Here is a 125,816-nt window from a genome sequence, read left to right on the forward strand (position 1 = left end):
ACCATGCAAATCAGAAATTTCATCTTCCTCCAAGAACGACGTCTCGCCCTTCTCCTCTAAAGACCCAATCCGGTCTTTCAATGAAATAATTCTAGCTGGTAAATTTTGAAAATGAGACCGATGCCACTCCATTAAGTCCTTTTTGATCAACTTTAATTTTTCTCTCAAAACAAAACCACCCCATCCTTCTAAACGATAAGAAAACCACTTTTCACAAACAAAAGACTTATAACCAGGTAATTTCTCCCAACATTTTAACATACGGACCGGTTTAGGTCCCCAATTAGCATCATCAACACACAGCATGAGAGGACAATGATCTGACAAACCTCGCGACGTAGCCATCTGAAAGCAATTAGGCCACGACAAACACCAATTTTCTGACAACAAGAACCTATCAATCCGGCTCATCGACCTCCCATCCCCTCGATACCAAGTAAATCTACGGCCCCGAAGAGGTAAATCAATTAATCCATTATCATCAATCATAGCATTAAAACTTGCGCTACCGATCAGATTCATAGCGCTGCCAACACTTTTTCTTTCCTCGGCACAACGAACCACGTTGAAGTCTCCACACACACAAACATTCTCGTTCATCAAAGTCACCAACCTGGCTGAAATCTCTTGCCAAAGAGCTTGTTGACAGTTAACTTCACATGGAGCGTACACATTTAGGAGAGTAAACTTATCACCCGACTTCAAAAACTTGCCTTGAATTCTTAACACATGATCAAAATTAAAAGAAGACTACACCTCGACTTCAGCACTATTCCAAAAAGTTATTATACCTCCTGAAGCTCCACTCGAAGGTTTATAAGAAAAATCTACTTTATCATCATTCCAAAGACCTTTACACACATACTCATTTACAACAGGCAGTTTAGACTCTTGTAAGCATAAAATAAACGGACTTTTCTCCCGCAACAATTGACTCACTTCCCTTCTCTTTTCAAAACCACCCAACCCCTTTACATTCCAAGAGATAATCTTCATCACCACGACCACTCTACCACACCAAACCCACCCTCCACACCTCCCACCAACCCTCGGCCTCACTTCTCTTCCCCATCACCCTCTTTATTTTTTCTTCCCGCACCTGACAATACATTAAACCTACTTTGTGTATCCCCTTGAAAATTCACCCCCAATATCTTTCCCATTCCTTTAACATCATCCGAAATAGCCTTACTACTTCCATGAAGAACCAACCAATTCGACCAGTCATTATTAATAGATGATTGAGAACCAATAACATATGAGCTATCATTCAAAATTACCTTATCTAAATGAGTCTCCGACACCACCTTTTGTCGCCTTCTCGTCTTACGCAATGCACGTAAAACTTCCTTACGGTCTCCCTCGGATAGCCTCGCAATACGCTTCAAGTTTTTTGCACAATGACGAAAGGAACTACGTCCCTTCTTTCTCGTGATTTTATTATGCTTTGAGGTCTGTTTTTTTATGCTTGACTTCAAGTGCATTGCGTTACCAAATACCATATCCTTATGTCTGCGTGCCCACTCCAAACTCCACGGACCAGTCGTACCAGCATTCACTCTACCAGGGGGACAAGAAGAAGTACGATGTGCCTTCCTCTTTGCATCACGAAGAGACCTGCGGTTTGGAACTGCAGCTTCGACATCTCCCGCAGCATCAGCGTTACTAAACGCTTGCTGGCTAACTGCTGGATATTCAGCACACTGTTTTCGATCATTTGCCGCGACTGATCCCCTCAACAACTCTGCTGAACCCGCTGCTGGACATTCCACAGCCGGGTTAATTTCTAACTCGGACGGAGCATGATGAACCTGAACATCCTGCTGTTCCTTTTGCCATTCCTCCGATAAATGCTTCATCAAATTTTCAACTTCACCATTAATGTTTAAATCCCCAATGTCTCGCTCAGCACCCATTTTCTCCTTTTCTTTAAATTCATCATCATCCGACAAACATGCATCCTCACCCATAGAAAAACCTCCTTCCTCCACATTTTTGAATTAAAAAATAGTACCATCTATCAGCACCTTATGTAACACCCCGTTACCCAAAAGTAATTAAATAATAATTAATTCAACATCAGAGTTCAGCCTAAACGGGCATGTCACACTACTATATCAAAATTTCTTAAATAGAATGTAAAAATCTATTTATTAAACATCCAATGAAATCATCATTTAATCAGCAGCGGAATATCATCATCAAACATCAACAACTATTTAAAACTCCAAAACAATATCTTGGCATAAAGCCTCAACAACATAATCAACCATCATAGGGCCATAACATCAAGTTCCAAAAATTGATACATAGGAAAGAAAACAATAATAATAATAATAATTCTCATCCCACGTATCAGAGCCCTAGACACGACACTTGAGCCACCACCGACTACTCAGGATCACCTGCAAGTTACCCATAGGAAGGGCAACATTTTCAAACAGAAGGGGTGAGATTCACAACAATAAAATATAGATATTAAAATCTTCAATTGAATCTAACACCCTATAAACATCAATTTATCATCTTGTAAATATAAATATATATTTCACAAGCAACAACAACATCTCATTAAATCAATCCATCATAATATGTATATAAATATATATCCATCAACAACATCATCATCATTAATATGACAACTACAACCAACGACCACGACTCATGCATGACATGACGACACCACTAAGACTCCTCAAATATGCAATTATGCATGTGGTACCAAACAGGACCGAAGCCCTCACCGCTTTTGAATGGTTAAAGCATTCATCAGGACTGAAGCCCTCACCGCTGTGAACAACTAGTGCTCTAGGACATGAGTCCTCTCCGTTGTTTATGCATATGCAATGGACCCACTCGTGTATATTTACATACAACATGACCATGCATACATCCTTCATATGACTCCAACTTATACAACATGTATGATTCAATAATTACAACATACATTACAGCCATCAGCAACAACATCAAACAATGATCCAACAATCCAGAATAATGCATAATTAAATATAACTATGCTCAAAACAACAACATCCATCATCACCATTCATACAATAACAATCAGCATGCAAACTTAGTAACTCGCCTCGCGAGCACATCTACTCGCTATGGCGAGTTCACAAAACAGGATGCTCGCCATGGCGAGTTCAAGGCGAACTCGAGGCGAGCGAAAATAAGGAACTCTCGGGAGTTTTGAAATTTTTCTCACTCAAACCTCAATTCTAAGCTCCCTATTCATCTTTTTAATCTAAAACTTGCTCCAGTCATCATTAAAATCATTTAGGTACATTAAACTATCCCCAAAACATCTTATAACAACAATTTGAAAATCAAGTTTTGAACTGGGTTACTCGCCAAGGCGAGTTGGTCTGCTCGCGAGGCGAGCTATGAAGTTGCTCACTCGCCATGGCGAGCACAAGCTACTCGCGAGGCGAGCGATGAACTTCTGTACGGGCAGAAAATAGGTTTTTCCCCAAAATCCCATTTTTCTTCAAATCACTCCCAAATTAGTTTACAGATAAATAATGAAGTGTTCTATGCAACCAGAACCCAATTTTAACATCAAAACATCAATATCTACCCCAAAAACCATTAATTCAACTTATACTCAATTCCTCAATTTCCACCAAAACCTGTTAAACTCCAATTCAGAATTTCATATCTATACTACTGAAGTAAAACTCACCCTTACCTTAATTCAGAATGAAAAATGCACAACAATTGAATTCTCTTGATTCTTCTCCCTTGTTCTTGGTTTCACGTAAAAACAGTTCTGACTCTCTTTTCCTAACTTCCCATTACTTAACTCCCCTTAATTTTCACTTAACTCCCCATAATTCTAATAACTTCTATTATTTCCCCAAACATCAAAATAATACTTATTTCTCACCTAATCAAATTAATATTAAAACCAACCATATAATAAAATATATCACACCACATAAATCACCAATATTAATTAAAATCACATATAAGACTCTAATTTAATCAAAATAAATAAAACAACGATTAGAGTGTTACAACTTAGCCTTCAAGCTCCTCTTTCGCGAACCACTAAATCTTTTCTCCATTTAACAATATTAGCAAACATATAGTTTTAAACTCTAATCTTTATTTTTATTTTTGATAAAAATCTTCAATATTATTTTAATTTAATCACATATGTCCCTAAAAAAAAATCTGATATAAATTTATATTAGTCGATCAACTTATATAGTTCCCTTTTACTTAAAAAAAAAATAATAATAATATAGTTTGTTCCCTAATTCAAGCCTCGCATTAGTTTAGAAAAAAACAATAATGCTACACACATTACACTTTCTTCTTCCAAACCCTAATTCTCTACCACCGCTTTCCCCAAAATCCATTCGATTAGGTTTCTTTTCCATGGATTCTGATGATATGCACTATTCCAACGATGTTGAATCCCTCCATGACGATGACTACAGTGACGACTATGATGATGATAACAATAACAATGATGCTGCTGATGATTACGTTGATGGTGCTGATGATTCTGACGCTAAGATAACTGAGATAAATTTTTCCATATTGAACGAATCAGATATCCGGGAACAGCAGGAAGATGATATTAGTAGTGTCGCGGCAGTTCTTTCCATACCACCAGTTGCTGCAAGCATCCTACTTCGTCATTATAATTGGAATGTCAGTAATGTTAATGAAGCTTGGTTTGCTGATGAAGACGGAGTCCGAAGAAAAGTTGGTTTGTTGGAGAAGCCGGTTTGTGAGAATCATGATGCTAAAAAGCTTACTTGCGGCATCTGTTTTGAAGCTTATCGTCTTTCTAAGATTCACACTGCTTCTTGCGGTCATCCGTACTGTTTTTCATGCTGGAGAGGATATATTGGCACCTCAATCAACGATGGTCCGGGATGCTTGATGCTGAGATGTCCTGATCCCGCTTGTGGTGCTGCTGTTGATCAAGATACAATTAATCTTTTAGCATCTGCTGAAGATAAGGAGAAGTATGATCGTTATCTTGTTAGATCTTACATTGAAAACAATAAAAAGGTATGTCGTAAAGATTCAACTTAGACATTGATAATGATAGTAACAGATATAAATTTTTATGTAGTGTGCAATCTGTGTATAATCTATATGTTGGCTTTTTTTTTGGTATGCATTCATGATAATTTTTTGGTATGCATTCATGATAATTCTTTGCGTTATCTTTGTTTTGTGTAGACCAAGTGGTGTCCTGCTCCTGGTTGTGAACATGCAGTTAATTTTGATGCTGGTGGTGAAAATTATGACGTATCTTGCCTCTGTTCATATAGCTTTTGCTGGAATTGCACTGAAGATGCTCACCGTCCAGTGGATTGCGACACAGTGTCGAAGTGGATTTTGAAAAACAGTGCAGAATCTGAAAATACGACCTGGATACTTGCTTACACGAAGCCGTGTCCCAAGTGCAAGAGACCAATTGAAAAAAACAATGGATGCATGCATATGACATGTACTCAACCTTGCAGGTTTGAATTTTGCTGGCTATGCCTTGGTTCATGGTCTAACCATCTCAATTGCAATGCTTATGGAACAGCTAAACAAGATGAAACTGTAATTAGAAGAGAAATGGCAAAGAAATTATTGGAGAAGTACGCACATTATTATGAGCGGTGGGCTAGTAACAATTCTTCAAGGCAAAAAGCTCTTGCTGATCTACACCAGATGCAAACTGTTCATATGAAGAAGCTTAGTGTCATACAGTGCCAACCTGAGTCACAGCTTAAGTTCATTACCGAGGCTTGGTTACAGATAGTTGAGTGCAGGCGGGTATTGAAGTGGACATATGCATATGGATACTATTTAGCTGAGCATGAGCATGCTAAAAAGCAGCTCTTTGAGTACTTGCAAGGTGTGGCAGAATCAGGTTTGGAGAGACTTCATCAATGCGCCGAAAAGGAACTCCAAGCATTCCTCAGTGCTGAAGCCCCGTCTGAAGGATTCAACAATTTTCGCAGAAAACTGGCTGGATTGACCAGTGTGACTAAAAACTTCTTTGAGAATTTGGTTAGGGCATTAGAGAATGGTTTATGTGATGTGGATAGTAATGAAGCAGGGAGCAGTAAGGGAAGAAGCGGAAGAGGAAAGGGGACGAATCGAGCTACCGTGTTAACTTATGATAATGAGTGGTATTGTGAGCGATGTACCTATGCAAACGTCGGATCTGCCACTGAATGCGCCATGTGCGATGAGTGGTCTTGTGAGAAATGCACGTATGCAAACGTCGGATCTGTCACTGAATGCGTGATGTGCAATCAACAGCGTCAGTGACGCACTATAAACAAATGTCTTCTGCTCAAAGGCCTGTCAGATGTTAGTTTAGAGTCTATTATGTTTTATTTATATTCTTTTATATCTTTTCGTAATGCTAAACTATATGAAACTCTAATTGTCGTCTTTGTTTTTTGTTTTGTTATTGTCTCTGAAACCTAGATTGTTAACATGGTATCAAAAGCTTTGTTCGATCCACCTTGAACTACGGTTTCACTTCCATTATTGAGTTCCTAAAATTTTTTAGAATACATTGTTTTTTGGATGATTGGTTAAAATTTGCGGTTTTTGTTCTGTTGAAGAAAATTTAATCTGTTGCTTTTGTTCAGTTAGCAATATGTGGTCTATTCTTTTGAATTTGTGCTGCTGAGTTTTGCGTCACTATTGGTGCCATTTTCGGTAGTTGTACGTTTTGGCTTGTGTTGTCCGAGGAGATGTGAGTGTCTTGTGTCTTTTGTTTTTGTGTGGCCACGAAGTACTTGTTCCTGGCATCTAGTTATGTTGATTTTGAGAATGTATTTGTTTTGTGTTTTTGGTGATTGTTATTTTGATGGAAGCTTGTTATATTTGATGGTTTTTTTGTGCCTCCGGTGCTAAAAGAAATTTTGGATCGCAAGATGGATTTCAAGACTTTGCAAGGTGATTTTGTTTGAACTTTGAATGTCTCCATGAATTGGTGAATTTATGAATATGTTGTGTTATTAATTTGATGGATAGTTTCATTTATTGGGTTTGTTCTCTTGGTATTTGGACAACACGATACGGTTCTATTGTATTTGGTGAAAAGCTAATTGATTTGGTGTGGCTTGGGTCAGTTTTTTGTTTGTCTCTCATTGCGTCTCTCCTTTGTTCCATTCGTATTGGTTCGCATTGGTGTTATTCAATTTGTCTTGGTTTGGTTTTGTTTAGATTAATTTGGTTCAGTTTGGTCCGATTTATTTGGATGTTGGGTGAGTTAAGATAGTGCTCACAATTGATTTGATTGTTTAGTTGGTGAGTTAATTGCTCACAATTTAGTTGCTTAGTTAGTCAAGTGATCACAATTTGTTTGTGAAGAGTTCTCATTAAAGGCATATTTGAACATTTTGGTTACTTCTCCCTTTATTGGCTCTTCGGTTTGATTCCGGTTTTGTTTGATATGGTTTCCTCCCTTCAGTTGTTGCTCCTTTGGATGCTCATCTCCTTTGGTTATGCTATTAGTTAGATAGTTTGATTTATTTATGAGTAGTGATATTTGAACAACTCTTTTGGTACAACTTTTGGGACAACCTTGTTGTGTTCTCTTCTTATTAGTCAAAAACAATAGAGAGAGAAAAAGAAGAGAGAAAAAGAAGATAATGTGAGTATGAGAGAGAAGGTTGTACAAAAGTTATACAAAAATGGTTGTACAAATATTATTTCTCTTTATTTATAGGGTGAATTTGTAATAAGCTTAAAGCCTCATAAGCTTTGGCTTGAAGGTAATGTTAGAAGTTTATATTATCTAGTATGTTTTAGTTTTTCTTTTATATACTTCATCTATTTTTTTAAGCGTCGTTTTGAAATAGTACTAAATTAAGGAAGTAGATTTTTTAACTTTTTTTCTTTCTTTTTATTATACCCTCATTTTAATTGACTAATAAAATCTTCTTTTTTTTTGCACACACCACTTTCTCTTTTCAAAAAACTTAACGTGTTATATTTCTCTCATAACAACCAAAATTTAGTTATTATCCATTTTTTCAACAAATTTATATTTTTTCGCACATACTATATATCTCTCCCATAACAAACAATTGTCAACCATTCATCCATCTTCTACTTCTTTTAGTTCCTATGAGTCTCTCACTCTTCTTTTTTAACATTCATAGAGTCTTTTATTTTTTTTTCTATTGTTCTTTAATTTTTTTATTTTGCATTTGAAATTTTTAACATCCATCTTATTTATAGAATTTCAACTATTCATGAAACCATTATTAAAGGTAACAAAATTTTGTTTAAATTTGAAAATAAAAAAAAAAAAAAACTTTTGTTTTTCAAATAGAGAACATTTGTTAGTTTTATTGAAAAAGATAAGAGTAATTGAGAAATTGTATAATTGATAAATTATACCTTAAAATATAAAAATGATAGTTAAATAGGAATGTTAAATCCGTAGTCAAATGACACTAAAAAAGGAACAAAAGGAGTAGTATGTGTTTGGTTTTTTGTTTGACAAACTCACTGTTTTTAGTTGATGTATCATGAGTTTGAGGGGAGGTGTTGGGTAATAAAACTATTAGGCTATGTTACTAAGCATGCATGTTTGTTTAGAATCCATAAGGTTTTATTTATATTCTTTTATACCCTTTTGTAATGTTAAACTAATGATATTCTATAAAGAGTGGTGATACATGTACCACTACATGTGGCAATACACAATTTACACCCATATAAAATCTGACATGTGGCAACCTGAACCCCACACAAATCAATATATAGTATATATATAAAGTAAGGTTTTTTATGCAACATGTCGCTTCCACGTTTATTCACAATATTTTTATTATTTTTTTATATTTTATTTGACATAAATATCTCAACAAACTTTTGATCTTATCCACTAAATATTTTATTTAATTTTATATTGAATTTAATTCCTAATATTTTATGTAGCCAAAACATCTCAACAAACTATATATAATACTTTCAATACTATCCATTGAATCTTCCGTTTGTTTTTATTTCTTTTTTTAGGAAAAGAAGTTTCAATTAGTTACTATCTAATCTTTTAGCACCATATTATTCAATTAGTTTTTTCATTGAGGAAAAAAGGCTTCGTTTTTTTTAAGCTATAAATAAAGGAGATTTTGTTAATCACGAATCACATATTTTGAGCAGAAACTCAAACCTTCTTGATCTAAGTTTTTCTTTCTTCAGGTTTGACAAACATCTATACTATTGTTTCTGATACTTATGCTTAGATTTATATATATATAGAGGGAACTAACAGCTACGAGTGGGTATACTAATTGTTTTCTTTTTCTCCAGGTCCTTGAACTATTGTTTCTGGCATCCATTACAAACACCTACGAGTTTCATGTCCTTGAACTAACACCTATACTTTTTTTTTTTTCTGATTCAACAGTACCGTTCTTCTCTCCATTCTTATTCATAATTCATAATTGAGTTGTGGCATCCATTCCTATTTTGTTTTATTATTATTATTATTATTATTATTATTATTTCACCAGTTCCGTAGTTTAGCAATAGGTATTTTTGCTTATGTTGATATTTTATGTTGTTTTGTGCGTCAAGTATAGCGCACATTCATAATTGCTGCGTGCTATTATAGCAAGCAATAGGTATTGACATCCATTCATAATTGTTGCATGCCATTATAGCGGACACCGTGAATCCAATAGTCTATAGGAACACACAGTCGTCAAAATAACAAACCAATCACAGTCGTTTGTATTTTTAAATAATTATTATATTCATATATCAACCACTTTTTAATTCTGTTTTTTAATATAACATGTTTTCATCTTTTTGTTATTAGGTTAAGGTTTGAGTTATGTGATAAAAAGCTTATTAATTACTACTTTTGTATTTCAAGATTAGATAGCTTATATTATGTTCATTAATAATTTTTATTTCTAAATATATAAATCATTTCAATTTTTTTTCATGTATGTGTCCATGAATATAAACCTTATTCAATATTTTCTATGACTACACGGGCAACGCCGGGTCTTTACACTAGTAGAAAATAAAATGTGATTGTGAGATGAATTTACCAATATATTCCTAATATATAGGGTGTACAATGAGATGTATGAATAAAGGGTGTTCATATAACATTGTCCTTTTATAAAACCCTAATGATCATCTTTGTTTTGTTATTGTCTCTGAATCCTAAATTGTTAATAAGACCAACACACCAAAATCTGAAATGGAATCGGTAATCATAGTTATGTGGTGGATTCTTTTTGTAAGGCTATTAATATTTAATATAAACAGGATGAAGGTGGTAAGTCGCACAAGAAATGTTTTCTTCCTTGCACTCCTATTGGGTACACTTTTATTTTGATGTATAGATTTTTTTTCGAGTGGTTGATACACTTGTTTGATAATTAATTTCTATACATCAAATTAATCATCAAAATAATTATTATATTTTTATATCAACCAAATTCAACAAATTAATTATCAAACAAGTCATAAACTATTTTCGAGTATGTTCGCTTCATTATCAACTTTTCCTCTCATCCACATCAATCATATTAACTTGAACATTAGAGTGTCGTTTACTCGTACACTCCCCTGAACACAACATTCTCCACACATTCCGGATAAATCTCCAAGAACATAGTGGTTTCTTCCATCGATTAACCTTGAAAGTGAGTGAGATTAGTGCATCTATCTCAAGAACTTTGGTTCTACTTCAAAAAAAAAAAAAAAAAAAAAACTGTATATTATTCAAACATATTTGCAAAAATTATTTTCACACTCGGCTCCTCCCATCACTATTCAACCCCATATTTTTGATCCAAAACAAAATAGGAACCATCACCGGTTCTTTCTTATCTCCCCCAATTTATTTTTCCCAAATGGCTGGCAAACTGGACCACCCTTTGTTGTTATGTATTACTTTTATTCTTCTACTATAATCACAGTTTAATAGATGAATTATGCTTCTAGTTTTTCAAATAAAATCATTTTAAATGAATTTTTTTACATGTACTACAAATCTTAACAATTTGTGAACTACATAAATAAATATTTCTAAGGGTACTACATAGATATAAATTTTTATAGAACAGCACGTCAGTTTTATCAATTAGAAATCCATGTACCTTTAGCAACACGCATCATTACTCACTCTAGTTTGTCTTTTATCGTTGCTGCATACACCAGCCATACGTTAAAATGACCTCACAATTGTAAGAACTATATTTTGAGGGGAAAAAAAATACACGACACGTGCTATTATTATATAAATAATAAATAAGTCAATAACAACAACAACAACAACGTGTTTTTTTAAGGGACAACAACAACAATGTGTTGTTTACCAAATAAATAAATAAATAATAATGTGTCACTTTTTTCATAAATATAATAACAAAGGTTAATAAATTTTTAATTTTTTTTTAAGTAATCTAGTGGATAGAACTCACACATTTTAAATGTGGAGAAGTGGGGTGTCCGAAGTTCAAACCCCGACCTCTACATATAATATGCAATATCCCTACCAACTGAGTTAAGCTCATGACGATGATCACGTTTTTGATATATATAAATATCTTAAATTTTGTATCAGTCTTTTAAAAAAAATTAATCACGTTTTGACACGTCAAATATTTTCGGTTTCAACTTTTGCTCTTTCTTTTTAAGTTAATTCATATGCATATTTTACATTTTGAATGATTATTTTTTTTATCAAGTAATCTAGTGGTTAGATATTTATCTCATAAAATGAACAAGTGGGCGTTCGAAGTTCAAGCTCAGACCCATGCATATTACATGCAACGTCCCTTCGAATGAGCTAAGCTAACTGGAACATATTTTTGAATGAATTTATACATAGATGTTTAGAATATCATAACAACCTCTCACATTAATATTTTGAATTTCTTAACAAAATATTAATTGAAGATGAATTTATAAGCACTAATGACTCATATTTAATTCATTCCTTGTTAAAAAATTAAACTTTTGCATCAGAGTTTATATAAAGTATTAAACATGCCTTTAGAGTGAGAGAAAAATGTCTCAGTTCAATACCTCAGTCCAAGATAGGAAAAAAATTTGTGCTCAAATATCGGTTATAAATATATTTATGTTTACTTGCATCCAAGTGCACTACTTTGTTCGAATACTTACACTTGTCGTTCCTTACATTAATTTCAGGTAACCTTTTGATCCTTTATATTTTTCATTGCAATTTTGCCATTTTGGTCGCATATAAATTTTCAATCTTCAAAGTTAAGATTCATATGCAAACATAGATGAAAGACCATATATTTGAAGATTGATAATCCAAAGAAGAAGAAAACCATGGATTAGAAATTTGAAAATTCATATGTAAATCAACCAAAAGAACAAAAAAGTGGTGAAGTTAAAATCTACTCTTTAGTTTAGAAACAAAAATTTAACGAAGAAGTTGTTAACCAAAAATTTAAATCTATCAGTAATCAAGCAAGTGGTGAGTTACTTAAATCTTTTGCTAAGAAAGAGGTGAAGAAGGTGGTTAGAGAGTGTGATACCTATGAAAGTCTTGGATCAGATGGTATCAATTTTGGTTTTTTAAAAGACATTTGGTCATAATTAAAAGATGGTTTTTGAAATTCATGGAATAGTTCCATAGGAATGGAAGATTTAGGGAAAATGCCAAATTGTATGTTTGTCTCATTGATCCCTAAAATGTTATTCTTTAAAGGTTGTATGATTTTAGGCCTATCTCTTTGGTTGAGAGTATGTACAAAGTTTTAGCTAATTTTCTTAAGATAGTTATTGGTAATGTAATTTCTAGCATCCAATTTGCGTTTGTGAAGGGGAGGAAAATTTTAGATGGTATTCTTATTGCTAATGAGGTTGTTGATGAAGTGAAAAGATGAAGAAAGATCTTATTTAGTTTAACGTGGATTTTGAGAAGGTGTGTTGATTATGTGGAGTAGGGGTATCTTGATGTGATGATGGCTAAATTGATTTTTCATGTTCGTAAGTTTTGAAATTGCTTATGTGTTGGTAAATGGCAGTTGAATGGATGAGTTTAAATTGGATAGCGGATTGAGGCAAGGTGATCCTCCATCCTTGTTCTTGTTTCTGATTGTTGTTGAAGGGATGAATGTTATGTCGAATGCTTTAGTTGAAGTTAGTTTTTTTCTATTTATAAAAAAAGGCATTGTTGAAGGTGTGTAGTCTCTCATCTGCAATTTTTCGATGATATGATGATTTTAGGTGAAAAGAATACGAGGAATATCATGGCCCTGAAATAAAATATTATCTTCTTTCAGATCATTTAAGGATTTAAAGTTAATTTTGATAAATCTCGGTCTCCCTATAAGAGGTAATGCTCAGTTGTTATATTGGTCAAATTCCCTTTTTAAATCTTGGCCTCCTTATAGGCGTAGTGTATTCACTTAGACTCAATTGAAACTGAGATTTTGTGGGCTGGAACTTTTCAGGATTTCTTTCTAATGAAAGGGCCTAAGACTCAGGGGCATGTGTAAAGCTCATCGGTTATGTTTTTGGTATCCTTTGCTTGATCGGGTTAAGGAAAAACTGTCTGGGTGGAAGAGTAGAAATCTTTTGTTGGGAGGTTGACTGCTTCTCTTGAAATATGTCGTACGCTCCTTATTCATCTACTTTTTTTTCCTTCTTTAAGGTCCCTGCAAGTACAATCACCTCTTTTGGTTAGACACATGGATGGATCGAGATATGTGTTTGTTGTGAAGATGTGTAATTTAGGTTGGGGTATTGAAGGTGTTGGGTGCACGTGGCGTAGGAGGCTTCATGCTTGGGATGAGGAGAAGTTGGGAAAGTGTTGTTCTTTGTTGTATAATATTTTTTTTTGTAGTTAAACAAACTGCATGCATGTGATTGACAACTTGATCCAATTCAATTAGAGGTGTCTATCAAATGTTAGCTTATGTTAATTTGGAGATGTCATCTTCAATTACAAATATAAGCGGAACAAGTAAGCTCCTTTGAAGGTGGAGTGTTTACTTACAATAAAATGATAAAATATTTAAAATGACATTTTAAAATATGCTATTCAACAAATTTTTCACTTAAAGTTTTCTATAAAAAAAAATCTTTGTTAAAAACATTATAGCAAAAATATTTTACACTATAAAAATCCATTTTTAAGAAAGGTAGGAACAAACTGGCCCATAATATTATTCCTCCCTCATGATTTTATATTTTTTTTTACCTATTCTCCCCTCGGGAATTTAATTCGTTAGATATTTTCAAAAGCTATAACTTATTTTGACAAAGGCTATGACTTTTTATACATACAGTTATAGTAGATGAATATACATGCCGTAGAAGCATGTCTTTCCTAACATGCATGCTAAGTTTTGACGGGAATCTATCTTATTCTCATGAATAATTTTATTAACTGAAAAATTAAATAATTAGAAAGATATAGAGTGAAAACAATGATGTGCATGATATATCTGCCTAACTCAAGTTAATTCTATAAACAAAACTGATCCTGTCACAAGTCACGACATATCAAAAGTGAAGTAAGTACCATGTGTGAGATCACATTCAAAACCTTGGTACTTTGGGTTGTTGATGTTTCATTTTCTTTAACACGAAAGATGGAAGCTGGATTTTCTTCTTTCTTTTTGACGTAAAAAAATTTAAAAATTAATGTTCAATTCATTAAAAACTTGTTTAATATGCTTCTAATATGGACTTAAAAAAAATTGTTCTTAAGATGAATCTTTGCAATTTTTCCTTATTATTATTTTATATTTTACGAAATTCATTATATTTAACTAAAAGTGGCAATGATCCATCATTGAACCCATATTTAGAATATCATGCATATTAGAATTTAGAAGGACCCATTACATAAATTATATCTAAAGACTTTTAGATAAAATAAAACAATTCATATCATATTAAGATACGTTAAAATTATGATTATCATTGTTATAGCCTGGTGGTGTACAATAGTTAGTAATTCACTTAATTTAGCCATATAAATGAGACTAGTTATAATTGGTAGGGATATCGTAGAGTTGGGGTTCAAACTTCGGACACCTCATTTTTCCACATTTCAAATGTGAGTTTTAACTCATTTGAGTTGGTCTGGTGGTAGGGATGTGAATAGGCTAGGCTGGCCTACGGCCTAGCCTACGACAGGCCAGGCCAGGCCAGACTTTTTTCTTAAACAGAGAAGGCCTAGGCTTTTTTAGAAGCCTATTTCGCTTAATAGGTCAGACCACAAACCATTCAAAACGTCTCTTAGGCCTATTAGGCCGGCCTATTTAAGCAAATATAAATAATATCATTTATTATTATATTTTGTACTTTGAATTAAAATTAAAAAAATTTGTTAACTTTTTCAGTAATTTAAGCTTATTAGTATACATTAATTTTATGCATATTTAAATGTATTATTATAAACTAGAATTGAAATATGATACAATATATAGTTAAATTTCCTAAAAACTCTTTTGATTATCAAAAGAGAGTTTAATCTAATTGATATATTAGTTCGCTAGTCTATTTAGATCACATTGCTTATTTAAAGATGTTCATATGAAACAGACTTTTAAACAGGCTAACATGTCGTATCAGGCTACCAGAAGGCCAGACTCAGGCCTAAAAAGTAAGTCTATGACAGGCTGTAGGCCTTCAAAAAAATTGGCAGGCCAGACTCGGGCCTTGCAAAGCCTAGCTCGGCCTAGCCTATTCCCACCCCTATCTGGTGGTATTGGCTTGAGATCTGGAAGTGTGCTTCTCCTCGAAGTCTCAGGTTCGATTCTCTCTGATGTTAGTTAAGATGGACTAATTTTGCTTCTTCAAAAAAAAAAATAAAGTGAACTCTAACCACTAGATCACTTGAAAAAAAAAGAAATGAGACTTATTTTCGTTTATTCACAAAAAATAAATATTTTTCATTTAATATTTTACTTTTTGTGACCCTAATATGCATTAGAAAATATGTCTAATTGACTGTTCGAAAAAATATGTTTAATGGGTCGACTTTTTTTCTTTTTTTTTTAGGGGATGGGTCGACTTATTTGATTTACATGTTATACTAACATGTCAACCTATCTTCTTTCTAATAAAAATGGTGGAAAATTTATAATAACGACATTAATGATTAATTTTAGGATTAATTATTGAAATTGACTGTACACGAAATCTGAAATTTATCCTGTAATCGAGATTATTATTATTTATGACCATGTCATATACGTGAAGTCCAAAAAAGCAACCTAAAGATTGAAATTTTTATGATTTTTTAGATGAATGTTAAGAACGTTAAACTATGGCAACAAAAAAAAAGAAATTTTCAATATACAACAAATTAATTATGAATTTTTAAAACATCAAAAACTCAAAAATCAAAACAACGGAAATCTCGACCTATAAATCGAGTCATTGTTTGCAGAGACATCTATAAAAATACATGAAAAGGATTAGCAAAGTTTCATAGTATTTCAAAGATATTTTTATTTATTTTTATTTTTCAACCAAAAACGTGCAAAATTTAAATTTTGTTCCTAGTAAGCGTATACTCACATGTCAAATTAAATCATGTTCCTTAATTTTGTAGGCATGGTTAGAACATAATAAGAACCTTCACAATGAAATTTTATAGTTTTTAAATGAGACAAATTAATTATAAATTGTTTAAGAAATTCATAATCATGAGAATAAAAATTCATAATTAATGTCCTTAGTCGAAAAAATCTAATTTTTTGTGTAAAACTGTATTTTAACGTCCTAAACATGCCTGGAAAAAAAAATCATGAGAAAATTTAACCTCTAGGTTACTTTTTTCGACTACGCTTATATTATAGGGTAAAAAATAAGAAGAATATCAAATTACAAGGCTATAATATATGTTTTTTATTTTACAAGGTCATTTTTCAAACATAGTGTACACCCTCCGGTCACTAATATAAGCAAAAATCAATTTTTTAGATACATTTAATTAATGATGTATGTGACATATAATAAAGACCACATATATCATTAATTGAATGTATGTAAAAAGTGAATTTTTGCTTATATTAATGACCGGAGGATGTATATTACAGGATTAATGTGAACAAATAACCCTTAATTATATTACAATTGTTTCGGAGGGATCCAAACATTGTCAATCAAACTCTAACAACTAGGTACACCTGAATCGTTAACATAGCTTAGAACAATGGATATTGATATTTGAACATCTAAAATTATGCAATTTATTGGTCAACTTATAAAATCAAATGTTAATTTGATTAAATGAGATAAAAGAAAATTATTATAAAAATCTCATGAGTTGTTTTGAGTGTGGTTTTATAAGTTGTTATAAAAAATTTCTAATTTAGATGTTCAAATATCAATATTCTATAACAAAAGCTTAATATATATTTCCATACAAAATTAGTTTAAGTGCACTATTTAAAATATAGTATTGAGTTATGGATCATTCTAACAAGTGTTTTATTGATATTGTTTAAAGAATGATGAGTGTTAGGAACACTCTTTTTTTATCGTTCTTTATAACATTTATTTTTTTTATTGATAAAACTTATGTAGGTCTTATGCTTGAAAATGGATGTTACATAAAGTGGCGAGAGTAACATGTGATTCATCCGATAAAAAAGTGAGTGTTAGAGAAAATGTTAAAAAGAGAGAACTCGTAGCTTTTCTCTTAAAGAACAGCTAAAAGAAAATTTATCTTAAAAATACAAGTCAAACAATGTTATAGTCATATTTGCATCATTTTTTTTATGTAAAGTGTTTATTTTGAGTCTTTAAATAATGCATTTAGAACACTTGTTAGAATTTTCCTTTTAAGCTATTAACCTGCTGCAACATATCAAATCCATACGGTTCATCTTGTATTTTTTTAGGTGAAACATTGAAAATTATAATCAAAGAATTTTATTTTTTTTGGGTACAATATAATCAAAGAAAGTATTAAAAAAATAGATAATAGTAATGTTGCATTAGTTTATTATTTTTTAGGAGAAAACGTAACGTAATTTAATTTCATTTAACATGATTGAGATTGATCTTCTATGTAGCTGACTCCATAGTATCTTTGTCTGGTTATGTATAAGTCATATCATGTGTTGCCAATTATCCTAAAAAAAAAATGTGTTGACAATTATAGAAATATACGCTACAAGTTCTTCGGTTCATAATCTATTTTCAAGTTTTCAGGAAACAAATGATGGAACAACTACGAAAAAAAATATCCCCTAAAAAAAATCAACGAAAAAAATATACTAAGATAATAATTAATAACTTTTCTATAAGTTAAAAAAACTTTTTTTTTAACAGCAAAAATTATTAGATAATGAGAGAAGTATATGGAGTACTTAACCCACAATTCGAGAAAATTACAAGGGATACTCGCTCCGAAGAAAAAAAACACCCAACAAAGTTAAGATAAAGTAGAGGGTTCGAAAATCATTCGTAATACAAACAAGGATCCCCCTAATTTTTTTAGCAATAAACCATCTCTAAGTGGTGACTTTGATGACTTTTACAATCTCCTCCGACTCCCAAATTTTAGAAGAAAAATTAACCCCATTCCAAACTTCCCAAATTTTCCAAATGATTACGTGCCAAATAAGAGTAAGCCCTTTTCGATGTTTTTTCTTAAAGAAGATGATGAAAACAATTTAAATAGTAAAACAATATTATCGGATAAAATCACCCCGTTCCAACTTCCAATTCATTTAAAAATTGCATATCAAAGTCTTTGAGATGAATTGTCACATTGTTAGAAAGAAATTACAAATCAAAGTCTTGAAGTTACTTCCGGTTTCCTCAAATGATAAAATTATTGATTTCTTCGTGTAACCCCTTCTTCCTCAACCTTTCAATGTTTTACTATTCAAATCGGGGATTATAGATATTTACCAATCTCCAACTTGTACCGCAATATTGTACCATGAGCAAATTGACAATAATAGTTAGTTAATGACTTCCCTTAAAAAAAAGTTTGTTAATGACAATTACTTGCATAACAAGTAATCAACATAGTTAGTTACATATTGGTATCTTATGGTTGTTAAAATACAATAAGTTAGTGTGTAGCTATGTGTCTAAATAGCTCATGTACATTCAATCATAACTAACGAAATGTGTTGCTTTCATTCAATTCTTTCTTTTCAGTTCATAATATCAATGAAGTTTTATTTTATATGAGGAGTTATGATACATTAATTATGGAACATAAAAAAATAAAAAAAAAATAAAAAAAAAACTTATTTATTTAAAGCAATAAAAGTATTTAGCTAATGAATTTCACGTTGCTCATATAAATTTCTCCCTTGTAGGCTGTAGTAGGGTGTAGCTGTATACGACTAAAACCATATTCGAGCTGTACAATACATTATTGCTCAAGTCAACTACAAATTCAAAACTATTTTTTTAATGTAATTTGGGCTGTGAAATCAGCAAAGCCTGAAAACTGAAAAGTATCATTTTCCGTAAATGCATATATCATAATCAGTTTGACCCAAAGATGAAGAAGGTGTATGTGAATGCAAGGAATAAGGATGCCTTTGACCAGTAACCACTGTTTTTGTTTTTGTAGTAATTTTCTTCGAATCATTGACTCGTAAAACCACATTGACTCTATCTTTTCTTTTACTTGTTCTTGTGAAAAATAAAAAGGGTGTAAAGCTATTTCAACATTTTTTTTGTCAAGTAGAAACATATGATTAATGTCTTGCGAGTTTAACTCAGTTGGTTTAGACATTATATTGTATATATATAGAGACTGAAGCTTGAATTTCAGACTCTTACTTATTCATCTTTAAAAAATTGATTTTCTAACCACTAAAGCACTAAAATATGTTATACAAATATTGAATTCGACTTTTTTTTAACCTTCTAGTTCCCATGAGAAAGATTGAGATAATTCGAAAATTATGATGCTTCGAAATTCAATTGAAAAGTAAGTAAATTCTAACCAACTATTGTTTTACCTAAAATACGAGGTTAAATTTTTCTAAACAATTCATCTTAAAGTAAAATTCATTAATCGCTTGAGTACTTGGCTAATTCGATTTATTCTTCTTTACAATATTTTCTATGTGACATACGTATGAAACCAAATTATGGAAGTACCTATTTACTGGTACAAGATGTTCCTTTTTGTGTATTATCCGTATCACAATGTGAACGCTGAAATTTACAAAGAGTGCTCAAATTGCTTTTTTTTTTGGGGCTACCAATTTTTTTTGAAGGTGTCTTCATCATATTGTTGCCAATATAAATGAAAATTTCAACAAAAATAAACGAGAGAATAGACCTGGTGAACTAACTACAGTGTTCCCAATTATTTATGGTCTTTTTAAGTTAAATAGTACCTTTGTATTTTAGGGGAGGTTTGAGTTAGTGGAGTATCTCACGCTTGATACCAAAGCAATGTAGTTTGATGAGGTGGCGTTTTCTGATAATGACATAGCACGTGTGGACCTTGTCGTCTCTTTGAAGGACATGTGTCAATTGTGCCAAAATAATTAGTGATGTTATAATAACATATATATTGAGAGAGAAATGAAATGTTTTTTAAAGGAGCTCAAACGAGATTAAAATAACCAATTGTTCTTAGTTATCTCGTATTGAGGAGTGTTAGAGAGAAGCAAATAGCAAAATAATGTTACATCATATACATGTATGATATACCAAAGAGATTTGTTCAAAATGATATACCAAAGAGAAATGAGCACTGTTCCAAGAAATTAAGAGGATTTAGCCACCACATATAATAAGTCAAAAGTAAAGTTGATGTGATTTGTTTTCAATCAACCGTATAATTGTGCCTTTATGTAGCCGGGCAAGCGGTGAGTATTATCATTTTTATTCTTGAATTTCTTTCTTTTCATAAAATCAAAACTGTAGAAAACCAAATTAATTGAAGCCTCCTAAGGAGCCGAACTAAGTTAAATGATCTGAAATATGATACGGAGTAACCATGACGAAGTCTACCAATCGAAAACAACGATCAAGATTTGCCAAAAATAGTCGCAGTGAAGAGAAATATGAGACGCGTCTTATAGATTACCAGACTCTCCTACATAATATTTAGAAGTAATCAGAATCACCCATCTCTTAAACAATCGTCTTTGGTTAAAAGCGGTTGAGAAGGAGTCACAAAAAGATCAATTTTCAAAGGAATATTTTTATGCCAAAATACAAGATTGTCATCTGCAATGATATGTTGGTTGGTTGATTGTTGTAGAAAATTACAAGTGCTACTAACAATGTCATTTTTTTTAAAATCCAAATTTTCAGAGCCACCCGTCGTTAACATCAACCTGCAATAGAATTCAACATAGCACTACACTCCCTCGGTCGGAGCAAAATGAAATGTTATATTTATGTATAAAAATGACTTTATCTTTTTGTTCTTGTGTTTTTTAAAAAATAAATATAATTTGTTGACATCAAAATTTTAACGTAGCAACCTTTATTTTTTGTGTCTAGTTGAGAAACATATACACATAAATAGATATACTAAATATACTAATTACATTTTTTTTAATTTATGTCAAAATTGCAAATAGAACTTATAAAAAGGAACCAAGATAATGTTCATTAATATTATCAACAAAATATATTAAAAAAATGATGAGTGGCAATATTCCTTCTACTTCTTTTTTAATAATATTTTTTGCTCATAAAAAGAAAACCAAATGAAATTAAATAACATATAAATAGTAAAAATAAAAAGGCAAATTTCGGTAGTGGGCTTCAAGGACTTAGGAGCCAAGAGAAATTTTCATATATAAATAAGTAGGTGGTGGTGTTCTATCTTAACTTGTAATGTGCATATTCTTGTAGACTCTCAAATATTCATCTCTCCCTCTTTCTCTCTATCTCCCTCTATCTCAATATCAATTTGAACCCTTCATTTTAGTGATCATTCATTTCCAAGGGTAGACTTTATTTGCATTTCCAATATTTGGTAAAACAAAAATGGGAAGACAACCTTGTTGTGACAAAGTTGGATTGAAGAAAGGACCATGGACTGCTGAGGAAGATAAAAAGCTCATCAATTTCATCCTTACTAATGGTCAATGTTGTTGGAGAGCTGTCCCTAAGCTAGCAGGTCTCTCCTTTCACTCCAATAAGATCATGAATAATGTTGTTCCCACATCAAAGGATGCTGGAAAACACCTCTAAAATACCAAAATAACCTCATCGGCAGTTAACTGCTGATGGATTTTAACCGGCGGTAGTTAGCTGCCGAAGAAAATTGGGTTAAATTGGTGTTTCTGCTAGCCTTCACAATAATAAACAGCAATTTTCTAAGATCATTGTTAAAAAATTTATATTTTGGTCTTTGTTTTCAATTTCTTTCCATTTTTCAAAGACAATGAAATCAAGCATTTAAGATGTGAAATAGTTTTAATTATGCATTTTGATTATGAGCAAGTATGAAATGTTTGAGCTTGTATATGTTTCTTTAACTTCATTATTTTGGTGAAATGGTAAAGTAAAAAAAAAAGTTTGCATTTTTAATTGAAGTGGTTAGTATAAAGTTTTCAATACTTTGACCTTGGTCTAAAAATTGATATGAATTCATGCAGGGTTGTTAAGGTGTGGAAAAAGTTGCAGATTGAGATGGACAAATTACCTAAGGCCAGACCTAAAAAGAGGACTTTTATCAGAATATGAGGAGAAAATGGTCATTGATCTCCATGCTCAACTTGGCAATAGGTTCTTTCTATATCCATTTACTCTGTTTTCTCTGTTTTGCATGCTTTGTAGTAATTCTTTGAAAGAAAGAAAAAAAAAACATTTTTTTTAACTCATTAATAAACTAAGATAGTGCTCTATTAAAATATTAGACTAGGTTCATCTAAGAGAACTATTTAAACATTTCTTAATCATGCCAAATACAATAACTTAATAGAAATGTAATCATGTCAATAATACACGCTCTTCATGTTGCAATTTGTTTATTCATCACAAAAAGAAGACATGGTCCCATAATATATTGCAATTAGAAGGTGTATGAAAATTGTGTACCAAGTCTTTTTTTTGTTATGTTTGTATTTTTTTTTTAAGGTAAAAGAAAAGAAAATATTCATGATTGCTGTTCTATAAAGTTGACTCCAAATGGGAATCGTAAATATTGAATAAGTTTAATGAAAGACATGTTTGTCTTATAGGTTAATGTTTTTATTTCTGAACTTCTATGACATTTGTTTAAGATGGCCGTGAAGTCATTATTCCTTTTGGACCTTATGATGAAATCATTTCTATAAAAAAATTGCTAGGGTTACTTTTATTACTTTATAGTGGTCTAGCTCAATAATAAGAGTATGACGTTGTAATTTTAAGAGTCAGAGTTCAAATTTCATCCGATAGAAATGTAAAATGATTATTAATGTCACTTTGATTAATATTAATTCTTTTTTCTTATGCAGATGGTCCAAAATTGCATCTCATCTACCTGGACGAACCGACAACGAGATTAAGAATCATTGGAATACTCACATAAAGAAAAAGCTCAAGAAAATGGGAATTGATCCGGTTACACACAAGTTACTTTCTAATGCAATAATTGAGCAAACTCAAACACAATCTGAACAAGAACCTCAACAACAATCTTCTTCACCTATTGAAATGGAACACAATGTTGAATTTGAGAATGACAAAAACAAGGAACCACAAAAACCAGAAACATCATTTGAGTCATCAACAATAACTGAAGCTAAAGAACAAGACCAAATTATGACACCAATTTTTGACTCAACAATGGAACTAATGAATGAGTTATTCACTGAAGAAGTTCCAATAATTATACCAAATGAAATTCTAGTTCCTTCATCTTCATCAACCACAACATCAACATCATCATCAACTTCAACTTCAAATTCATCTAACTTCCTTGAAGACTTGCTTCTCCCTGATTTTGATTGGTCCCATGATAATAATATTGAAAATAATAGTGATAATAATAATAATAATATTAATATGACATTATGGGATGATGACTTTATTAGAAGTTGGGATTTTGTGATCAATGATGATGATGATGGGGACATGAATTCAAGAGTGGTCATGGATTCAGAATCATGGGCCTATGGATTATTTTGATTTTAGTATTTTTTTTTTCTTTTTTAACATTGATGATATGGCTTACATGTAATGTTATTATAGGTTGTTTCAAAGAATAAAGAGTGAATCAGGATTCAAGGAAAATATACCAACTTTTGTGTTTAGTTGTATTTTTTATTTTATCCACTTTTCTTTTTCCAACTTTTTACATTATGATAAAAGTGCAAAAAGAATTATGTATATGCTTATGTGTCGATTTGTTGTTTCTTCTGGTCATGGCACACTTATTTATCTGTTTGTCATTTGTATTATTTAAATGAAATTTAACTTTTCTTTTCACAACAATTTTATACTTTCTTGCTTTGCTATTTTATTATTTTAAAAAGAAAAAATTGAACAATAATAACAATTACTTTACTTTTGATATATATTGGTAGTGTAGCTGATTCATGTGTTAAACATCCTTATATATAAAAAATTAAATATAAATATTTTTCTTCTTGACAAATAAAAATGATAGTTTTCTTTTTTCTTTACTTTCATTCAATTTCTGCTCCTCATAATACCTAATATGCTCTTTTTTATATATACTGTGCATCTAAATTAGTGAAAGATAATAAGGATAGTTTCATCAAAATTAGGAAACTACCATAAAAATTCATGTTAAATCCATTTTTGTCCCTCAACCTCAAGTATCGCGATTGTTCGATTTTAATCTTTCTTAGCTTTTCAAACAAATTTGATTCCCTTAGTTTTCCTCTCACAATTTTTCTCCAAAAATATATTGCGGTGCACAATCAATTGACGTGTCACTCAACTCACAATTTCAACACGGGTTTTTATTGATTAAAATAAAAATATGTAAAATATGATTGTTTCATTTTAATTAAATAAAAAGTCCTATAGTCAAAACAAGTTGGATGTCATGTCAATGAATTGTGTGACATCAACCTAAATTTGTGAAAAGTTGAGCAGTGAACTATCAAATTTGAAAGAGGTATGTTATTTGAACAACCATTTGATAGACAATTTATTTGACAACCATAAATTTACAAAGGAAAAGTAGGTTTTGGCACGAAAATCAAAGCAATAGAGAGATAAAGTAAAAACATATGTGAGTATGAGAGAGAAAGTTGTCACAAAAGTTGTTACAAAATGGTTGTACAAATATCATTTCTCAATTTGAAAAGGGAAAAAGATGGTAAGCAGAGAATCGAACCTGAGATCATGAGGAGAATCACATATTTAAGGTCTCAAACTAACACCTTGCAAATAGGTTTAAAATCACACAATTACAATACTTAGGAACCAAAAGTTTTGATTTAACGGACGGAATTTAGGGAAAGAAAACATGATTTTCTTCTCTAATAAATGAGAAATATAAAATAAAATAAAAAACATTTTTTCCATCCCTAATTTTTGTCATTAATATTATCTTTTTAGATTCTTTATTTCCAAATTATATTTATGATTTCTATTCCATTTCATGAGACGGCAGTGAGAGATGATTAAAAAATGTTAATAGACTCTTGATTGCTCTGAACTTTTCTTTTAAGATTGATCATCACAGCTAGCACAAAGGAATTGCATATTGCAACTTGTAAAGGAACCTCAAAACGCGTATGAAATAATTAACATGGCCATTATTATTATCCATATTTTGAGGAAGCTAAAGAAATGTATGAATTTTCTTATAGTTTCAAAACCACAAAATCATTCAAAGAAAATGACCTATAGAAGTGGAGATAATCAAGCTTTGAATTTTCTATATGGTTCATAATCCTTCATTAAGATATTATCCAAATAGGGCAGGGCTCTGGCTTCTTTTATGGACTTGGGATTTTGTCCTGCATAGCAAATCTTTCTACTTGCATATATTGCATTTCCACACTCTTTTTTGGCACTTTTTGTCTTTGCCTTAAAAGACAAAATTAACTAAGGTTTACTTTTCATGTGTCAAATATGACCATTTTTTGTGAATCCTTTGTGATGTGATCCCGGGTTATCGTCATTACACGAGTAAATAATGAGGAGTGCTAGTAACACTTTTAATATTTTCTAACATTCATTCTTTTATTAAACGAAATTAATTTGAATCACAAGTGGTGAGATTTACGTTGATTTTATCTAATGAAAGGGTGAGTATCTAAGGCAGTGTTGAAAAGAGAGTATCGTTAATATTTTTCATGTTCTTTTATTAAAAAAAGAGATAGAAAAATGTTCATATTCACCCAAAAATCTCCAATACATAAATATAAATTTCTTTTCCCTATATATTTATTTTAACAAAAAAAATTATTTATTTATATAAGAGTAGAAGAGGTACTCAAACCAAAAAGCAATGAAGTAGCCAACGCGAGACACCCAAACAACACATATCTACTAGAAATACATATTGGCTTAATATACCTATCTACCCAAAAATCACCTTCATATTTGAATATAGCATGAATACATTATAACATTACTGCTTAAAGTAAAATGATGATAAAAGTTAAAAATAAAAAAAAGGTAGTAAAATGATAAATTATGATATATATATATATATATATATAATAAAAAATATTGCAAAAAAAATTATAAAAGTTAAGATTAAGTTTTTTTTAAACAGGTAATATGTCAAGTGTGTTTAAATTTCCAATTCAAAGTTCCAAATTTGATATTAATTTTTGGTGAAAATCTAGATGTTTTATTACTTTGAGTGAAAACTATTTTGCTTGTGCATCTCAATTTGACTAGGAATGATATAAAAAGTAGTTGCTATGTTGTTATGTCGATTTTTTTATTGAGTACATCAAGCTGGCTTTTAAAGTAAAATATATAAATTACAATCACTTCAATTTAAACTAAATTAATTTTATTCAATCTAGTTCATTTATAAATTAATGGTCATCGATTTTTCCATCACTAAGAGACAGATTTGTAGAGGAATTTCACATTCTTTATATTTAATTTTCATTCTTTTTATTTATGAAACAGGAAGAAGAGTTAAAGAGACTTTATATCTAATTTTATATAGCTTATTCATTTTCGACTAGTATATAACTTCTAAAAATATGGTATCCATTTATATGTACATGGCCTATAACAAATACTTACAAGATGAGATGTGATTACTAAGTCATACATATGATGCGCATCATTCTCAATATCCATATCACATATAGATTCTACAATCCTTGTTCGTTGACACTCAAAAGCTCAAACTAATTATACAAAGACAAGTGGAATTTGCAAACTAGCTAGTGAAACAACACAATCATGTTCCAATATTTTTTTGGGGTGACAAAGCGCGTATTGTTCCATATTGGAACTTCTAAAACTAAAAGCCAGATCGAAAAAACACTAATATTTGTCCAGAGTGTACTTGTAATTTAAGTTGCAAACATGATTACACATTCATTTTTGGACTTGATATGATATTATGATTAGGTTAGTTTCTATCATTGTTCCATTTGTTGAGTCTTAGAAATGGTGGTTGTCTAACACAATCCTATAAAATCTGCTTGTGAGGTGATAATTGTCTCTACTTATAAACATACTCTCTCACGACAAGTACTATTGGGCTTGGTTCGTAGACATAAATAGTGGGTGGCCTGATAGCATATGACCCAATAGTTTTGAAGAGGCTCTGATACCATCTTAAAAATTGTGGTTGGATCTAACACAACCTCAGCAAACCGACTTGTGATGTGATAATTGTCCTCACTTATAAACACATTCTCAGGTCATCTCTTATCCGATGTGAGACTCTTAAAATTGAGCACACACATTAATTCACTAATCACCATCTTATACGTGGATGATGACTATACCATCAACTTAACCTTTGTAGAAGAGAATAAAATGGCTAAATGTTTAAATTTAGGTTAAGTGTCTAAATTTAGGTGTATGTATTAAGTGTATGTTAATCATAGTGAATTTTTATTCAAAATTCTTTTTGTCGGAGCAAGATTATTGGTCCATAGTTTCTTTCCACACATAATTCAGCATGTGTAATTAATTGGTTAACAAGATACATTTAGTGTGTCAAATCACTTGCAAATCAGTCGTTAAAATGTCAATTTAAAAGTCATTAGGATATTATTAAAACCATTCTTTATAGAGTGATTCAATCATATAATTACCACTTTGACTGTTTGCCACATCTAAGAAAATAACACGGCAAAAAAAATAAAGGGAAATCTGAACCGATGGAGGCACCCGTTAAGGATACAAATATAGTAGTACTGTATTGCAATTTGGGTAATTAATTTCTCAAAAGTGTAAAAAGTGTTGTTTTCAACTTAAAACTTACTTTTTTTTACTATATTAATCAATGTATCGGTGACATTGGTTAACCATGACCCATAAATAAATCAAACGATGAAGCTCATGTAGTTAATGAGTTATATTGAAAGACTAATCTCGTTTGGGAGAACCTGAGTTTAATTTTTGAATGCAATGATTTTTGACCAGATTTTATTTATCTTACGGTCGACATCCAGATTAATAATACCTCTATCCCTTCAAAATCGGAGGGTTAATAATACCAAAAAAATGAAAAATAATGAGGGTAGGGGCATGCAAATCCCAAATATTACTCATATATACAAGTGTCAAAAACAAGTTAAGATTAGTCGATCCTTAAATGGTTCTTTAAGATAATGAATTTTGCAGCCTAGTCTAGTCTAAAACACACCAACTTGAATGAATCAACTCCATAATTCTACCAAATAAAGTATCTTTTGACTTTATAAAATTTGAACAAAATATAGGTTCATCTTAGTCTACTAGCCAACTAGGCTAGTTCAAAATGGTCTAGCATTTATTTTGTGTCTAGAATTTTGAAGTCTAATCTAACCTAAAGTATTAGGTCATTGCGTCGATCAAATCAACGTGTATTTTTCAGGATAGCCTAGTCTAAAACACATCGGCTTGGGTGTGGTCAAATCTATAGTTCTACCAAACAAAGTATCTCCAATTTTACAAAATTTGAATAAAAATAAGGGTTATGCTAACAGGTGCCCTTAGGGCATTAGTTAAGGATTTAAAAAAGGAAACAATTGCTAAATTTTATGTAGAAAAAATTACTTTTTGATATTTCAAGAAGTCAAATACACAATTTTCAAGATAAAGTTTCTACTTTTAATTTCTTAACTAGTGTCTTGAGAGCACTTGTTAACATTTCCCTAAAAATATGGGTTCATCCTAGTCGGCTAGCCTATTGGCTAGGCTAAAACTTTAGAGTTTGGTCTAAATAGAAAGTCATTGTGTCGATTAAATTAACAGAGGATATTAATATGTTTAATAAAGTCGATGGTATTTCATTTAACCTTGAATAAGACAAGACAACATTGTAATTTGGGTATGGTTATTCAAAATATCAGTAAATATTAATTGAATTTATTTTATTTAATTGATGTAATTGATATTTGACTTTAATTTATCTACCAAAATTTTGTGACCAGTTTATTGTGTAAAATGTCTTACACTGACCGAGTATCACAATTAGTCTCTAATTTAATTCGTGGTCATTTTTTTTAGCAAATTCATGGTCATGTTAACTTGTGTAAAATGTCCACATTAGATTAACTTTTCAATTTGTACCAAAAAAAAAAAAATTAACTTTTCAATAATGTGGACCGTATTGAATTGTGAAATTGAACTTGAAATGTGAGATTGAAAATTCACATAGAGTACTTATGTCTTAACCAGCCATCAAATTATATGTATTATTCTGTGTATGAGTATTACTACATTATTTTTTTATGTAGATGTGTTTAATATTGAATTTTTCATCTTCAAAAACAAATTATTATTAATAGGATAATATATTTTGAGTTGGTGCAACAAAAGAAAAAGTGCCAAATGCAATCAATACCTATCATAGAATCCATCCATAAAAACACAGGCATATTAGCTCAAATTGAAAGATATAACCACTAGATTTGGCATGGGTTATTTGGTAGAGGATAATAGGTATGCTCTTTTTAAGCAAAAGAGGAATTAAAAATTAGAAGTTGAACAAAGATAAAGCGTTTGAGTTGTTGATTACTATGAAGAAAATGATGGTGATTGGTCGGTCACTTTATGTTCAACTTTGTTTTTTTCATTACATGCGGACAAATGAGGAATTTTAAGTAGGAAAATACTACATGTTAAATTATATGGTGTATTCATTATTTTTTTATAATTAATATTATTAATTTGTTTTGGGATAAAAACCAATATTTAAAATTATATATATGAAGAGAAACTTATGTTGGATCATGAAGGTAGCCTTTTCTTAACAAGGATGGTGAAGAGGGAGTGTATGATGATCGCATTGGGCATTTGTGCAGCCATCACCTTTTTGCCAAAATATTAAGGCATTTTGGTATATCTGATATCTCATTCATATAATGCTTAACTTTTTTTTTTTTTTTTTTTTAAAATAATAAAATAGGACAATGGGAGTATTCATATTTTTTAAAAACAAAAAATGTGTAAATATAGAATATTTTTAAAATACTTTCAGAAAGTATATATTGTTAGAAAAATATTTGTCCAAAAAGCATTTTAATTTTTTTTTTTGTGGTGGCCGGGATTTGAACCTCGAACATTGCATATTTTATACATTAATTGTTCATACCAACTGAGCTAAGCTCACAAGAATCAATTTGAATACAACTAACATAACTTTGCACATTTCAAATGCTAATTATACTGCCTAATGTATGCCTTTTTTGAAAACTTTCTAATGAATATTGAAAACGAGTTAGAGGTAAGATCAGATGTAGAGCAGTATTTAGATAGACCCACCCTTGATTGGGGCGGTGCAGAATGGTCTCCCAAAATGAATAGTTAGATCAACACAAACACGCATGAATTCCATTGGAGGATTCAGTGGATGTTAAGGACCCTACTCATGTGTCTCTCCAGTGTGCCTCCAAAATCTAAAGTCCAAGTGTTTTTTATTTTGTTTTTTTGCTCAACAAAAGTGTTTGATGATACCTTTAAAATGTGAACTTTTTATAATATATTATCAACTTTTTATGTCTTCTTTATAAATAGAGGTGTTCAATTTTTTTTGGAAAATAGAAGAATTTCAATTAATTAGTCTAAAGAGTCTTATTTTTGATGAGCAAGTCTAAAAAGTCTTATGAGGCTTTCAAATAGACACACATACTTCTCATATTTGATCTCAACTATAATGAAGATTATAAAATAAACTTGTAGCTAAAGTTTTATTGCACGTAGACAAAATGACAAAACACAGTTCATATTTAAAGAGGAGATTTGAGTTCGAATCCATGTAACTACAAAAAAAAAAAAAAAAAAAAAAAGTGTTGTTTAACAATATTTGCATTGCTAGTTAAACAATGTCTTACGAACAAATTGTATGTAAATTCTATAAGTTGATTTTTAACACTAAACAACTTAAAACATGCATAAGTAACGTTTTAAGCTCGTTTTTACCAGTAAATCGGCTTTAAATCTGAGTTTGTAAGACAATTGAAATCCAAAATAATAGGTTTCCCACGTACTATATCAGGACATTCTAAGATGCACACAAAAATCAACAAAACATATGTTTAAATACATAATCAATTTAGAGTCCTACACCAGTGTTCTACAACCCGACGAAACAAGTTTGAATCTCGAGTAAGAGAAGTATGTCCGTATAACCATATTTATTGTACAATATCATCTCAAATAAGATTACCTCCTGAAATCTATGAAAAAGTTGCATCTTCAAATCTTCACTTTTTTGTGCTAATCCTCCGATTTTTAGAGGAAGAGAGGTCTGGTAATTTGGAGCTCGATCGAAAAATAAATATAGTACTCTTATAAAAAAATATTCCACCCAAAAATCGAACACATTTTTCCTAGACGATTTGCCATTTGGTTAAAATCTTCACTTCTGTTTCTCACAATATATGATAGTATATTACTTACGACATGAGGGAGTGTAACTCAAATGAAAAACACAAATGAACCCTAATTAATAAACTAAAAAGCACACACCACACTAAGACACAAAAATCGCAGCTCGCATAATCCAAAGATATACCATAGTCCATATTTTAACGTTGCTAATACGAAAGAGGTGACACACGACACGAGTTCGTAATGCTTTGGTCATTCACACAGTCACATGTTACAAAATTCAACATCAGTTAGATAGTGCTATATACTTTCTTAACTTCAAATAACAAATCAGTAATTGGTCGATGGAGTAATACTTGTCCTACTACTTTAACATGCGTTGCAGAATCTTCATTTTCCTAATTAATAAATCCCAGAAAGAAAAATTGAACATTTTATCTGGTTGTATGGTTTACAAAACAAAGTGGAATTCCAAGTGTTAAGATGGAGAAAGTGAAGTTTAAATTTTATTATTTAAATTTGATATCAAAACTCTCATTGCCATATATAGAATATTTAAAACTAAGGTCCACACGCATTAAAACTAGACTTTTGTGTGTGTCGTTATATACATTGATGAATTTTGAGTTTTGAAGGTTTGACAAAAAAAATTGAAATAATGGGTCCAAAAGCTATGGTAACAACTGGTTCAATTTTTCAAATACTTGCAAAGCCACATAAACAAAAAAATTTAATAGAAAAATATGAGGTCAACATTTTAGAGAGTGCAATTTTTTTTTAAAAAATGAGCAACTTTATTTTCAATTTATATCTATTTATGTATCTATATCATTCACTTTATTTGATGACAATGATGAATGGGATGTACAAAAAGCTTTCTTCATACATATATATGATTATCCTATAGCAATGTAACACCCATCCATTATACAGAAACATTATCTTCTGAATTCAAATTATGGCTTCTACATTGTTCTAAGAAGTGCCAAGGTGTGCCATTTTGGGGCATTGTGAGCAATAAAATTAAATAGGAGGCCAGACATTATGTTTTGGAGTATTCATCCATGACCAACTCCAATATAACAAATACATGTGTAGGTGCATAAAGGTGCATAAAGATGCATAATCACTAAGGTCATGACATTTTTATTTTGCTTTGCATTTTAGTCATTGATATGATTGATTATATTTGGTATTTGATTGCTTTTACTAAATTTTTGACACGTTAAATATTTTAAATCAGTTGCCAAGTAATAGACATGATGTACTTTCTAGGAAGACTATTGGCTGGTTTTGTTGCCAAAAAGGTAATTAAATAATTTGATAAAGTGCTTCCTTTTTTTCCCAAGCATATCCAAATTACTTTCAACTTTTACATGTCTTGATTAATTAATTAATTAGTATATGCTCCACTCTCAAAGCTGATGCTGGTGTACGTTTTCTGTAATGTAACATATTAAGAACCATTAGAAGTACCCATCCCTTGGAAATCAAGTTCACATGACGTAAGAACTTGATCATAATCAAATTTCAACTATTAAGGTCGGATCAAAAACTCATAATTTATTGTCAAACTCGAACAAACTCAATGAAACTATTATGGAGTTGGTTCAAATTTAGATTGGATCAAAATTAGGGACTCGTTGAAATATTAAGAGTTAGGGAATATTTGAGAGTGACTTACAAAGATAACGATCAATTTGATGATTTATTCAAACATTTTTTGTTAAATTATTAAATGTATGTTTATACCATATCAGTTGTAATCTTACTTTTTTTGGCAAGAACATAGACAGAGTAAAATCAGGTCTATAACTTGTTTTATTTCTTGGGCTTTACTTTTTCCACCCTATTTTATTCTCGTGCGCCCTATCTTTTTTTTTTCTTCCAAAAATGCTCTCTATTCGGATTATATAATCGGAAACAGATTGATAGATATTTTCGGATTACATATTCTGGAGAAAAGTAAAATATAAATAAATTGTGTCATATTTGATATCAAAGGTCTTTGCTGACCGTCGTACAATTTCAGCATAAACTACAAAGCAATTGCAGGGATTGTATGAGCGGTCAGCAATGACCATGATATCATAAATACTCCTATATAACTAAAAAAAGGGAAGGAAAGGTAAGAAAGGATGATAAATGGAGAATTAATGAATTTGTTGAAGCATGCAAGGGTACTTATAGGTATAAACCTATCCTAGATTGTAACTACAGTAAAAGGAAACATTTACAATGTTCCAACCGACCGAAAATGCATTAAACACACCACAAATCATCCAAACCTTGGGTGAAACGCCACACTTCACACAGTCTAGGAGGTTTTAGATTATATAATCCGAAAATATCTAAACACTTTCGGATTGTATAATCCAAACAGCCCTAGATTGTGTTTAAGTTTGATGTTTGCAGGGTTTTCACTGCAAATGACATAGAAAAAAAAAGATACAAAACATAATTAAATGGCATAAAACAACATAATAACATAGGTAATAAAACTTCCGTGAAGGTGTTAGAAGAGGCGTTTTTGTACTTGATCCAGTTAGCCTGTCAACTGACATATTTCGATCGGTAGGTCAACTAGATCAAGTTTACAAGAACCTTTTCGTAATCAGATCTGCAACATAATGATGAAAGGGAAGGTGTTTCAAGATGATTGTTTTAAGTTAGATTATGTTGTCTTGCCAACTGACATATTTATATTGTCAGGGCAGCAAGATCTGGTTCGTAGCAACATCTTGGTGTTCATATCTTTCGGAAGATTTTTCAGTTTTTTTGTTGTGCTTTATGGCAAATGAACCGAGCACAGTAATTTATAGAAGTTTATGTGCGTCGTAGACCACATGAATTGTCGGAGCAATGTGGACCACACAAAAACCTTGTGCTGAACTGGTTTGGATTATATAATCTAAACCTGACTTGCACCCTATAAATCGTTCAAACCTAAGGCGAAACGCATTACAAACAACTCAGAGTGTTGGAAGGTTGTAGCTCAGAGTTTTTGTTATGTTTTATTTTATTACTTGTTTTACATAATAATTTTAGATTCTTTAATCTGAAATATCTATCACCCTACAAAGTGAAGTTTTACTCATTAATGAAGCATTTTGGTTTATAATTTGAAATTATCTGGAACATTTTTGAATTATATTATCGGAATCAACTCAAAGTGTTGGACAGTTACTTGCTCAGCAAGTGTAACTCATGGAACACGTTTTTCAAAGGGTTTTACTAGCATAAATGGATGGTCCGGTTCTTTGAATACATTTTTTGACCCATAATTAACAATCGTTACACTCTATGTAACTCATTCTTCACAAATTTCCCTCATAAACACCCTTTAAACCTTTACAATTTCTCATCCCATCATCTCACACTTTCTCCTCCTTCTTTCTTCTACAACAATGTGTTTCTATCGTTGGTCTTTCACACAAAAAGACTACTCTAAAAGCGTCATCTGTCTGGGTGCGAGGTTGACCATCGAGGTCTCTTTCACCCTATTAAGGAAACAAACCTTACCCCCTGTCGGAGGTCCATCTCCCCCATCTTCTTGCACCACATTAGGTGTTTGAATATTTTATGTAGTAAGCTTTAAGTTTCAACTTTATTGTCAATGTATTGATATATTAATAAAATGAGAATTTGTATCATCTTTGTCCTTTTCATTTTGTTTATAATTACATTTATTTTATGTTTTTGCCATTTATAATTATGTCATTGAAGTAATATAAATCACTGTTTCTTTAAAGGTCTGAGCAAAACATATTCCGGATTATATAATCCGAAAATACGTAACAATTTATTTTGGATTATATAATCCGAACAAATAGTATTTTTCGAAAAAAATAGAACGCGTGAGAAATCGATAGGTGAGAAAAGTAATAGTCTCATTTTTTGTCAAAAGAAAAACTTATTTCATTTGGATAGTGGTTTTTCAGTTGGGCTATAAATACTGCAACTGGGAGTAATAGGTTTTGTTTGCTTGGGCAAGTAGTGAATTGGTGATTTTAGAGTTACTTTTCACACCCTCAATTATGAGTTCGTTAGTATACAGCTCAAAAAACTATTAAACTTGTACGTTCAATGTATACCTATCGTCTGAATACCATTTTGAGTTAATATATATCTTGGAATATTAAGCATTGTCGATTTGAAAATAAAAAATAATTAAATATACTAGATTTTAATTTTTTATTATGAAAATAATATTATATATTTTATCATGACAAAGAAGGGCTAAACAAGAAGAAATCTAAAACTTTTAAGACAAAAAATTCTAGATTAATATTTTTTGGTCGGAAAAAATCCAAAATTAGTTAGCTAATAAAAAAAGAAATGAAATCAAACGGATAATCAAAAGTCCGTAGAGACCTTCTTCAGAAGGAAAAAAAAATTGTAGAAACCCAAATTGATAGATTAGTGTATGCAGTAGTGTGCGGAGGAAATTCGAATTGTATGAGAAAAAAATTTGTCAATCCGTTTTTAATTTAAAGTTTAATTAGTATATTATGACGGTGTATAATTATTGAGAAATGTTAACAAGTGTCTTTAGAGTATTTGTTAAAAAGTCTAAAGAAGAAATTTTGTTTTGGAAATTGTGTGTATTTAATCTCTTAGAATACAAAATGTATCATTAGGTCATATCAGTGTGTTTGGTTTGCAAAACAGCAAGTACTGGACAGAACAGTACAAGATAGAACAGTACAACATAAGGCAGAACAGTACAGAACAAATTTTTTATTGCATTGAGTAATTTTTTATTTTATACGATTTTTGAAGGACAAAATGCTATTTTGGTATTTTAGACAACTTGTACGTGGGACAAAAAGTTGTGTTGTGGTTTGGTGAGGGACAAAAATATGAGTTTTTGTCCTGTCACTTGCCTCCAGTTTGTCCTGTACCTGAAACAGTTTTACAAATCAAACACTGGACAACTAGAGTTGTTCTGTCCTGTCCTTTATTTTTTAGCAAATCAAACGCACATGTTTGTGCCCTCTCTCTCTCAAAACACGGCCAAAAATCATGCTATTCTAATAGAAACCTTTTGTCTTCTCTCCATAGTCACTCATCTTCAACCTAACTTGTTGTTGCCATCTTCGATCATTAACTTGAATCAACACCAACCATTGTTCATGTCGACATGCATTCTCTATATTTTTGTCTCTGTCGTTCTCAATGGTTATTGTCACATCGTTCTTCCTATTGTGTTGTGATCGTTCATCACTCTTATTGTTCGTGTTGTTGATCGTCGTTGTTATCATTGTTTCGTTATCGCGCACCATAGTTCTCATACTAAGGTGTGTGTGTGTGCGTGTGTAATTATATATATATTCACAAATTCTTTTCATTATCTTAGGTTGTGAGTTGATTTTTTATAGTATTGTTATGAAATTCTTATCTATATAATGTGGTGTTTTTATACTTATTTTTCATTCACAATTTATTTGTATTCTATTAGGTTTTGAATTGATGTTTTTACTCAATTAGGTTCACCTAATTAACACAGGATGTGTTCTTTGTTGGTTCATTTTGGTGAAGAAAGAAGTATACCTTTATGGAACGTTGATCTTGATTGATACTTTATTTAGATTTGGTTGATGACAAGATGTGTTCTTTGTTGTCTTTTGCTATTTCTTTTTGTCATCCCATCAAAACTGATTCTCATGTTCGTGAGATGTTCAAGCTTTATATGATGTGTATGCAACATTGCTTAATCATGAGGGTGTTGAAGTTGTTAATCAGGTTCTAGTTACATAATGAAGAAAAAAGTGATAATGAGATTAATATTGATGAGCTTAGTGATAATGATAAAGAGTTTCATGCACTTTCATGCAATGACTTGTCATCTTGGGCTACCCTTGCTTTGGAGACAAATACTGGCTATATTATAAAAGCCTGAGTTGGAATCGAGAATCAACCAAAACCCTATATTTAAAAGGTTTTTTGTTTGCTTGAATGCAATGAAAAATGGATTTGTGAAGGGTTGCAGACCTTAGTTTGACATTGGTGGATGTCCTCTAAAAGGACCATATTTAGGAGTATTCCTATCGGTTATGGCAGTTGGTGGAAACAAAAGCATGTTTTCAGTTGCCTTTGATGTTGTTGAAGTTCAGTGCAAGGACTCGTGAATGTTTTTCCTCTCATTGTTAGGGAGTTAAGATCATCTCCATTTATTATTCTCTCCATTTCATCCATTTAGAGAGATAAAGACACAAAAAAATTCGAAAAACTAAAAAGTAATTAATGATGGTGAGACCCACTTAATAGTAAGACTTACTATCTATTTTATGTGTCTATCTCTCTCCAAACTGCATACTCCATTTATTATGCTAAATGAAGAGGATCTTTACCCGTTGTTAGGTGATGCCATTACATTTGATCCTGAATGGCAAGATAAGCATGTGAGAATCATGCTAGATATGCAAAAAGTTAGTGATTGTTTAATTATGTTTTAAATCATATTACCTTTGTCCTTAGTTATAAGATCTTTTATCAATTATTGAGTCGATTACTATATTTCAATGAAGATATGAAAAGTGGTGTGAATTTGATAATCTGATCATGTAACATATGAGGTGATAACAATTTAAGAGTGTTAATGAAAAGGAAAATGCTTAGCCGCACGACACTTGCTGTCGAGCAATACACACACCAGTGTATTCTGCAATACACTCTTCAATTTTAAAAAATCATTTTAATTAAAAATTGATTTAAACAAATTAAGTGAAGCCACGCACACAATCGTGCAATGTCGTGCCAATATATATATTTTTTTGACAAAAATGTCGTGCCAATATATGGTCGTGCACTTTAGCAGTGCTCTAATGAAAAAGGGGGTTTGTCTATTTGATAAAAACCTATATAAGGTTAGTGTTTATTTTAAAATTAGAAAGGGGGTGTGAGTGTCATTTTAATATAACTTAAAGAGAGATGATTGTAATTTCCTGAAAAATCAAACTTAAATTTATAATTACAAGAAAGAAAAAAATATTAATGAGTAAATAGGCAATTACCCTCCTGAAATTGTAAGTTTCGTCAATTACCTTATTGAAATTAACAAAACTTCAATTATCGCCGATGAAAGTGCACACGTTAATCAATTTACCCCCTCCGTCAAATTCTTCTGTTAGCAACACGATGTTTTGCAACTATTCCCCTGAAGTTTTGCACTTATTTGCAAAATGCTCCCGAACTTGAAAATTTATATATTTTTTTGGCTTAAATGCATTTTTGCTCCCTTAAGTATTTAATTGGTATCGCTTTGGTCCCTTAACTAAAAAAAAAGTTGTTTGAGTACTTTAAGTTTTTTTTTTAGTCTCGTTTTGGTCCCTTCTGTTAGGTTTAATAAAAAACGTTAAGTGTGGACACGTGTCACCTTGTCATTGGCTCATAGATTTTTTTTTATAAAAAATAAAATAAAATTTAATATATAAAAAACATTAATAATATACTTTTTTTACAATTTTTTTAATATATATAATTTTTTAGGTGACACGTGTCACTTTGTCATTGGTTGTGGAATTTTTGTTTTTAAAAATATATATTATTTTTTTTTGTAAAAAAAAATCTCAGAGTCAATGATAAGGTGACACGTGTTCAGGAGTTAACTTTTTTTTTAACCCTAACATAAAGGATCAAAACGAGATTAAAAAAAAACTTAAAGTACTTAAACAATCTTTTTTTTAGTTAAGAGACTAAAGCGATACCAACTAAATACTTAAATGATCAAAAGAGCATTTAAGCCTATTTTTTTTCTTATCCTTGTCTCAAAAGATATTAAGGCAAACATGAGTACCATGTATTTTATTACAAGGTATTACAAGGTGTACCATGAATAAAAACATTAGTACAAATATGAACAACAAACTAAACAACTAATCTTAACTTATTTGATTATGCAAATGATTGAACCGCTAGTTGATTTTATAATCCCGTTAATCATCAAAATAAATAAGGAGGCAAAGGTGCAATCTTTTTTTCCATCTGCGTCTCATAAGCTTGCATGAAGCACATGGTGAATTTCCCATCCATTTTTTTTTTCTTCAAAAGAAAATTATAAAACAAAAGAAACAGAGGAAGTTTATAGAAGACAAAACAAAGGAACATAGCATACAATGTTAGCAAGATGAGTACAAAACAGATGATTAATGGGATTATAGAAATAACCAGCGGATCGATCATTTGCATAATTAAATAAGCCAAGATAAGTTGTTTATTTTGTTGTTCTGGTTTGTACTCATGTTCTTATTCATGGTACCCCTTCTAGGTTGAATAGTTTGTTATTCCTCCGTTGCACCCATTTCAAAATATACAATTTTGACCTAACTTACTTTGACCATATTTTTTTTACTGATATACAAAAAATAAATAATATCATGTAAGATGTCGTTAGATTCGTCTCGATAAATATTTTCAAAATATCAAATTTTCATAATTTCTTTTAATATATTATTCAAGATATTTAAGCTCAAAATTATGCATTAGTATACATAATAGAGTCAACTGTGTCATGTATTATGGGACGGAAGGAGTAATAAAATACATGGGTTTTTTCAAAAAAAATAATAAAAAGCCAAGATTGTAGAGCTTAAAGTATTAAAGTTAACTGGTAAGGGTTGCCTTTAGAGTAATGCTAGTAAAATTCTCTTTTGAACACTCTCTATAACACTCACTCTCTTATTGATTTAAATCATTGTGGGTCTACACTTTGAAAATTGAACTCACATAAAGTGAAAGGACATACATTGATTTTATCCAATAAAAGAGCAGGTGTTGAAAAGTGAGTGTTGCTAGCAGTCCTCTTGTCTTTAATATCTTTTGAGACAACGATAAGAAGAAAATAAAAATATAAATTTTCAAGTTCACGGACATTTTGCACATAAGTGCAAAACTTCAGAGAAGTATTTGCAAAACGTCATGTTGATTAATAGAAGAATTTAACGGAATGGGTAAATTGATTAACGTTGTACAATTTCAAAAAGGTAATTGAAATTTTGTTAATTTCAAAAAGGTAATTGACGAAATTTAGAATTTCAGAGGTAACCGTGTATTTACTCAAATATTAATATATGCTCAAATTTGACCGTTGTTGTTTGCTCCTGGTCCTGGCAGTATCGTTACTTTTTTGTCATCCATTGTAGAAGGTCCCACCAGGGACCGTTCCTTTCCCTTGTTTCAAAACAGTCAAACCTTTCATTGGTCCCTCACAATCTTTATCTCGGTATATTAAATAAAAAAAAGTAATAAATCAGCTATAATAAGACACTCTTTAAATCCAGTAAAAAATAAGTCCAATAAAAAAATCAAAGTTATTTGAACAGTAATTTGTACACGTAAAATGAAATGTCCAACAAAAGTTATTTGTTCCTTTCAAAAATGTTATTTGTTCCTTTCAAAAATAATTGATTAATAAACAACTATTAAAGATATTATTGTGGACTAAATATATTTTTACTTTGTTTTTTACTTTCGCAATGGTGGATCACTAATCCAACTCATACGTAAAAGCATGCGCACTGACTAAACGTTGTTTTCTTAAAAATCAAATCTAATATTCTTCAGATAAAGAGTTCATTTCCATTAAAATCCAAACAACTTAGTTAATAGAGTATATTCTTACACTCACTTGTAACTAAAAATTATATTGTCACTCATTTACTCTCTTTTCATTGACTAACAAAAACAAAATATTAATTAATGTAATCTTAAATCGTGAAACAATAGATAAATAGAAATAAATTTTCCTAAAAATTCGACAATAAAAAAGGAATAGAAGGATTCATAGAAAGTAGAAATATACATATAAATAAAGAAACGATAATAATTTCTGTGGAAATCAGTTGTATCCGTAAATAACATAATATGTACATTTTATATTTATTGATTCCGTTATTTTCTATATAGTAAATGATGCACATGCATATATTATTCCATTCTCTTGGTTTTCTGCTACTTCTTCTTCTTCTACTTAGTTCAGGTGAAAATTTAAGACATTGACGCTTCCTTAACCCTTTCATTTTTTCTGACAACTTTTCTAACCACATTTTTTGTCTTGTGTTTTCACCAGGTTTTTTTAGAAAGATTTGAAGTTTTTAACCATGGTTATGCATTTTCTTCTTGTGCTTCTTTTTGCAGTATCTACTGTTGTGGCTGATGAAGGTTAGTTAATTAACAACTTTTAGTTCCATGTATGTTATTCTTTGTTGCTGTTTTTTTTTGTTGATGAGTTTTTTGTCAAGAGATTAATAAACCTTGTTATGTTTTGGTGTTTGAATAATGGATTAAGCTTTTGACGTGTTGTCACTTTTCCCCTTTTGTTAGAAAGCATGTATATGTTTCTTTGCATGTTGCTTATTTTGACTGAAAGAGATTTCAATTAAAAAGGTTAATTGCATTTTTGGCCCCTCAAGTATCGTGATTGTGTGATTTTAGCCCCCACCTTTTTTGAAGGATTTTGACCCTTATGTTTTTCTCTTTGTGATTCATATCTCTTTCAATTTGCCCCAAATTTATGCTCAGGTGACATCGTTAATTGAAGTGATACCCTAACGGCTTTTCTATCGAGTTAAAAATGTCAAAAGTTTGAAACCCTAATCAAGGATTTAGCTTTCACGGGTGATTTTTGGTGTTTTTTACCTTATTTTTAAGGAAAAGTCATGACTGTGAAAGTTGAGTATCACGTCAATAAATGATACCATCTCTGTGTAAATTTTGGAGGAAATTGGCAGGGGACTACAAAATTACAACGGGAAAAAATACAAGGACTAAAATCGCTCAAAAAAATGGGAGCCAAAATCGCACAACTGTGATACTTGCAGCCAAAAGTACAATAAACAGAAGAAAAAAAAAACTAATGAGTTTGAAGTAAAGTGAAATGAAGATGGGGTAGATAGGCTTTCATTGATTGATTTTCTTGAATAGCACTAAGGTCCACTGCAGTATTTAGATCTATTAAATATGAAAGGGTGGTTTGAGTCATTTATTTTCTTTTTTACATGTTGAAGACATTTTCAGAAAAGCTTACTTTTTGAGGAACCTGTCTATTTCTTGATAAATTTTTGCAGGTCACTGTTATAATCTTCAACCATATTTTTCAAATACTCACATTTTGCACAAGCAAAGAAGCATATTTTAAGACAACACAATCAATTACATTATGAGTAAACAATCATTTTTTTTCTTAAATGTGTAAGTTGCTGTTGCAATAATCTACGAATATATATATATATATATATATATATATATATATATATATATATCAAAATTAACAAAACATACATAAATGCATCTTTCGTTGGTCACTTTGGTACTTAAATGCGTCTTTTATAGTTAGTTTGGTCCTCAAATGTATCTTCCGTTCGTCAATTTGATCCATAAAATTACTAACATGAGACGCGCTTAGGAAATTTTAAAAATTTCCCTACATTAAGTGTCTCACACATTTGGGGATCAAAATAATTGTTTCCTCGTTACCTTATATTTTACCTAAAACTTGGCTGTATTTGAATAATAAACTCAAAAGTTTAATGAATCGTTTGTTTGTTCCTTGCATTGCAGAACCATTTATTGGGGTGAACATTGGCACCGATCTCTCAGACATGCCTCACCCTACCCAAGTAGTAGCACTGCTTAAAGCTCAGCAAATTCGACATATTCGATTGTACAATGCAGACCAAGCTATGCTAACAGCACTATCAAAATCAGGAATTCAAGTTGTCATCTCTGTCCCTAATGAAGAGCTTCTAGCAATTGGTCAATCAAATTCCACAGCTTCAAATTGGGTTTCTCGCAATGTGTTGGCATACTATCCAGCCACAAATATCACGGCAATTTGTGTTGGTTCTGAGGTTTTAACCACACTCCCAAATGTAGCAAAAGTCTTAGTCAACGCTCTTAACTACATTCATTCAGCCCTTGTTGCATCGAATCTTGATCGTCAGATCAAAGTTTCGACGCCGCTTCCTTCTACCATGATACTTGATTCATTTCCACCTTCACAAGCCTTCTTTAACACATCAATGAATCAAGTCTTGAAACCAATGCTTGATTTCTTGCAATCCACTCAATCTTATCTCATGCTTAATGTTTACCCTTACCATGACTACATGGAATCAAATGGTGTGATCCCTTTGGATTATGCACTCTTCAAACCAATTCCACCTAACAAAGAATCCATTGATTCCAACACACTTCTCCATTACTCAAATGTGTTTGATGCTGTTGTCGATGCAGCGTATTTTGCAATGTCATATATGAATTACACCAACATTCCCGTGGTGGTGACCGAAACTGGTTGGCCTTCAAAAGGTGATTCTAACGAACCTGGTGCAACACTTGCCAATGCAAATACTTACAACAGCAATTTGATCAAGCATGTGTTGAATAAGACCGGAACTCCAAAGCTCCCCGGGATTGGTGTTAGTACTTATATCTACGAGCTCTACAACGAGGACAAACAGCCAGGGGCATTGTCAGAGAAAAATTGGGGACTATTTGATTCAAATGGTGTGCCTGTTTATGTTTTGCAATTGACAGGTTCAGGTGCAGTTTTGGCAAATGATACAAAAGGTGAAACTTATTGCGTTGCTAAAGATGGTGCTGATCCAAAGATGTTGCAGGCTGGAATTGATTGGGCTTGTGGACCAGGAAAAGTGGATTGTTCTCCATTGTTGCAGGGAAAACCATGCTATGATCCTGATAATGTTGTTGCTCATGCTAATTATGCTTTTGATGCTTATTATCATAAGATGGGAAAGTCTACTGAATCATGTAACTTCAATGACATGGCTACTATCTCTACTTCAGATCCAAGTAAGTCACCTTTTCCTTTGATAGGCCAAAATTTTACCAGCAGTCATTTAAGATTGATCGTTTTCCGGTATTGGTCCTTGAAGTCTCAAAACATGCATGACTTTAAGAATTTTCGTTTAACTCAGTCACATTAGTGTTTTTAAGGATACGTTGTCGTACTTAATGGATTGCAAGTGTAATTTTGCCTACATAGTACATAGTTTTATTTTGATACACTATGGTATAAAATGAATTTCAGTATCGATAAATTACGATCAATTATATGTTAGACGTTAAAAGTAGTGGTAACGATTAAAATCAATCATTTGAATGATTTATCAGTTATGATTGCTTGACAATGTAAAAAAATCTTGGCTTAAATGTTCTTTTGGTTCTTTAAGTATTTAGCTGGTATCGCTTTCATCCCTTAACTAAAAAAAAAGATTGTTTGAGTATTTTAAGTTTTTTTTAGTCTTATTTTGGTCCTTTCTGTTAGGTTTCCGTTAGGGTTTAAAACAAAAGTTTTCTCCTGGACACGTGTCACCTTGTCATTGGCTCTGAGATTTTTTTCTTACAAATTTTTTTTTGTTTTTTTACACACTTAATGTTTTTTATTAAACCTAACAGGAACCAAAACGAGACTAAAAAAAACTTAAAATACTCAAACAATCTTTTTTTTAGTTAAGGGACCAAAACGATACCAATTAAAGAGCATTTAAGCCAACAATTTTTACACTGATGATGTATATGAATTTGGATTGTATGTACCGTTGAATTTTTTGTAGTCCTATTGATAATTTCTAGTATCATAGTCTGACTAAGGATATTCTGAATGATTGTAGGTCACGGTTCTTGTATATTTCCAGGAAGGTAAAAACATTTTTCTCATTGCTTCATTTTGTTAATAATTACGAGTGTTTGTGCCAGTATTTTCGCTTACAAGCGTTTGATTTGTGGTTATGTGCAGCCTTGGCTTCTCTAACGCCCCTGCTCCTGCACCATCACATTTTTCTGGCTGCACTCTTCTTAGATGTGAATTGAGAATTAGAAGCCTTCTAATTGTGATAGGACTTCTAATATCGGAAGTGGTTTTGCTATAAATTTATGCATGTCGGTTAGACAAGGCATTCTCTTTTAGGTATTGTGGGGGAATGGTTTAGATTATTGTCGAAAGTAATGATTTATTATTATACACTAATTTGTGGTTTAAGGGGTTAATTTGCTTTAGTTGAAGTCGAATTGATGGTATTACCTTATTAGTTTTTTTGTTAGATTTTATTTACCTCTTTTAGCAAACTTCAAATTTCTAATGTCTCTTTTTCTCGAAAATCGATGGATTAAGACATACTCTATGGGTTGAATGTTTAAATGGGGCCATAGATATATCATTTAATTTATTCAACGGTTGAGATCATAAGTTGGTTACTTGCTAGTAACTTTTTGAGATTCAGATTGACTACCCTCACAATATTCTAATGTCACTTCATTTAAAAAAATCTCAACCGCTCACACAATCAAACGTAGTGTACTCTGCCATGTCATCAATGAAATTATAACATTATCTAACATTCTTCTTGCCATTCTCCAGTAATTTGGCGTGAAGGTTATCTGATATGTGTATAAGTTTTGCAAGAGCTTCTAATGATAAAAATCCCAATGAACACAAACAAAACTAAAATAACAAAGATATTAACGTTAATATACCACCAGTTTGATCTTGAACACCTTGTAAGATTTTTTATAAGCTTTTTCAATCACACTAATTTTATCAAAGGATTGGTTTTGCATTACACAAATTTAAGAGAGCAGATATTGCAACTCAGTCTTCTATTTTATTTACAAGGTTTCATCAAATCTGAAAATATATAAGCTTCCCACATTCTAATTAAAGAGGTTTGGGAAAAATACATTCATCTCCCTTGAGGTCTCTTTAAATGACACAGACACCCCCTCTATTTTCTTATTTAACATTGACCTCCCCTATTATTTGACATTGTTTAACTTCCGTCAAGTTATTTTTATCAAACAAGAAAAAGAAAAACTATTGTTGCCTCTCGTTGATGTGAATTTAACTTCTCTGCAATTAACACCAAAGAATTTCCTTCATCTATAGAAGCAACACAAAAGACATGAAACACAAGTCTTTCTCTTTGAATTTCCGGTTTTTGGGATATGTTGTTCACGTGTGTATTTATAATATATTTGAGTTTATTTGGTATTGCTTTTTGGTTCCAGCAACAATTGATTAAACTCAACAATACAGTAGCTTCATTCAGGGCTCCAGCAACGTGACGGCGGCGCTCCGTCGAATGACCACCGTGCCACCCATTTGTTTCATTAGTACAATTCCCAAGCTTCACGTCACAGTATAAAATAAATTGTTTAATCCATCAACACAGAAGCTCCCTGCCTGTCCTCGCTGGTGTTCCGTGGCGCTACCACCATAGAGGTGGCCGCCTTCTCGATCCCCACACAACCTTGCTTGCGGTCTGGGAAGCCTTCCTTTATTGATACTTTATTTTTAATTTCTTTTGAGACATAAAACTTGGAGCGTTTGATAAATATAACGGTGGAGATTTAGACAACTGTAATGACTCTAGGGAAGCTTGACAGTGGTGAATCCATATCCCATTTATTTCACAACTGGAAAAACTGTTTGGTGTCTGTAAAAAGTGAAGTTTCCCATCATGGGAAGAAAGTTTATTTTCCCAGGTTAAACGTGAGTGTTATGTTATGTATGATCAAATCAATAATCAATTACTCTATTTCTTTAATATTTTTAGAAAGTTGTTATTTTTTGTTTTAAAATAGTTTAAGGTATATGTATATGATTTTTAAGAAAATGGTTAATTATATTGATTTTAATAGTAAAATTAATATTATTTATTAAAATATTTTTATTAATTATAATTAGTAAAGTATTCCATTCGGTCACATTTATAAATAAAACATAATTTTTTAGGTTCATGAATAACTAGTGTATTTGATCTATAAATGTGACTAGATATATTAATTATTTCATGAATTTAAAAATGATTTTTTGTTTATAAATGTGATCGGAGGGAGTAGTTAAATTGAATGAAATTCAATTTTTTTTTTTAAATAATTATTTTAAGATGGAAGAAGTATTTGTCTTTTGAGAATAGAGAAAGCAGTGTATATTGGCATGGTGAAGCAGTCTATCTTACTAAAGTAGCTAATGAATGATGGATATACTACTATAGTAGATATGTAAACAGACTATTGTTCACATACAACTGTATTCTCCTGGTCAGTGTGTTTTGAGTCATCAAATCAATTACTCTATTTCTTAAACATTTCTGAAAATTGTACTTCTTTCATATTAAAATGTATAGTTTTAAAAACCAAATCGGATATTGACTCGGTTAAAATACTTATCACTAAGTTATTGGTTGAATCATAGAGTCATTGTTTGAACCGCATGATTAAATCGTGTTAAATCAGATGACATGGTAATATGATTCCATCTTTATAAAAAATTTGTTGTATGGTTATTTGGTCTATATTAAAAGATTAGCCTAAGACCCATAATTTATTAACTTTAATGTCAATTTCTTTTCAATTTTATTAATATGACTCTTTTGTGATATCTAAATACATTAAGAAGAGTCTCTAAGCATCAAATTGTCTAATACAAAAGAAGTGTTTCTAGGATCTTTCATCGCTAAACTTATGTTAGAGATTTTCTTGGTTTCACATAACTAACATATATCATAGTTAACTAAGTAAAATAAATTCGATACAATAAACTTGGAATAAATCCACACTTCTCCTTAAAATTATCTCAAAACAAAATGAGACAATTGTTTTATGTGAATTTGTAGTAACAATTAATAGAGAGAAAAATTTCTTAACTCGTAAATGAATTTCATGACTTTGCAAACCAACGACTTTGTATCTATTGACACAAGTTTTCTTTGGTTGCACCATATTGTATCATCAATGTTGTCGTTAAGAAACACCGAATTTATGGGTGGGCATGGTTTGGTTTGAAATGAAAACTGAACCGAACCAAACTGAACTGTTTACTAAATTCAAAATAACCAAATCAACCAAATTGTTTGTATTTCGAACCGAGCCAGATTGTTATTATTTGTACCATTGAAAAAAAATATATATAAAAAAAACAAACAAAATAGAATTTCAAAAGTTTTAAAACCGAACTGAACTGCTTTGAACCAAACTAAACTGTTCTGAACCAAACTATTTTGAACTAAACTGAACCGAACTGTTAAAAATGTTCGATTTTTTTTTCGGCTCGGTTCATCTGTTCAATTCAGTTTTTTTTTTCCCCACTCCTAGTTGCTAATAGCCTTTTCAATCTTGTACACAAGGCAACTAACGGTTTTGTTGCGTTAGGCTTCAATACAATTGTTTTTAAGAGCAACATACGAAGAAAAAAAATCTATGAAAAAACATTGATTAATATAAAAGCAACACAAAAAATGAACAATTGTTTTTAATACATTTTTTTTTTGAAGGAATTGTTTTTAATACATGTGAAGGTTCGATTTACATCTTAAATGAACTGTTTGATATTATTTGGTGAATAAAAAATAAATTATTTTGTACTAAAATAAAAAGAACTGTGTTGCCTTTCGAGCCATGTACAGAGAGATTAGTAAAAGAGTTCACAATTATATATGAGAACTCAGAATTCCATAAGCAGCAAGTTATGGATAGCAGGCAGGGAATTGGTAATGGAAAAAATTCGGTGGCAACATCCGGACATAGGATGGGTTCGTTTAAATACGTATACGTATGAAGCTTTTAGAAGGAATAGTGTCGCACATTGTGGAAGAGTCTTGTGAGTGTTAGAATATATCATCACTCTTTTTGAAATGGTTGGTGTGCGCATTGCCTTTGTAGCAAAATTATGAGACTTAGAGTTGGCTCGATAGTGTGGATAGCATGAAATGGAGTTTCTCGTTGATCAGGGCCGGGCCTTAGAGTGTGCAAAGAGTTCAGAGCTGGACCTTCCCAATGTATGGGCGTAAAAAAAAATTATAGCACAGTAGTACTACCCTGCTAAAAAAATAAATTTCCTTATCATCACTCGATTGGACTTTCCTTTTTTTTATTCCCCGATTTGATTTGATTTGATTTCCGTATTTTGTTGTCTTGTTTTAGGCCTATTAGAATTAGGTCATCTTGCTTTTGGTGTTAGGTGGATGTTTTTTTGGAGGCTGGTTTGAGATTCCTCATGTATACGGTAGTGATTTCATCTTTGAGTGTATCACATATATACGGAACCTTGTATTTATTACGGACCTCTTTTCACTTACAAAGTCGAGCCTCCGAATTTATAAGAATGACTCTGATGTTGATTTAAGAGTAGTTGTGTTCAAGGATTAGGTTGGGTTTGTTTACAAATATTAGAAGGTTGTTGGACTTATGTTTGTCATACTTTTAAAGATCCTCTTGTAAATAAAAATTTGTTTAATTAGAACAAAAATAACTGCTAATAATATAATTATTTTCCTTTCAATTATTTCCCTTCTTGCTCTAAATGTCTAAATAAAAATTATGAAATCATGGATACCTTTGACATGTGGTGGCATAAACACATATATTGAAAAGACTAAAACGGATTTTAAGATGCATTTTTTTATTTATAAATCATAATATTTTAGTAAAACTACTAATTAATGTTTAAATTTAATTTTTTATATACTTTAGAAAACAAAATCATTTATTAAATTGATGTAATCTTCTCATTTAATATTTCATTTTAAATTGATAATAAATTCAATCAATTTAATTTATGTAGAAATAATATTTATTTCAAATAAAAGTTATTTTATTTTATGAAAATAGTAGAGTATGACTTTTTTTACTCAATATTTTATTTTGAGAAACAATTTATCTTAGTGGTCTTACTCTTACCCTTGAGTCAACCCTAACTTTTTAATAATGTAAATAATATTTTGACATCTAAATTTTGATGTAAAAAATGGTGTTCTTTAATTTAAATATGTATTTCTAAATACATGTAAGTTGTAGAGGAAAAAAAAAAAGCAAAATATATATAAACATGCACGTATGGTCTTTGGTATTATGCTTCTGGTGTTTAAACAAGTTATGGTAGCATTGTTTATTTTGTTTTTACTCTTAGAATAATCTACAAATTTTTTTTTTAAAAGAACTACGATGTTTATTTTATTTTTCAAGTTAGTTGAATTTAGTTTTTTTACTCTAAGATCAATCTTTGTATTGTTCATCAATAAAAAAAAGTCTATCTAAAAAAAACATAACATTATCATTTTTTGTTGTTGAATGACAAAATGAAAAATATATTTTGTTAGTTTTTTCTCTTGTGAGACTTTCAACTTCAACGCTTTAACCATTCTTTTATATCATTTGAGTTACCTAACTTTTCATTGATATATGCAAAAAAATATTTCAAAATGTATTTTCTTAATTATAGTATAGTTTATATCTCTCTTTTTTTTTTTTTTTTTTAACGGTGGTATAGTTTATATCTATTTTTTTGGGGGTATAGTTTATATCTTTTTGTATAAACTTTTTTTTTTCTTCCGGAAAATCAAAATCAAATTCAAAAAAGAAGAAGCATGAACATGGAAGACAAGTATCCCACAAGTACTATTCCTCAAAAAAAAAAAAAAAAAAGTATCCACGAGTACTACTTTCTCAATCAAATAAAAAAAACCCAAAAATCACAATGTGTCTCACACAGATAAACGTCACAATCAATGTACATCACCCTCTCACTGTCTCTCCTCCAGCTAGCTGCCTAGCTCCAAACCGAATCTTCCATCTTTCATTCCATGTGCTCAAACAACACATCCCACAAGACATTACCACCTTAGCAATTTAGCATATACTTAAACCCTCCATTAAGCTTTCTCTTTAACTAAACCACTCTTAAACCAAATCCACCTTCAATTAACAACTCCCCCAGCAAACATCCACTTTTTTTTTTTTTAATAAACTCGGTATCCGACCTAAGAAACGACTCTAAGATACTTCAACTCAAGATATAATGTCTGTAGCATGTGGAGCCGAGTGTGTTCTAGTCCTCGGCTGTGCCCGTTGGCTCTGGAAACGCTGCACATACATCGGCGCCGACGACAGTGCCACATGGCCACCGGCCACTGCCGTTGAATTCGAACCAGTGCCACGTGTCTGCCGTATCATCCTAGCAATCTACGAACCCGATCTCCGCAACCCAAAACTTGCCATACCCGCTAACGGCTACCGTTTAAACCCCGATTGGGTAATCAAGCGCGTGACTTACGAAGAAACTGAAGGTCACGCGCCGCCGTATATAATCTACGTCGATCACGATCACCGTGAGATTGTAATGGCCGTGCGTGGTTTGAATTTAGCTAAAGAAAGTGATTATAAGCTTTTGTTGGATAATAAACTTGGGATGCAGAGATTTGATGGTGGGTATGTTCATCATGGGTTGTTGAAATCTGCGGTTTGGTTGTTGAATAGAGAATCTGAGACGTTGAAGAAGTTGTGGGTGGAGAATGGTGAAGAGTATGGGATGGTTTTTGCTGGACATTCATTGGGTTCTGGTGTTGTTTCTTTGTTGAGTATTCTTGTTGTGAATCATAGGGAACAATTGGGTGGGATTGGTAAAGAGAAGATTAGGTGTTATGCTCTTGCTCCTGCTAGGTGTATGTCACTTAATTTGGCTGTTAAATATGCTCATGTCATTCATTCCATTGTGTTGCAGGTTAGTTAGCTTCTTCGAAATCTGTTTAAGCTCGATTGATTTGACTTATTTGAGTTTATTTACTGGCATGAACAGTTATTAGATTGTTTGAGAGAGTTTATGAAAACAATTTATGACATGTCCATCAGATTATTTACATAAGGATTCCGAGATAGGTTATGAAAACGGTTTATAGCTTATTTGAAAACAAATTGATTTTATTTTATGTTTTGCTATAGAAATTGCTTGTAAGGTTGGATGAGATATGATTAGAAATGACAACATTAGAGAGAGAGTTGTCGTAACGCTTATAGTAAAAAAGATGGTAGAAAATAGGTTTTAGATGGTTTGGGCATGTAGAGAGAAGATCTATAGATTTCATAATTAGGAGAGTAGATGAGAGGGAGGATAGTCAGATCTCAGATCACCGGAGGCAGAGGAGCTAGAAAAGCTATTAAGAAAGATTTAGAGATTAATGAGTTGGATTCAAATATAGTTTATGATAGAACATTATGATGTAATTTGATCCATGTAGCTGACCCCACTTAGTGGGATACGGCTTGGTTCTTGTTGTTGTATAGAAATTGCTTATACATAAGTAGTTATGTGATAAGCGTTTATGCTATAAGTGCTTAATCTGTTTATCCAAACATGACCCTTGTTGATTACTGTTACTATGCTACTTGACATTTAGCTAGTATTGATATCGTTGGTTGTATGTTTTGTTGTGTTGTCTGACTCAGTTTATTTTAGTTTACTTAGTTATTACATTTTGGGTGTATGGTGGCGATCCTAATCTAGAGTCTCAACCATATTATTTTGGATTTGGATTCCACGCAGTAACTGTGTCATACAGTAATTGATCTTGGTTGTCAGATCTCAAATTAATGGTAAAGGTGATCTGATGATAAATTCCTAATGTGATGTAAGCCTTCTGATCTCAAATTATTGTCTGAGATTGATTACTGCGTGATGTTACTGCAATGAATCTGAATCCCTTACTGCAGTTGGATTCTCTGCAACCTCTATTGCCTTTATAGCAAATCATAATTGTTGATTAATTTAGGAGCTGGAAGATTAACGCTTTCATTTGCTAGATTAATTCAATGCCTTAGATTTTGTTAGAGGAGATGTAAGGGCTGGAGAGAATCCGAATAAGGTAGAAGAAGCTACATACAAATGTAGAACTGATACATGTATCAATGGGTTTGGATTCTCTGCAAGAGCTGTACCATGCAGAACGCTGCAAAGTTGTTGTGTCTAAGAGTGAGATCCCTTAGATCCAATGGTTTTGCAGTATGTTACACTATGCAGCCGTTTGTGTGTAAACTTATGTGTATATAGATGTTTGTGACATTTTTATTCTATCTCTTTTGTCTATGGAAGAATGTAGATGACTTGATGGAGTCTGTCTTTTGACTCATCAAACTGCTTGTAGTTATTATTACCAATCTTATGTGGAGTGATAAAAAATGTCCATTTATTAATTTTATTCGGTTATTTATTGGTGCAGGATGATTTCTTGCCAAGAACGGCCACGCCATTAGAAGATATATTCAAATCAATATTTTGGTTAGTAGTGCTTCCCTTCTTGTGATGAAGGCATTGGGCTTCAACTTAAGTGTGTGTGTAATTTATTCTTGATTTTCTTATGTTTGCTATTGAGCATAGCAAAATGCGATAATGGTCTCTTAAACCAGGTGTTGATGATTTAAACAGCTTGCCCTGCTTATTATTCTTGGTTTGCTTGAGGGACACCTTCATACCTGAGGATCGGAAACTAAGAGATCCAAGGAGACTTTACGCACCTGGACGAATGTACCATATTGTCGAACGAAAATTTTGCAGGTATTGACTTGCAAACATTTTTTTTTCTGATACTAAAACAAATATTTTGGGATACTTGCACTGTCTTGTTTACTCGGTCTTGTGTGAATTGTAGTTGCGTTTATGTGAAACCTAGGAATAAATGCAAGTTAGGAGAAATTTAGAGTTACATTCTAAGAGTTGGATGAATGTATTTGACTCTTTAAGAGTGGGACAATTAACGTCCACTTCGTTATATTCATGAATGGAAGCTGCTGTCCTATTCTTTAAGTAGGAATACTTGCGAAAAGTTGAAGCATCCCATGTTTTGGGTGATCATATAGTTGATACAAACCATGTTGTAGAGAGTGGTGGTGTGTGTGTGATCATTTGATGTTTGAGATGCGAGCGTTATCATTTCTTGTAACTATTGAATGAGAGTATTTTAGAGTGATACACATATTGGGTTGGGTTACGATTGTTTCTTGTAAAAACATTTGTTGAGGAATTTCCGTGGATGTAGGTAAAAGGTTCTGAACCACGTAAATTTTTGTATTTTTTTATTCTCTTTGCCGTGGGATCTGGGAAGGGGAATTTACAAGCTCTGGAATTCAGAACTCCAAAAATAACATCCCGAAAACCTTTTGAATCAGAGCAGAGAAGCTAGAAGTAAAGCAGTAGGTTGTTTTAGAGCTTAAATAGAGTTGTTCACCAAAGATCCTTGGGTGGATGAGTTAATCATTGGCTTGTGCGGTTTTCCCCAATAGTTATATGTGGCATTAGGGGTGTACATGGGTTGGGTAAAACCAGAAAACCCATTCAAACCGGTCCGGATCGACCCAATTTGACGGTTTGGGTTGGGTAAATTGCAAAACCAGTTAAAAAATGCGGGTAATGGTTTTACCCGGACCCAATCCACATATACCAGACAACTTGCAAAAAAAGAAGCTAGTAAAAGCCAATAAATTTACAAGTCCATCCCAATTTTTTCAAATCAAACCCTATCATTTTTGTAATTAAAATTCAGGCTCTTGATGAGATCTGACTTGCAATGATGCATTTAGGCTTCTGAACCTTGTTATTTTGTGAGCCATAACCTACACGGGATAACTCTGGTGCTAAATGACTTGCTCAATATAGTTTGGGTGAAAGCATGGTTCATGAAATTATACCTTTCTTGATATGATTGGGGAATAATGTTACCTTTCCTTCCAAGTTCCAAGTGTATTAAATAAAAAGAACTCGATATTTCACTATTTGTAGCATCTTTTGTGAACCGCATAAAAGAACAATATCCAATATTACGTACATGGCCTTAGAAATGTTCATTTAGTGCGACAGAGGAATCATACATATGCAATGCTAATACCGCTGTCATTCCTTGCTGCTTGGTGAAACACAACAGATGTGGGAGATATCCTCCTGAAGTGAGGACTGCTATTCCTGTTGATGGAAGATTTGAGCATATCGTCTTGTCCTGCAACTCAACATCAGATCATGGAATTATTTGGATCGAAAGGGAGGCAGAGAAAGCCTTACAAGTAAGTAAATTATCTTGTAAAAATATTTACTATTTGCTATATTTTAACAACATTGTTCGTTGAAGTTGGAGACTCCTTGTTATTTAAAATAACAATGAATCAAAATTTCGGAGCACTGGCACTTCAAATTGGAGGTGTTCATTGTTCGACACCAACACGATACTGGCACAGATGGTTACATCCGATCACTTCCATTCTTATAATTTTTTTACTGGTTTCTAGGGTGTCAATATCAGTGTTGTGTTCGGTGTCAATGTCTATTAGTGTTTCATATATCAAACTGTTGTTGGAATCCTCTTTATTAACCTTTTTTCGCATTTGATGAATTTCTGATTTGTCATCGTGTGCCCGTTTAGTTAATGAAGGATCAGGACAGCTCCAAAACCATGACAGTCCCACCAACGTTACAAAAATTTGAGAGATTGAAGACGATAGAAAAAGAACATAAAGATGCTTTAGAAAGGGCTGTTAGCTTAAATGTACCTCATGCAGTGGACACCGTTGAGAAAGAACCATCAGAAGATAATGAAGGTGAGGCAGCATCCGGCAGTAGTGGTGACAAAGAAGCCGCCTCAAGTAGTGAATCGAAACCAAGTGGTGGAAAATTAAACTGGGAAGAAGTTGTTGAAAAGCTCTTGGAGAATGAAAAAGGAGATAAACATATTGAAGAGGATACAAATGTCCAACATTGACTTGTTTAGGTTTAAATATCAACACACATAGATGTATTTGGTTCTTTTGTCTTATAGGCATTATAGGCATTCTTGAGATTTTAAATTTAGATGTGAAAAGATGTACATTTGTTTGAAAAACAACATTCGAGAGGGAAAAACTACAAACAATTAGGAGAGGTGCTATTCCGATCGGTTGTGATATTATTTTCGTTGTATAGTTGTGAAATTAACATGAATTGATAAATTGTTTTCATGTTATGAAAGGACCTAATTAATTTTCAGTTGTGGATGTTACTAATCAATGCAAGGCATTACCTTGAATGGCAGATGATTTTCTGATTCACAAAGTTTGTATATATGAAAAAGAAGTTAATACTACTGAGGGATTCTATATATAAAGGGGATTCCGAAGAACAATTGCAGTCTTGAATTATAGCTTATTTGGAACACCAAACCATTCTGAAGAATGCAGCTGATCATTAACGTGTAAAGTAAAAACCTGCTATAAACTATCAGCTCTGCAACAGTGTTTAAATTTTGGCCATAATGTGTTATTCATAATTAGCAAACCAACCCCTTTGAACAACTTTCTTGAGATCCGGTTCCTAAGCCAAGTATTCTCAACGAAATGTACGAGTTTGAGGCAAGTGACTACTACATGATGACCTTTATTTTGGGAATGTTCTTACTATAGATTAGTCGATAACACAATAAATAAGAAAACCAATTGATTTGGAATAAATATAACAAAATCCCTGACCAAAAAAAAAATATATAACAAAATCAACTCATTTTGAAATGAAATATAAACAAAATTATCTCAAGTGTTAACAACTTCTCTCCTATTATCTCATACCCATCCATCATACGTCGTTCTAACATCTAAGCTTCTCACAACATTGGCCTTTATATTAGCCAATCTAAAAAAATTCACATTTTACTGCCTATCGACTTGATATACAGGGTTAACAATTACTCCAATATGGTGTTAATCTTTGTTCTCATCCCTCTCATTATTGGAGTACAATTACTCACTATAAAAGGGTTGAGTTCAACGTCAACGGTTTGAGTGGATATATATTGAAAAAATCAAAATAAAAAATACCAAAACTCTCCACTTGATTATCGTTTCGACCTGTGTACAAAGGTTAAAGTACTCTCGAAGTTACAGTTCTGCCTGGTTTACCATCCCAAGTGTGGATGGAGCAGCATATAGAGCTCTGCCTAGAGGTTCTGACTGGTTCACCATTACCAACTACCTTAGTGAGCTGTAATGTCCCTGTTGTCGAGATGGTAACGGCATCACAATGAAAGCATCAAGGCTCAAGTAGAATGTAGTTCATACTTCATATCACAGCTTCTTTTCTTTGTGGCCAGCAACTACAGAAGTAGGTGGGTGGATAAACACACTTCTTAAGTCTTCAAATTGTTTCATCTAACCAACTACTAAGCCTTGAAGAAACTACAGCTTAATTCTACCTCTAGCTGAGTTTCACAGCCAATAATTCATTACCAAAGGTAGCAATTTATGCGCCAAATCAGTGAAGACTGGCTAAAAGTTCTACCAATACCTTTGAAAAAACAAGTTCTACCAAAAATGAAGTAAAATAATTGGCAAAAACAACTTCAATTCATATAAACTGGCAGGCTTCAAAATCAACCAACTTAATCATTCAGCCCCTAACAAGATTTCAACGCGGTTCAAAAAGGATAAAATTTATCAGCACAGCGAAGTGAAATATTCAAGGTAAAGCCAATGACAAAAAGCTTCTGTACAAGCAAGCCAATAGCATATTTTGACTAAAAGTACTAATTAAACTTGCTGATTCCGAGATCATGTTTGCATAGCCTCTGCGTGATAGGTCTCCAGTTCCTTGTCAAGCTGCTCAGCTGACTTCTCAACTCCATCCTTTCTTCCACGACCTCGACCTCCACCCCTGCCAGGACGGCCTCGACCACGTCCACGCATGCTCCCGCTCCCACCCCTTGAGCCACCACGACGCCCCCAACTGTAAAAATAACAATGAGAGGTCATCAGCAAGCAACTTCATTGAGGAAAAAAAATGCCCATTCTAAGCAGATGACAATTCATTAATTTCACCATTCAAAACATTTAAAGAAAGAATGCATGTACAAACATTTTAATATATGCCAACCTAATTGGGAAATTTTCTATAGAGGTCAAACAATAGTCTAGTTTCTACCAGTCATTTTACTTCTACAGTTGCAGGCCATCATAATCATAATCAAATGCATACGACATAAACAAATGCATGTAAACATTTTACAATGAATTAGAATCAAAAGGATAAACATCATTTAAAACAATATCCTGCCTTTTCAACATATTATTTTTACGCCACTAAAAATGATTATAGTGTACAATTCTTCGTACAGATTTCTATGTCCACAGTTACTCTAATGAAACATTAGTCTGAAAAGCAAGACCACAATAAAAAGCATTTCATCTGAAAGTAAATTAAGACATCCGTGAATATTATCCAAAATGTTTGACCTAAATCTTCATATAAATATGACATAGCACCATTATAAGTTAAATTTACAAATTTCACTAAAAATAATAAACAAAAAAATACACCACTACTGATCTCAAAAACTTACCCTGCACCACGATTCAGCATGGCAGGACCTCCACCTCGACCACCTCTAGGCCTGGAACACCCCATACAAAAAAAGAAAATAAGTGATTGAAGACTTCCAACAGAACTTTGAACAATTAGAGGAAAAATATATCTGACACTTGCTGCCTGTTATGATCTAGTAGTTTAGATATGGACATCAATTTTCACCATTCACAAAATAATATTTACTCCCTTGGGTCTTGAATAATATAAATTTTTGAGCAAATACAGTTCAACTTTTGCTTAAAAAATTGACCACAGGGAGTTCCAAGTGATGAGCAGATGTATAGGGATTGACAGAATCATATCAAACAAAAGTCGTATCGCTTAAATTGAGCAACTTACGTCATTACAACAGTCCTCTTCCTCTGTCCATTCATTGCAGAGACATTCATTGAAGAGACATTCACCCGTGCAGTCACAGGCAATGCTGAATTTGTTCCAACAATCTCAATCTTCATGGGCTTTCCATCCAAAAGCACATTGTTGTATCGTTTCAGAGCAGCAAATGCATCACTTCTTCTATTGTAGACAACTTCAGCTGAACCCTGTTACATGGTGTAACATTTATGCTTAATAAAACATGACAACAACATAGTTGAAAAGCTCAAAAGTATAAAACACAACTGTTAACACTACTACTTTACAGAACATACATTGTGTACTTAAAGTTGAAGAAAAGACAACAGCTAAAAAAATACAACTTCCCAAAACATTTACAGACTGTTTGGTGACCCTTAATTTCAACATGAACGACAAAATAGCAATTACTGAATCATTTACAGCTTTCTATGGAATCCATTTGGGGGCCTATGATCTGATCTGATACAAAACAATCCCCACCCAACAATTGGAAATTATAACCTAAAATGTGAAAAAGGCTGATCCCGTAGAAGACCTCATAAGAAATTAGTTTTAGGTTATAATTTCCAATTGGGTGCGGATTGTTGATCTCACAGAAGACTTCAAACAGATAAGAAATTAGTTTTAGTTTATAATTTCCAATTGGGTGTGGATTGTTTTGTGATGTGATAAAGACTGATCTCGTAGAAGACCACAAACAGATAAGAAATTAGTTTAATCACAAACACCAAGCAAAACAAAATGACAGGAGTTTAAAATAAAAAAATCCAATACTTACAGTTGGGTGTCCATTTTTGTCATAATGAACCGCATAGCGCTTCAACTCCCCAAGCTCAGAGAAAAGTTCCTGAGTGTCAAATAAAGTTTCAACTGTCAAGAGAACGTCCAGAGAGGTTTGCTAGAAACAGTGACTAAGAACGAAGCATATGATGATAGGACATGATCTATACCCTTATGTCTTCATTGGTCACTCCTCGATCCAAATTGGAAACATACAACTTAGTGTCAGCTTCTACTCCTTGAATTCCTGCAGCTCTAAGGCTATCCTCAAACAAATCACTCTGCCATGCAAGAGTCTTGGGTCTGCGAATAGACTGGCCAAAGCAAACAGAACAGTTCCAGAATGGCAGAAGAACATGTCAGATTATGACCAAAAAAGTTATTTACTTCTTCAAGATTTATCAGAACAATATCCCCAGATTAAAACAATAACAATATTAATGAAGTAGATCCAGTCAAACATCAGTGTTCTATGTTAAAGATGGCAAATTGGAGTAAGAATTCAACCCACTGCATTTAAACCGGTGTAATGTTACAAGTCAGAGCTCCAGTGCTGATAGTAAGCGAAAAGCTCCATCTCAAAACACCATGAAACAGGGAAGTAACTGAATTCTTGCACCGCACAACCATATACAGCAAGAAGATCCAATAAAACAAAGGTCCGCACACACCAGCCAAAGATTTAAAGTCACCTCATCTTAATGAAACAATTAGAATGGTATTGTCATTTTAACCCCACTTTTAATTATATGATTTTTGTGCTACTTGTAATAGCTCCATTTTGAAAATCACCTAATGAAGCTCCTTCAGAAAATATGCTAGGATTCACCAAAGAATCCTGCATACATCAGAGATCTGTAGCAAAGCCCCCAAAAACAAAAGCAAACAACTCATAGATGCAAATAAATTGTGACACTATGAAACTATGCAAAATGGTTGAGCATGAGCTTCTCCACGGAACTAATAATAAAAGTAGTTCCTCTTGCTTTTGAGTTTCTATCACGGAACTAATAATAAAAGTAGTTCCTGTTGCTTTTGAGTTTTCTATAATACTGAATCATCTCAATAATGGATATAGGGCAATTTATACTATTATCAGAATCTCAAGAACATGTATAAGCATCCACGATTTTTGAGCTTGCCTTGGCAATAGCATAAGATGACGCGCGAGTGTTGACATTAAGTGGGCCTCTACGAACAGCACCAGTTCTTCCACCATTACTAGTCCTTCTACCATTAACAGCACCTGTCCTCCTTCCACCTCCTAGAGTCCCACTTCCACGGCCAGAAAGGGCTTTGCCACGTCCTCTGCCCCTGCCTCTGTTACTTCTGCTCTTAATTCTATCATCAAGGGAAATATCCAAGGAAGAAGCCATTGCACTTGCAATAAAACAGGTCAAATTCCTTCAAGAAATTTTAGTAATGTAACCCTGCAAAATTAACAATTTAATCAGCTATCTGTACATGAATACCCAATATTCATACAAGACCACTAGAATTTAATCATTCCGGAACTTAAATAATAAAAACATAGCAAGTTTATGACTTGTTCATACAAACCCACTCTAGATAGAGGAACTTGAACAAATTCCGACAAAACAGTTTTAATAAAATATAATATGATGTACCGGTCATTACGTAACCATTATCCCCGCGGATTAACAATTGAAAAATCTAACAAAACTTAAATCCACGTCGGACATAACGATCCAATTAGGCATTATTAAACTGTCAGCACCAAAATCTAATTAGCCATCCCCAGTTTAACACCCCACAACAAAATTCCAAAATCGCAATTTTTCAAACAGAAACACCAGATCCAAACTCAAAATCCACATAGCCCAGGTATAACTAATCAAAATCAATCATCTCTTATGTAATAAAATTGATAACTATAGAAAACCAATATTGAAACGCATAAACCTTCAAATAAATAACCAAAGCTCTTATTTTCAACAATTTTCAGCAATTAACAACCAGATAATATGATTCAAAACATTAGAAACATCAGATCAGATGATTTTCGCAACCGCCCCCAAATCAGATCCATAATTCGACACTATTCACAAATCACATAATCGAAAATTTGAAATTAAAACCCTAATGTACCAGCATCGATTCACGATCTCTTACCTCAAGCACAACCAAAAACCCATCGAAATCTCAATTTGAAAGAAGGAAAAAAACAGATAAAAAAAATTCAATACCTGATGGAGATGATAGAAAAAATCTCAATTTGGGGGTAAAAGCTTGATGAAGGAGACGAAGACACGAAAATTAGGGTTTCAAATTGATGAAGGTTTTAGGGTTTCGGATGAGAGAAAATTTAGATTTGGATTCTCAGAAAGAAAGTGCGTTTTGTGTCAATTTAAAGTGATATAAGGGCTTTCATGTCTTTCTACTTTTTTCCAAACCGCGTACAGCTACCGTCATGGATGGATGGGAGATATTCTTGTTCCAATCTATATATCCTCACATTTCATGTCTATTTTATTGTCAAAAAAAAAAAAAAAGTCTATTTTATTTAATAAAAATTTAAAAAGATATGTATGATAGTATTGAGATGTATATAATTCTTTAAGCGTGGGTTTGGTTGTACGAAAAAAACTGATATTGTGAATGAACATTGTGGTGTTAAGAAATTCTGATATGTAGTTTATGGTTCATTGTGATTTCCTATCGTGATTTTGGTATTTTTTTGTTTGGCTGATCATTCCGTTGACTTCTTGCATTCATGCCTCCATTTGATTGCCGCTTGGGGATGGAGTTGTAGATATGTTAGTGTTAGCGGATCTTAGGTTTGGAGGCTTGAGACAAAATGGAGCTCTACTTGGCAAGTTTTTGTGGAAATTGATGGCATTGGTATCAGGTATTAACGTTGACGATGAGAAAATGTGTCTTATAACTACTTTAAACATGGTAATCTACGTATGATCATGAATATTAGTAATGAGATGTATAACTCATTAAATGCGTGTTAGATTGTACGGTGGACAACTATTGTTGTCAATCAGATCCTTCACATCTGCAATAGTCTGTGTACTCATGATATCATTTATTGTATGACCAAGTCATACACCACATGTGTATTTTTATTTCGTTATTGGAAAGAATGATATCAAAAAATTTGCACCTACCTTCTCATAAAATTTTAGCTATGAACCCCTGAATTAATTTCTTTGCACCGAATGATGAACCCACTCACATTTGCTATTAGTTCAATGGTTCCCTGACATTCTTACTCTAACCCATTAGCATTTTTAAAAGCTATGCACTTCAATTTCATTTGCAATTGCCAATGAATTGTAGTGTCACATTGTTATTGATATATTATATTCCATTTTTTTAATGGTGTATCAAATTAAATAATGGTAACATTGATAATTTACTCCCACCATCCCTATATTTAAGCACCTTTTGCATTTTCTCACTTATTGAGAAATGTTGTTAGTGTAATTAATGTGTCTATTTTGTGTGTTAATATTATCAAATTATCTTTTGTTTGTATGTGTATCAAATTTGACATTTCATATTTCAAGACAAGTTAGTATTAACTAGGGTATGTTTAGGAAAAATAATAGGGTCTTGTTAACGAGTGCCCCCGGGACACTCTTTAAACATTCTAAAATAAGTAATTATTCTTTAAAAATGTGACAGTTTTCAATTTCCAATGCACTTTATTACACAAACTTTCATAAAGACGATAAATAACATTCTTCTTAAAAAAATGGTTATTAAAGAGGGTAAAAACGATAAATAAGAAGCAAAAATTACAATTATTTTTAGTGTTAACCCTTTGACTCATAGGGAAGGAGACTCTAGTGATCTGATGTTCGGTCATGAGATAAATAAAGTCTAATAAAAAATCGTGTTTCATATATAATCGAACTTGGATTCTTTCAAATGGTTCGTTCTTGTATAAACACATTAACCATTTGAGTTTAATTACTTGGCTAAAAAAAAGTATATATATATATATATATATATATATATTAATTGCGTTAAAATTTTTGCACCCTCTAATCCAGGGTCCTGGATATGCCACTGATAGAGAATATGGCCAATATTTGAAAAGTGCATTTGGTCAATCTTTCGCTCTTCCCGTTGTAGAATATCCAAAAAGTCATACACATGTTATGCTCACACCTGTATATTTTTGGCATAATTGGGTTAAGAGATCGTGTATTGTGGATTTTTACGTTGGATTATAGTTATGTGAATTTTTATATTGGATTTTAGTTTAGATATGATGTTGATGTTGACAAGTTGTGTGATGTTGGGATTTTGTCTCGGATGTAAAAAAAAAACTTATTTGGTTTATGCATTTTCAATTTTGGAATATAGTTATGTGGGGAATCTTAGGTCTTGGTGATGAGTGGTTAAAAATACATATTTGGCTCATGATATTAGTTCTTGTATGAACAAGTCATACACTTCTGCATTTTCGATTTTCGAAAGCTCTAAATTCACAGTAGCAGTTGTCGATAGTGCAACCAAACACATACTTAGTGACTTATATGTCTCACTACTAGTATTCGTGATCATAAATAGATTTTCGTGCTTGAAGTACTTATTAGATATAACCTCCCATCGTTAACCTTAGTACCTGATATGAATGCCACCAATTTCCATAAAAACTTGCCAACAAGAGCTACATTTTGTCCCATGCTTCCAAACTTAGCCTGTGTTTAAAAAAATAAAAATACCAAAATCAGGATAAAAGATCACAATGAATCAAAAGTTACGCATTAGAATTTCTAAAAAAATCAGTGTTTAAAAGCTCTAATTTCACGGTAGCAGTTGTCCCCTCCACAGCCAAACACACTATTAATGAGTTATGCATCTCATTTATTAAAGTAACCTAAAATATCAAGTCTAAAATCAATTCAATCATACATTGAAATATTTATTTTTTTAGTTTTTATAAACTAAATAAATAAACATGAAATCTGAGGATATAGATAGGAATGATGATAACTGCTCTCATCCATCCACGACGATACTAAATAGTAGTTTAGAATAATTTTCTCGATGTACACAGTTTGGCCAAAAAGACATGAAAGCCCTTGCGTAACTTTAAATTGACATAAACCCTAATTTTCTTTTTGTGATTCCAAACCAAATCCAAATGTTATCTTAGCCAAAACCCTAAAATCCATTTCTCTTAGCATCGAACCCCTAATTTTCGATCCATGATCATAAATCGAGATGAGAGTAGGTTAGGGTTTTCAGTTTCAAATTTCATATTATGTGATTTGTAAAATGGATCTGATTGGTGGCGGTTGCGATGATACTCTGATATATGTTCTAGATTATTATATGCTTGTTAATTGTTGAAAATTTGATGAATATTAATTATGTGAAGTTTTTGTGTTGCAATATTGGATTTTTATTGTTTTTTTTTGAAAGAATATTGACTTTCTATTGTTATATTATCAATGTTCATACAAAAGAGATAATAAATTGTGGATTTTTAAGTTGGAATATAGTTGTGTGAATTTTTAAGTTGGATTTTAGTTTGGATCTCGTGTTTCTATTAACACATTGTATGATATTAGAACTTTTTCTCGTGTGTAAAAAGTACCTATTTGACTCATGAATTTTGGATTTTGGAATATAATTATGTGGGTGTTAGCTGCTATTTTCACTAGCCTCATTTAATGTGGTCAATATTAGTTGACTTTTACTCTTGCATGAATCAAAGTTTTTTTCTTCAAACGAAGGAGTTCGACGAGATGTAGGACTTAGGGCTCGTTTGGATTAACTTATTTTAGAGCTTATATAAAACAGCTTATGTAAATAAATAAGTTTTTATGTATTATTTATAATTTTTTAAGGTAGTTTATGAAAAAACAGTTTATGAAGATACAATTTTCGTTAGTGAGAGCTTATAAATTAAAATATAAACTTATTTATTTACATAAGCTATTTTTCATAAGCTCAAAATAAGCCCAAACCAAACGGGGCCTTAGTGTAAAGGATCTTGAAGCATTGAAGTTCGACAAGAAACGGAGCAAGAGGCGAAGCTGCCGAAATCAAGCAATGACCTTAGAAGTGGGAAGATTCGAACTTCTAAAGAGAAACGGTTTCCTCAATGGAGAACGTGGGCGACAAGCAGTTGTCTACATGGAAGGAGTGCTGATTGTGGGATTAGTTTCTTTTCATTTATTTCCTATGTATAAAAATAGTTTTCCATAGGGAAAATGGGTCGCAAATCGCCTATATATAATTCTAAGAACACTCGAAGTACCGACACAAGAGAAAAGAGTCATAAATAATGTATGTAAAGGATTTGTCGAACCACCTTTATTTTTAATACACTTGCATTTACACTTTTTTCTTTTCTTTAAGTTTATGCAATTTAAACTTAATATTTTAAAACCTGTCAAAAGACGCCACACGGACTCGTCCCGTTCGTTAAGCAAACTACGAACTCAATGAACACACAACAAGAAAATGCACAACATGTTTTAGGATATTTGGTTTGGTCCTGCTTGTTATAATCAAAAGCAGTCAGTATTTGTTTACCAAAAACACCGGTAAACAAATTGGCACGACCAACAGGATCCTGTTTGTGCATCTTTTTCAAAATTATCTTCAAAACCTTGGAAAGTAATTAACCACCATTGTAGTTATTTTAAAACCTTGGAAAGAAATTTCCATTGTAGTCCTTTTCAAAACCTTGGGAAGAAATTTCCATTGTAGTTTTCAAAAACCTTAGGGAGAAATCCAATTGTGCATTTTTAACTAAACGATTGGAAGAGATTGCCATAATCTTCCAAAAAATTTCAAAACTTTTTCAAAGAAATTTTAAAACCTTTCTTGTGGAAACGCTCTTTCTGAAGATTAGCAACTATTTTCAGTAAAAAATTTCCTAAGGAAAATCCGCATCTTTCTGCATTCATTACAAAGTGGTAAAACTTTGAATAAAATCACTAAATCTGTCAATATCGGTTCTTCTATGTCATCACAATTATCGCAATCCTCTTCACAAGCACAAATCACACAAACATCCACCCCTGCAGTGGATGCAAGTGTACCAAGACCTTGGGGGCAACCATGGCCCTGCCGGTTTCGATGGAAATGAGAGTAACCGCTCCAACTGTAACCACCCAAATGACACAACCAGAAATGGGGACCATCGTGCAACCACTTACTGCTGGTGTACCCGTGTCTACAAGTGTCCCTACTTTTCCTAACCCTCAAGTGAGGACTATATTTGATGACAGGGTCATAAATACTTGCAAGGATCAACCATACGGTATGTCAACTTCAATGATGGCAAAGTTGCATAATATTCTTGCATTTACAGAACATGCAAATCCATTTACATCGTTTAATACACATAGTCCTTCAAGTTTTAGCGTTTTTTGCATAAGCGCTCTACCAGCCTTAACTGCAGAGTCTATGATGTTGTTTAGGCAACAAATGGATGAGAGCAATCATGGGGATGGTTAATTTGTTGACACAACAATTTGGTACGGTGTTTATCCCTTATATACAAACCACAAATCAGGGTTAACAAGCATTAGCCACTCAAATTGGGGAAATAACATATTTCTTCACCCCTCCACGAATTGTCTATCAAGAGATCCCTCAAATCCAAAATATCCCTCAAGCCCAAACCTATGCAAATTGTCGAACCCACTGTTCAAAGACAACAACCCGTTCGTCGACCTCAACCAGTCGAACCAATGGTACAAGCACAACCAGAGGTAATTTTGGTAGGTAGAAAACGAAGTTGTTAGAAACGTCCAACAACAAAATTTCGGAGCACAAAATAATATAGCAACTTTATTTGAAAATATCATGGCTCGGAATGATATAAATGTAGGTTTACATAGACCAAATTTTGTATCTCTTTTGTCAAAATATGTTCTACAAACTGAACTTCCTATGGGTTATAAGATTCCTAAGTTCACAACTTTTGCTGGTGACACTAGCGAATCTACTATCAAACACATAACACGTTATTTAACGGAAGCATGAGATATTGCAAATAATGAGAATTTGAGATTAAAGTTTTTTCCAAATTCTCTAACAAAGAATGTCTTTACGTGGTTTACCACGCTTGCACCGCATTCCATTCAACATTGGACTCAATTAGAGAGGATATTTCATGAACAATTTTACATGGGCCAATCTAGGATACGTCTAAAGGAGTTAGCAAGTGTGAGAAGACATTCGACTAAATTTGTCGAAGATTATTTGAATAGATTTAGATTGTTAAAGGCAACGTGTTTTACTCAAGTGTCTGAACGTGAGTTAGTCGAAATGGCCGCTGGTGGCCTAGATTATTCCATTAGGAAGAAATTTGACATTCAATACTTGAGAGACATGGCCCAACTGGACGACAGAGTTCGACAGGTCGAAAGACTGAAGGCTGAGAAAGCTAGAACTCACAAGTTCAGAAGGGAAAAGGTTGTTTATGTAGAGACAAATGAAAGCGACCAAGATTTCGACATAGCCTATGAAAATGTCAAAAACAGCGAAATAAACTTTGCTGAATTAAAACCAGGGCCTCCTTATACATGTAAAGTAATAAGGCCATCCGATGGGAAGAATCCTGTCGAAACACAAAATGATTGATACACTCCAAAAACTTACATGTTCAATGTAACCAAATGCGATGAGATTTTTGATCTCTTAGAAATCACATAATAGAAATTTTAAATAAAAAACCCTAATATACTCGCATCTATTCACGATTTCCTACCCCAATCACAACAAAACAAACTCATCGATTCACGATCTCTTACCCCAATCAAAACAAAAAAAACCCTCGAAAACTCAATTTGAAAAGAGAAAAATAAAAACAGATATAAAAAAATCAATACCTGGTGGAGATGATAGAAAAAATCTCAATTTGGGGGTAAGGTCTTGATGAAGAAGACGAATCACGAAAATTAGGGTTTCAAATCACAGAGGGTTTTAGGGTTTCAGATGAGAGAGCATTTAGATTTGGATTCTCATAAAGAAAAGAAGCGTTTTGTGTCAATTTAAAGAGATGCAAGGGCTTTCATGTCTTTCTGCTTTTTTTCCAAACCGCGTACAACTACCGTCATGGATGGATGAGAGATATTCTTGTTCCTATCTATATATCCTCACATTCCATGTCTATTTTATTTATTTTAATTTTATTTTTATAAAAACTAAAAAAGATATTTCAATGTATGATAATATAATTGAATTGATTTTAGACTTGATATTTTAAGATAAATTAGTATTGAGATGTATAATTCTTTAAGCGTGGGTTTGGTTGTACGAAAACAACTGATATTGTGAATGAACATTGTGGTTTTAAGAAGTTATGATGTGTAGTTTATGGTACATTGAGATTTCCTATCGTGATTTTGGTATTTTTCTGTTCGGCTGATCATTCCGTTGACATCTTGTATTCACGCCTCCATTTGATAGTGGATCTTAGGTTCGGAGGCTTGAGACAAAATGTAACACTACTTGGAAAGTTTTTGTGGAAATTGATGGCATTGGTATCAGGTATTAACGTTGACGATGAGAAATTATGTCTTATAAGTTCTTTAAACATGGTAATCTATGAATGATCATGACTATTAGTAATGAGATGTATAACACATTAAATGCGTGTTAGATTGTACGGTGGACAACTACTTTTGTCAATCATATCCTTCACATATGCAATACTCTTTGTACTCATGATATCATTTATTGTATGACCAAGTCATACACCACATGTGTATTTTTTTCGTTATTGGAAAGAAGCGATAGAGAATATAGCCAATCTTTAAAAAGTGCATTTGACTAATCTTTCGCTCTTCCCCTCATAGAATATCCAAAAAGTCATATACATGTTGGATAAGTTTATAATTGTAGGTTTTATATCTTTCTTTCACTTTATGTCCAATAAAACAAGGAAATAGAATATATGGGGATGTAGCTCAAATGGTAGAGCGCTCGCTTTGCATGCGAGAGGCACGGGGTTCGATCCCCCGCATCTCCAAAGGAATTCAATATTTTAATTTTTTTTTCTTTTCACTTTCACTTTCACTTTCTCTTATACTAATAACTAAAAAAATCCCCTTATTTCCTACTTTATTCTTTCCTTCAAATTTCTTTCTTTACCAAACTCAACCTAAAAGAAAATTTTAAAAAATAAAACTTATAATAATAAGTAATTTTACCGCCGTTCCGATTACGTACAAGTAAAAAAACAACAACATAATCTTAATCTTTATCTTTATTATACTAAACGTGATTGTGCTGGTTTAACCCTAATCTTACCCTTTTCTGGTTGGCTTAATTATTATTATACTAGACTTAAGACCCGTGCGTCGCACAGGTCATTTCGACTAATATATAAGAATAAGTAATGGTAAAAAAAATCCTAAAATAAATAAAAGATGAAGAGTATTATACATTTTACTTACGCAAGTTCAAAAAATAAAGTAGGAGATGACATGAAATTGTTTAGTTGAAACAAACGAATATTAAAAAATAAAAATTAGACAACGACATTGATCTAAAATTCTATTTCCAATCATTCACATATCAAAATTACAATTGGTTCTCTTCATTGTAATCATCTAAACTTAATTAAAAAATTTGCAAGTGCAAATAGAATCGACATTATACAAATTGGTCACTACTTGATTCCAAAAACCTATGTTACATAAAAACCACTCATACCTAAATAACAATAATAAACCTTCAAAACAAAAATCAACTATTCTCAAAGGACCCAAAAGAAAGATTTTTAGCCTTCAAAATCACAATTCCTCTTGTTGTATTGTTTGTGTCAAAAGCACCATATGTTGAATAGTAGGCCCATGCACATGACTTTCCTCATAAGACAAAAACACCAATTTTTTTATAGGTTGAAAAAATAAATCAAATATCCTTAACTTTCAATAACACTTAGAAACAAGTGAAACTTTTGCATTATCTCAATCCACAAATAAAATAGAAGACCTTTATATTTGCTTTAGGCACCTTAAGGAATTCTATGAAAATTGTTTTCCTGCAATGAAATGCTAAACACAATGAGCAAAGAAGAAAAATTAACAACAATATTTGGATTGTTTTAGTAGTGAGCTGTTGTTTTTGATTTCAAAAGCATTTGAAAATAACATTTTGATTAAATGGAAATGATAGGAAGAATTTGTTAATAAGAGTGATTTTTTTTTTTTTTTATGTTTATCTGTTTATTGTTGTGTTGGAAACAAAATAGGAGGAACGATTTTTAAAGTTTATCTCTTAATTAAACAGGTTTAATTGAACACGGGGGTAATAACGTAAAATTCATCATAAAATCTAGGTTAAAATTAGGTTAAAAATTAACTTACGGATTAACTTTTATATATAAAGATAAAGATGGCCGTTTAACCATACTCACACCCTTTTTGGTTGTTTATTGGAAAAAATATAAATGTCGAACATGCAAGACTCAAACGGGCGACCTGAATTTAAAAAGACCAACAATTTGCTACTACAATGTCTTCTCCACTTGAGAGATTTATGGGTTCTAAAATATATATTAGTAATAAATTGTTTTGATATGTCATACACCGATGGCTTTTAAAAATCTATCTAATTAATTTGGGAAATATCGTTTTCGGAAGAATGTACATAAGAGATGCACTCCACCAATATAGTTTGAATAGGTTCCTCTGAAATTCAGAAGAATAGAATATATACACTGATAAAGAAGATACTATCTATTCATAAATATATAACCGTGTAAAATAAAAAGAGAACAAGCTATATGGAATTTGAGAGAGAAACTTGCACATCTTCAAGATAGTCCTCTCTTGCATTTTTCACCAACATTAGGGATAATAGCCAGAAGAGAGATGAGTTAAGGCTCAAGAATGCTGCACTACCCATGAGACCTGTCTTGGCAGTAGGGCAGTCAGGCTTAACAGAAGTTCTGATGCTATAGGAATTGGATTTCCAGAGATATTGTTCTGTCACTGTTGGCCAGGGCCGTCCCTGAGAATTCGGAGGCTCGGCTCTGGGAATGAAAAGAGGTCAGTGATAAAATACAAGGTGCCGTATATATGCGGTATATCCAGAGGTGAAAATGACTACCGTATACATGAGGAACCCCCACCTAACACCACAATCAAGAGGAACTAATTTTAATAATCCTAAAAGAGGCACATCCTTGTGAGGGAATGAAATATTTTTTTTTTTATTGGAGGATATATATTATATTGGGTATAAAAAAAAATTGAGGCCCAGCTCGTTTGAGCTGTTTGCACCCCCTCAGGGACGCCCCTGCTGTTGGCCATATTGTCATTACCGCAGCGAATGTCCTGCAAGCCCTGAAATAAATAAGATGAATGAGTGTCTCTTCTTTTAAGCATCTCCTTGAAAAAGTTGTGCAATCCTAACTACAAGTTCAAAATCGTGTACATGTACTCCATCCGGTCAGTCTTATAAGCAGATATTCCATTTGCAAGTTTATTGAATAACTGACGTATCTATCTGAACCATAATATAGTCTAGGTACATAAGTTATTCAATGAATCTTAAAATGAAATATAAGCCGATATTTCATTTTCAAGTTTATTGAATAATTAACGTATCTATCTGAAACTATAATATAGTCTAAATATATAAGTTATTCAATGAACCTTAAAATGAAATATTTACTTATAATAATGACCGGATGAAGTATATAGGAAAAACTGCACGCGCATACATCATTATTAAATACTAATAGTCAATGGAGAAGTTTCAAACTTTAGGGGTAGACTTGGTGAAAAAACTTTATAGGTAGAAACATAGCAATCATAAGAGTGTTGGATTTGAGAACTTACAAAGCCAAGACCAAGAAGATAGTTAAAGTTGTGTATTTCAACAAGGCTGAAGGAGGAACTGATGTACCATTGTATGAATAAAATAGCGATATCAAACCCATGCAAGATGATGCCACGAGAAACCCTAAAGAAGAGTATCCAAATGCCACCGTTGGATCACTTGGATAATTGCACATCATAGCATCTTTTTCTTTTACAATGACTCCCATTGGAGGCTAAAAAAAAAACCCAAAATGTGTTACCAAAATCATATTCCACAGAAATTTGAAGGTAAAACCTTTCTCTAAACATTATAAAATAGTACCTTTTTATTTTCACCAACAATGCCTAGAATAAAAGAAATTACTCCAAACATTATCACAATGAGAGACATCTTTTTCATAGTAAGTGCCATAATGCCGTAGAGAAGATATATATGATATTAGAGTGATATAAACCTATAAAATTGTTGCGTTAAAAATACATGTAACAAGTGTTGTCTATCCCAAGTATTGTAGCAAACTATTTAAAATTATTTATTACTAACAAATTATTGTATTTTTTACGGAAACTAATTAAGTAAATATTAAATAATGAAAAACAGAACAAAAACACAAATTAACAAATCAATGTGAGGCCTAGGATCATGGTTTCATGCTTTTCTTTATTTTAATCCAATTTTTTTTTTTTTGGGTACAATTATTATTAATTTCTTTACTAAAGCTATTAATTAACCTATTTGATCATTCCTGAATAAACTTTTTTTCTTCCTAAAGTAACCCTTAAATTTGTCATGCAAAGAGTTTAAATTCAAGAAAAGCATAAAACACAAAAGAGTTTAACACTAAAATTAGGTTAATCATTCAAATTTATAGTCTCACATATATATAGGCTCACCAATTAATTGCTTTACAATTGCTGATCGATTATGAGATTATTAACATGCAAATGGTGATAGATCTTAATCATGTGATAAAATCAATATGACAAAATCAATTGAAATAAGAAAAAATTCAAATAATAAAACTAGAGCCTAAATCTAAGATCTGGGAAAACCCTAGAAGACATCTTAGTGTGGCAGTGTGGCTATATATGATAAACAAAATTAAATCAAGAATAATAGTCTTCATCAAAATAAAGTAGAACCATAAAAACCCTAAAAGAGAATGGATACTTACTCCAAAACTTGGGACACACTATACCCCCAAACAAAGTCTCCTTTGTTGTTTCCAAAAGAAGTCGATTATGTCTCTATTCTCTCTATCGCTCTGCTGCTTCCCTTTTACGGTATGATTACCATCACTTGCCTTTTTATAGTATATCTATTCATAGGATTTAGTGTTGGTGTCAACAACAACAAAAAAGATTCAATGCTATATAGGGTCGGAATAAAAAAAAATTCTAACAAACTCTTCTTTATTCAGAAAGGGTGGGCAATAAACTTTAATAAAATAAAATAAAAACAAACTCTCGATAAATCCAAGGCCAAAGCCATATAAATTATTTTGATTTTGATAATATTTTGCACTTTTCAGTAACAAAGAAATCATGAATTCTTCCCAGGCAATCCTGCACCGTCTTCGACCTCTCTCACCGGTGAACTACACCTTCGAAGTTCAAGCAATGAGCGTCGATAAACTTCCCTTTGGGTTGACATTGAAGGTCAAGCAATGAGCGTCCAAACTAATTTCCCCACACGATAAACTCTCAAATCACGTCAATGAACTTGTTCAGGGAAACATCGAAGGTGAGACACATGTCCTCGCAGCTTCCATGACTATGGAAGAGGTTTTTAGAGGAACAGAAGAGTTTAAACAAGAAGTATTCAAGAAAGTTCAACACAAACTGAATCAATTCGAGTTATTGATTTACAATGTGAATGTCAAACAATTGGTTGAGAGGATGAATGCTTTTACTGCTTAGGCTTTGTTTGCGAGTTTAGAGGGGAAGAGAGGGGAGGGTTTTGAGAAAAAAAGGAAGGAGCAAGTGGAAGAAATAGAGGACATTAGGAGGGGAGGGCTTTGATGGTTAATTTTTCTTCATAATACAAAACCCTCCTCATTTGGGAAACTCAAAAGTTGTATTGCAGGAGGGTTTTGAGGGGTTTAGGAGGGTTTATATGAATTCTTCAAATTTAATATATGTTGTTATAATATTTTTAATATTAAAAATATATGAATCATAAGCATTAGTTTATCATTTTCTAAAAAATTACTCTTTGAGAAAAATGTGAAAAATTTCTCATTTTTCCTCTATTTCTCACCCCTAAAGCCCTCCCTTCCTCTTCCCTCCAAACTCCCAAACAAAGCCTTAAAGATGAGTTTTAAACAATGGACATTGATCTTAAGAAGGAGGCACAAAAAAATATGACCAGTTCCACTGATCATGATCATCAGAAGGAAGGTGTCAATGAGGTAGCAACGAATGCTGGGGGCCGCACTAGTGATTCTTCAACATCCTTTGGATTCTTCTATCAACATAAAACCAAAGATTCTTAAAAAAAAACATAAAACCAAAGAAGAGAAATTGAAGCCTACCAGGCAAGCTGCATACCATTAATCTGAAATCTGGCCAGGATGTTTTGGACGCTTTATACAAACTATCTGAGGCATATGATCATCATCGATTTGTTAGTATAATTTCTGCGACTGGTTCTGCATCAGATGTTGTCATCCGTGATCAATATGGTTCTTACAAGCGCATGGAAGTATCTTATATGACTTCTATATCTACATTATGTCTCGTGATGAAGATGGTCATCGTTGTAGCAAAAAGACAACATGTTATGTTTCCTTTCGTGATCAATATGGAAACAAATTTGAAAGTATATATCAGGCATGGATCGCCTCATAGCGGCTGGCCCTGTTGAAATTATTGCAGACACTTCCAAGGAACTAAAGAAAGAGAAGAAAGACGGAGGATCTTCTGCTGCTGCTACTTCTGCTCCAAATGGTAATATGAAAAAGTTGTTGAAGAATTAGAAGCTTCTGTAATTAATGTTAGTAGAAGGACAAACGAGTAGCCTTTTGGCAGATGGATGCATAATTCCCGCAACAATTAGGTCTGCAAATGATAAGGAATTAAGGACATGAAGTCTCCTTCTGTAGAGGACACTTGAAGGACAAATGTCTAATTTCCTGTAAAACCGAAGAGTTCTTCATTAATTCTAGTGTATAGGTTGTATATAGACTCATGAAATGATATTCCAAAAACCGTAATTGTTTCCTTTTCTTTTCATTTTTTTTTTGGAAGGGTGATTAAAAATATATAGATAATAATTTTATTCCAATACAAATATTATCTTTTTTTTTTTGTATGTATTAAAATTATTACTAAATTTTTAAGCATGTTTTTACGGCAGATTTTTAATCATGGTTTGATTCTTTAATTTTCTAAATTAAAATCATATTAATATTTTATAAATGCTTATATAATGACACATCCAAACATTTCAATTTCTGTAAGTACTTTTAAGTGTACTTATCCAAATGTAAAAAGCTTATTGAGTACAAGAGCTTCTAATGCAAGCTCTTATACATAAGCTCTAATGCTACAAGCATATGTATAAGTTATTTATCCAAACGGGACCTATATAGAAAATTCGACCAATTAATTCCTTAGGCTTATTAAGTGTGTGTTGCCCGAGTATTGAAGAGGTGGAGAATTCATAATTTTTTTGGTAGAAAGTATGATGAAAGATTATTATGCCTTAAAAAATCAGTTTTGAAAATACTAGAAAAGATCATTAAAAATTCAAAAAACAAATACATTTAATATGTTGAAAAACTATATTAAAAAAAACATATTTGGCTGGATATAATTAAAACTTAATATACGTAGTTTATTGAGATATTTTTGCTATGTGAAAAATAGGTTTTTAATTAATAATAGACTTTAATTATTTTTACTAATATATATATATATATATATATATATATATATATATATAAATTCATTACAAAAATAAATTATATATTTAATTGATAAGATTAAATTAAAGGTAATATAGCTTATTTTGAGATATTTATGACAAATAAAAAAATCAGATATGAAAAGCAAAAAAAACATAGAAATATATAAAAAAATATAAATTTATTAAATAAAAAAATAATTAGAAGTTAATGAAAAAATAAAAATAAAATGTTAATAGATAGGGTCAAAGTTCTTTAATAAAAAGATATAGGGTCAATGTAATATATGTAATATGTTGAAATATTTATAATAAAAAAGAAAAAAATGTTAATAAATAGGGTCAAAGTTCTTTAAAAAAAAAGATAGGGTCAAAGTAATACTATATGTAGTATGTTGAAATATTTATGCAAAAAAAAATACAGTTTTCAAAAATTGAAAAATGAAAATTGATCAAATTAATCATGATTATCTATTTCAATGACACCCAATAATATAACAAAAAATAAATATAATCTAATTTTTTTTAATGACACCAACAACAATCTTTATTTACAAAAAGTTGTTCAAGGTTATAAATGGGATAATGGAAAAGTTAGTATAAAATTATACTCATCTAATTTGTTACATTTTTTAAAGGATAAAGGAAAAAAAAATTGGACATATATATATATACTAATATAAAATTGGACATATATATACTTATATCGTGTTTGTTACATTTTTATTTAGGTGATAATTAGGGTACCCATAGAAGAATGGTGGGTAATTTACCCCAACCAATACACATTAACCACATAAGCATATTTTTAAGTGGTATCCATGAACTATCTTGACCCCACCAACAAATTGCTCATTTTCATTGGTTGGTGGGTAAATTACCCACCATTCTTCAAAGGTAATCTAGAAAAAACCTTTTATTTAATATTTGATTTTATTATTATATATTTGTTATATGTGTTATTTGTATTGAAAGTTGAAGATAATTTTGGAAAGAGAAAAAGTCAGCCCAAAAGAGTCAAAGCATGTTATTTTCTTTATATATAGTATTTATATTTGTATTACATACAAAGAAAATAACATTTCAGCATTTTTAAGTTGACTTTTTCTCTTTTAAAAACTGCCCTCAAAATAATAAACAAAATACGAAAGAAAAACTAAATATATGTGTAAATTGCTCATTTAACTAAGAGAGGGAGAGAGATTGATAGAGAGAGAGAGAGAGAGGAGAGAGAGAGAGAGAGAGAGAGAGAGAGAGAGACTTGAAGGGGGTGATTTTAGGCCAAAACTAATCTTACATCGCCCATCTCCAGTAGCTCAAGAAGAATAAAAAATGGCAACGACTAGGTTAAGAGAGGAGAAGGAAAAATAGGAGAAATTCTATAGTGATTAGGATGTGTAAAACATTTCTCCAATACTAGATTATTAATATATCGTTTGATTTTTTTAAAATGATAAAGATTTAATTAATTTTTTTTTTTTACAGATATTCAAATATGTCTAATATCGATTGTTATGATAAAAATAATTATTGACTAAAGAAACTGAAAAAAAAAAAAATATTTTAGAATTTTAAAACAATAAAATCCTTTTATTGAATAATTTATTAAATAAAAACACAATCTCAATCCTAATTACAAAATTACACGTCACCGGAATACACATTATATAAGAACTACTCATCTCTCTTTTCTTGTCTCCACATCTCTCCCCTTCTCTCTCATTTTTGTTCGTATGCAACCATGCGTCCACCAATGAGGATAGTTAACTATCGAGTAGGAGACCTAGTTGAAGTATGCATCAAAGATGAAGGGTTTTGGGGCTCGTACTTTGAGGCCAAAATTGTTGCATGCCTCGAGAATGGAGAATATGTGGTTCGTTACAAGAACCTTCTTGAGAATGATGAATCTGGACCTCTCGAGGAGACACTTTTATCAAAGGACCTTCGTCCAATACCACCATCTGTCCAAAATCCTTCCGCGTTCCAACTCAACCAAAAGGTTGATGTTTTCTGCAATGATGGATGGTGGTTAGGGAAAATCACTAGCAAGAAGGTCTTCAGGCGAAACCATTATTACATTTGGGTGTACTTTCCCACTATATCTATAAGGAGGTTATGCCGTTGTGATCAGATCCGAGTTCATCATGAGTTGTCTGGAGGAGACTGGATCACAAGATCTTAATTTGGATCTATAAATCGATTACATGATATTTACAATTCGTAGAAATTGGGCTTTGTTTTATGTATTTTCAATAAGTAATTGACCATATTTAATTGTCTTTATTGCATTGCTTTTGTGTTTTCTTTTCCTATTTATTTATGTGCGCATCTCTCATTTATGTGCATTTCTCTATTATTCTTTCAATGTAGATGTATTAAAATGTTGTCAATTGATCAATATCAAGAGCGGGTTACAAAGGAACCAGATCCTTCCGAGCGGTCTTTCTTGTCAATTTCTCACAACAATAAAACCCAATTGTTAGATTAACCTAACAATTGAAAAATTTTAAGCCCAAATTGTTAAAATAAAACATAGTGCACAAAAAAACTACCCATCAAACATATTAATCCAACGCTGTAAAACCATCATCGATCGGTCTACCCTCAGTGTGGTATATATATACTCATGGATGTTTTCAAAGTAGTGATGAGGCAAAAAATTAATGTTTCAGAAGGTCGTCCCATAATCCGTCGAGGCTGGGCTATGCTACTGGACCTCAATCTCTTTGGGGTCTAAAATACTTGTTTTTTTTTTTTATATGTATGGTACAAAATTAATAGTTATATATAGTTAAATTGAAGAATTTACAAATTCATCACAGAGCTCCAGTGGCGCGGCCACTCATGGTTGAGCATTTTTCTTTGGGCCTAAAATTTAATTTTTTTTGTTAGTCCTTAAAAAACTAAAATCAGGCCTATGAATTGTTTAAGACGGCCCTGATTTTTTCCCACTCTTTGGTTTAACAATGTAAAACTGCTTTGGTGATCGAGTTAAAGTCTAAGATTTCAATTTGAACATCATCATTAAATTAAAAAAAAAAAAAAGGAGTTGAAAGGGTTATCGCAAATGAAACACGAATAAGGGGCTGTAGAAAAAGAGCAACGATTCCATGTTTAATGTGTTTTAGGGTTATGTTTTGGGTTGGATATTAGGTTTTTTGTTCATAAGTTGGCCTTCTAATATCATAGTTGTTAGATTAATCAAACGATTGAGTCTTTATTTTTCGTTATTTTGAGACAGATAAGATCGACTGATTGAAAGGACTCGATTTCCTGATTGCGAGAGTAAAAAATTTTAAATATCATTATTCATAAATAGAATATAGATAAATTGAATTTTGACATGTTGAAAAAGTCAAACCAAACTGGACCAAAATTATGATTCGGTTCCTAAAACTACATTTGGTAGAAAAAAAAAAACCAATTTTCTTACAAAAATCGGTTTAGATTTTGTTCGGATTTGGTTTAGAACCTGTTTACAATAAACATATGCTTATTTATATAATCCACCCCTATAAATATGTGTCGTTTGAGTTTTCGTCCCTATACTTATTAATATTTTCAAACAACCACTGCAAATATTTGAGTTTTGATCATAATCCTATTTAATTACTGATGTGGCATGTGATTCGTGGCGTGACAATGATCTGGCACAAGCTGGATGGTAAAGGACCATGATTAGTCAACAAATAACAACTAAATTAACCATTTTGCCCTAAATGCTTCCGAACACGTGTGAAAAGATCATTTTACCCCAACTTCTTCTTCCCTTGCATAAACCCTTCTTCATCCTCCTTCACTCCCAGATTCTCCTTCATCACCAAACCAAAATTCTCATCCAAATCCAAGTAAAAACTAAAAAAGTAGTAGAAGATAATTTTAATAGGAAACTTCTACGATACATCCACAAATTAAGGTGTATCGGTACTCCTACTTCAAAACTCTTTAAATTAACTATTATTTTTTTGGAATAAAGAGCTATTTGTTGATATTTATATTTTAAAAAATGTCATTTCATAAGAAAAAACATCATTTCATTGTTTATAAAAATCATACTAATTTTTTTTTTTTACATTTTATTATAAAAAATAATTAAAATTCTCTATTATGAGTACTAAAAATTCAGAAAATTAAATTTTATTTCGTTGACGCTTTTGGTAAATAATATTTAATTATTATAATTATAGGTAATAGTAAATAATTTTCTCTTCATAAAATAACACATTTAAATTAATTTATTGATTTGGTGTACCAATACACCTAAATTTTTTGGTGTACCATAAAGTTTGCCATTTTAATATGGTAGAATTAGAAGTAGTAGATAACCTTTTTAAAAATTAGTTTGTTATCGATTTTTAAGGACTATGTGTATCACAAATGACCATGTAACTCATTAAATTAGAGCCATTAAGAATTTGACAGATGACAAATAAATAAATTTGCTGGACATTGATTATACTATAGTAGTAGATTGATATATTTTTTTTAATAATATCCAATTGCTTCATTTGTTATCGATTTTTCAGGATTATATATGACAAATGACCATATAGCCCATTAAATTAGAGAAATTAAGAAATTAACCAAAAACACATTAGTAAATTTGTTGGACATTAATTTTAATATTGAAATTGACTTCTTGTTAAAAAAAATATTGAAATTGACTTTCTAAAACATTAGGACTTTAAAATTCTTTTTGAATATCCCTAGTCATGAAGCTTCAATAACAAAAAGTTTCAAGGAAGATCTTAAAGTTGACTAAATAAAAGGTTTAAAGACCGATCTCCTCGACCACATGGAATCCCCTATACTATCCCAAAACGACCAAAATAAAGAAAGCAGTAAAATAGATCATAACAATAAATAGGGGTGGGTAAAAAAACTAAAAACTGAACTGAACAAAAAAAAAACTGAACCATTACTAACAGTTCTCAAACTGAATTGAAAAAGTTCAAAACAGTTCAGTTCAGAATAGTTCAGTTCAGTTCGGGAACTAAAATTCAATTTCATTTGTTTTTTTCATATTTTTTTCAAAGGTAACAATAATAACAGTTCAGTTCGAAATGCAAACAGTTCAGTTCAGTTATTTCAAATTTAGCAAACAGTTCAGTTCAGTTTATTGATCCCAAATTGAACCATGCCCGCCCCTAACAATAAGTTTTCCCCTGATAACATAATCAGAGCGAGGGTATACAACTCCGAACATATTGTAAATACTAGTCACATGGTCAATAAAACTCTTGCAGAATGTTTGCGCCATCACAAGTGCACGATCACAAGTTCCCTTAATTGCAATAAACTTCGAGCTTCCTATTTCTCAGCTAGGAACCATAAAATCTACGATATCTTGTGGATTATGGAAATGTTGTTCAACAATAATCGATAAAAAATTATGTATTATGGTTTATTAAGTGAGTTAGACTTTTATGCTAGATGAAAAAGTGGTAGTTGAATATCATATACCTAATGTCTTATGATTTTGTGTTAAGACGTGATGTCAAATTAAATTGTGTTGTTGCTCAAAAGTCAATGATCCACGGACCCTCCTCATTATCCAACTTGGTACCAGAGTTGCATGGTTTGACCGTAGACCCGTTGATTGATGTTGAGTGTCGACAATATTGCAATTTATATGAATGAAAAAAAGCTCCCACTTTAAGGAGAGCATACCTAGATAAATGGATAGAGTCACATTTGAGGGGAATATTTTTGGTATATCGAGTGTGAGCAAGGTCTCACATTAGATGGAAAAGTGATAGTTGAACATCGTATATTCATATACTTAACGTCTTAAGATTTTTGATAAGATAAGGTGTTAAATTTATTTGTGTTTGTTCAATGTTGAATATTCTTCATACCCTTTCATGATCCAACAACCCCCTAATTGCAATTAGGGAAAAACTTGGAGAATTTAAATCACTCAAAAAAGTAAATGATCAAAATCGTACAATTTGATATTTGAAGACTAAGTGGAATTAAGCATTTGAAAATTAATGTAATTTATATCCAAAGAATTTTATCTTGATAAACGATTTTAACAAAATTGGTAATATTAATTAGCATTGACAAATACATTTTTAAGTCCTCATGAGCTTAGCTCAGTTGGTATGGACAATGCATAATATATGCAAGGTTCGGGATTCAAACCCCGGCCACCACCAAAAAAATACAAAAATACATTTTTAAATATAAATAATTTAAAAAAAAAAAGTTTGAATTTCCCATTATCTTATTTGGTTTTCTTTTTTTAGAAGACCAATACCTATTTTTTTTTTTTTTTTTTTTATAATTATAAATTTCATTCCTATGAAACTAACTTAAAACAATAACATTAACACTATTATATAATAATAATTTAGGCGAGTTTAAATTTCATCAAAGGGCCAATCATATACGTTTTCATGTCTACACAGTTTTGATTCAAGACGTGAAAGGCTTGATTGAGCAAAGTAATGTCACTAATCGTCATACTCTTGGAGAGGAAAATCTTTGTGTAAAGTAGAAACAAAAAAAAAAGTATTTTTAATAGTAATTTGTACCCTTAAAGCATAAGTTAATGTAGAATTTTTTTGTTGTATTTCGTGCATTAAATTTAATTTTTAACTTTTAATTGATTGAATGCACAAGTATTAAGGAAATATTTTTATTTTTGGGTTGTTTAACATTCCTTAGGACACAAGTTAGCATAACCGTTTTTTTTTTTTTTTTTATCGTATAAATCCATCTTTACAAAAAAAAAAGGTATAAACACATCTGCTTATTATGCATGTCACACCATCCATATCAATTGAAACTAGAAATATATAATGTGACTAAAACAAAATAAAACAATCGGATTCATCGAATCTAAGATATGTTTTTCTTTCTACTCGTCAAGACTCAAGATTACATTATCCTATGTTTAGCTTTATTGTGTATTTATTGGTCTCAAGTTCAGATAAAAGAAGAGGGTTGTGTTAAGCTTGAACAACAAATGTAAAATTTTGAACAAACTCTAAAACAAGAATCGGTTGCTGTCAATACTACAAATTGTCATATTTTCACAATTTTTACAATTTTCAAACCAACAAAGCTCACATGAGTCACATCTAACTAATACACAATTGTACATAACAACTCACATAACAGCGACAATAGTCTAACCCCAAACTAAACAATTACACTTTATTTAGGTTCTTCAAAAACAACACTTTCATTTTCATACAAGACATAATAAAATCCAAACCATGATCAATCATTAAGCGTTAATTTCAGCCAATGTTGTGGATTTCATCTTTGGAGGCCTACCCCTAGGCCTCCCACTACCTCCGGTCCCTAAAGCCAAAGGCAATGGTCCGTCAAAGGCTCCAGTTGGCCGAGACATCTTCCTGGGCCGACCTCTAGGTCTTCCTGTCCCAACAGGAGCCTTCATTTGTGGAGACTTTGGTGGGCCATTTGGATCCTTTGGCGGACGGCCTCTAGGCTTGGGTTGTGAGTACATGGCTCCCGACGAAAAAGACTCTTTAGCCTTGGGTGGTCTTCCACGGCCCCTTCTAGGTGGAGCATTTGGATCACGCTTGGTGTAGTTGTTTTTCCAAAATACTAATTCACCACTGTCCCTCATTCTTGCAAGGTGCAAGTTGAGTAGTACCTTGTGTCCTTGAGGCAATCCACCGTATGTGGATTCTATGTACTTGGAAATTGATGATTTGTTTGAACCATTTTCTTCATTTAATCCTTCTATTGCCTTCAAAATCATCTGAAAAATGAAATACAAACATACATTCAAATTCAGAATTGATAATTTTGAATAATTGTCGGAGACAAAGTGTTTATCTCAAATAGGGGCATGAAATACGAACAAAATTGTTTTTTTTTTTTGGTACAAGAATAAAATTTCTTATTATAAATTTATTAAACAACGCTTTTATGGCGCACCCAATTAATTAAATATTTTTATTGTTGGTGTAAGAAAATCAAACTTGAGAATATCTCCTTTTGATGCCTTTCCCTAACTCCACACATTTCAATTCTAAAATTAACATGCAAGAATAAAACAATGAAAACCATAACATAAGCAAAGATCTAAACTTAACTAAGGTGAAAAACAGAACCAGCTATGACTAAGCTAGTGAACATTTTGGTATATTTAACATAGTTTTAAAATTTGATAAGATAGTTCTATAAACAAACATGTGATTAAATGAAATGGTCAAAGGTTGATCTTTGACTCTTACATATAAAAAAATTTAGTTGAAATAAGAGAACTCGTTTTGTGTGTCCAACAAGTCTACAACGGATATTAGTCTATGCTAATCAGCGGTAAAAACTCCGAATACTAAAGAAAAAGATGGTTAACTGAAATTTACCTCACGGTATGATGGAATTGAAAGAGGTTTATTAATAACCACTCCAGTAGCCATAAAAGTTGATAGAAGAGTTTTGAAGCTTTACAACCTCGGATCTTCAGAAAAACAACCTTAAAGAGCAAGTAGAGTTTCAAACTAGCACTGTCTTTGTTTGCCCAGAATCTGCAAGAAATTGAGGATCTGATTTGAAGGTAGATTATTATATACAAAATAAAATATAGTTCTTTCTTTCTTTCAATCAGAAACAAATGGACGGTTAATAATTACAGATGAAACGTTGATCCAACGACGAGAGCTTACCGTGAGAGTGAAACACACGGATTGATGACGTGGAATAAAGTTTCGTTTTTGTTAGATTATTGGAAATTTTGTTTTTTACTGTTGTGAAAGTACCATCTTGTCCATGGTTGTGGATGAACTGACTTGTGAATGTGGGGCCCAGTAGCAACAAAGCCTAAACCAGAATGAGACAAACAGATACCCAAAATCACAAAATGAACACTTTCTAGATAGAGGGGTGTTATTTGAACAACCAATTTAGTGACAATTTATTTGACAACCATATTTTACAAAGAAAAAAGTGGTATTTGCACGGAAATCATATCAATAGAGAGATAATGTAAAAAATAATATGAATATAAGAGAGAAAATTGTTGCAAAAGTTATCATTAAATGGATGTTCAAATATCATTTCTTTTCTAGATATGATCGTGACAAAAATTCAAATGACACAGCTTCAAATGTGACACATGAGTTAGACTTAAAAATAGTGATCAAAAGTGATGATAATAAACTTTTATAGGACCAAATGTCGAAGAATAATGTTAGATAGACTAGAATGAAAAGTTGGAATGTCTATGGGAACCAGAAACATAATTAACTACTACATTAATCTATGTTACGTTACATTACATTCTCCTTAAATATGTGATATCATCATGATGTTGGATTTAAATTAAATTTTTACAAGTTTGTTGAAAATGTCAGCATTGAAATGTCTTATACTTAGTGTAAAAATTTGGTAGTCTCTTTAAAAACTCAAAAGAATGAAGAGAATGCAACACATGTATTCTACCAAATCAACTTTATATGTTATCACATCGAATATTTTCATATAGGATGAGTAGTGACAAAAAGGAGTGCATTTCAATATATTCTTTTGAACTTAATCCTACTGTCATACCAACTGACAAGTTTCAATTGACAAAGGAACATGATCAAACACAAAACAACATCTTAGAAGTGCAATCCCTTTTGTCCCACTCATCTTATTTGATGTGAGAACTTATATAGTTGATTCGGTAGATTACATGTTGTGTTCTATTCATGCTTTCAAAATTTAAAAGAGACCACCAAACCTTTATGCTATGTAAAAGACACTTCAATGTCAACATCTTCAGCAAACTAACAAGAATTAAACTAAAATTCAACAAAATAAGGACACAACATAATAATACTACCTACACACCTTCATCTGACCGATTCAAACTCTTGAGAATATCTTCAGGCGATCTCAGCAACGGAGCATCTATCTCGATTGTCGGGAACAAGTTGTGCTAATCAAATATCAAGAACATGCTCCTTACGTTGTTGTCTTTCGTGAGCATCATCTGGATGAACGCCAACGAAGGACGTTCATACCAAACGTCTTCCACCCTCCTTGTGTATTCACGGTTGAGTCGTTAGATGATTTCATCCAGTCGATCCTTCAGATATTTTAACCTGACATTGAGCCGAACCCTGAACAACTTGTTGGGCTTTCCACCGTTGAAACAGACTTTCAGCTAACCTTGTGTCCGAATCTACTCGAGAATTGATCATTGCTTCAGATCTACACCATAAGAAATTAATAACGATCAATGAAAAAGTCATTCAAACATTTCATCAAACACTTGAAGTGCAAATTATACATACACCCTAAAACTAAAAACTAAAACACAAACATGCAAACATCTAAACATTTAAGCAACATAAGTCATTTACATGTAAACATTGTATAATTTCTTGCCAAAAAATTCAAAATTTAAACAAACCCTAAAACTAAAACATTTCTAATAAGAGGAAAAATGTAACATATAAACATAAAATTTCAATGGTACTTGATTATAAAAACTTACTTTTTATTGGAGTGTTGACTGATTTGAATTTGAAGAAATCGGAGTTTAAATGATGTAAAAAATATGCCCGACCAGACGTCATAGGCTCGTGTCGGTTGGCCTTAACTATTTCCACATATAGTGAGGTCAGCAATAAAAACAATACCTAAATTTAGCCCTATTATAAATTTCCCTTTTATGAAAATAATAATAGTTACTTATAAGATAAAACTTTATTATAAACGTAGCATAAAGCATTGATGTCCTTCAGAATTTGGGAGTATTATTTAAACGATATTTAGGAAGCCAAAAGGTTTTATACCCACTAAGGAATTCGGATTCGAGCCTCGCTAGTGCCTTTGAAGGGAGGTAAATGTAATTACCTTTGTAAGTGCTCTTTAAGCCCGAATGTCTTCCCTGCCTTGGAGTGGGGCACCAATTCCCTCACGCTAAAATTTCTGTAACCAAAAAAAAAAAAAATTAAACGATGCGACCCCTTTTCTCCCGGTGGAGTTTAATTCTCTAATTCAAAGTGCATTGGTGAAACTATATATAAATTTGTACACTATCACTCAAAGCCATCAAGCCTTGTATTCACAATCACCTCAAAGAAAAAGAAAAAGATGGCTTCAAGTTCAATGCCAACAAAGAAACTGAAATTGGAAAACACAGTAGGATTAATTCGAAATTGGCTACAACATTCAATATTTCTTGTAACATTTTTTTTTATCACAATTAATTTTTTAATAATTTTAACTTCGAAAAACTTATTTCAAACAGTTGCCACAGTCAACGACATATAGTTAAGAGAATTCGATAAACAATTGAAACATTCGGATAACAATTCGCGGCTTTGACAAAATCCTTAATTTCAAATGTTGACATTGACATATTTGGCAAAGATATTTGTAAGATTTTTAATTAAAAAAAAAAAGATCATTTGCATCAACATCCGACAAATCCTTATGAGAAAACACAATCTTAGAAGTTGTGCAAGATTTTTTTAATTCATAATTTATCCAATAAGTATCAAAATATCTTCTCATAAAACTAAAACATGTCTAATGACGTATAACCCTCAATTATTTAGCCTACAACTTTTCCAAATAAGGGATGAATGATGATTTCTTTTGATTCTGACAAAAGGGTTTGGGATGGTGGAAGACTACGGATTTGAACTCCCATTATAACCTCATAAATTATAAATAAGTCAATACAGAACTAAGCCAACTCCGTACTAACAATTACACATTTCTTTTAAAAACTAAGTAATTATTTTAAGGCCTAATAAACCCCTATTTTTTTTTCTTCTGTTGAGGTCCAAATTTCATACTTATTCTTTGGGGTTTAGGACGGTCGTCCTACTCGCCCTGCCTCATATATGACCCTGATGCTAATGGTGCTTGATTTGAGTCTTGAATTCTTGATGTGTTTTGAGTATTTTTATATTACTTTTTAAATTGGTTTCTTGATGATAAGTGCTGGTTATAATGATGAAGGAAAAGCTAGAATTTTTATATTTTTTTTACTATGGTGATTAACCAAGTGTAGATGGAATTGTAAACAGGTTTGTTGCGAATAAGGGGGAGGAAGAAAACTTGAAACGGACAAACATGATTGAAAAACTTGAAAAATAAATAAATTAAAGCACGTGATTCACTAAAATAAGAGGTTTTTTTTGAGCCGTTGAATTTAAATACAAGTGATAAACTCTCCAAGAGAAGATACCATGATTTAGCTCCAAATATAAGTTAATAGATCAACGATATTCAATCAGCGGGATTGTATATGTTACAATTTGTTATAATAAGAGTAATTTTTTTATTTGTATCTACATAAGTAGGTTGACTCTGGTCTGTTTAAATTGGTTTGTTTGAGCTTACTTCATCCGTCTTAAAATGTAAGAAAAAATAAGTCAACATAAATTAATATATTTGATACAAATTTTGAACCAAATACTGTAATTTATGTTGACTAATTTCTACTTATATTTTGGAAGAGGGGGAGGGGGATGATGTACTTGTATAAGCACTTTTTAACTCTTGAGATAATTTATGAGATGTTCATAAGTTATTTTTAGCTTATTTTTCCCTCCCTTGGCCGGTGACCTTCAACCACACCTTGAGAGAAGGTAATGAGTATGCCGATTGGTTGGCAAATTTTGGTGCGAATAATGTGGACACTTTGAAGATGTGGACTTCTCCACCTCCTCAATTGAACCTTATCTTGTTGGCGGACGCTTCCGGTGTTTTTAGGAATCGTTTGTCTTAGTTTCTTTGTCTTGTTTATTTATTTCCTTTAAAAAAAAAAGAAAGCTTATTTTCACAAACTCTCCAAGATAGCTTAGGAAAATAATTTATAGCTTATCTGGAAATAATTTTATTTTCATCATTTGTTATATAAATAGCTTATAAATAAGAGGAAAATGATATAAACTCTAAATTTAAGTGTTTATCGAAACATGATTTGATATATCTAAAAGACTTTTTTCAGCTGCTTGTAGTTTAATCTTTTAGTAAAATAAACTTTCAAAAAAATCTCGACATTCTCCATTTTAAAAAAAAATATGACCCGACCAGACGTCATAGGCTTGTGTCGGTTAAAAATCTCGACATTCTCCATTTTTTTATGACCCGACCAGAGGTCATAGGCTCGTGTCGGTTGGCCTAACTATTTCCACATATAGTGAAGAGAGAAGTATAAACAATACCTAAATTTAGCCCTATTACAAATATCCTTTTTATGAAAATAATAATAATTACTTAAAAGATAAACCATTATAAATGTAAGCATTCAAGACCTTGAGGATTTGGGAGTATTTTTTAAACGATATTTAGGAAGCCAAAAGGTTTTATACCCACTAAGGTTCATATGAAACGATACGACCCCTTTTCTCCCGGTGGAGTTTAATTCTATAATTCAAAGTGCATTGGTGAAACTATATATAAATGTACACTATCACCTCAAGCCATCAAGCCTTGTATTCACAATCACCTCAAAAAAGGAAAATGAAAAAAAAGATGGGTTCAAGTTCAATGGCAACAAAGAAAGTGAAATTGGAAAACACATTAGGATTAATTCGAAATTGGCTTGAAGTTCCAAAAGATGTGACATCAAATATACTCAAATTGCTTGGTGCTGTTGACCTAGTGATGAATGCACGTCTAGTGTGTCCTATGTGGAGGGAAATTTGTAGGGATCCTCTCATGTGGAAGAGCATTGAAATGATCAATGGTCTCCATTCACCACATAACTTGGAGAAGATTTGTATGTATGCTGTTGATCAAGGTGGTGATCATGTGGAAGAAATTAATGTTGAGTATTTTGTTACTGATGATCTTATCAGACGATTAGCTGAAAGGTAATACTATTATCTTCTTTTTGGTTTCATTCAATTAATTAGTTAGGATTTGTTCTTTTTTCTTATTATTTCTATTCAGCACAAAATGCAGGTTAGAATAAATTGATACAAAAAGAAGGCGTATAAAATGATTTTTTTTCATCCAAGTATAAAACGATACATTTGAAAAGTCTTTTTCCAATTTTTAATTATTTGTGTAATATTTATATCAAATTTTATTTAATTTTTTGTTTTTGCATATATGTTATTTGTGCATAAATATATAATATATGAAATCTTATGTTTTTTTTTGAAACGGAAAACTTAATTATTTTAGCTAAGAATAGGATTAATATAAATAGTACTTAATCCACAATATTGAAAGAAGTACAAGGGGTATTCGACTCATGTCGAAATCAAAAAAAGAATCTTAAAAAAGAAGAAAGATGGTTCGAATACCTCTCATAGTACAAGCAAATATATTACGTTCGACCCATCTATGATTTTACTTATTTATTTTGATGTAACAACTAAACATTTATTTTCTATTTCTTGGATTAATGATTTCTGCTGTCCAATTTTACCTTCAAATTGTGCAGAACTAGTAATTTGCGACGCATTCGCATCTCAAAATGCTTGGAAATTTCTAATACAGTTTTTACTATTGCTGCCAAAAAGTTTTCACTATTAGAGGAGCTTGAACTTTCATTCACCAGTTTAAACCATGTCTCTCTTGAAGCTATCGGCAAAAATTGTCCTCTTTTGAAGACATTGAAATTCAATCAACCCTTCAAAGGAATTCTTTGTGGGTCTTACAAAGGTTACAAATGCAACAAAGAAGCGCTTGCTATTGCAAAAACAATGCCCGAGCTACGGGATCTTGAGCTATGGGGAAACAAACTCACGAACGATGGTTTAATTGCTATTTTTGATGGTTGTCCTTACCTCGAATCTCTTGATGTTCGTATGTGTTACAATCTAGTTATTCATGGAAATTTGGCGAAAAGATGTTTTGAAAATTCTAGGGTGAAATATTTTAGGTATCCAAATGAGTATATAAATGGATATGATAATGCTGATGATGATGATTTTGTTTATGAGTTTTATTGCGAATGCCGTGTCAAAGGTAGCAAACGAATGAAGAGGAAGTTCACACACATGAATTTTTATAAGTTTCATTAAATGTTGTTCTTAGTTTAAGTGCTATTCTGATAGGCATGGATCAATTGAAGAGAAGCACTGTTGTTGGGGATGTTTTGAAGGAATTTTGTTGGAGATATTTGAGAGTCTTTTAATTGTTTGTTTGAAATATAATAAAAATCATTTTTGGTTTACTATTGTTGGTTTTTTGACATGATTATTGTTGGTTGTATTGCTGAAATATTTTGATTTGGAGAACTTTGTTTCATTTTTGAAAGCCCCTTCCTCTCTCACGAAATGTTAATCAATTAGTTGGCTGTTTATGCAAACTTGAAACATGAACATCAAAGTTCGTATATTAAAAATTGATAAATACTCATTAAAGTAGTTGAAACATTTGATAAAACTTTAAAGATTTTGACTTAAAATAAATTTTCTTTAAAATTATAAATTTTTTAGAAATTCTGGTTCCTTGACACCAAGGAATAAATGGATAAATTTTATGAAGTTAACAAAAAAAAAATGCAGTTTTACATTGCTTATACGTATTTTAAGAGAGTGCAACATGTGTGCCAAAAAAGTTGTTTCTATTAACCTTCAGCAAAATGAGATGCTATGAATGGATCATACCCCGCTTTGCATTTTAGATCTTTAAATCATAATAAGTTAGAATTTACTGAAAAATAGTAATCTCACTTCCTATATGCAGGTCTTTTAATTTTTTTTTTTTTATACAAACTAACCAAGGAAATGGATTTTCTAAGCATCTTAGTATCATTGTTCTTTGTCAAGGCTTCTCTTCACGTTGTTGTGTTTTTTTTTTTGTTGAATATCCCTTGATGCCTCATCATACTGCAAATACATTTAGTATCTTTATGATCATTTGTCTCATGTTGGTGCCCCTGTTTCTAACAAACGTATGGTTCTTCAGCTCATTTCTCGTCTCTCTGATGCATATGCTACAATTGGCTCTCAAATCCGTCATTCTGAAATTCTTCCTCTTTTCTACAAGGCACGATATATGATTGTCTTGGAGGAATGACGTTGGCGAAACAAACACATAATCATCTAAATGGCCACCCCTCCTTGCCCCTATCCTATCAGTGGAAATTGGTAGCAATCATTCGCTCCAAACCATCAACCCGACATTCTTGGGCAGTGACCACATCAGGCACACATGGCTTCAACACAACAACCATACACACCAACAAATATTTAAGCTGTAACACACACTCTATCTATGACTCCTCTTGATGAACAGTGGTACATGGAAACATGAACACACACTCTATCTATGACTCCTCTTGATGAACAGTGGTACATGGACACATGAGCCACATCTCACATGACGGCAAACCAAGGTAATCTTACGTCTTATTCCAATATAAGTAATCATGTTATTGTTGGTAGTAGTCATAATATTCCAGCTATTGGTCATGAAAATGCATTATTACCTAACTCCTAAACTCCCTTAACTTTGAATCATGTCTTATATGCACCTAATTTAATCAAAAACCTTGTTTATGTGCAAAAATTTACAATTGACAATGAAGTTTCTATTAAATTTGACCCATTTGATTTTTCCGTGAAGGATCTTCAGACTGGAATGCCGCTAATGAGATGTGATAGCTGTGGTGACAAGTATCCTCTTACTACTAGACCACCTACTCAAACCTCAACACTCTTTTCTTTCATTGCTAGATCCAATAGTTTATGCCATAATCGTTTAGGACATATGAAAGTAAATATTCTGAATTATCTTCATAGAAACAATTTATTTTATGTAACAAGTCTCAATACAATTCAGAATGTTAGTTTTGTCAATTTAGAAAACAAATAAAAATGCCATTTTATGAATCTTTGTCTCACACTTTATTACCGTTTGATATTGTGCATGGTAATCTTTGGACTTCACCAACCCTTAGTTCTAGTGGTCATCTTAACTATATTTTATTTCTTGATGATTTTACAATTTTTTTATGGACTTTTCCTATTGCACACAAATCTCAAGCTTTTTCCACTTTTCTTTATTTTCGCAATCACATTAAAACACAATTTAAAAGAGATATACAATGTTTTCAATGTGATAACGGAAAATAATATGACAATTCTTCTTTCCATAATCTTTGTAAACAAAATGGAAGAGCTTCCAGTTTTCTTGTCCTCACACCTCATCTCAAAATGGAAAAGTTGAAAGAAAAATTTGTTCTATTAACAATATCATTCATACTCTTGTTGCACATGCTTCCCTACCACCTTCTTTTTGGCATATTATGTTTTTATTTGTAAATATATAATCTAATATGTTAAGGAAAATTTAGCTGAATTGGAGAGAGGATTGAGGATAGGTGAGCCTCAAATCCATAATAAAAACAAGTCCATTTTTGCTCCATTTAAGCTTCCTCAATTTATCCCATTTCATATCAAAGATGTGTGACATGTGGAAAAAATAGAATCAATGGATGTGATTAAAAGATTTGGAAAAGACAATTCTTTAATTCCAAAAAAAAAGCCTACGCGCGACTGCTACAAACTCTCCTTCCTTTTCTCTGATACCGATACAAGTTCTAAATCAGAGAAAACATATGGATTTCAAGCAAACATATGAAGCAACTGAATCAAATTCTCTGATACCGCAAAAATCCATTTGGATTTCTAAATCAAAGCAAACATATGGATTTCTAAATCAAATTCTCCGATACCACAAAAATCCATTTGACTAGTTCCTGTACAAAGCAAAAACCACCGGCACCTGAACCAAATTAAGCAAACATATGGATTTCTAACAAATTCTAAATCATTTATTCTAACAAACATATGAAGCAACTCTTCTTAAACATTTTTTTTTTTTAATAAAAAACAGAACATCAACTTATAAAAAGGAATGTTTTTTAATTTTAATCCATTCAAAATTTGAAACAACCATTTCAGGTCTTGGTGGAATTTTTAAGGTTTCAGAGCTATAAAATCACAATTTTTTACAACCATTTAATGATGGCAGCTTGAAGCGGCAACAACGATGAAGAGAAAAGTTTGACTGAGAATGATTTAGGTGAGGTGATGTGGAGCAGAAGGGGAAAAGTGTGCCGGTGGATGGAGGGAGAGGTGTGGCGATGGCGGCGGCGGTGCCGGTGGAAGGGAGAGAGACAATTGTGAGATTATGAAAGAAGGAAGAAAGTGAGTTTGTATCGGTATAAGAGCGCGCATGCTTTTTTTGGAATTAAAGAATTGTCTTTTCCAAACCTTTTAATCACAACCATTAATTTTATAGATATGAAATTGGGTAAATTGAGGAAGCCTAAATGGAGCAACGATGGACTCAATAAAACCAATAAAATTTCATACTAATTTTTTTTAAGAAGAAAAAAAGAAAATTAGTTAAAGAAAAAGATGAATCTTGGGTGACGAACCAAGAAGAAGGCAATGCAAGCTCATGTCTGAACCGATAGGCCGTTTAGCCATATCTGAAATTTAAATCGCACTATTTTATACATTCATTTTTTTAAGGGAAAATCACGCTATTTTATACATTAATTATTTAGTTGCAGTATATAAAAATAAAATAAAATTTGGACCTCCAAAAATAAAATAAAATTTGGACCTCCAAATTTTGGAGGTCCAACTCAGTACAACTGTTTGCATCCCGTAAGGGACGGCCCTGGTGAGGAACCAAGTGCAGATGGAATTGTAAACATGTTTGCTGTAAAGAACGGAGACAAAGAAAACTTGAAACAAACAAATATGATGGTAAAACTGAAAAAATAAATAAATTAAGGCACATGAGTCACTAAAATAAGAGTTTTAATTTGAACTTGTATTTGATTCAATGGTTGATAAAAGGCACTTTTACTCTCATGTTTGCTTTGTCAGTTGTGAATGAGTTTAAATGTTTGTTGTGGTACCTTACAACTCGAGGTTAATCTCTACACGAAAAACCTTGTTCACACTAAAAAAAAGTCCGTTCAGATAAAAAAAAATACATGCACAAACCATAATGGATTGCCCACGAAGCTGACACGTGGAAAGTAAAACTGAACAATAATCACATCTTGAATGTTCTAGTTCAGATCATTTAATGCAAACTACTCTCACTCATTGATTCAGGACGCCATTATACCCAGTACGCGGTGGCAAATAAATTTTTTAAAGACTTTTGAGGACGCCAAATATTCAAGGGCGCCTAGTCAGAATGCCTCACATGACTAAATCATTACGCCATAAAGGCAACAACGACTTATAGGGGGCAACCGTTTTGGACCGGCTAGAAAGTCAAGTCAATGCTGACAGTACGTGGACAAGAAGTCCATCGGATCAACACACATCATTTGGGCAAACACCCTAACTCTGGTGCACACCACCTCACCCAAGCACGCCCCCGTGCTTCAGACACTGTACACGTGCCTCCCAACGGCCTCCTGATGAAACACCACACTTCACGGAGACAGTTATTCTCACTGTGAAGACTCAACACCACCATATCGGAGCACCTTCCGCCACTGTTGCTTCTATCAGTTCCTCACTGGACATATTATAATTGTTGGGTCACGAGGGGAGTTTGGGGGACCATCCACATCGAAGCTAAAACAACCGCATAAGCAAGAGAGACGCCACACTCTTACCCAAAACCTTAAGACAATGGGTTTATGGGTTCTCTTACTTATAAGGTGTTCAACCTTTACTCTTTAATCCGATGTGGGACATATAACTCACACTTGCACACAAAAACATTCCCCCCTCAAGTGTGACTTCATCACTTTATCGTGCTCCCCCAGAGCGAAAGATTTTTTAGCTTTCTGCGCAATTGAACGGCGGCCTCGGTCGTACCCTTCGTCGAACCGACGGGGCTTTGATACCAAAGCTGGGTCACGAGGGGAGCTTGGGGGACCGTCCACATCGAGGCTAAAACAACCGCATAAGCAAGAGAGACGCCACACTCTTACCCAAAACCTTAAGACAATGGGTTTATGGGTCCTCTTACTTATAAGGTGTTTAACCTTTACTCTTTTATCCGATGTGGGACATATAACTTACACTTGCACACAACAACAATAACTTATTTGAAAATATTTTAATTTTATCGTTCGTTATATAAATAACTTGTACATAAATGATATATCAACTCTAAATTTAAGTGTTTATCGAAACATAACTTAGTAGAACTAAAAACCTTTTTGTTTTTTTATGTTGCCTATAGCTTTTAGTGAAATAAACTTTCAAAAATGCCTTGTCATTCTCCATTTTTTAAAAAGGTTTTGCTAACAAGTGTCATAACAACATTGTTTAAGGAACCTATTACTTCCTCTGTCCCTTAATGTAGGCATCCGTTGTTTTTTTTCACATTTATTAAGAAATGTTGTTAGTGTAATTAATGTATCTGTTTTATGTGTTAATATTACGAAATTGTCATTTGTTTGTATGTGTATTAAATTTGACTTTTCATATTTTAGGAAAAAAAATAATAAATGCATCTAGTAATTTGAAAAGTGGTTTACATTTAGGGACAAAAATAAAATCAAATAAATGCTTAGATATAAGGACGGAGGGAGTAAAATAAATCCTGTCTTGTGAATACAAGTCAAACACATGTAAAAATTATAACTATACAAATTTTAATGTAAAAGTTACTATTTTTAGATGCTCAAACAAGACATTTGTTAACATTTTCATTTTAAAAAATATGACTCGACCAGACGCCATAGGTTCATGTCGGCTGGCCTTAACTATTTCCGCATATATGAAAATACTAATAATAATTACTTAAAACATCAAATTTTTTTTTTGTCAAGTAGTCTAGTGGCTAGAGAAATTCACCTTAAAGATGAATAAGTGGGGTGTCCGGGGTTCGAACCCCGGCCCCTGCACATATTAACTGTATATGATCACTTACCAAATGAGCCAAGCTCATGGGGACACTTAGGTATGTTTGGTTTGCAAAATAACAAGTATTGGACAGAACAATACAAGACAAAACAACACAACATAAGGTATAACATCACAAGACAAATTTTTATGGCATTAAATAATTTTTTTGTTTTATACGATTTTTGGGGGACAAAATGCTATTTTGGTATTTTAAACAACTTGTACGTGGGACAAAAAGTTGTGATGTGGTTTGGTGAGGGACAAAAATATATGTTTTTGTCCTATCCCTTGCCTCCAGTTTATCGTGTACCTAAAACAGTTTTACAAATCAAACACTGAACAACTGGAATTGTTTTGTCTTGTCCTTCATTTTTTAGAAAATCAAATGCACCCATAAAACTTTATAAACGATATTTAGGAAGCCAAAAAGGTTTTATACCACTAAGGTTTATATGAAACGATGCGACCTTACTCAAAACAAACCATGCGACCCCTTTTCTCCCGGGGGAGTTTTATAATTCTCTAATTCAAAGTGCATTGATGAAACTATATATAAATGCCTCTAAATCAACCTCAAGCCATGGAGACTTGTATTCACAATCACCTCAAAGAAAAAGAAAAAAAGATGGGTTCAAGTTCAATGGAAACAAACAAAGTGAAATTGGAAAACACATTAGGATTAATTCGAAATTGGCTTGAAATTCCAAAAGATGTGACATCAAATATACTCAAATTGCTTGGTGCTGTTGACCTAGTGATGAATGCACGTCTAGTGTGTCCTATGTGGAGGGAAATTTGTAGGGATCCTCTCATGTGGAAGAGCATTGAAATGATCAATGGTCTCCATTCACCACATAACTTGGAGAAGATTTGTATGTATGCTGTTGATCAAGGTGGTGATCATGTGGAAGAAATTAATGTTGAGTATTTTGTTACTGATGATCTTATCAGACGATTAGCTGAAAGGTAATACTATTATCTTCCTTTTGTTTTCATTCAATTAATTTGGTTAGGATTTTTTCTTATTTCTGATTAGTACAAAATGTAGGTTAGAATAAATTGATACAAAAAGGAGTATAAAATGATATATCTTTTTTGCATCATGTATAAAACGATACATTTGATAGTCATTTTCCAATTTATAATTATTTGTGTAATATCTATGACACATTTAATTTAATTTTCATTGCATAAATGTTGTTTGTGCAAAAATAATATAATATACAAATATTTTTCTTTAATGGCAAACTAAATTATTTTAGATAAGAATAGGAAAAATATAAATAGTAATTGACCTACAAAATTGAAAGATGTACGATCAAAACACAGCTTAAAAAAGAAGACAAGAAAGATGGTTCGAATGCCTCTCATAATACAACAAAACACCCTATTTTCCTAGCTAGAAGTCACCTCCAATCACAAAAAATCTTACTTTTATACACTAAAATTATATACATTACTTTTATTCTCATACGATTTGCATGGTTTGCAAATATATTATGCTCGACTCATCTATGATTTTACTTATTTATTTTGCTTATATAGCTACATGCAACAACGAATAATTTATTTTCTATTTCTTAGATTAATGATTTCATAAATTAATTATTTATTTTGCAGAACTAGTAATTTGCGACGCATTCGCATCTCAAAATGCTTGGAAATTTCAAATACAGTTTTTACTATTGTTGCCAAAAAGTTTTCACTATTAGAGGAGCTTGAACTTTCATTCACCAGTTTAAACCATGTCTCTCTTGAAGCTATCGGCAAAAATTGTCCTCTTTTGAAGACATTGAAATTCAATCAACCCTTCAAAGGCATTAATTGTGGTTCTTACAAAGGTTACAAATGCAACAAAGAAGCGCTTGCTATTGCAAAAACAATGCCCGAGCTACGACATCTTGAGCTTTGGGGAAACAAACTCACCAATGATGGTCTAATTGCTATCCTTGATGGTTGTCCTTACCTTGAATCTCTTGATGTTCGAATGTGCTACAATCTAGTTATTCATGGAAATTTGGCGAAAAGGTGTTTTGAGAATACTAGGATAAAATATTTTAGGTATCCAACTGAGTATATAAATGGATATGATAATGATGATGATGATGATTTTGTTTACGAGTTTTATTGCGATTGTCGTTTCATAGGTAGCAAAGGAATGAAGAGGAAGCTCACAGACATGAATTTTTATAAGTTTCATTAACTTTTGTTCTTAGATTTAAGTGCTATTCTAAAAGGCATGGATCATTTGAAGAGAATCACTACTGTTGATGTTTTGAAGGAATTTTGTTGGAGACATTTGAGAATCTTTTAATTGTTGTTTGAAATGTAATAAAAACCACTTTTGGTTTATTGTTGTTTGTTTTTTTGACAAGATTATTGTGGTTTGTTTTATTGCTGAAACATTTTGATTTGGAGATTGTTTCAATTTTGAAAGCCTCATCTCTCTGTATCTGGCTACATATTTTAATCAAATAGTTGGTTGTATGCAAACTTGAAACATGAATTCAACGATATAAATTATCAAGACAATAGTCATAATCAAATTAAACGGACAATAGGTTTATTGCAAATGATTTCTTTGTTTATATTGAAAAAGAGATTATTAATTTATTTAGTAAACAATCAATATTATGGATAAAATTGACTTCTTAAAATCCATTTTGCTCAACTTTTCTAATAACTATTGTCAATTTTTATTCTTTGTTGTTGTTTTAATTTACATTTCATAGAAGTAAAAATTATTGTGATTTTTTTTTCATGTATTGGTTAATTTAGTAAAAATTATTGTGATTTTTTTTTTTTGTATTGGTTAATTTTCAGATTATATGATTAATTTCAGATATGTAAAAATTATTGTCATTTTTTTGATCGGCCTTACAATTTCGACATTTTTGTTGAGTGGAACTTGTGGATTAATCTTTATGGAAAGAAGTAACTTTTATTCTATTGACCAAAAAATAGAGCAACTTTATTATTCTCCCCAGAGTTTTCAAATAGAGCAACTTTACATAAATCAAACTATACGATCTTGTTTGAAATTGCACGATGGCATCGTCTTCTTTCCCAGAAAAGGAATTGAAAAGGGACAGTCCAAATTGGCTTGAACTTCCAAGAGACATCACAATTAACATCCTTCAAGGAGTTGATACTGTTGAAATTGTAACAAATGCATGCCTAGTATGTCCTCTATCGTGGAACATTTGTAAGGATCCTCTCATGTGGCGTACCATTCACATGATCACACACTACAATTCACCCAAATTACTTAGAGAAGATTTGCCGGTATTTCAACGAAGTTGCGGTCAATTGGAAGACATTGATATTCATTGTTTTGCTAACGATGATCTCCTTAAATTCATAGCTGAGAAGTAATTACCAAAATTTTATCTGCAATCAAGTGTCAATTTTTTTTATCATTTGTGATTTTTTAAGTTGTCTATTTGCTTCAGTGACTACCTACTTATGTATCTGTCTTATTGGTTTTTAATCAAGCATTTTGAATTGTTTTTTACTCAATTTTTGCAGTGCCAGTCACCTACGATGTATGTGGCTTGCAGATTGTCGGGGAATATCAGATAAAGGATTTATTGAAGTTGCGAAAAAGTTTCCGTTGTTGGAAAAGCATAACATTTCGTTTAGTGAAAGTTTATCAAAGGATTCTTTTGAAGTCATTGGCCGATCTTGCCCTGTTTTAAAATCATTGACATATAGTAGGTGTTTTTACTCTATATGCGATGATGAGGCAATTGCTGTTGGAAAAACCATGACTAAGCTACGACATATTAAGATTTATGAAAATTTGCTCACTAATGATGGATTGCTTGCCATTCTTGATGGATCCCCTCTGCTTGAATCTCTTGACCTTTCGGGTTGTCTCAATTTTGACTTGAGTGAACATTTGGTAAAATGGTGTCATGAGAAGATAAAAGATTTAAGGTTTCCTTTTAACTATATAGACTACTATTTTTATGATGATGGTTCTTATTTGGACAATGAAGAGAATTACCATGTTGAGGATTGTTAAGTTGGAGAGGTTTAAGTGATGATGACAAATGAGACTATTATTATTGATTTCTTGGCATGCTTTCATCTCCAAAGTGAAAATTCCGATCGACGGTGATCTTTGAAGAGATTTCAAATATTATTGTTTTATGATGTTGATTTAAAGGAATTATTAGGTTGAAGACTTATGAAAGGCTAAATGTTTTATTTTTATGCATGTTGTGAGTAAGTTATATCCCCCATTGACCTTGTTCTTACGTGTGGTTGGCATGCTTTTTATTAATCAGATGGGTTATCTTACCTATGTTCTTTGATAATGATTGGTCTAACATAATCTAATTTGATATTGGATACAATGTTGAGAAATGATGAAATAGATGGACTTGGTAAGAGTAAGAAAATGAGACGAACTTTGTGAATTTTGAGAAATAAACGAACTTTATGAAATGAAGATTCTATGATTGAACTAGTATGGTGTTAGATTATATATATATATATATGATTGTTTTGTTGATATGTAAGAGCATGATATCCTAATTTTGGTGAGATAATTGAAAATAGACGATTTTTGTGGAAATAAACGAACTTTGGCAAAATGAGGAATTATGATTTGATAACTTGCAAATGGCTTATACTCATGATAACATGATGAAATAAGAATGAATCAATGAGTGACGGATGTATAATATGTTGGGTGTCATGATGTGGGTGATTGTCCGTCTATTATGTGAATTGTGCTTTAAGAAACAATGTTGTTTTCTTATGGTGATAATTGTTTGATGATTGTTGATGATGAATATGTAAAGGTGATTAATTGTTTAATAATTGTTGATGAATATGAAGAGTAAATTGGTGTTGTGCATTATTGAGTCAATACTTGACATCCATGTATTCATAAGTCTTATATGTGGAGAATACATACAGGGATCAATCAGTAAACATGTATATATTATATAATTTTAATTTTAGGTACATTCGTACGAGTTTACAAATCGAGTTTACAATTCGAGTTTACATAGATAAAATAAATTGAGGCAATCTCTCCAATTATAAAACTTTGGCCAAATGCATGAAAAAGATTCCAAAGTGTAGTTACATCATATGATGAGGCCATCAACAACTAATGCATTGCATTTGACATTTAAATTTGATCTAAGAATACACGCAATTGATGCATAACTATTTTTTGCAATAATTTAATTCATCTATTATGATTTTTCTTTTGCTATCATGAATGGTTATAAAATAATGGTATTTTATTTGTTAAAAATAAATAAATAATGGTATTTTAGTAAAAAAATATGAATTCTTATGATTGATAATTTTTATAACACCTCTCTACTAAGTGTGTTAAAGGGACAAGTACAACATATTGATGTATTTAAAAGACATTTCATAAGGATTATAATATTAGGAAAGATTTTTTTACAACTTCATAAGCACTAACTATATAATGGATGTAAGGAGAGGATAAGCTTTATAAATTATAAAATGCTAAAATTATTTCTTACAAGTAAACAGGGGAATATAATGGTTGAAATGGTCAAGTAATTTATTTGTGTTATGACTATATTTCTTTTTCTATTACTTGTTACATTAGACTATATCAGTAAGCCATTCTTTATCCTTTTTAAATTACCTTTTTTTATCTCGTAAACAAAATTTTCAACTACATTATTTTATTCTCTTTTTTCATTATAACAGAATCCAAACTGTCGTAAGGATTCTCATTGTCCAAAGAATATGTGCCCATCTTATTTGGTACTCCTTCCAATTTTTTTTAAGTGTCACTTTTGGAGAAAATTTTTGTTTTTATTTAACTGTTTCAAAGTTCAATGCAACATTAAATGTTATTTTATCAATATTATCCTTAGTTATTTATTGCGGAGAGAGAAATATATGAAATGAGATATTAAATGAATAAAGTCATTATAGTAAAAGTATAGCTTATTGCATCAAAAGTAGTATCAACTGTTGATTGTTTTGGTTTGTGTAAAATGTAAAAATGTGACAATTAAAAAAGAACGGAGGTAGTAGTAAGGTGTCACAGAAAAAATGCAGATGTCTTGGAGATTATGTGACCCCAATCCATGATTTTATATATACTCCCTCCGTCCCAAATTGTATGTCACTTTAGAAAAAATATTTGTTCCAAATTATATGTCGCTTTACAATATCAATGAAACATTAATGTTATTTTTCTTATTACTATTATATCCTTAACTATTTATTATTCTTTCTTTTTTCAATTCTTTCATTTATCTTTCACATATCATTTATTAAGGACAATTTGTAAAACAACTCATAATATTTCTTTTCCGTACAATATTAATTACATTTCTTAATATGTGTAAAATGCCCAAAACATCATACAATTTGGGACGGAGAGAGTATTTAGTGCGAGCACCAAGAAAACACACAAACACCCTGCTAGAACAATCCATATGTTGTAATGTCGTAGTATAAAAGTTCAATTTGATATTTTAACTATAAAATCGATCAATTTGGTTTCTTAAATAATTTTCAATGTTCAGTTTGGTCACTTAACTTAAAACTGGCCAATTTGATCTTAAATCTTTCAAGAAAATTACTTGGCCCAAAAAGCTTCTCGAAATAACATTTGAGAGAAAACTCTAATCTATTAAGATACTTCGAAATAGCTAATAAATTGTTCTTAAAGTTTGATGGAGTAGTTCTAGAGTATATCTCACGAGGAGAAAGAGGAACAACACACTGATATTATTTATCAAGTTGGGTCCAACACTGACTTGCATATGGAAGAGAGAACATATATCCAATATATTATTAATGATTTCCTTACAAAGAGATAAAATAGTTACAAAAAACTATCCTTCAACTAGAAAACCCTGATTTCTACCACTCTCAGAAATCTCTCCTGTGATCAAGAGACTCAATTATCCTTCATATGATTTTCGCATTCTAAAATCGACAACATCACTATCTTTACATATAGGGGTGGGAATAGGTCAGGCCACTCGTCAGGGGCCTATGGCTCGGCCTACTAAAAGGCCGGATAGGCCAGACTTTTAAAGCAAATTTAAGAAAACACAAATTGGAAACATGGCCAACTCATCGGAAGCAGAACAACTATTATTATTCTTAGTCCTCGATTTTCTTTCAAAACGTTTAGGTGATCCTAGTAAGGTTTACACGTGACAATAATATTCATTTCAGTAGTATTTTTACTATGTTATTGGAAAAGCACTTCAATAAAAGGTTATTAATTCACTTTCACTTTAAAATCGCTCATGATTCTCTAGAAGTTCTTGCAAGGTCTTGCCCACTTTTAAAATCGCTCAAGTTGAGTGTTGCAGACCCAGTATATCGACTAAGCCACTTTTATATGAAAGACTATGACCGTAGCGAAGTTGGATGGCTTGCGATTCTTGATCGATGTCCGCTTCTTGAATCTCTTGATATCACGGGAGGTAATGTTTATCTTAGTGAAAATTTGAGGGAAAGGTGTCGTGAGCAGATCAAAATTTTGCATCTGCCAGTTTGGGCTCACATTGAAGAACACTATTATGATGATGGTGTTTATCTTGAGATGTTTTTAAATAATGAAATATAATGTCTTTGTTTGATTCCGAGTGGTTGAGGTGTAAGGTTATTTTCTTGGAGAGACTTTGAAGCTATTGATTATTTTCCTTATGTTGTTTTATTTTCATTAACTTTTGTAATTTCTATTATTGTGTTGTTGGCATGCTTGAGTAATTGGATGGACTGTTATGTCTTTTCTAATTGCGTTGATTTTTCTTCCTTTGTTATTTCACATTTTCCCTTAGTCAGCTATGATTGTGTTTCCATGCTAACGTTACAAAATTTAGCTGTTGTCTCAAAATTTAACTATGACTATAACTACGTTTTTTTCTTCTCTGCTTTCCATGCTAACGAATTATAAAGGGTGGATTCTTCAGTGTTTAATTAAGTCTCTCACTTGTGGACCTCCATAAACAATAAATGAAAGTTATTAGATTAATCAAAGATTACACACCTTATTAATCTTTCCAATAATAATAATTCTACGTCTAATTTTTCCAACATCAATCTCTTTTCTCTCCTTCAAGGAATGAAACTGGCTGGCTTGGATTTCGACCACTTTAGTCTATGTTTCAAAAAACTAAATCATTAAAAATCTTTGCCATGTCAAGATCTACAGTAGCCCTATAAGTGGCTCTTTTTGAGGTACTCTAAATCAATAAAGAAATTCAAGAGCGCTTAGATGATATGATAATGGTCTTTAATAGCTTAACTAAAGGTCGGGTTTGAAATCATTGAAATTTAGTAATATTTTTTATGAAGATTATAAGTATGATGGATTGCTTGATTTGAGTTGAAGTTTGTGAAAAAGGTGAGATGAACGTATAAAGAATTAAGGGCTTCCTTTTAACTATGTTGATTGTTGTTTTTATGATGAAGATTCCTATTTGGACGGTTTAAGTGAAAATTCGAATGATCATTCTGATTTGGACTATGAAGATAACTGTTATCATGGTTTTTGGGTGCCAAGCCATTAATTGGACTTGAACCTTTCGACCGTTGATATCTCTCTTTTTTCTTGGGAAGGGTAAAAGGAGAAAAACCCTTAAAAAGTTTCTAGATTCGGGGGTCGTTTTCGCTACGGGAAGGTGTTAGGCACCCGGAGCGATTATGGTATTCCATAAGAACCGCTCTCCTAAGTTTATTTCTACGCTTTAATTTTATTGCTTATTTGTAAAAAAAGAGGTATGATTAGTGAAGAATGGGGGTGAGAAGAAGTGGAATTTGATTTTTTACTTCGGCTTGGATGAGTTTTGACTCATTGCCTACGTACCCTTTTAAGGGATCAAAACCGTTCGTAGTTCATTCTCAAAAATGGTTTTTGTTTTTGTTGGTTGATTTTAAGTTTGAAAAAAAAATTTTGAAGAAAGGAGATGAGAGGCCTCAAAGGCATAAGATTTGGAAAGTGTGAGGTGGAATTAGTCATTTTGCAAAAATAAAGTCCAAGGAGGATTAAGGTTTATTGAAAATTTTACTTAAGAAAATAAAGGGGGAAATAAGGAGTTTTGACTCCATTTTATTTTCAAAAAGGTTTTCAAGTGTTATTTGCATGTTTTGAAAAAAAGTTGATTTTTATCTAAGTGTTTAAGCCTAAGCATTCATCTAACCATACAATCCTATGCATACATCTAAGGTGAGTGTGTGCGTGCCGGTGCGTCATAGTGTCCATAGTCCATATTACAAAAATTCCCTAAATACATTCTATGGCCCCTTTGCCAAGCTACAAATCAATGATAGCAAATTACATCACCAAATGAATTAAAACTTACAAAAATAAATGCTAGGCTAAGGATAGTGGAGGGAATGCTAAATGAGATGCATGAAACATGGAAATAAACTTGTTAGTGAAAATAAAGCATAAAGAGTAGCAAGAGGCAAAAACGCATAAAATGCCATAAAGATAGTAATAAAATGGTAATAAAACCTAAAATTTTGGTATGAAACCTAAGGCATTTGTAGCTTCTAATTCTCATGCTATAGCAAGTTTGAAATAGTTTCTTTTATCTCAAGCTATAATCATAGGATCATTAGAAACAAACAAGCTTAGTTTCATACCAATTTTGAGATAGAATTAGCATCTTATTATTTTCTAGAATATGCATACATTGCTCATACAATCAAGGTTTCATGAATCAATCTAAAACAGCAAAATCAACATAGGATTGTAGGCATGAGCACCTCATATTAACATATCAAATGGCCTTTATCACATATTCACAAATCAATGATAGAATTGACAAAACAATCATAAGAAATAATCCAAGAAAGAGTTAAAATGCCATGGATTAATCATACAAGAATTTTGCCAATTCCAATGTGCAAAAATACCATAAAACATCAAGAAAATGTCAAGAAGTAAGCATGGATTTTCTAGGAAATTTATCAAGATTTTTAATCAAAACATTGGTTCAAATAGCAAAGAGATAGGGTGCAAATAGCAGGAAAAAAGCAAGAAATGTGCAGAAAAATAAGCCCAAACCCAAAGCCCAAAGCCAAAACGCAGGGAAGTACAGAGACCACACGATTGATCCAGGATCCTGGAACCCTAGATCAAACGGCCAGGAATCAAAGGGGAATGGACCGGATTGGACCGGTCCGGTTCACTGGCTATATAAAGGGAGGAGCTCCGGTTTTTTCATTTTGCAAAATCCTTTCTCTCTCTAACTCTTCTCTCTTCTCTCATCTCTCTCTAACCTTCACCGCCGGTGAGGATGAAGTGACGGCGGAGACCTTGAAGGTCCGCCGGAAACTTCATCTTCTCCGGCGAGACTATGAACTTCCGGTTACCTAAAAATTCCAGAACTTAAAGATTTTTGCATATTCTGATTCGTCCTTTAACCCTAAACACGAATCCAGCATTTGTTTTTTCAAATACGACTTGAAACGACGTAGATCTTGGAACAAACTTTTACGGTTTTGAAATGATTTTTGATTTTTGAACGAGATCGTTTAGATCTTTAAAGATCTACATCGTTTCGTCGTTTGATTACTTCTTTGACGCTCGTTCTCGCTTTCAAAACGTTGATCCTTACGGATCTAGATTTTGATGTTTACGGTTATAGTTTTCTTTGAATTCTGGAACCTTTGGATCTGTTTTGCTTGCGTGATTTTTAGGTTTAACGGTGATATTACTTTTGAAAAAGAGGAAATGAGTTTTACCTGAAGTTTTGGTTGAAACTTTAATGGAGGAAAATCAGTTTGAATGTTCCTGATGATTTTGATCCTTCTGCTTGCTTTTTGGACCGAAAATAAATCGGTTTACCGGTTCCTCTTCTTCATCTTCTCTGATTCTTTCTCTGCTTCTCTGTGATTACGTGCTTGAGCTTGCTTCAATGTTTCTCAGATTTACGTGAGGAAACCCTGTGATCAGTGCTTGAGCTTGCTTCAATGTGAGCTCGCACTTGGAATTGCAGGAAAATCTTCAATCCGGTGATGAAGATTCACACGAATCTCTGAGGATTGATGCAAAAATGTTGATTCTGATGAAAATTAGGGTTTCTGGAAAACGGTTAGGGTTTTTGTGTTCTTGGTGTTCTTGAGAAATTCTGAGAAATTTTTCTGTTTTGATTCAATTGCTGAGAAAGAGAAGATTGAATTTGTGTTTATGAGTTGGCGTGTGATTAATGGGTCTGTGTGGCACTGTGCACTATTTATAATCTGACATGTGTACTTGAAATCCAATGAAAAGGTGACACCTGGATTTGTATGAAAATGGCACGGCTTGGACTTGAAATGAATTTGGGACCTTTCTGCAAAAACAAAAACTTAAGGACTGAACTGTAATTAACCAAAAAGGACTGAAATGTAAATTGGAAAGAAAAAGGGACTGAAATGCAATTTTGGGACCTCAATTGAGGGACCAAAATGCAATTAAAAATAAAATTGAATAAAAAACGTAATTTGACCAAACGTAAAGCGAAACAAAAATAAAATTGACAAAACGGACTAAAACGAACCAATGGCCTAAATGAGGTACTTCAAAGTAACCTCCCCATGCCAAAATTTTATGTGAAATGACCAAAATGCCCCTAGGGCTAAAAATGACCTAAACTGACTCAAACAGACTCTGACACTGACTCAGATGCAAACTTGAGATGAAATGTTAAAAATGAATTTGAAAAGACTCAGAGACAGTCACAAGGATGAAAATGGGTCCCACTGCAGGAAATGACCAAAATACCCTTCTGTATGACTTTTTGCAAATTTTGAAATAAACTGAGGTAAAAACAATGTAATGATTCAGAGACACTTTTGAATGACTTACAAGACAAGTAAAGACATTTTGAAAAGTTTTATGCAAGAAGAACATAGGTAAAATTGCGATTGAAAATACTGCGAGGCAGAGACAATTTGAACTGTGCAGTTGAAATTTGATGATTGACAAAGTTTGAAATGAAATTGGGCCCAGTATTTTTAGGTCCAAAAACAGGGTATAACAGCTGCCCCTATTTAAGTTTCTTTGTCAAAAACAATGTAATTGACAAGTACGAGTTGTTCTTATGGATTCGAACTGGTGACTCGACTGAAAACATGTAAAATTGGCAGGTACGAGTTGTTCTTAAGGATTCGAACTGGTTACTCGACTGAAAGCAAGGCAAATAGACAGGTGCGAGCTTGTTCTTGGATGCGAACTGGTTACTCCACCGGGCAGAAATAGATAGACAGGTACAAGCTGCTCTTGGATTGAGCTAGTCACTTGACCAAACGGAAGCATATTCACTGGGGATTAGTTTGTTTGACAAAATATAGATTGAGATTGACTTGACGTCGATTTGATTTGAAAGGTAGAAATTGAGGCTGATGTTGACATTGGAAATGCGATATGCATGGATGATGTAACAGTTTCATTAAATGCATGGGTACGCAATATGCATGATTATGCATGTATGAATGCTTGTAATGCATGACTGTTGGCAGTTTGTAGGCGCGACTTCACGGGGAAGACAAGACATTAGAGTATTGGGCACGTAGTGGCTCGTGCTATGTTACACATTCTTGGAAATCCTCTTTGGAGATGACGTCGTTGGGAGACGTGTTGGAACCATAGCTGAGGGCAGGTAGATATGCAACTTGCTGGAGATAGAATCTTGGAAGACCTGACTGGGGAAAATGCCGTTGTGCTGGGCATTTCAGTGCTGGGTATGTTGTAGACATTGCATCTGTGGTCAATGCTTTTTGCATGTTATTTTCTCAACTTTCATCATTCATTCTTTTGCATCCCATTTTTGCCTGGATCGCCCTTTCGGGTTTTCGATCCACCGGGGAAATAAATTCTTTTCAATGCCCCATTTTTGCCTGAACTGCCCTTTCGGGTTGTCAATCCAGCGGGGTGCTCATTTTTGCCTAAGCCGCCCTTTCGGGTTTTCAACTTAGCGAGCCTATTCACTTTCATGCATTTTCATTCTGTCTTTTCATTCTTGCCATTGACCACAGACTATCCTGGAGGAGAACCTGCTTGTAACACATATTGAAATAGACATCAACATACTCTCGCTCATGCATGTTTCATTTGAATGTACCCTGTTGCTCAGGTTTGCTTTTCAAAATAGACCAAAGGTTTTCAATTTTCAAAAATGTTTGTTTCAAGCATTGTCATTATCAAAATAGAAAGAAAATGTTTTGTATATAACTTTGAAAGTAGAAGAAAAATAGAGTTTCAAACAAAAGCAAAGGCTCAACTTGATGTATAAGAGTGGTGGTCAGCCAAAGGCATGACTCCACGGATTCACAAAGCTTGGAAAATGGTAATTTTATTGGTTGGTGGTACATTGAACACGGTAACCACTACAGTTCTTAGAAACTTTGAATTCACAAGTACAGAAGCTTTTGATGAAGATAGGCATTAACAGCTGCAGATGCCCCAAGGGGGACGGTGGTTGGCCAGATATAGTTACTTGCCTTTTGTTTCAATCTCATTTTTGCATGAACCGCCCTTCCGGGTTTTCGGCTCATCGAGACGCTCATTCTTGCCTGAGTTGTGTACAATCTCAGCGAGCTTTTCATATTTGTTTTTTTTTTTTGTCCCTTATTTTTGCCTGGACCGCCCTTTCGGGTTTTCGATCCACCGGGAAGCGCATTTTTGCCTAGGCCGCCCTTTCGGGTTTTCGACCTACCACGCTGTTCTTTTCATATTTCTAGGCAAAGTATTTCTTGACTATATCGGCATTCACTGGATTTGGAAGTTCTACACCATCCATGTGTGTAAGGATTAAAGCACCACCGGAGAAGGCCTTCTTGACAACGTAAGGACCTTCATAGTTAGGCGTCCACTTGCCCCTTGGGTCGGGTTGCTGGCTTACCCTCCTTTTCAATACCAGTTCCCCCACCTTGAATTCTCGAGGATGGACTTTCTTGTCAAAAGCAGTCTTCATTCTTGCTTGATATGACTGTCCACGAGCCATGGCATCCATACGTTTTTCCTCAATCAAATTCAACTGATCATATCGGCTTTGACACCATTCAGCCTCTGATAACTTTGCTTCCATGATCACACGGAGAGACGGGATCTCCACTTCCAAAGGAAGAACTGCTTCCATACCATATACAAGAGAGAAAGGGGTTGCCCCTGTTGAACTGCGCACAGTAGTACGGTAGCCATGCAGAGCATAGGGTAACATCTCATGCCAGTCCTTGTAAGTGGTTACCATCTTCTGGACAATTCTCTTGATATTCTTGTTGGCGGCCTCAACTGCACCATTCATCTGAGGTCTATAGGGAGAAGAGTTATGATGCTCAATTTTGAATTCTTCACAAAGAGCTTGCACCACATTGTTGTTCAGGTTGGTACCATTGTCAGTAATAATCTTGCTGGGAACACCATATCGACAGATGATGTTATTCTTGATGAACTTAGCTACCACTTGCTTGGTCACATTGGTATAAGATGCTGCTTCAACCCACTTGGTGAAGTAGTCAATTGCCACTAAGATGAAACGATGACCATTTGAAGCCTTCGGTTCAATTCTTCCAATCATATCGATGCCCCACATTGAGAACGGCCATGGGGATGACATAACATTGAGAGCGTGCGGAGGCACATGAATCTTGTCAGCATAGATTTGGCATTTGTGGCATTTTCTGGCGTACTGGTAGCAATCATGCTCCATGGCCATCCAGTAGTAACCTGCTCGTAACAACTTCCTTGACATAGTATGCCCTGTAGCATGGGTCCCGAAGGTACCGTCATGTACATCATGCATTAACTGCTCCGCTTCATGTTCATCAACACATCTTAACAATACCATGTCATAGTTTCTCTTGTACAGAATATCTCCATCTAACAGGAATCTACTGGCCAATCTTCTCAGGGTCTTCTTATCTTGTTTGGAAGCACCCGACGGATACTCACGGCTCAGCAAGAACTGTTTGATGTCGTAGTACCAGGGTTTATAGTCAACCACATTTTCACCAGCCTGATCGATCACATCCCCAATAGCAAATACATGCGAAGGTCTTTCAAGGCGTTGCACTTTGATTATTGGCACATCATTCCAATGGTTTACTCGAAACATGGAGGATAGAGTAGCAAGAGCATCAGCCATTTGGTTCTCATCCCGAGGAATATGGTGCAGCTCAACCTTTGTAAAATATGTCAGCAAACGTCTCGCATAATCACGATAAGGAATCAACTTAGCATGGTGGGTCTCCCATTCACCCTTTATCTGATTGATGACGAGAGCAGAATCTCCATAGATGTCGAGGTGTTTGATTCTCATGTCAATTGCTTCCTCGATCTCAAAGATACATGCTTCATACTCAGCCATGTTGTTGGTACATTCGAACAGAATTCGAGCGGTGAAAGGAATGTGATGCCCCTGCGGGGATACAATGACTGCCCCAATTCCTTTACCATAAGCATTGACAGCACCATCAAAGACTAAACCCCACCTGCTATTGGGATCTGGACCTTCCTCAATCAACGGTTCTTCGCAGTCTTTGGATTTCAAATACATGATTTCTTCATCGGGGAAGTCGAATTCAATTGGTTGATAATCATCGAGAGGTTGGTAAGCAAGATGATCTGCAAGAATGCTACCTTTGATTGCCTTTTGAGTTTTGAACACAATATCATATTCAGACAGAAGCATCTGCCATCGTGCAATCTTTCCAGTAACGGCCGCTTTCTCAAAGATATACTTTATCGGATCCATTCTGGATATCAGCCAAGTTGTATGATTCACCAAATAATGACGCAGGCGTTTGGCAGCCCAAGCTAGGGCACAACAAGTCTTCTCAAGCATTGTATACCGAGTTTCACAGTCGGTAAACTTCTTGCTTAGGTAGTAGATAGCATGTTCTTTCTTTCCAGTTTCATCTTGTTGACCAAGCACGCATCCCATGGATTCATCAAATACTGCCAAATACATGATCAAAGGCCTTCCTTCCACGGGTGGGACAAGGATAGGTGGTTCCAGCAGGTAATTCTTGATGCTATCAAAAGCTTCTTGGCATTCATCATTCCATACAATAGGCTGATTCTTCCTTAGTAGCTTGAAGATCGGCCCGCAGGTTGCGGTCATATGAGATATGAATCGGGAGATGTAATTCAAACGTCCGAGGAAACCTCTGACTTGCTTCTCGGTCTGTGGGGCTGGCATTTCTCGGATGGCTCGGACTTTATCAGGATCGACTTCAATGCCCTTTTGGCTGACAATGAAGCCTAATAACTTCCCGGATCTGACGCCGAATGTACATTTGTTGGGATTCAATCGAAGCTTGTATCTTCTCAATCTTTCAAACATCTTCGTCAAATATTCAACATGTTGCTCTTCGTCTGTTGACTTCACAATCATATCATCCACATATACCTCGACCTCTTTGTGAATCATGTCATGAAACAGAGTAGTCATTCCCCTTTGGTAGGTAGCACCAGCATTAATTAGACCGAATGGCATCACTTTGTAGCAGAAAGTACCCCATGGAGTGATAAAAGATGTCTTTTCTCTATCTTCAGGAGATATTTTGATCTGATTATAACCGGAAAAACCGTCCATGAAGGAGAACACCTTAGATTGAGCAGTATTATCAACAAGCACATCAATATGAGGTAATGGAAAGTTGTCTTTTGGACTGGCTTTGTTCAGGTCTCTGAAGTCAACACACATCCGGACTTTACCATCCTTCTTTGGCACAGGTACTATATTGGCAACCCATTCAGGATACTCAACTGTCATTAGGAAACCCGCATCGATCTGTTTTTGAACCTCGCTCTTAATCTTGAGGGCCATGTCTGGATGAGTCCTTCTCAATTTCTGCCTGACGGGAGGACATTCAGGCTTGGTGGGGATCCGATGCTCCACAATCATAGGATCTAGACCTGGCATATCTTCATACGACCATGCAAAAATATCCGGATATTCCCGGAGGAGTTGGATGATCTTCCGTTTAACCCCTTCCTCTAGAGTAGCACCAATCTTGATTTCTCGCTTGTTTTCCTCGATACCTATGTTGATAAGCTCAATCTCTTCCTGGTGAGGCTGAATGGCTTTCTTTTCCTGCTCAAGTAGCTGAGTGATCTCATATGGTATGTCATCACCTTCTTCATCTTCGGCTTCATACACAGGGAATTCAAAATTTGGAGGAACCGTAGGATTACTGTGTTCAACGGGTTTATTATGGTTCAACCTGCATATAATGATTGGATGATTTTAGAAAGAGATTTTTTTCATGCAGATTTTTGAAATTAATAAGAAAATACAGACGTTTTGGTTTTTTCTGGCATTACCATTATTTCCAAGGGAAAAAGCACTAAAAAAAGTAGTCGTGGAAGAAACGACAAAGTTTTATTAATCAACGGCAATGCCGAAACAAACATGCCCTTACAGAAAATATCACTGTCGCTTCGGGCAGAGCGAGAGGATTGTTATTTTTGAAAAACAAAACACTTAAGCAACAAGACCCATTACTCGGAAACATGCATGATTGAAGGAATGATGATGGCATCCCAATCTCTCGCAATGCCTCCTGGTGTAACAAATACAGGCCTGAGACCAGATCCAGTGGCTTCTTCAGAGATAGCATTAACAAACCCAGCACTGTGGAAGACTCCCGAGGAAACCTTTGATGACGGGGAGAACCCGAGACCTTCTTTACGCTTGTTCTCACAGAGCTGTATCACCTTGCCCCAACCGGCAGTCTGACCTTCCTGGATAACCTTCTGAGCATCTTTCAATGAAGCCATAGCAGCCCCAGCTTTCTTAGGCTCTGCACCTTCAATGGTCAAACCTTGGAAAGCAGTCCCTTCAGCAGACCCTGCTTCAATACAAGAGAAAGAAGTCAGCTGGCTGACTAAATATGCTTCTTCACCATGAACGGTAACAAGCTTTTCATTCCTTATGAACTTCAACTTCTGATGTAAGGTGGAGGTTACCGCACCCGCATCGTGTATCCACGGTCTTCCCAGCAAACAACTGTAGGATGCATTAATGTCCATCACTTGGAAGGTAATCAAGAAATTCTCAGGGCCAATGGTTATTGGCAAGTCTATCTCCCCCAGCACATTCTTTCGAGATCCATCAAAAGCTTTGACCAAGAAAGTACTTCTCCTCAAAGGGGTCCCACGGTAGCTCAACTGATCTAGAGTTGTCTTGGGCATTACATTGAGAGAGGAACCGGTATCCACCAACACATTTGATATCAAGTCTGATTTACAATTCACCGAGATGTGCAAAGCCAGATTGTGACTCTTTCCCGCTTCTGGCAACTCTTCTTCACTGAACCAGAGGTTGTTACAAGCCGTAATATTTCCCACTATGCCACCGAAACGATCTACCGTAACTTCGTGGTCAACATGCGCCTGCTCCAGCACTTTCAACAAGGTATTCCTGTGAGCCTCAGAGCTCAAGAGTAATGACAAAACGGATATCTTCGAAGGAGTCTGCAGCAATTGATCAACGATCTTGTAGTCGCTCCTCTTTATTATTCTCAGAATCTCATCTAAATTCGAATCCTCTATAGATTTGCCTGGCTAGTTCACATCTGTAGCAATGGGTGAAACAACGGTTGGAGTTGCTTCTTCAACTGGTGGAATTGTCGGCGTAGCTACCTTCTTCTGAAATAATGGCGGACGAACCTTCCCGCTTCTTAGCGCTGCAGAAGTCCCTTCGGCAATATTGCTTACTGTGGCAAAGGAGGCTAGAGGCACCTCTACTCCATTTTCTATTATAGTAGCATTGTACTTGTATGGCACTGCCTTGTCCGAAACATAAGGAATTGGTCCTGGCAGCCTTATCACCAAAGGTTCAGCATTCTTCTTCAAAGGTACACTCTTGACAGGCGGATCGTGAAAAACTGGCACAATCACGCAAACATCACTGACAGTCAGAAGATTATCATTCATTAAGCTTTGGATGTCGTCTCGAACAGCATGGCAACCCAAAGGATCACGGAGGCATCCTAGACACTTGGCATGATCATGGCTGAACAGAGAAGCTTTGCACAGCTTGATGTGTAGAGGCACCAGAGGAGTTGCGACGTTGCGGACATCAAGTCTAGGAGCTTCCTCACACACTTCGATCATATTCACAGCGGCGTGATTTGGAAGAGGATTGTCGAGGACGTGTGGGACATTATTCTCAAAAGTCAGCTTTCCCTGATCAATGAGCTTCTTCACGATATACTTCAAAGCATAACACCCCTCGACATCATGACCTAAAGCACCTTGATGAAAATCACATTTAAGATCAGAGCGGAACCTTGGAGGTAAAGGGTCCGGTGGAGGCTTGCCCTGCCTAGTCGTGCAGTGTCCTCTCTGGAGTAAAGTTGGAAGCAACTCAGCATATAACATCGGTATAGGAGGAAAAGTTGGTCTGGTATATTGCTGCTGCTGTTGTTGTTGTTGTTGTTGTTGTTGAACCGGCAACTGTTGTTTCATCTGTTGGGCAATTGCATTGACGGGCACTTGAGGTTGACCCGGTGGCAAAGGGTACTGATGATAAAACGGTGGGAAGAACGGATGCTGAGAGTACGGCATGTATGGGTATGACGGAGGCATTTGAGCTGCATTGATAGGAGCAACGGTAGCCATTGATTGACCGGCTCCAGCTGACACCATCCCCACTTCCGTTTCTTTCTTCTTGTGGTGTCCATTACCATATCTCTTCGGTGCACTCGTAGAAGATTCAGTTTTCTCAAACACAATGATTCCATCCCTGACGGCTTCCTCAAGACGGGTTCCCATGGTGACCATCTCCGAAAAGTTGTTCGGGGCAGCGATGATCATCCTCTCAACATAATCTTTCTTCAAGGTCTTTAAGAATGTCTGGGTCATTTCTTCTTCATCTAAAGCAGGAGTGATACGGGCAGCTGCCCCTCTCCACCTTTGCGCATATTCCCGGAAACTTTCCTCCTTTTTCTGAGATAGGGACCTGAGAAACTCCCTATTCGGCTTCAATCGAGTGTTAAACCCGTAGTGGCTCTTGAAAGCAGTGGCTAGCTCATCAAAAGTATGGACATCGTCTTTGCTCAGACTAGTATACCACTCCGCAGCATCTTCCATCAGACTGTCTTGGAAGTAATGGATCATAAGGGAATCATTGTCCTTGTAGTTGCCCATCTTCCGGACATATTTGACAATATGATTTTGAGGACAAGTCAGCCCGTTATACTTGTCGAACTCCGGGACTTTGAACTTTTTTGGAACATCTACCTTCGATACTAAGCAGAGATCCTGGGTTTTAATGGAGTCTCCATTTCCCCTGTTGGCCTTAATTTCCCGTCGGAGCTCTTTGGCAAGTTCTGCCATTCTCTCTTCCATAGTTCCGGTTGTGGCAATACTCCCATGGTGCGCATTAGCATGGACAAATAGAGGCACCGCATTCACAATGGGCTCGGTAACAGTTGTTGCAGCTTGAGTCAAAGCGGTACTAACAGGAGTTAAGTTTGCCCCTGGGATTGGGCCATTGTTGGTAGTACCAGAGGTCCCTGCCCCTGTATTAGCAGTATAGTACAGCGGAAGTCCGTAAGGATACCCGGATGGCATGATAGAGCGGGGATCAGTTGTTACGGTAGGGGTCACATTTGCAGCTGTAGAAACTACAGGAACTGGTTGTTCCTGAGCAGCCAACAGAGCAGTCATAGCATCATGAGCTTTGGCCAATTCCTCCCTTAAAGATGCCAATTCAGTACGAAGCTGCGTGTTCTCTTCTTCCATAGCCCTTTTCTTTCTTCTGTATTCTCTGGTTCGATCGGTTCTATCAGGTTCATAAACTCTCTGAGCACGAGCCACTTTTCACACTGAGGCAGAGAAACCAGGAGATAGTGAGCACTTGGAAGTCTTTGTGACCAATGCATGATGCATATGATGCATGATATGCAAATGCAAATGCAAAAGACTTATTTTTTCATCGAAGGATTTTTAAACAAATTAGAAATCTTACAAATAATCAAAACTACATAGTATTCTCAAAAGAAAGACTTTGAAATTTCAACAAGATAAACGAATGAGGCCCTCAAGCGTAGGAAGTAGTCGGAGCATCGTCGGACTTGGAATCTGAATCACAGTATCTGGCAAAGAAGTCTCGTCGCCCTCGGGCTCTCTTGGAATCCCTCATAAGCAGCTCGTCTTTCTCTTCCAATTCCCTCCGGGCCTTAGCTAGTTCTTTCTTCAACATTAGATTCTCATGAGTCTTCTGCTCATCTCTACCATCCAAAGTCATGATTAGATTCTCGGCTTGATTGTACCGAGCTTTCCACACTTGCTTCTCACGACTTTCCATAGCTAGATGCTCCTGATACATATCCTGAGTCGCGGGGAGTAAAGGTAGAGGCATAGATGGAATGGATGAAGACACGTATCTCATAGCTGGATAAGGCATACCAATCTCCTCAGCTCGGTCTATCACCCACTGAGTATAAGCCTCATGAGCAACACCAGATCTCACACCTAGATGCTTCACACTCTTCCTTCGGACCTTAGACCAAGCATCCATGAAAGCTTTCCTTTGTCCGGTAGGAGCATTCGTGTAGAAGAAGAACTCTGGAGATGTAGCAAGATTGATGGGCTTCGACTTCATAGGGAAACCAAACTGTCTCATGGCAAGCTCGGGGTTGTAGTTGATTCCTCCACGGGTACCAAGAAGAGGTACATTGAGAAAGTCTCCACAACCCATGATAATTTCCTTGGCTTGAGCGGCGGGAGTGATCCAGACCACCTCATTAGGAGTGAGAGCCATAATCCGCTGAGAGTAGGACCAGTTCTCCGAGTTGTCATGGAAGGAACTCGGAAGGTGCGAAATAAACCACCTATACAAAAGAGATATGCAGCAAAGAATATACCCACGGCCCTTGAGAGTCCTGTCATGAATGGCGTGGTAGGTATCCGCTAGCAAAGTAGGAACCGGGTTCTTGGAATGGAAGACCTCGATAGCATTCATGTCCACGAAGTTGTCGAGGTTCGGAAAGAGAATGAGCCCGTAAATAAGCAAAGCAAGAATAGCCTCGAGTGTATCCTGACGAGTAGTGCTGAGATTAGCCTGATCAAGAAGATACTTCGAAGTGAACCCCCGGATGTGGGACTTGGTAATAAGATGGTTGGAGACGTCGGAAGTCTTGAGGTAGAGATCCTTAGCAATAACCAGAGGAGTAAGAGAAGTCCCAGGACCGGCGAAAGGTGTCTTCTCGGCTATAGGTAAACCCACTAGATTTGAGTAAGCCTCGAGAGTAGGAACCAACTGGAAGTCCGGGAAAGTGAAGCAACGGAAGCTTGGATCATAAAATTGCACTAGAGTGTGCACTAGCTTCTCGTCCACATCGGTTCGGAGCAAAGTAAGCAATCCCCCATACCGGAGTCGGAACCCTGTTTGACTCTTGACCTTGAGTGCCAACTCTCTCAAACTAACCAAATCCACCTCCTTGAACTTGTAGCACCTAGTCTTCTTCATACCTGTGATTATTTACAAAAATTTCCATTTGTTTAAACCCTTCGATGAATGCATGAAAAATGTTTATGCATGAATGCATGTATGCATGATTGTGTTGTTAAAGAACAAAGTGGTTTGAGTTTCAAAGTAACGGGGCCACGGATGGACACGGCGTCCGGTGAACTAAGGCTTTGGATAGTAGTAACCAAGGTTCTAACACAGTTCCCAAACTGCAACCTCTCTCACATATATCATGGTAGTACAGGACGACACCCGTTCCATGATTATTTGTGAGAAGGTCTAGTTTGAGTGTAGTATCGCGTGACGACTAAAGTTTGAGACAACACTCAATTTAGCCACCGCACTACGTCCTAAAAAGGCTAGGATGGGTTTGGTAACTACGGTTCATAGCTTCGTCGAACAATTGAAAGTGAAGTGCCTAAGCATGACAACACACGCCGACAATATCACCTTCAAAATGCCTCAGCTATGTGAGATTGATCGCATAATCCAATACACGAGGCAACCCCCGGATCGAATTGTCGATTATATCTCTACCTAAACATAAGTTCACTCAGCCCGGGTTAGGACTTTTGATATTCTCACCCCACACGTCAAATGAAAGTAAACAAGTATTCACATATGTAAGCAATAAAACAAAGCGTAAATATAAACTAAGGAAAACTAGGCGTGACCCGCTAAAAAGAGTCCCCAGTGAAGTCGCCATTTCTGTTATCATGGTTTTTGGGTGCCAAGCCATTAATTGGACTTGAACCTTTCGACCGTTGATATCTCTCTTTTTTCTTGGGAAGGGTAAAAGGAGAAAAACCCTTAAAAAGTTTCTAGATTCGGGGGTCGTTTTCGCTACGGGAAGGTGTTAGGCACCCGGAGCGATTATGGTATTCCATAAGAACCGCTCTCCTAAGTTTATTTCTACGCTTTAATTTTATTGCTTATTTGTAAAAAAAGAGGTATGATTAGTGAAGAATGGGGGTGAGAAGAAGTGGAATTTGATTTTTTACTTCGGCTTGGATGAGTTTTGACTCATTGCCTACGTACCCTTTTAAGGGATCAAAACCGTTCGTAGTTCATTCTCAAAAATGGTTTTTGTTTTTGTTGGTTGATTTTAAGTTTGAAAAATTTTTTTTGAAGAAAGGAGATGAGAGGCCTCAAAGGCATAAGATTTGGAAAGTGTGAGGTGGAATTAGTCATTTTGCAAAAATAAAGTCCAAGGAGGATTAAGGTTTATTGAAAATTTTACTTAAGAAAATAAAGGGGGAAATAAGGAGTTTTGACTCCATTTTATTTTCAAAAAGGTTTTCAAGTGTTATTTGCATGTTTTGAAAAAAAGTTGATTTTTATCTAAGTGTTTAAGCCTAAGCATTCATCTAACCATACAATCCTATGCATACATCTAAGGTGAGTGTGTGCGTGCCGGTGCGTCATAGTGTCCATAGTCCATATTACAAAAATTCCCTAAATACATTCTATGGCCCCTTTGCCAAGCTACAAATCAATGATAGCAAATTACATCACCAAATGAATTAAAACTTACAAAAATAAATGCTAGGCTAAGGATAGTGGAGGGAATGCTAAATGAGATGCATGAAACATGGAAATAAACTTGTTAGTGAAAATAAAGCATAAAGAGTAGCAAGAGGCAAAAACGCATAAAATGCCATAAAGATAGTAATAAAATGGTAATAAAACCTAAAATTTTGGTATGAAACCTAAGGCATTTGTAGCTTCTAATTCTCATGCTATAGCAAGTTTGAAATAGTTTCTTTTATCTCAAGCTATAATCATAGGATCATTAGAAACAAACAAGCTTAGTTTCATACCAATTTTGAGATAGAATTAGCATCTTATTATTTTCTAGAATATGCATACATTGCTCATACAATCAAGGTTTCATGAATCAATCTAAAACAGCAAAATCAACATAGGATTGTAGGCATGAGCACCTCATATTAACATATCAAATGGCCTTTATCACATATTCACAAATCAATGATAGAATTGACAAAACAATCATAAGAAATAATCCAAGAAAGAGTTAAAATGCCATGGATTAATCATACAAGAATTTTGCCAATTCCAATGTGCAAAAATACCATAAAACATCAAGAAAATGTCAAGAAGTAAGCATGGATTTTCTAGGAAATTTATCAAGATTTTTAATCAAAACATTGGTTCAAATAGCAAAGAGATAGGGTGCAAATAGCAGGAAAAAAGCAAGAAATGTGCAGAAAAATAAGCCCAAACCCAAAGCCCAAAGCCAAAACGCAGGGAAGTACAGAGACCACACGATTGATCCAGGATCCTGGAACCCTAGATCAAACGGTCAGGAATCAAAGGGGAATGGACCGGATTGGACCGGTCCGGTTCACTGGCTATATAAAGGGAGGAGCTCCGGTTTTTTCATTTTGCAAAATCCTTTCTCTCTCTAATTCTTCTCTCTTCTCTCATCTCTCTCTAACCTTCACCGCCGGTGAGGATGAAGTGACGGCGGAGACCTTGAAGGTCCGCCGGAAACTTCATCTTCTCCGGCGAGACTATGAACTTCCGGTGACCTAAAAATTCCAGAACTTAAAGATTTTTGCATATTCTGAATCGTCCTTTAACCCTAAACACGAATCCAGCATTTGTTTTTTCAAATACGACTTGAAACGACGTAGATCTTGGAACAAACTTTTACGGTTTTGAAATGATTTTTGATTTTTGAACGAGATCGTTTAGATCTTTAAAGATCTACATCGTTTCGTCGTTTGATTACTTCTTTGACGCTCGTTCTCGCTTTCAAAACGTTGATCCTTACGGATCTAGATTTTGATGTTTACGGTTATAGTTTTCTTTGAATTCTGGAACCTTTGGATCTGTTTTGCTTGCGTGATTTTTAGGTTTAACGGTGATATTACTTTTGAAAAAGAGGAAATGAGTTTTACCTGAAGTTTTGGTTGAAACTTTAATGGAGGAAAATCAGTTTGAATGTTCCTGATGATTTTGATCCTTCTGCTTGCTTTTTGGACCGAAAATAAATCGGTTTACCGGTTCCTCTTCTTCATCTTCTCTGATTCTTTCTCTGCTTCTCTGTGATTACGTGCTTGAGCTTGCTTCAATGTTTCTCAGATTTACGTGAGGAAACCCTGTGATCAGTGCTTGAGCTTGCTTCAATGTGAGCTCGCACTTGGAATTGCAGGAAAATCTTCAATCCGGTGATGAAGATTCACACGAATCTCTGAGGATTGATGCAAAAATGTTGATTCTGATGAAAATTAGGGTTTCTGGAAAACGGTTAGGGTTTTTGTGTTCTTGGTGTTCTTGAGAAATTCTGAGAAATTTTTCTGTTTTGATTCAATTGCTGAGAAAGAGAAGATTGAATTTGTGTTTATGAGTTGGCGTGTGATTAATGGGTCTGTGTGGCACTGTGCACTATTTATAATCTGACATGTGTACTTGAAATCCAATGAAAAGGTGACACCTGGATTTGTATGAAAATGGCACGGCTTGGACTTGAAATGAATTTGGGACCTTTCTGCAAAAACAAAAACTTAAGGACTGAACTGTAATTAACCAAAAAGGACTGAAATGTAAATTGGAAAGAAAAAGGGACTGAAATGCAATTTTGGGACCTCAATTGAGGGACCAAAATGCAATTAAAAATAAAATTGAATAAAAAACGTAATTTGACCAAACGTAAAGCGAAACAAAAATAAAATTGACAAAACGGACTAAAACGAACCAATGGCCTAAATGAGGTACTTCAAAGTAACCTCCCCATGCCAAAATTTTATGTGAAATGACCAAAATGCCCCTAGGGCTAAAAATGACCTAAACTGACTCAAACAGACTCTGACACTGACTCAGATGCAAACTTGAGATGAAATGTTAAAAATGAATTTGAAAAGACTCAGAGACAGTCACAAGGATGAAAATGGGTCCCACTGCAGGAAATGACCAAAATACCCTTCTGTATGACTTTTTGCAAATTTTGAAATAAACTGAGGTAAAAACAATGTAATGATTCAGAGACACTTTTGAATGACTTACAAGACAAGTAAAGACATTTTGAAAAGTTTTATGCAAGAAGAACATAGGTAAAATTGCGATTGAAAATACTGCGAGGCAGAGACAATTTGAACTGTGCAGTTGAAATTTGATGATTGACAAAGTTTGAAATGAAATTGGGCCCAGTATTTTTAGGTCCAAAAACAGGGTATAACAATAACTATGATCTTGAGTTGATGATGCTGAATGTGGAGCTGTAAGTGATGATGACAATGAAGTAAAACTAGTGTTCATAACACATGCAACGGAATAAAGTTTGGATCTATTTTGCGCTTAAATTATAAAATTGTAAATTAGATACTAAAAGTGTACCTTTGTATCAATTCTTGAAGCATGAAGAATTCTTCAATGATATGAAGACTCTACGTGTATCCACACCGAGACCAATTCTTACCCTCAACCTTTGAGTAGTGGAACTAGAAAACTAGAGCATATTTCTTGTTGTTGTGTTGTTTTGATCAAATCACTTAAGGTCTATTTATAGGTCACACACACTACTATCAAATAGAATGTGTTGACTCATCTTAGTGATTCTTTTAAATTCATATGATCAATCATTGTAAATGCAATTAACATATGTTAATGCTAATTTACTTAAAAAAAGAAAAGAAAAACGTGTTTGACTAATATGAAGACATTGACCATTTTTAACTTCATATAATTGTGTTTAATACACATAAAGATCATTTCCATATGTGTACACAATTGACCATATGAATAAATTAAGAATCTCCGACATACAATTTAATTTTTTTCATTTATTTCAAAAATAAATAATTATAATATGCTCACATATATTATTTGTACTAGCAAAAAATACAATAATATTCCACTTAGAAAATTTATATTTTGATTAATTAAATTCTTCAATTTAATCATCAAATAATAAAGTTATTCTTTAGTAAGAATTAGAACACTCGTTTGTGTGTGACCCTGTAGGTTCAATACTAAACTGGTAATAGATTAATCAAATTAATATATTAATCAAGGTAGGCGTCTAGTAACACTCCTTAACGTCCAGGTAGTATGAAGTATTATTTTACTTTCAAGAACCAAATAGAATGACATAATATTTTTCTTCCGTCGTTACAACTCTTGTTAACTCTAGAGCATGGTACAATTGTCAAACTCTAATAAGTTAACATATATGACTTAAGAAACTCGTTTCTTCTTTCATTTAGTTTCCCTGGCTAGGGTTTTGATTTTATCATAGAGTTCAAACTCATTACCAAGAGTTGACGGATCCCATCTTGATTAGTCATTAATTATACAAGCATTTAATCGTATCCAATATCCTTTCAACTAGCACCCTAAGGTATTAGGTGTTCAGAATCAAAATACAATAAATAACATGTTAATTACTATGACAATCTCAGGTCAAAGAAAATTATTATATTCTTTCTTGAGAACTTTTCTATTGACATTTTTGTGGTAATATCGACCATTAGAAATTCTCAGTTGAGTCAGTTCAATGATCATATCACTATATGCATCATTTATATATGTAATTTAATAAATGAGATATATTAATCTTTATCCAATAAAGACTATCACATATATATTGATCTACCCGAATTATTGATGTCCTACTCACAATAATCATACGATCAAGAACAATTTAGATTAAAAAATAATAAAATACTTGTTTCTCATTATCGT

The 125,816-nt window shown here is 33.2% G+C and overlaps 10 protein-coding genes and 1 non-coding gene across 12 annotated transcripts; 9 read left to right on the top strand and 2 right to left on the bottom strand.

Annotated features, from left to right (window-relative positions):
- The first annotated feature begins 4,314 nt into the window (after positions 1 to 4,314).
- On the top strand, positions 4,315 to 6,345 carry LOC11411243 (probable E3 ubiquitin-protein ligase ARI8). The gene is made up of 2 exons (XM_003600664.3): positions 4,315 to 5,034; positions 5,209 to 6,345. Exons 1-2 carry the CDS (start codon positions 4,390 to 4,392, stop codon positions 6,295 to 6,297), a joined length of 1,734 nt encoding a protein of 577 aa, XP_003600712.2. The 5' UTR covers positions 4,315 to 4,389; the 3' UTR covers positions 6,298 to 6,345.
- Positions 6,346 to 21,771: 15,426 nt separating this feature from the next.
- Positions 21,772 to 24,200, top strand: LOC11411244 (transcription factor MYB20). The gene is made up of 3 exons (XM_024778038.2): positions 21,772 to 22,078; positions 22,560 to 22,689; positions 23,403 to 24,200. Exons 1-3 carry the CDS (start codon positions 21,946 to 21,948, stop codon positions 24,073 to 24,075), a joined length of 936 nt encoding a protein of 311 aa, XP_024633806.1. The 5' UTR covers positions 21,772 to 21,945; the 3' UTR covers positions 24,076 to 24,200.
- Positions 24,201 to 41,756: 17,556 nt separating this feature from the next.
- LOC11411346 (glucan endo-1,3-beta-glucosidase 2) lies at positions 41,757 to 45,935 on the top strand. The gene is made up of 5 exons (XM_003600668.4): positions 41,757 to 41,866; positions 41,957 to 42,048; positions 43,447 to 44,700; positions 45,522 to 45,549; positions 45,647 to 45,935. The coding sequence occupies exons 2-5, from the start codon at positions 41,988 to 41,990 to the stop codon at positions 45,777 to 45,779; spliced, it is 1,476 nt and encodes a 491-aa protein (XP_003600716.2). The 5' UTR covers positions 41,757 to 41,866; positions 41,957 to 41,987; the 3' UTR covers positions 45,780 to 45,935.
- Positions 45,936 to 51,374: 5,439 nt separating this feature from the next.
- Positions 51,375 to 56,686, top strand: LOC11406652 (uncharacterized). The gene is made up of 5 exons (XM_003600670.4): positions 51,375 to 52,405; positions 53,898 to 53,956; positions 54,104 to 54,232; positions 55,596 to 55,731; positions 56,088 to 56,686. Exons 1-5 carry the CDS (start codon positions 51,704 to 51,706, stop codon positions 56,421 to 56,423), a joined length of 1,362 nt encoding a protein of 453 aa, XP_003600718.2. The 5' UTR covers positions 51,375 to 51,703; the 3' UTR covers positions 56,424 to 56,686.
- A 1,327-nt stretch (positions 56,687 to 58,013) lies between these two features.
- On the bottom strand, positions 58,014 to 69,089 carry LOC11406653 (THO complex subunit 4D). Of its 2 annotated transcripts, none has more exons than XM_039831387.1 (7): positions 69,028 to 69,089; positions 61,333 to 61,620; positions 60,361 to 60,504; positions 60,189 to 60,257; positions 59,393 to 59,595; positions 59,028 to 59,078; positions 58,014 to 58,414 (listed from the first exon to the last, which is right to left on the bottom strand). In XM_039831387.1, exons 2-7 carry the CDS (start codon positions 61,564 to 61,566, stop codon positions 58,240 to 58,242), a joined length of 876 nt encoding a protein of 291 aa, XP_039687321.1. In that variant the 5' UTR covers positions 61,567 to 61,620; positions 69,028 to 69,089; the 3' UTR covers positions 58,014 to 58,239. The 2 variants fall into 2 exon arrangements, with proteins under 2 accessions (XP_039687321.1, XP_003600719.1); XM_003600671.3 differs by lacking the exon at positions 69,028 to 69,089 and adding an exon at positions 62,398 to 62,625.
- A 1,007-nt stretch (positions 69,090 to 70,096) lies between these two features.
- TRNAA-UGC (transfer RNA alanine (anticodon UGC)) lies at positions 70,097 to 70,169 on the top strand. The gene has a single exon. It is a non-coding gene; the product is annotated as a tRNA-Ala (tRNA).
- Positions 70,170 to 78,595: 8,426 nt separating this feature from the next.
- On the top strand, positions 78,596 to 79,106 carry LOC11417964 (protein AGENET DOMAIN (AGD)-CONTAINING P1). Its single transcript, XM_003600678.2, has one exon. The coding sequence runs from the start codon at positions 78,621 to 78,623 to the stop codon at positions 79,059 to 79,061; it is 441 nt and encodes a 146-aa protein (XP_003600726.1). The 5' UTR covers positions 78,596 to 78,620; the 3' UTR covers positions 79,062 to 79,106.
- A 4,768-nt stretch (positions 79,107 to 83,874) lies between these two features.
- Positions 83,875 to 85,419, bottom strand: LOC11410322 (HMG-Y-related protein B). Its single transcript, XM_003600679.4, has 2 exons — positions 85,228 to 85,419; positions 83,875 to 84,617 (listed from the first exon to the last, which is right to left on the bottom strand). Exons 1-2 carry the CDS (start codon positions 85,279 to 85,281, stop codon positions 84,117 to 84,119), a joined length of 555 nt encoding a protein of 184 aa, XP_003600727.1. The 5' UTR covers positions 85,282 to 85,419; the 3' UTR covers positions 83,875 to 84,116.
- A 4,924-nt stretch (positions 85,420 to 90,343) lies between these two features.
- Positions 90,344 to 91,958, top strand: LOC11410324 (putative F-box/LRR-repeat protein 9). The gene is made up of 3 exons (XM_003600681.2): positions 90,344 to 90,684; positions 91,263 to 91,789; positions 91,879 to 91,958. The coding sequence occupies exons 1-3, from the start codon at positions 90,344 to 90,346 to the stop codon at positions 91,956 to 91,958; spliced, it is 948 nt and encodes a 315-aa protein (XP_003600729.2).
- Positions 91,959 to 98,290: 6,332 nt separating this feature from the next.
- On the top strand, positions 98,291 to 98,635 carry LOC11406744 (putative F-box/LRR-repeat protein 9). The gene has a single exon (XM_024778921.1). It carries the CDS (start codon positions 98,291 to 98,293, stop codon positions 98,633 to 98,635), a length of 345 nt encoding a protein of 114 aa, XP_024634689.1.
- Positions 98,636 to 100,637: 2,002 nt separating this feature from the next.
- LOC11422586 (putative F-box/LRR-repeat protein 23) lies at positions 100,638 to 102,098 on the top strand. The gene is made up of 2 exons (XM_003600683.4): positions 100,638 to 101,036; positions 101,194 to 102,098. Exons 1-2 carry the CDS (start codon positions 100,714 to 100,716, stop codon positions 101,690 to 101,692), a joined length of 822 nt encoding a protein of 273 aa, XP_003600731.1. The 5' UTR covers positions 100,638 to 100,713; the 3' UTR covers positions 101,693 to 102,098.
- The last annotated feature ends 23,718 nt before the right edge of the window (positions 102,099 to 125,816 follow it).

This window comes from Medicago truncatula, chromosome 3 (genome assembly GCF_003473485.1).
Source record: "Medicago truncatula cultivar Jemalong A17 chromosome 3, MtrunA17r5.0-ANR, whole genome shotgun sequence".
NCBI lineage: Eukaryota > Viridiplantae > Streptophyta > Magnoliopsida > Fabales > Fabaceae > Medicago > Medicago truncatula.

Excerpts from the sequence above, each read along its gene's own strand:
- LOC11411243 (XM_003600664.3), top strand. The coding sequence starts at position 4,390 with ATGGATTCTGATGATATGCACTATTCCAACGATGTTGAATCCCTCCAT. Across the intron at positions 5,035-5,208 it reads ACATTGAAAACAATAAAAAG|ACCAAGTGGTGTCCTGCTCC; the intron begins GTATGTCGTAAA and ends TGTTTTGTGTAG.
- LOC11411244 (XM_024778038.2), top strand. The coding sequence starts at position 21,946 with ATGGGAAGACAACCTTGTTGTGACAAAGTTGGATTGAAGAAAGGACCA. Across the intron at positions 22,079-22,559 it reads AGCTGTCCCTAAGCTAGCAG|GGTTGTTAAGGTGTGGAAAA; the intron begins GTCTCTCCTTTC and ends GAATTCATGCAG. Across the intron at positions 22,690-23,402 it reads CATGCTCAACTTGGCAATAG|ATGGTCCAAAATTGCATCTC; the intron begins GTTCTTTCTATA and ends TTTCTTATGCAG.
- LOC11411346 (XM_003600668.4), top strand. The coding sequence starts at position 41,988 with ATGGTTATGCATTTTCTTCTTGTGCTTCTTTTTGCAGTATCTACTGTT. Across the intron at positions 42,049-43,446 it reads TACTGTTGTGGCTGATGAAG|AACCATTTATTGGGGTGAAC; the intron begins GTTAGTTAATTA and ends CTTGCATTGCAG. Across the intron at positions 44,701-45,521 it reads TATCTCTACTTCAGATCCAA|GTCACGGTTCTTGTATATTT; the intron begins GTAAGTCACCTT and ends GAATGATTGTAG.
- LOC11406652 (XM_003600670.4), top strand. The coding sequence starts at position 51,704 with ATGTCTGTAGCATGTGGAGCCGAGTGTGTTCTAGTCCTCGGCTGTGCC. Across the intron at positions 52,406-53,897 it reads TTCATTCCATTGTGTTGCAG|GATGATTTCTTGCCAAGAAC; the intron begins GTTAGTTAGCTT and ends TTATTGGTGCAG. Across the intron at positions 54,233-55,595 it reads GTCGAACGAAAATTTTGCAG|ATGTGGGAGATATCCTCCTG; the intron begins GTATTGACTTGC and ends GAAACACAACAG.
- LOC11406653 (XM_039831387.1), bottom strand. The coding sequence starts at position 61,566 with ATGGCTTCTTCCTTGGATATTTCCCTTGATGATAGAATTAAGAGCAGA. Across the intron at positions 60,258-60,360 it reads TGACCAATGAAGACATAAGG|GAACTTTTCTCTGAGCTTGG; the intron begins GTATAGATCATG and ends TTTGACACTCAG. Across the intron at positions 58,415-59,027 it reads ATGCTGAATCGTGGTGCAGG|TTGGGGGCGTCGTGGTGGCT; the intron begins GTAAGTTTTTGA and ends TTATTTTTACAG.
- LOC11417964 (XM_003600678.2), top strand. The coding sequence starts at position 78,621 with ATGCGTCCACCAATGAGGATAGTTAACTATCGAGTAGGAGACCTAGTT.
- LOC11410322 (XM_003600679.4), bottom strand. The coding sequence starts at position 85,281 with ATGGCTACTGGAGTGGTTATTAATAAACCTCTTTCAATTCCATCATAC. Across the intron at positions 84,618-85,227 it reads CAATTCCATCATACCGTGAG|ATGATTTTGAAGGCAATAGA; the intron begins GTAAATTTCAGT and ends TTCATTTTTCAG.
- LOC11410324 (XM_003600681.2), top strand. The coding sequence starts at position 90,344 with ATGGGTTCAAGTTCAATGGCAACAAAGAAAGTGAAATTGGAAAACACA. Across the intron at positions 90,685-91,262 it reads ATCAGACGATTAGCTGAAAG|AACTAGTAATTTGCGACGCA; the intron begins GTAATACTATTA and ends CAAATTGTGCAG. Across the intron at positions 91,790-91,878 it reads TTGCGAATGCCGTGTCAAAG|GCATGGATCAATTGAAGAGA; the intron begins GTAGCAAACGAA and ends CTATTCTGATAG.
- LOC11406744 (XM_024778921.1), top strand. The coding sequence starts at position 98,291 with ATGGGTTCAAGTTCAATGGAAACAAACAAAGTGAAATTGGAAAACACA.
- LOC11422586 (XM_003600683.4), top strand. The coding sequence starts at position 100,714 with ATGGCATCGTCTTCTTTCCCAGAAAAGGAATTGAAAAGGGACAGTCCA. Across the intron at positions 101,037-101,193 it reads CTTAAATTCATAGCTGAGAA|TGCCAGTCACCTACGATGTA; the intron begins GTAATTACCAAA and ends CAATTTTTGCAG.